The 143,379-nt window shown below is 54.1% G+C and overlaps 1 protein-coding gene across 1 annotated transcript; it reads right to left on the minus strand.

Moving 5' to 3' along the window:
• Nucleotides 1–19,877: 19,877 nt before the first annotated feature.
• PPP2R3B (protein phosphatase 2 regulatory subunit B''beta) lies at nt 19,878–84,024 on the minus strand. Its single transcript, XM_068533722.1, has 13 exons — nt 82,925–84,024; nt 60,435–60,620; nt 34,530–34,633; nt 34,205–34,307; nt 33,370–33,444; nt 31,859–31,945; nt 30,134–30,290; nt 26,511–26,559; nt 25,849–25,938; nt 25,220–25,395; nt 24,478–24,596; nt 24,191–24,297; nt 19,878–20,655 (listed from the first exon to the last, which is right to left on the minus strand). Exons 1-13 carry the CDS (start codon nt 83,255–83,257, stop codon nt 20,505–20,507), a joined length of 1,737 nt encoding a protein of 578 aa, XP_068389823.1. The 5' UTR covers nt 83,258–84,024; the 3' UTR covers nt 19,878–20,504.
• Between the last annotated feature and the right edge of the window lie 59,355 nt (nt 84,025–143,379).

The following is a 143,379-nucleotide window of genomic DNA, read 5'->3' on the forward strand; positions in this document are numbered from 1 at the left end:
TCAATTTACATTCCCACCCACGGTGCAGGAGGGTTCCCTTTTCTCCACATCCCCTCCAGCACTTGTTATTTGTAGACTTTTTGATGATGCCCATTCTGACCGGTGTGAGGTGGTACCTCATTGTGGGTTTTATTTGCATTTCTCTGATAATTAGCGATGTTGAGCATGGTTTCATGTGCCTGTCGGCCGTCTGTGTGTGCTCTTTGGAGACGTCTTTGTGTGGAAATATGCCTGCCTTTCTCTTGGGTAAATACCGGGAGTGGAGTGGCTGAGGTATATGGTAGGTACACGTCTGACACTTTACAAACCCACCAAACTGTTTTCCCAGCTGGTCCCTGTTTCACACTCGCATCAGTGGTGTCTGCGTTCCGGTGGCCCTGCGTCCTCTCCAGCCGCTGTGGGCCTTTGGGGGTGGTTGTGAAGCGGCATTTCCCTGTGGCCTCAGTCTCCGTTCCCTCATGTCTATTGATGTGCAGCGTCCTGCCATGGCTGATTTTCCCATCTGTATGTGTTCGCTGAGGAATCTGTTGAGATCATCTCTGGGCCTTTTTTTGTTGAATTGTTTGTTTTCTTCTGGTTGAGTTTTGAGACATCTTTATAAAGACCTCTACCAGGAATGTGCTTTGCAGGTATTTTTTTACCAGACACTGGCTTGTCTGTTCACTCTCCTAAGTGTCCTCCACAGAACAGAGGTTTGAATTGTGGTCAGTTGTTTCTTTTGTGGATTACATTTTTTGGTGATGGATCTAGATCACAAAATTCTTTCCTCCAGAAGTTTTATGGTTTTACATCTCAGCGTTGGGGCCATGACCCATTTTGGGTTAATTTTTGCCTAAGGTGAAAGATGTAGGTCAGATTATTCTTTCTGCATTGAGTTGCCCGTGCAGTTTTGTGAGAAGCAGTTGACTGCGTTTCTGTCCATCAGTTTCTGGACTCCGTTCTTTTCCATCTGTGGGACCCTCCTTCACAAACACCACGCTGTCTTTGTTACTGTCGCTTTACGAGTGAGTCCTCCAGCTTTGTCTTTTTTTTTTTTCAAAATTGTTTTGCCTGTTCTGGTTCCTTTCTCTTTCCATATAATTTTTAGAATTGGTTTGTTAATATACACAGAAAATTGTGGTGAGATTTTGATTGGGATTGCATGGAATTTACAGATCACTTTGGGAAGAATGAACATCTCAACAATATTCTCTCTTCCAGTCCATGAACACGGTATATCTCACTGTTTCCTTTTTTCCCCAGTGTCTTTAATCGTGGTATAATATACATAACATAAAATTTACTGTCATAACTATCCTTAACTGTACGCTTCAGTGGTATTAAACACATTTATAATGTGTAACCATCATCATTAACCATCTCCATAACTCTTTTCATCTTGTAAAACTGAAACTCCACATCCATTAAATAATAACTCACCATTGCCCCCCCACCAGCCCCTGGTAACCAGCATTCTACTTTCTATCTCTATGATTATTCTGAGGACCTGGAATCATATATTATTTGTCTTTTTGTGACTGGCTTATATCCCTTAGTATAATGTCCTCAAGGTTCACTCATGTCACAGCATATTGCAGGATTTTCTTCCCTTTTAAGGCGGAATAATAGTCCGTGGTATGAATATCCTACACTTTGCTTATCCGTTCATCTGTCGATGGACACTGTGTTGCTTTCAGGTTAGCTATTGTGAATAAGGTTGCGATGAACATGGGTGTACAAATATCCCTTCCAGACCTTGCTTTCAACTCTTCTGGGTATATACGTAGAGGAAGAATTGCTGGATCATATGTTTGTCTTAATGCCAATGCCACGCTGTTTTGACTACTGTAGCTTTGTGGTAAGTTTCAAAATCAGGAAGTGTGAGTCCTTCAGCTTTGTTTTTCTTTTTCAAGATAGTTTTAGCTATTTGGGGTCCCTTGAAATTCCATATGAAGTTTAGGATGAGTTTTTTTATTTGTGCAGAAAACATCATTGGGATTTTGATAGGGATTTCGTTGAATCTATAGGTCACTTTGGGCAATATTGACATTTTAACAATATTAAGTCTTTCAGTCCATGAACATAGATTGTGTTTCATTTATTTGTCTTCTTTAATTTCTTTCAGCAAAGTTTTGTCGTTTTCTTTGTAAAAGTCTTTCTCCTCCTTGATTAATTCCTAAGGATTTTATTCTTTTTTGATGTTATTGTAAATAGAATTATTTTTTGTAATTTCCTTATCAGATTGCTATTGTTTGTGTATAGAAATGCAACTGATTTTTGTATTTACTTGGTATCCTTCTACTTTGCTGAATTTATTAGTTCCAACAGTTTTTTTGTGGAATCTTTAGGGTTTTCTACATGTAAAATCCTATCATCTACAAACAGATAATTTTACTTCTTTCTTTCCAATTTGGATACCTTTTTCTTGCCTCCTTGCTCTGGCTAGGACTTGCAGTACTCTGTTTAGGTTTCCTTTTTTTTTTTAAATTAATTTATTTATTTTTGGCTGCGTTGGGTCTTCATTGCTGTGCGTGGACTTTTCTCTAGTTGCGGCAAGTGGGGGCTACTCTTCATGGCGGCGTGCGGGCGTCTCATTGTGGTGGCTTCTCTTGTTGTGGAGCACAGGCTCTAGGCACGTGGGCTTCAGTGGTTGTGGCAGAAGGGCTCAGTAGTTGTGGCTCGCGGTCTCTACGGCGCAGGCTCAGTAGTTGTGGCTCATGGGCATAGTTGCTCTGTGGCATGTGGGGTCTTCCTGGACTAGGGCTCGAACCCATGTCCCCTGCATTGGCAGGGGAATTCTTAACCACTGCGCAACCAGGGAAGTCCAGTACTCTGTTGAATAGAGGTGGCAAAAGTGGACATCCTTGTCTTACTCCTGATCTTAGAGGAGAAGTTTTCAGTCTTTCACCGCTGAGTTTAATCTACTGTGGTTTTTCATATTTCGCTTTTATTGTGTTGAGGTAGTTTCCTTGTATTCCTAGTTTTTTTTTTTCTAATCATGAAAAGGTGTTGAATTTGGTTGAGTGCTTTTTCTGCATCGATTGAGATGATCATGTGGTTTTGTCCCTTAATTCTGTTGTTGTGGTATCTTATTTTGATTTTGCATGTTGAACCGTCTTTGTAATCCAGGCATAAATCTCACTTGGTCATGGTGTATAATTCTTTTAATATGTTGCTGAATTTGATGTACTAGTATTTTTGCATCAGTGTTCATAAGAGATATTCATCTGTAGTTTCCTTTTCTTGTAGTGTCTTTGAGTTTGGAATCATGGCAATGCTGGCTTCATAGAATGAGTTAGGAAGTGTTGCTTCTTCTTATACGTTTGGAGAAGTTTGAGAAGGATTGGTATTAGTTCTTTAAGTATTTGGGTAGAATTCACCAGTCAAGCCATCAGATCCAGTGCTTTTCTTTGGGGAGATTTTTGATTACTGATTGCATCTCCTATTAGTTATAGTGCTATTCAGATTTTCTACTTCTTTGTGACTTAGTCTTGGTAGGTTTTGTGTTTCTAGGATTTTTCTATTTCATCTAGTTATTCCATTTGTTGGTGTACGATTATCCTTAGTACCGTCTTAGAATCCTTTTTTATTTTTTCTGTAGAATTGGTAGTAATGTTCCCACTTTCATAATTCTGATTTTAGTAATTTGAGTCTTCACGCTGTTTTCCTTAGTCCACCTAGCTTTGGGTTTGTCAACTCTGTTGATCTATTTGAAGAACCAACTTTTAGTTTCATTGATTTTTCTTCTATTGTTTTTCTCTTGTCTATTTTATTAATCTCTGCTCTAATCTTTATTATTTCCTTCTTTTTGCTAGCTCTGGATTTCATTTTTTTCTTGGCAGTTCCTTAACTTATAAAGTGATGTTGCTGACTTGAGATCTTTCTTGTTTTTTAGTGAAAGCATTTACAGCTATAAATTTCTCCTTAGCACTACTTTCCCTGCATCTCATAAGTGTCAGTATCTTATGTGTTCATTTTAATTCATCTCTAAATATTTTCTAATTTCCCTTGTGATTTCTTCTTTGATCCATTGATTATTTACATGTGTGTTGTTTAATTTCCACAGTTTTGTGAATTTTCTGGTTTTCCTTCTGTTACTGATTTCTCACTTTATCCCTCGTTGTCAGAGAAGATAACTTTGTATGATAGCTATCTTTTTCAATCTATGGAGACTTAATTTGTGGCCTAACATATGGTATATCCTGGAAAATGTCCCTTGTGCACATAAGTGGAAGGTGTGTGCTGTTGTTTTGGGCTAGAGAGTTCAGTATTTGCCTGTTAACCTAGTTGGTTTGTTGAGTTCATTTCCCTTTTCACCACTTATACTCTGTCTGGTCGTCCCATTCCCGAGAAGAGGGTATTGAAGCCACGAACTATTTCTGTAGAGCACTGTCTGTTTCCCCTTTCAGTTCCATCAACATGGTATATCTCATTGTTTCTTAAGATGTTACTTGATATTTTCATCAAAGTCTTGTAGTTTTCAGCCCACAGATCCTATACCTATTTTGTTAGAATGATACCTAAGAATTTACTTTTTAGGGTGCTCTTCTAAATGGCGCTGTTTTTTAAGTTTCAGTTTCCAGTTTTTCATTGCTCGTTTATAGAAATATGACTGATTTCTTTATACTGACCGACCTTGTATCCTGCGGCCTTGCTAAATTCAGTTTTGAGTTTGAGGAGACTTTTTAGTTACATTCTTCGGGATGTTCTGCGTAGCCCATTATGTCATCAGCAAATAGAGGTGACTTTATTTGTTCTTTCCCAGTCTTATTGGGCCTTTCATTTCCTTCTCTCCCTTCCACTGACTAGGACTCTGGGACACAGTGGAGTAGGAGCAGACATCCCTGCCCTGTTCTTGGCCCAGTGCACGTGTGGTGTGGACCTACATCCCCTCCTGGGAAGGAAGGAGACTGGTGCCTGCAGTGCTCGCTGGTGCTCGAGGGTGGCCCTGCCAGCCACACGGAGCAACTTTTACCTTTGGCCTCAACTTGTCCTGTTAGCATCTCAGGAGTGGGTTAAAACTGAGAGATACAGGGCTTCCCAGGTGGCGCAGTGGTTGAGAATCCGCCTGCCAATGCAGGGGACACGGGTTCGAGCCCTGGTCTGGGAAGATCCCACATGCCGCGGAGCGACTAGGCCCGTGAGCCACAATTGCTGAGCCTGCGCGTCTGGAGCCTGTGCTCCGCAACAAGAGAGGCCGCGACAGTGAGAGGCCCGCGCACCGCGATGAAGAGTGGCCCCCGCTTGCCGCAAATGGAGAAAGCCCTGGCACAGAAACGAAGACCCAACACAGCCATAAATAAAAAAAAAAAAAAAAAAAATTTAAAAAAAAACCCAAAAAACTGAGAGATACAAAAGGCATTTTCTGCAGTATTATGTATAACAGCAGTAAATGTCCCAAGGGGGAGTGGTGGTTAACTGAGTTACATCCAGGGCTGGGGGGCCAGGTAGCAGCAGACAAGGTGTTGAAGAACTTCAAGATGTTTTATTTGAAATCATTTCAGACTCACAGAAAAGTTGCAAAATTAGTAGAAAAAGTGAGCGTATACCCTTCCCCCCGATTCCTCACGTTAGTTATCATACACACGTGCATCATTTTAACCTGTGTGTGTGTGTGTGTGTGTGTGTGTACACTTGTCGTTTTATTTTCCTGAAGACACTTGGGAGCGTGCAGCTGAGGTGAGGTCCCTTCCGTGTACTTGAGTCAGCGGCGCTTCCTTCAGGCAAGATCAGGGGCCTGTCGCAATGAGGTTGTTGGCGGCAGGGAGCCACCTGGGCTCAGCACTGTAGCCCGTGGACATTGGCCACAGTCTGCGGGGAAGGCCACAGTCCTGTCGGGCAGCTGTGTCCACATGTGACCCCTGGTTTCTGCTGTCGCGACCGTACCCCCAGGTTGCACCATCTCCAGGCGTGACCCCTGGGTTCCACCATGACCCCGGGTTCCGCCATGATTCCAGGCTCTGTGGCCCCGCGAGGCTGCGGTGGTCTCGACCCCTCCTGCCAGACCCCTAGGCTGTGCCCTCCCCGGAAGCGCAGGGAGAGCGGTTCCCTGCCTGTGTTTTGTGGTCTCACTCATCCCACAGGACTTCTGTCCCTGGTTGCTGGCCTGAGTTCCCTGTCTCCATCCTGGGTCCTGACGGGTGGGGTGATGGGTGCCCTGTAACCCTGCAGACAGGGTTGGGGGACAGGTCTCCACCCCTCCAGGCATGCACGTGGGCCTCCCTGGACGCTGGTGGTTCATGGCCATGGTGGCAGGTCAAGGACCCCGGCTGTCAGGCTGTGGCAGGGACACGGGCGGGGAAGCCCCCATGGAGGCTGGAGGCTGTGATCTCCCCTCAGGGCCCAGGGAGGATCAGAAAGCCTGGCTGAGGCCCCGCCTGCAGACCATGTCCCCTCCCCCGACCCCAGGTGGGGTGTTCGGTCCCCTGTCCCCAGAGCCAGTGTCTCGTCACGTGTACCTAATCGTTCACATTCACAGGTGTGCTCACCGCTGCCTGTCGCCCCCAGGCCACGTGGGTCGAGTCCTATGAGGAGGTCGGAGTCGCCCTGCTGGCCCTCATCAGCCGGTCCAGGGCTGCCGCTGCGAAGGGGAGCCTCGCACGGGGGCTTCCTGACGTCCTTCACACTCGAGTCCTGAGCCGCGCTCTCCTGCCCAGTCAGGCTCCAAGAGACCAGGCGGGCTCGGACCTCTTCGAGGGGCTGGCTTAGGTAAGGGGCTGGCCTGTTTTCTGGGCAACGTTATCTGGTATCTCAGAGGGAAGGGGGACCGTGTCCACCCAGGGACAGAGACGTCCACGTCCTGACCCCAGGGCCTCAGGACGTGACCTCATTTGGAAGTAGGGCCTGGTCGTGTAAGTAGGTGAGACGGGGGCCTTAGGGTGGCCCCAGTCCTGTGTGACTGCGTCCTTGTAAGATGAGCGGAGACACAGACACGGAGGGGAAGCCACGTGAAGATGAAGGCAGAGACGGGAGGGATGCGGCCACGAGCCCAGGGATGCCTGGAGCGCCCAGAAGCTGGAAGAGGCAGGAGGGACCCTCCCCTGGAGCCTCTGCACTTTCCAGTGAGACAGCTACCATGAGTGGGCCTGAACCAAAGGCAGCACTGTGGCCCTGACCAGTCTGTCTTGCCCGCGTGGCGCCCTGGGGAGTGGCTCTCACAGGACGCGGAGACGTCCTGGACGTTGCTTCACAATGTCACAGGACGTTGGCTTCACATGAGACCGTAGGACGCTGGTCCTGAAAACAGGCCCGTCTCACCCTTCCTCCTGGGCTCTGGTCTCACGGGGTACTGGACACCGTGTGGGGCTGGGCTTTCAGCCTCTGCACAGGACCCCTGGGTGTTGCTTAAAAGTGCAGGTTACACCCCAAGAATGACGGAAGGTGAAATTCTCACCTGTCTCTGTGGATCAGACTGCTCCAGGGGCCTCGTGTGAGTGGGATCACACAGGCTTTGTCCTTTTGTGTCTGGCTTATGTCACTGAGCACAGTGCCCTCAGGGTCAGCCACGCTGTAGCCTGTGTGAGAATTCCCTTCCTTTTTAGGCTGAATACCATTCCTCTGTGTGGATGGACCATGTTTTGGTTCTCTGTTCACCCATCAATGGACACAGGTAGTATGTACATTAATTCCTCATGTCTCATAATATTCAGGGACTAACTCGCTCAGTGCAGCCCCAACTCGGATGGGCCACCTCCTTTTTCCTCACGGGGTCCCGACGCCCGGTCAGGTGGGTTCATTCTAGCCAGACTTGGCATCAGGAGGGGGTTTTGACACCCCGCATTGGGTCTCCTTCCTGTGAGACCCTGTGCTTTTTTTTTTTTAAACATCTTTATTGGTGTATAATTGCTTTACAATGGTGTGTCAGTTTCTGCTGTACAACAAAGTGAATCAGCTATACATATACATATATCCCCGTATCTCCTCCCTCTTGCGTCTCCCTCCCACCCTCCTCTATCCCACCCCTCTAGGTGGTCACAGAGCACCGAGCTCATCTCCCTGTGCTATGCGGCTGCTTCCCACTAGCTATCTGTTTTACATTTGGTAGAGTATATATGTCCATGCCACTCTCTCACTTCGTCCCAGCTTACCCTTCCCCCTCCCCGTGTCCTCAAGTCCATTTTCTATGTTTGTGTCTTTATTCCTGTCCTGCCCTTAGGTTCTTCAGAACCATTTTCTTTTTTTCAGATTCCACATATATGTGTTAGCATATGGTGCTTGTTTTTCTCTTTCTAACTTCATTCTGTGTGACAGACTCTAGGTCCATCCAGCTCACTACAAATAACTCAATTTCGTTCCTTTTTATGGCTGAGTAATATTCCATTGTGTATCTGTGCCACATCTTCTTTATCCATTCATCTGTCGATGGACACTTAGGTTGCTTCCATGTCCTGGCTATTGTAAATAGAGCTGCAATGGACAGTGCAATGGTACATGACTCTTTTGGAATTATGGTTTTCTCTGGGTATACGCCCAGGATTGGGATGGCTGGGTCGTATGGTAGTTCTATTTTTAGTTTTTTAAGGAACCTCCATCCTGTTCTCCATAGTGGCTGTATCAATTTACATTCCCACCAACAGTGCAAGAGGGTTCCCTTTTCTCCACACCCTCTCCAGCATTTGTTGTTTGTAGATTTTCTGATGATGCCCTTTCTAACTGGTGTGAGGTGATAGCTCATTGTAGTTTTGATTTGCACTTCTCTAATAATTAGTGATGCTGAGCAGCTTTTCATGTGCTTCTTGGCCATCTGTATGTCTTCTTTGGAGAAATGTCTATTTAGATCTTCTGCCCATTTTTGGATGGGGTTGTTTGTTTTTTTAATATTGAGCTGCATGAGCTGTTTATATATTTTGGGGATTAATCCTTTGTCCGTTGATTCGTTTGCAAATATTTTCTCCCCTTCTGAGGGTTGTCTTTTCATCTTGTTTGTAGTTTCCTTTGCTTTGCACTTCTAAGTTTCATTAGGTCCCATTTGTTTGTTTTTATTTCCATTACTCTAGGAGGTGGACCAAAAAAAGATCTTGCTGTGATTTATGTCAAAGAGAGTTCTTCCCATGTTTTCTTCTAGGAGTGTTATACTGTCTGGTCTTACATTTAGGTCTCCAATCCATTTTGAGTTTATTTTTGTGTATGAGTGTTCTAATTTCATTCTTTTACATGTAGCTGTCCAGTTTTCCCAGCACCACTTATTGAAGAGACTGTCTTTTCTCCATTGTATATCCTTGCCTCCTTTGTCATAGTTTAGTTGACCATAGGTGCGTGGGTTTATCTCTGGGCTTTCTATCCTGTTCCATTGATCTATATTTCTGGTTTTGTGCCAGTACCATATTGTCTTGATTACTGTAGCTTTGTAGTATAGTCTGAAGTCAGGGAGTCTGATTCCTCCAGCTCCGTTTTTTTCCCTCAAGACTCAGCTTTGGCTGTTCAGGGTGTCTTGTGTCTCCATACAAATTTTAAGATTTTTTTGTTCCAGTTCTGTAAAAAAATGCCATTGATAATTTGATAGGGATTGCATTGAATCTGTAGATTGCTTTGGGTAGTATAATCATTTTCACAATATTGATTCTTCCAATCCAAGGACATGGTATATCTCTCCATCTGTTGGTAACATCTTTAATTTCTTTCATCACTGTCTTATAGTTTTTTGCATACAGGTCTTTTGTCTCCCTAGGTAGGTTTATTCCTAGGTATTTTATTCTTTTTGTTGCAGTGGTAAATGGAAGTGTTTCCTTAATTTCTCTTTCAGATTTTTCATCATTAGTGTATAGGAATGCAAGAGATTTCTGTGCATTAATTTTGTATCCTGCAACTTTACCAAATTCATTGATTAGCTCTTGTAGTTTTCTAGTGGCATCTTTAGGATTCTCTGTGTGTACTATCATGTCATCTGCAAACAGTGACAGTTTTACTTCTTCTTTTCCAATTTGTATTCCTTTTATTTCTTTTTCTTCTCTGACTGCCGTGGCTAGGACTTCCAAAGCTATGTTGAATAATAGTGGTGAGAGTGGACATCCTTGTCTTGTTCCTGATCTTAGAGGAAATGCTGTCAGTTTTTCACCATTGAGAATGATGTTTGCTGTGGGTTTGTCGTATATGGCCTTTATTATGTTGAGGTAGGCTCCTCTCTGCCCACATTCTGGAGAGTTTTATCAAACATGGGTGTTGAATTTTGTCAAAAGCTTTTTCTGCATCTGTTGAGATGATCATATGGTTTTTATTCTTCAATTTGTTAATATGGTGTATCAACATTGATTGATTTGTGTATATTGAAGAATCCTTGCATCCCTGGGATGAATCCCACTCGATCATAGTGTATGATCCTATTAATGTGTTGTTGGATTCTGTTTGCTAGTATTTTGTTGAGGGTTTTTGCATCTATATTTATCAGTGATATTGGTCTGTAATTTTCTTTTTTTGTAGCATCTTTGTCTGGTTTTGGTATCAGGGTGATGGTGGCCTCATAGAATGAGTCTGGGAGTGTTCCTTCCTCTGCAATTTTTTGGAAGAGTTTGAGAAGGATGGGTGTTAGCTCTTCTCTAAATGTTTGATAGAATTCACCTGTGAAGCCATCTGGTCCTGGGCTTTTGTTTGTTGGAAGATTTTTAATCACAGTTTCAATGTCATTACTTTTGATTGGTCTGTTCACATTTTCTGTTTCTTCCTGGTTCAGTCTTGGAAGGTTATACCTTTCTAAGAATTTGTCCATTTCTTCCAGGTTGTCCATTTTATTGGCATAGAGTTGCTTGTAGTAGTCCCTTAGGATGCTTTGTATTTCTGCCGTGTCTGTTGTAACTTCTCCTTTTTCATTTCTAATTTTATTGATTTGAGTCCTCTCCTTCTTTTTCTTGATGAGTCTGGCTAACGGTTTATCGATTTTGTTTATCTTCTCAAAGAACCAGCTTCTGGTTTTATTGATCTTTGCTGTTGTTCTCTTTGTTTCTCTTTCATTTATTTCTGCTCTGATAGTTCTGATTTCTTTCCTTCTGCTAACTTTCGGTTTTCTTTGTTCTTCTTCCTCTAGTTCCTTTAGGTGTAAGGTTAGATTGTTTACTTGAGATTTTTCTTGTTTCTTGAGGTAGGATCGTATTGCTATAAACTTCCCCCTTAGAGCTGCTTTTGCTGCATCCCATAGGTTTTGGATCATCGTGTTTTCATTGTCATTTGTCTCTAGGTATTTTTTGATTTCCTCTTTGATTTCTTCAGTGATCTCTTGGTTATTTAGTAACGTATTGTTTAGCCTCCATGTGTTTGTGTTTTTTACGTTTTTTTCCCCTGTAATTGATTTCTAATCTCATAGCGTTGTGGTCGGAAAAGATGCGTGATATGATTTCAATTTTCTTAAATTTAGTGAGGCTTGATTTGTGACCCAAGATGTGATCTGTCCTGGAGAATGTTCCGTGCACCCTTGAGAAGAAAGTGTAATCTGCTGTTTTTGGATGGGATGTCCTATAAATATCAATTAAATCTATTTGGTCTATTGTGTCATTTAAAGCTTGTGTTTCCTTATTAATTTTCTGTTTGGATGATCTGTCCATTGGTGTAAGTGAGGTGTTAAAGTCCCCACTATTATTGTGTTACTGTCGATTTCCTCTTTTATAGCTGTTAGCAGTTGCCTTATGTACTGAGGTGCTCCCATGTTGGGTGCGTATGTATTTATAATTGTTATACCTTCTTCTTGGGTTGATCCCTTGATCATTATGTAGTGTCCTTCCTTGTCTCTTGTAACATGCTTTATTTTAAAGCCTATATTATCTGATATGAGTACTGCTACTCCAGCTCTCTTTTGATTTCAATTTGCATGGAATATCTTTTTCCATCCCCTCACTTTCAGTCTGTATGTGTCCCTAGGTCTGAAGTGAGTGTCTTGTAGACAGCATATATATGGGTCTTGTTTTTGTATCCATTCAGCGAGCCTGTGTCTTTTGGTTGGAGCATTTAATCCGTTCATGTTTAAGGTAATTATCGATATGTATACTCCTATTACCATTTTCTTAATTGTTTTGCGTTTGTTTTTGTAGGTCCTTTTCTTCTCTTGTGTTTCCCATTTGTTGTAGAGCTGGTTTGGTGGTGCTGAATTCTCTTAGCTTTTGCTTGTCTGTAAAGCTTTTGATTTCTCCATCGAATCTGAATGAGATCCTTGCCGGGTAGAGTAATCTTGGTTGTAGATTTTTCTCTTTCATCACTTTAAATGTGTCATGCCACTCCCTTCTGGCTTGCAAAGTTTCTGCTGAGAAATCAGCTGTTAACCTTATGGGAGTTCCCTTGTATGTTATTTGTCGTTTTTCCCTTGCTGCTTTCAATAATTTTTCTTTGTCTTTAATTTTTGCCAATTTGATTACTGTGTGTCTCGGCATGTTTCTCCTTGGGTTTATCCTGTATGGGACTCACTGCACTTCCTGGACTTGGGTGGCTATTTCCTTTCCCATGTTAGGGACGTTTTCAACTATAATCTCTTCAAATGTTTTCTCGGGTCCTTTCTCTCTCTCTTCTCCTTCTGGGACCCCTTTAATGCGAATGTTGTTGCGTTTAATGTTGTCCCAGAGGTCTCTTAGGCTGTCTTCATTTCTTTTCATTCTTTTTTCTCTATTCTGTTCCACAACAGTGAATTCCGCCATTCTGTCTTCCAGGTCACTTATCCGTTCTTCTGCCTCAATTATTCTGCTATTGATTCCTTCTAGTGTAGTTTTCGTTTCAGTTATTGTATTGTTCATCTCTGTTTGTTTGTTCTTTAATTCTTCTGGGTCTTTGTTAAACATTTCTTGCATCTTCTCGATCTTTGCCTCCATTCTTTTTCCGAGGTCCTGGATCATCTTCACTATCATTATTCTGAAATCTTTCTCTGGAAGGTTGCCTATCTCCACTCCATTTAGTTGTTTTTCTGGGGTTTTATCTTGTTCCTTCATCTGGTACATAGCCCTCTGCCTTTTCATCTTGTCTGTCTTTCTGTGAATGTGGTTTTCGTTCCACAGGCTGCAGGATTGTAGTTCTTCTTGCTTCTGCTGTCTGCCCTGTGGTGGATGAGGCTATCTAAGAGGCTTGTGCAAGTTTCCTGATGGGAGGGACTGGTGGTGGGTAGAGCTGGGTGTTGCTCTGGTGGGCAGTGCTCAGTAAAACTTTAATCCACTTTTCTGCTGATGGGTGGGGCTAGGTTCCCTCCCTGTTGGTTGTTTGGCCTGAGGTAACCCAGCACTGGAGCCTACCTGGGTCTTTGGTGGGCCTAATGGTGGACTCTGGGAGGGCTCACGCCAAGGAGTACTTCCCAGAACTTCTGTTCCCAGTGTCCTTGTCCTCACGGTGAGCCACAGCCACCCCCTGCCTCTGCAGGAGACCCTCCAACACTAGCAGGTAGGTCTGGTTCAGTCTCCTATGGGGTCACTGCTCCTTCCCCTGGGTCCTGATGTACACACTACTTTGTGTGTGCCCTCCAAGAGTGGAGTCTCTGTTTCCCCCAGTCCTGTCGAAGTCCTGCAATCAAATCCCACTAGGCTTCAAAGTCTGATTCTCTAGGTATTCCTCCCCCCATTGCCAGACCCCCAGGTTGGGCAGCCTGACGTGGGGCTCAGAACCTTCACTCCAGTGGGTGGACTTCTGTGGTATAAGTGTTCTCCAGTTTGTGAGTCACCCACCCAGCAGGTATGGGATTTGATTTGATTGTGATTGCGCCCCTCCTACCGTCTCATTGTGGCTTCTCCTTTGTCTTTGGATGTGGGGTATCATTTTTGCTGAGCTCCAGTGTCTTCCTGTCGATGATTGTTCAGCAGTTAGTTGTGATTCTGGTGCTCTCGCAAGAGGGAGTGAGCGCACGTCCTTCTACTCCGCCATCTTGAACCAATCTCCTGGATTGCCTTTTATTTTGAGTTTTACTTTCGGGACGGGTTCTTCTCTGTTTTCAACTTCTGACCCCCCGGGGGCTTTTCTACAAGAGGTGAGGACACAGTCTCACCGGTTTTTTCTCCACCTTCCTTTGCTGGGTTTTCCGTGCCCCCCGGAGGCCGCCTGCACGTGGCTCAGTTCAGCTCTGGTCAGAGTGGTCGTGTAGCCTCACTGTGGCCCCCTCGCTGCCCGGGGGCCCCACCCTCCCCACGGAAGGCGCGTCCCCGGTTGAGGGCCCGGCACGGCGGCCGTGGCTTGGACCCTCTGCTGAGGGTGCATCTCGCCCCGAGGACGAGGCTCGGGGTCCAGCCTCCCCGGTGGGTGTTGGACGCGCCTCCGCGCTGGGCCAAGGCCGGGCCCGAGGGGCAGGGGGTGCTGAGGGCACCGCAGGCACAGTTAGTCTGGGGTCCAGGCAGTGCGGCTGGGCCACGGGTGGCTGTCCCCACTCTGTGACGTTCAGTTTTGGAACACAGTGGCCACCAGTGTGTGCTTAAAGTGTTGCCGTGGTAACCGTCCCTTTCTGCAACTCCCAGCATTGCCACCTCTTTGGTGACACCTTCGAGGAGACGGTGACCAAGACGAACATAACCGCAGGCTCTGAAACGCCCCATCCCTGCTCTTGCTCTTCCTGCCACAGCAGGAAGCTTGGAAGGTCTGACGGTGCCCCGCGGCCACCCAGCCGGGGCGTGAAGTCACGGTGAGTCGCCGGGGCCTGAGGACGGCGGGGACACGCCGGGGTCACCTGCTGCCTCCTTAGAAATCACCCGCCCTGGTCTGCAGTGTGTCCTCGGCTGCGCATGGGCACAGGGAATCCTGGTGTCCTGTCCTGTCGGGCAGTGGTTACAGCAGACGGGGCGGCTGTAACATCAGACGTTTGTCTCTTGTCCTGGAGGCTGGACTCTGAGACCAGGGTGCCAGCGGGTCAGGTTCTGGAGAGGCCTCTTCTGGGCCGGGTCATAGGCGGCCCCTTCTGTGTCCTCACAGGGCGGAGGGGAAGCTCTGTCCTGAGTCTTACGAGGACTCTGACCCCATCATGGGGCCGCACGCGTGTGACGTCATTAACCCCGATCACCTCCCAAGCCCTCACCTCCTAATCCTGTCCCACCGGCGGGTTAGGGGCTCCACACGTGGATTTGGGGGGACATGCACACTGAGTCCATCCCATGTGGCTTATGAAGTCAGCCCCACCTTAGGGACGTTGGCCTTTGTGTCCTGTCCCTGAGGACAGGAGGAGGGGATGGGAGGAAGCGGCCCCGGTGTGTCATTGGGATATGTGACAGGTCGGGGGTGGCACATGGAGGGGGGGGGGTCTCGCCCTGTTGCCCAGGCTGGGGAGCAACCTGTGGTTCTGTGTTGGGCTGGACTGTCCCCGGGGTGGGGGGCGGCTTTCCCAGCTGAGCCCGGGACCTTCCTGCCGTCTGCAGGAACCCCAGGGCATCTCAGTAGCCGGGTGAGGGCAGCACTTACCTACAGGTGCTTCTGCGTCTGCCGGGGACAGGCGTCCCTCAGCCCGGGGCGTCTGGGCAGTTCCTGCAGCTGCCTGCTCTCTGGTCAGGCTGCAGACTGTCCCCTCCGTAGACCCGCCCACTTGGGCACCCCCGCACACCCGACCTTGGCCCATCCTTACACAGGGTACGAGGGAGGGCCCCGTGCGTGAGCTTCGTGTTGAGTTTGGGGACTTGTGCTGCCGACGGTGACACGGGGAGGGGTCTCCCCGTCCCCCGGGGTGGGCATCTATCTGTCCTCTGTCTCATCTGAGCTGTCACGTTGTCATGACAGCGTGCGAGCGAGGTTGGTTTTCTGATTCTTCGTCTTCGTGGAAGAGTTGACCCCAGAATCGTGGCGTCCGGAATGTGGCGAGTGGCTGTCTCACGCTGGGTTGTGTTTCCTCGTCTGTTTCCCTCGCCAACACCCCTGCCTTCACATCGGGGGTTACTCACAAGTGTCGGCAGATTCTCTGATGAGCCCGCCTTGAATCGGGGCCAACCTGGTCTCGGTCCCGAAAGCGTGTCGGGGGAGGCGGTGCTGTTCTTCTCGCCTCGTCCACTCGTCGGGGCTCGGCGCCGTGTCTGAGCCCCGGTACGGACGGCCTGCAGCGCCCGGGCCTCAGGCTTTCTGCTGCTGCCGCGGATTCTCCCCCCTTGGGGGTTGACCCCCTGCCCCTCGCGCGCTGCGGCGGTTTCTCAGGAAGGGCCGGGACGGAGCCCCTCTCGGAGCGTGAGCGCTGGGCGGGCGTTCCCGGCCGGCACGGGTCCTTCAGGACCCAGGGCTGCGCACGGACCAGGTGCCCAGCTTCCCCTGGACAACCGTCGGACGCCTTTTACCCTCCCCATCCTGCAGGGACGTGGCGACCAGCCTCCCCTTTTCTGCAGTTTCTGAGATCCTCACACGCAGGTTTCACGTTAGGTTTCCTGCAGTTTGCTCCTGGGCGGGAACGGCCTCGTTTCTTCCTCGTTGTGGAGCAGCCCGAGACGTCCAGACGATCCCCAAATTCCAGGAACCGAGAGTCCAAAGTTGGCGGCCACGTCGGGCTCCACACGTGCCCTTCTCTCTTGGTAATGAATCGTGAGCGTCTCCCCTGGTCAGCGGGTTTCCGTCCGGTCGTCGTGCTGAAAGGCTGTGAGGGCGTCCGTGGACCGGAGGTGACGTGGCCGGTGCGGGTGTAGCTGGATGTAGGCAGACCCTGCCCCCAGCATCTCGGCCGTGGATCAGTGGCCTCCGTGTGTGTGTGTTGCTGTGGTTCTGTGCCCCCCCCCCCCGGCCCCGTGAGTGTCCCCAGCCTCAGGGGTCCCCGTTCACCTGCACTGCATCAGCCTGTGGGTCACCCTTCCCTCGACCACACGCCTGTTTCCCGGGACCCTGTCATTATTTTGCCTCTGGGGGAGGCGGAGGTGGGGAGGCTCTTCCGGATTCTTCTCTGGATTGTCTTGAACCTGGGTCACCTGGGGAGGGGGCTCTGCCCTGCTGTCTTGGTTGACAACCCGATCCAGACACCGGCCCACTCCCCTGAAGTATGGGGGCCGGGGGAGGCCCCAGGCAGATACGGGGTCCAAACCCCTGCGGCTCGGCTCAGACCTGGGTCACAAGCCTGTGGGTGTGGCCACGGTGCACAGAGGTTTTCCAGCCTCTGTTGAGGGTGAGGAACCCCACACCCTTCCCCTGGAAGGAAAGGGGGTGTCAAGGCCACGATGGCTTCTCTTGGTAAAACATGCAGATACGGATCCCCAGAGCCGGGACACCGCCTCCTCCCACCCCTGCAGGTTCACCCGGACCCTGGCATATTGGGTGCCCCCAGACCGCCCACCCCTGCACATGGGAGGGCCCCCTGACCCTGCACTGGGAAGGTCTCTCAGACCCCTGCACATGGGAGGTGCCCCCTGACACCCCCACGCGTCCTTGGACACATACGGCCTGGGCAGCGACCCCACGGAGTGCATTTGCATCCCCTGCTACTCCACGGGCTGCTGGCTCACAGCCTGGTGCTTACGCCACCCACCGGGTGCACAGGTACGCTTAGGTCCCGCCCCTCTGCCTGAGCCCCGCCCACTTCTCTGAGCTCCGGTTCCCCCCATCAGAGCTCTGCCAAGTCCTGAGCCCCGCCCTAGCAGTCCCGCCCCTCCTCTGGACCCGCCCCGGCTCTAAGCCTCACCCCTCCACCTGAGCCCCGCCCACTTCTCTGAGCTCTAAGTCCTGAGCCCCGCCCACACCTGGCCCCGCCCCTCCGGGCCCATCCCTGTATAAGCCCCGCCCTCTCCCTGAGCCCCGCCCCCAGGGATGGGCAGGCCTTTGCCTTCCCGGAGGCCCGAGGCCCCGGAGCTCCAGGTGAAGGACGGAAGGACAGAGGAGGACCATAGCCGCCAGCGCGTCCCCAGCCTCGGCGTCCTGCTCCTGCTCGCCCAGTTCCGCAGGATCCCGGCAGAGCGTGAGTGCCCGGGCCGCGCTGTGGCGAGGAGGGCCGGGGGGGTTCCCGCGGGGCGGGGCGCTCCCCCGCCCCCGAGCCTCCGTGTCCCCGCACGGCGTCCTCGCCGCTGTGAGCGTGGGGAGGGGGCACAGGTGGGCTCCTGGGGGGTCCCCTCCCGCGTCCCCGTCCCCATCCAGGTACCCTGTTGCTGCAGGCTCGCCCACTAGTGGAACTTCTTCCCCGAGGGCGTGCAGGCCTTGGGGGAGGGGGGCGCGGAGCCTGTCGACAACCCGTCGCCGCCCCCAAGGGGTCTGTGGGGAGGTGGGGGGGGCGGGGGGTGAGAGGCGGGCGTCCTCGGAACAGGGAGCGGCCTCGGGGGGGGGGGGGGGGAAGCAGCAGCCCCGCTGTGCCACCGCGGCTGACCACTCCTGCCACTGCAGAGCTGCCCGCGGGACGAGCTCCACCTGGACCCCCGGCCGGCACCTCCGTGGTCGGCGGGGAACCCAGAACCATCTGCAGGGTCCCCGGTCCAGCAGGTGAGGCGTCCCCTGTGTTGTGGGTACTGGGGGGCAGTGAGGGAGCAGGTGGGACTCTGCAGCCGCTGGGGTCTCCCAGGTGAGACCTGAGCCCAGCGTGGGGATGGGAGGGGCCCCTGGGCAGTCAGCACCGGGGATCCAGGCCCTGGTCCCAGTGACCCGGGGCCACCATGTGCACCATCACCAGCGGCTGGCTGGTTGTCAGGTGGCCCAGGCCCCGCTGAGCCACCCCAGGTGCTCTGATACCCCAGGCGTAGACTGGGGCTCACTCGGGTGCCTCAGGAGTGCGCCCAGGCCCGCATGGCTCAGGCCAGTGGGTCGGGGGCGCCCTGGGGTCCTGGCGTCCCTCCTGACTCCGGGCTGGGGCAGTGCTGCCGGAGCCCCGGTGAGTGTGGGCCTGGGACGGCCCTTTAGGAGCCGAGGTGCCCCCCTCCGGGGCACCTTGTGCAGACCCCACGTGGTCAGTGCACCAGCCCGGGGGAGCTCTGGGCGGGAGTGCGGCTGGCCTTGCCCCCAGCCGTCTTCACAGCCCCAACAGCTGTGGCAGGTGAGGGTCCCCCGTTTGCCTTCTGGGGACTTGCCAAACTGTCCCTAACTGACTGGGAACCACCCTGTGGGCGGCCAGGCTGACCTCTGGCCCCGTATTTGTCGGTCCCGGGCCCTAACGTTTGTGCATCCGTCCACGTGTCCTGAGCACCTGTCCTGTCTGTCTGTCCGCAGGGCGGGTCTGACTGAAGGCGAGCCACCCCAGCTGGAGCTCACGTTGGCAGTTCCTCCCCCACTGCCAGGTGCCCAGGGGCCAGCGTGTGCCGATGACCCAGGCCTCGGGGCCCCCAGGCTGCGGGGCGGGTGACGGCGGCCCCTGCCCAGGACAGGGCTGTGTGACCATCAACTGGGGAGTCGCCTGCCCACAGCCTCCTCAGTGGCCAGTCGCCGTGCCCGGCTGGGAAGGCAGGTGCCAGAGCCGGCCCTGCTCCCGTCTGAGGGGCTCGGCCCTGTGTGGTCCCACGTGGTCTGGCTCTGCGGGGGGCCGGCTCCTCCTCTCGGCTGCCGGCCCTGCCGTGGGCGCGTCTTCTGTCCAGCGCCGCGGGCCCAGCTGCAGGGTGGACGGACTCATTCCCTGAGGTCTGCTCAGCGCCCAGACCTTAGACGACCTGTCCCTGGCCTGGGCAAGGGGACGCTCGTCGGCCACCTCCCCCTGGACACGTGGGGCCGCGCCCTCCCCTCAAGTCTCAGGTTGGTGCCGACTCAGCCGTGCCGGACCCGGGCTTGGCCCGAGCGGCGTGGAGGGTGGGCATCGGGGCCTCCCTGGGGTGTCTGTGGGGAAGGCTCGCGCCCCGTCACGCACAGATCAGAAGTGACCACGGGGGGGAGCGGCCACCCGGGCCCACCGTGGCCGGAGGGTCAGGCTGCGAGAGCCCCGGGGCCCAGGGCCTGGGACCTGCGCCCCTGGCTCCTTGCCCTGAGGGCCTCCACACCCTGCGGTCTCCCCGCAGTGACACCACCGTCTGTCCCCACGTCCCTCTGTGACCTGCGTTCGGAATCCCCGGCCGCTCTGTCCGTTTTTGTCCCAAGGTGAGCCTGGGGCTGAAAATCCTTAAATTCTTTATTTGAAAATACAAACGTGATCTCATAAAACGTTTTTAAACTGCTCTGCACAGCAAATAAAGCTCAACTTTACATATTCTGTACATTGACACAAAAAAAAAACAGTAAAAGATGATATGCTGAGGTGGGCGCTCCCTCTGGGGGAGAAGCTGCGGCCAGGACAGTGGCCCCTGCGGGGGCGCCCGCGGGACAGAGGCGCCGGGGCTCCTGGAATGTTCCTGACGGCCACACCCCGCCCCGAAGTCAGCGCACCTCCACGACCGCAGGCAGATCTCCTGGGTGGCGCCTGGGAGCCGCTCAGCCAGACGACGCGAGTCTGCAAACACCTACACTTGGAAGCTGGACAGCGGGGCCGAGGTCGCCCTGCCTGCCGGGGACGCTGGGGCGCGCGTGTCCTCGCCGCCAGGCCGGGCTGGGGCTCTCGCACGCGCAGCGGCTGCTCCGGGGCGGGTGGGGCCCCCCTCAGTGACCGTCTCTGGCCAGCTTCTGTGCTGAATAAATAAGAACGTCTCTCCATACAAACGCACTTCACTTTCTGTAAAAGAGCTCCACGAGCACACCGTTCTGTTCCCGAGGCAGAGGCCGCGTTCACGCCCCACGGAGGCCACAGGTCACGAGGGCGGCAGGTCGTCATCTCCGCACTCGTACTCATACAGCTCGACGGCGCCCAGGCCGGTTGGCACCTCGAAGAAGGGCCTCTGGGCCAGCGGAGACCGCAGCGCGCCCAGCTTCTGGTCCACGGGGCTGAGCTCCGCCTCGTACCTGCAGGGAGGGGCTTGGTGAGGACGCGGGCGGGCGCGCCCCCCACCTGTGCTCCCCCACGGCCGGAGGCGCTGCTGGCAGACCCCCGACGCGTGAGCGCAGGACCGCCACGCCGACGGCCTCCTTGCTGAGTCCTGCCCGCGGGGAAAACAGGCACGCCCCCCACCCAAACTCCTCCCGAGGGCGGGAGGAGGCACCCTCACTGTTGCAGGAGGCCGTGACCCCGACTCCAGGATGGTTGCCAGGAGGCCCGGGTGACCCCGGTGCCAAAGCAGGGCACAGTGTCCCAAGAAACTGCAAGTAATCGCTGCAGCAGAATCCAAGAACAAACAAGAAGGCCCACGTACCGTGACCAGGTTTGTCACGGGAAGGCAAGGCCGGTTCAACCACGAGAACCATGCCGTATCTGTGTCGGCAGACGACAGGCGAGGGGCCACCTGGGCAAGGCAGCTGACAAAGTGCAGGATTCAGAGTCTCCGCGAACGGCAGTGAAGCGGAGTGTCCGCAGGCTGGGGAAGCACGTGGGCGGAAGCATCCCACAGCAGCGCCGCGCTTCCCGGGCAGCGGGGGACTCCACGCCTGACGTGGGATCAAGGCCAGGCCGTCTCCCGTCACCACTTTGATTCAGCACCGTGCTGGGTGGTGGAGGAACCACCACAAGATGAATAAACCGTATTTCTCTACATCACCAGTGAACCGCTGGGATGGAGACCTCAGCAGGACCGCTTCAATACCAAACACGATGACGTACTCAAGTACAAATCTCACAAAACACGTGTAAGATCCATACACTGAAAACTACACAGCACTGGCAGGAGAAGTCAGAGGCCTAAATAAACGGAAAGAGTGCTTGCGGGTCAGGAAGCTCGATGTCACTAAGGCGTCACTGTCCCCAGAGCGCTCGTTCCTTCCTCAGAGTCTCAGCTTAATATTGTGTAGAGACAAGCTTGTTCATAAACGTCCACGTCAAAACAAAGGAACCAGCACAGCCGACACCACGCTGAAGCATGCGGGGTCTCACCACGCAGAGGCCGGGTTACCTCGCAGCTGCAGGAAGCACAGCCCGGTGGGCGGCCAGAGGCCAGCCACACCGGTCACGGGACAGACGGTCCCGAGACCAACTCACAGGTGGTCACCTGGTCACGGTGCCAAGTCTCACCACGTAGAGACCCGGCTCAGCCCAGTAAACGTCCCCCAGGCGCTTCCTGGACAGTCAGGCCGACTCTACGATTCACACAGAAGCCACAGCAACCGGAGTGACCCAGACGATTCTGAGCAAGACCAGCGTCAGAGGCCTCGCTACGTGATCACTGCCGCACCCCGAGGCCACGGCAGGCGAGACGGCGTTGCACTGGGGGCCGGACAGAGACAAGCGTCAATAGAACCGAAGGAGCTCACAGACAGACCCACAGACACGGTCAATTGATTCTCAACAGAGATGCCGATCTGGTGGCCTTGCATTACACTGGACATCCACGTGCATAAAAAATAACCTGGACCAGACCCCATGCCCCGCAGGGGAGGTCCCTCAGAGCAGATCACAGACCCAGCGTAAAGTGGAAAACGCTGCAACTTCCAGGAGAGTCTCTGTGGCTTTGGATTAGGCAATCATTTCTTACACGTGACACCAAAGCCCAGCCCATAAAGACAAAGTGACAAATGGCAGTTCATCAAAGTTCAGAGCGTCTCCTCCGTGATACACAAGGTTAGGAGAAGGAAAAGATACACCACAAACCGCGAGGAAATACAAGTTCCCTCTCTCCTGAAGGGCTTGTATCCAGAAGACGTAAAGAACCCCTGAGACTCGATCAGAAGGAAACAAATAACCCACGATGGGGAACAGACAGAAGACACGGCCCTTCACCAGAAAAGGGCAACAAGGACAGCTAAAGCTGGGACGCAATCCTGCTGCACACGTCCGAGTGGCCACAATTAAAAAAACAAACCAACCGTAACCACGGCAGAGCCGGCGAGGATGCGGAGCGGCGGGAACGCACGCCCGACACCGGCGGGGACGCAAAGTGGCGCAGCCACGTGGGAAGATGGGTGGGCGGCTCGTGGAGGTGACCCGGAACCTCCCGCCCAGGCTCTGAGCCAGGAGACGAGCGCTTACAGCCCCACGAAACCAGCTCGCACGTCTCAACCGCGCAGCCGTCCACGCGTGCCCAGGCCCGAAGCAACGGACACCAGCAAGCAAGCGTCCATCGCCAGTGAGGACGCGGCCAGGTGTGAAGCGGCCCAACCTCCTGACGCGCCCAGGGACGCGCGGGGCTCTGAGAGGCCGCGTGCTGAGAGCAAAGGCGGGCGTGAAGGGGCTGGGGGATTCCACCTCTGTGACCTTCTGGAAAAGGCCAAACACCTGGACCAAAGACAGGCCCTGAGGGTGGGCGGGGTCCGGGGTGACAGGCGTGCTCACCCTCCCGCCCACTCTGAACCCCCTCGGACCCCTGGGCAGGCAGCGCCGCGGTCAGCAAGCTGAAGCCCCCTCCTCAGAGGCGGAGGGTGACCGTCAGGCCCCGGGCTCCACTGCCACCCGTGCGCCACACACACGAGGAGCCGTGCCAGCCCCGGCCCTGGTGCCGAGCAGCCACGGCAGGGGAAGAGGCAGGCGGGGAGGCTCTGGGCGGGACCGGGTGGGGGTCCGAGCCCGTCAGGGACCCAGGCATGAACGCTGGACCCCAACCCTCCTCTACCGCAAGACTGCTTTCAAGCCTGAGGACCGAGGCCCTGGGGGAGACGCGCAGTCCCCGGCCCCGGCCCCCCTCACCTGTCCACACCCGCCAGCCACGGGGGAGGAGGGACGTCGTCGGCAGGCGCGCCCACTGAGCTACAACCACGCTCCCTGACAGGAAGCCCCACGAGGGGCTGCCCAGCCGGCTCCCCCGGCCACCCTTCTGCAGGGGTGGGCTCTGCGCCCCTCAAGCTGCCTGCCGGTCCCACCCCCGAGGGCGAGGAAACTCGGGAGATGGCACACGGGACCCCGGAGGACCCTGTGTGGAGCCGGGGAAGGGCCTGACTCAGCAGGAAGCCCTCCCGGGGCCAGGGCGGCGTGAGGCCGGGCGGTCGGGAGCGGGGTGAGCGCCCGGGGACAGGGTGGGGGGCTGCGGGCCCGGCCTCCACGGGTCCCTGTTCTCGGGGTGGGGTGGCGGCAGGTGGAGCGGAGCAGGCGTCTCTTGCCTGCAGGCTCCTCGGGCTGTGACATGGGGGGAGTGTCCCCGTCCCCCCAGCTGGCCGTCCCCGTGTCCCGGGCCCCCGTTCCCCCCAGCTGGCCGTCCCCGCGTCCCGGGCCCCCGTCCCCCCACCTGCGTCCCCGCATCCCGGGCCCCCGTTCCCCCCAGCTGGCCGTCCCCGCGTCCTGGGCCCCCGTTTCCCCCAGCTGGCCGTCCCCGCGTCCCGGGCCCCCGTTCCCCCCAGCTGGCCGTCCCCGCGTCCTGGGCCCCCGTCCCCCCACCTGCGTCCCCGCATCCCGGGCCCCCGTTCCCCCCAGCTGGCCGTCCCCGCGTCCCGGGCCCCCGTGTCCCCGCCGCGCCCTTACTCGTCGTCCCAGGGCTCCCCCACGGCCTCCTCAGCCACCAGGATGTCGTACTCCTCGGCGGCGTACCTCTCCCAGTCGGACATCTCGGGGCCCTCGTTCTCGCTCTCCTGCAGGAAGCATGCGCGTCGTGTCACACGGGTGGGGGGGGGGGGAGGGGACCCGGAGGTGCCCCCGCGCCCCGCCCACCCTGAACAGGGAGACCTGCTCTCCTGCGGGAAGCACGCGTGTCGTGTCACCCGGGGGGGGTGGGGACCCGGAGGTGCCCCCGCGCCCCGCGCCCCGCTCACCCTGAACAGGGAGACCTGCTCTCTCTGCTCGTGGTCCAGGTACTTCTCGATGTTGAAGAAGGTGTCGAAGAAGACGCTGGCCAGCTTGCACTTCTTCAGGTCGTGAAGCGTGATCCTCCCTGCGGCAAGGGCGGCACGTGAGCTCACGCGGCTCCCACGTACGCCCAGGAGCCGCGTCCCCTCCGTGCGTGCGTAACGACGGGCCTCAGGACCCAGCGCCCCCCGCCGCGAGCCAGGCCACGGGTGTGGGCACAAGCCCGGGGGACGGGGTGGGCGGGAGACAGGGCCCGACGCAGTGAGGGCCGCGCGCGAGTCACCTGAGGGCGGGACCCGAGCTGCCCTGGACCCGCGGACACGGGGCAGGAGCCCCTAAGCCAGGGCAGGAAGGCCCAGGCCACCGTGGCCCCCGGTGACGACACCTGAGACCAGGGTGCAGGACACGGACGCACGACACCGACTGAGGCGGGTGGGTCCGGGCAGAGCCAGCCTCTGACCCTGGAAGGTGTCCTGGGCGCCCCTGGACGGATGCACCTGGTGGGCTCCCGGCTCCCACACCCACCAAACACACCCCGGGGGCCCCAGCACAGGGCCGGACGAGGGGGAGCCGAGGGCGGGGGGCCCTCTGAAGTGCCCACACCGGGCGTCCCGGGCTTGGGCTCCCCACGTGGGCCGTGAAGGAGCACAGGCACCGGGCCATGGGGGTGTCCCTGTCTCACGGGGGGACCCCGCCCCCTGGCATCACCTTCGCTCTGGGGCTTCACCAGGTCCAGCATCTGGCACAGGCAGTCCTCAAAGGGCAGGGCCTCGATGGCCACGCTGTCCAGCCGGCGGCACTGCTCCTCATAGAAGTACTCCAGCTCGTACACGGACAGCACCCCGTCCCCATCCAGGTCCATGCAGCGGAACCAGTACTCAATGCTGTGACGCCAGGCCACGGTCAGCATGGCCGCCCAGCACGGACCCCAGCACCCGGGGACCCTCCCCCAGTGCGAGCCCCGCCTGGGACAGACGCCAGCACCCGGGGACCCCTCCCCCAGCGCGAGCCCCGCCTGGGACAGACGCCAGCACCCGGGGACCCCTCCCCCAGCGCGAGCCCCGCCTGGGACAGACGCCACCACCCGGGGACCCCTCCCCCAGCGCGAGCCCCGCCTGGGACAGACGCCACCACCCAGACGCCCCTCCCGCAGCGCGAGCCCCGCCTGGGACAGACGCCAGCACCCGGGGACCCCTCCCGCAGTGCGAGCCCCGCCTGTGTCTGACCTTGCCCAGGTGGATCACGGAGGGGGAAGCACCCTCGCTCGGGGGTGACCACCAGCCCCTGCTTCTAAGTGTTCTAGCAAGTGGGGCAGAGAGCAGCTGCCAGATACTCACCTGGTCGGGGTTTTCTTGTCTTCCTCGGAGATCAAGAACCAGACAAAGTCAGCGTAGCTTATTTTTCCTTCTTTCTGCACTTTTCTCCCTCTGGATTCAGGGCCGGAACGGAGAGACAAAGACTGCGTCAGGCAGCAGCGGCCTGAGGCGGGGTCCCCGCCCACCTCCCCCGGGGCGCGGGGAACCCTGCACCCGGCCCAGTCCTGCACCCTTGGTTCCTACTCGGGACAAGGCCTGAGAGAGACCACGTGACCCGGAGGAGGGTCCCTGGGGCCCAGCTGGGGCAGGAGCAGCCGCCGTGGTCACAGCCGCCTCACAGCCTCAGGGGCAGGGGCCTGTGCCCCCCGACTCACGACCTCGTGGCAAAGGTGTGTACGCGAGTCCCTAACTCGCGACCTCATGCGACGATGGCGTGTCCCTTACACGTGACCTCATGTGAGTGGCATGTGACCCGGACTCGTGACCTCGTGTAACAAAGGTGTGTCCCCGACTCGTGGCCTCGTGTGACAAAGGTGTGTACGCGTGTCCCTAACTCACGACCTCGTGTGACGATGGCACACGCTCCCAGAGCACGGCCACCTCACATCAGGAGCGAATGAGTCAGACCCGGATGCGCGTGCGGAACCGCAGCCCAAACCCCGACGAGAGCGGCTGGGACGCACCGCGTCACGGCTCCGGAGAAGATCCTCTCGATCATCTTGGTGGATATGGCTGCAAAAGAGGAAGCCGGCCGTGAGCCCCGCACGCTGCTCCTGGCCCAGCGTCGCAGCCGTGCGGGCTCAGGTCTGAAGGCCGAGACCCGAGCCCGGTCAGGCGGAACCCTCGGGACCGAACCTCCTGCTCCCGGCCTCCCTCAGCGCTGCCCGGCGCGTTCCAGTCCCGGACCTGAGCCCAGAGCAAAGCAGAGTGAAGAGCTGGCCCAGGGGCCCCAAGACAGAGCGGGCGGTAAAGGCAGGACGCACACGTCCACCCTCTCGGAGGCTCTGCCTCCAAACACTCAGTTGTTGTGATCAGCACACAAATGCATCCAACCCGCCGGCAACTAAGAGGATGGAAGAGTGAAAGACACCAAATCAGTCGGCTGGGGATGCCATGATGAAACACCGCAGACGGGGCGGCTTAAACGGCACACGTTATTTCTCCCCCAGTCCCGGAGGCTGCAGTCTGAGATCCAAGGGTCAGCAGGGCTGGTCCCTCCCGAGGCCTCTCTCCTGGGCGTGTAGACGGCCCTCTCCTCCCTGTGTCCTCACAGGGCTGTCCCTGTGTGTGTGTCTGGGCCCTGATCTCCTCTTCTTATAAGGACACCTGTCCTGTGGGATCAGGACCCACCCTAGTGACCTCATTGTACCTTCATCCCCTCTTTGAAGGCCTCATCTCCAAATACTGTCACATCCTGAGGTCCCGGGGGTCAGGGCTTCATTGTGTAAATTTCGGGGACACTTTTCAGCCCATACCCAAGATCTATAACCACAAAAATGGGGAAATAAAGACCAAGTGTCTTTTCCCCCAAATCGTCCTGCCTCAATGAAAGTCACCTCTATTGGGAAATGACTGGATGGTGCCAGAGGCTGAACAGTGTTTCTCAGAAAGACACGTCCACGTCCTGACTCCTGGGCTGTGAACGGGACCTTATGTGGAAACAGGGTCTCTGCAGATGTGATGCAGTGAAGGGTCTGAGATGAGGTGGCCTCCTGGAGGAGGGTGGCCCTACATCCAGTGACAGGGTCCTTCTAAGACACAGAAGAGGAGAGACACAGACACAGAGGAGAAGCCCCGTGAAGACAGAGGCAGAGACGGGAGGGATGCGGCCACAAGCCCAGGGACGCCTGGAGCCCCCAGGAGCTGGAAGAGACAGGAAGGACCCTCCCCTGGAGCCTCTGGAGGGAGCGCGGCCCTGGGACACCTTGACCTCAGACGGCTGGTCCCCAGGGTGGGGGAGGATGGATTTTAAGCCCCCAATTTGCGGTCATCCGATACAGCCGCCTCAGGAAGCCCCTCCTGGATGACAGTCCTTCATAAATGCGTTGATTTTGGACCTCTGGCCTCAGAACTGGGAGAATAATTTCCTGTTCTTTGAGGGTCCCTCCCCATCCCGCCATGACGACAGCCCCAGGGAACTGGACAGCTGACTCAGACTCACTGCCACGACCGGCAATCTGAGACCAGAACCCACTCGTCCGTGGGACACGGGACAGGTCAGCTCTGCACCTCTGCCCGTTCCTTCCCATGACATAAGGAGGAGCCCTGCCGCCTCTCGTGCAGGACCTGGTAGGTTAGAAAGCGGCAGATGGAAGGAGAGGGACGCATCACGGCACTCACGTCCACAGCTGGGGGACTGTGCCCGAAGCCACCCAGTGTCCTGTGCTGGCCGCAAGACCACGGTCCCCACAGTCAGTCGTATCTCCAGGACAGACGAGGCCACAACGCCACCAGCCCTGCCTGGTGACAAAGCCCCAACAATGGCCTCACGAGACGCCCTGACATGAGACCTCGACGGGGTGGACACAGGGACACAGGGATGTGGGCACCAGGAGAGGGTCGTGGGGACAGGCGGGGACAGGTGACCCCCGATCTGGGGAACCACGTGCCGGCCACCACGGGCCTGCGCCTGGAGCTATTCCCGAGATCACAGAGGGAGTTGGGAGTTGAGGCCAGGCGTCGAATTTAGGGACGGAGTTGAGAGAGACCCATGTCCGCTCAGGCGTCCGCACGCCGGCGTCCACGGCACCCTCGCGAGGCCAGTCCGAGAGATACAGCAGACGGTGCCCCAGGGAGCTCACGTCCGGGCCCCGTCGCCACAGACAAGACACACGCCCCGAGGATGCATAAATTCGGTTGTGCGTGTGGGTACGTGAAAAATCCGTTACACGAAAACGTGCAGCCTTAAGAAAACTGTTTCTAAAACTAAGAACCCACAGCGCACTTAAATTCTGGCCCACTCTGTGTACTCTGAAAATGTGATTTCTTGTCACGGGAGGTGGGGGGTGATAATTTTCTCTCATCAAAGAAGCATTGACACTGGATTCCCCCCTGCTGCTCCTCAACTGTGAGAGGCCAGAGTGCAACTTCTCAGGCCTTTCTGTGGTGAGAAGGCACGGAAGCTCACAGTCAAACCCAGAAGCCAGAAGTACAACCTCTCAGAGAACCGCGTCTCCGCTCCGCCGTTCCCTCCCCTCAGGACGGCTCCCGGGGGCCCGCCGCCGCCGTCCCACCGCCCCGGCCCCAGTGGCCCCGAGCTGGAATCTGGCCTCAGGACGGTGCCCAGAGCCGCCCACGCAGACAGGGCACCGTCCACTCCGCAGACGGGCCGCTCGAGGCCCCGACACAGAGCAGGAAGCCGCGGGAGGAGGGCGGGAGGGAGGGGAACGCTGCCGAGAGATACAGCATACGGGGACAGTTTGCTCAGCTATGGGAACAGGTGCTGGGGGCTCAGGGCGGCACCCAGACTGGCCCACGCCGGGGCTCATCAGGGGACCTGGCGTGAAATGACGGGTGGGGTGGCCCCGAAACACTTGAGCACAAACGGAGGGGAGGTGGGCGGGGAGAGCGTGGGGATGGACGGATGGACGCAGCCTGTGTGGGGCAGCCGCTACCTCTGCTCAGGACGGGGGCTCCACACCCCCCAGAGAGCGCCTCCACCAACGGCAGGACCTGTGCGTCCCGGTCCCCGCGGGTCCCGTGCTGTCCCATGTCCGCCCCGACCCCCATCCGTCCTGTGCTGTGTCCCGTGTCTGCCCCATTCCCATGTGTCCTGTGTCTGTCCCGGTCCCCACAGGTCCCGTGCCGTGTCCCGTGTCTGCCCCGGTCCCCGTGCGTCCCATGCCGTGTCCCGTGTCCGTCCCGGTCCCCATGTGTCCTGTGGTGTATCCCGTGTCCGCCCCGCTCCCCACAGGTCCCGTGCCGTGTCCCGTGTCCGCCCCGGTCCCCGTGCGTCCCGGGCCGTGTCCCGTGTCCGCCCCGGTCCCCGTGCGTCCCGGGCCGTGTCCCGTGTCCGCCCCGGTCCCCGTGCGTCCCGGGCCGTGTCCCGTGTCCGCCCCGGTCCCCGTGCGTCCCGGGCCGTGTCCCGTGTCCGCCCCGGTCCCCGTGCGTCCCGGGCCGTGTCCCGTGTCCGCCCCGGTCCCCGTGCGTCCCGGGCCGTGTCCCGTGTCCGCCCCGGTCCCCGTGCGTCCCGGGCCGTGTCCCGTGTCCGCCCCGGTCCCCGTGCGTCCCGGGCCGTGTCCCGTGTCCGCCCCGGTCCCCGTGCGTCCCGTGCTGCGTCCCCGTCGCCCGCCGGCCGCGCCCTCACCGTGGTCGCTGTGCCGGGCCAGGTCCTGCGCGTCAATGAGCAGGTCGTGGTCCGTGTCCAGCTCCCAGAACTTGCAGTAGATGACGTAGAAGTGCTCGTAGGAGAAGAACTCGGTCAGCTGGTTGATGTCCGCCTCGTCTTCCAGGAGCGCCACGTTCTGCCAGGACAGACCCAGAAGACCGCTGCCAGGCACCTCCGGCTGCAGCGTGGAGACGGGCCTCCCGCAGGTGGGACCCCCCCCCCCCCGGCCCCGCCCCGCCCAGGAGTCTCACGTCCTGAGGGTGGAGGGTCAGCGCTGGTGGAGAACTGCTTGAGGGCTGGGAGCCCAGCACCCAGGTCGGGGCGCACCGGTCAGGGCCCCGAGACTGCAGCACGGAGCAGCCCAAGCATGTACGCTCTCGTGGCCGGGGGCTCCTGACGCGAGCGGGTCAGCCCCGCCCTTGTCGACACGCACAGGTCCACAGAACCCGGGTGCACCCGCTCCCCAGAGGGCGGGGCCGTGCCTCCGGGATGGACAAGGGGAAAGGAAGGGTACACGACGAATGAAAGAAGAAAAAGGGTGGGCGGGTGGATAAAGGAAAGGAAGGAAAATGAACGGATGATGGACGAGTCGGGGGACGAGGGACGGATGACGGTGGAGGGATGCAAGGTGGGTGGGGTAGTGATGACAGGTGGGCAGATAAATGGGGTGACCGCGGATAAGCTGGGTGCTGGGTGGGTGACCGCGGATAAGCTGGGTGCTGGGTGGAGGGATGGAAGGTGGGTGGGGTAACGACAGGTGGGCACATGAATGGGGTGACCGTGGATAAGCTGGGTGCTGGATGGGTGACTGCGGATAAGCTGGGTGCTAGGTGGAGAGATGGAAGGTGGGTGGGGTAACGATGACAGGTGGGCAGATAAATGGGGTGACCGCGGATAAGCTGGGTGCTGGATGGGTGACCGCGGACAAGCTGGGTGCTGGGTGGAGGGATGGAAGGTGGGTGGGGTAACGACAGGTGGGCAGATGAACGGGGTGACCGCGGATAAGCTGGGTGCTGGGTGGAGGGGTGGAGGGATGGAGAATGGGAGGGTGGAGAGAGGCGGATGGAGAGTGGGTGGGTGGAGGGAGGGGGATGGAGGATGGGAGAGTGGAGGGAGGGGGATGGAGGATGGGAGGGTGGACAGAGGGATGATCTAGGAGTTGGTGTAGCGACGGGTTACTGGTGGGGGGGTGGAGGGATGAACGAGTGCGTGGGTAGATGAAGAAGGGGATGGTGGGTGGGGGATGGAGGCAGGACCAGGTGATAGCGTGCTGGAGGAACGGGTAACGACTGGGTGGATGGACAAGGAGGTGGACGACGGGTGGGTGGGCCGGGTGGGAGAAACAGGTGATGTGTCAGCCGATGGAGGAACGGGTGACAGGCTGGTGGGTGCAGGGAGAGACGACGGGTGGGTGGAGGGGTGTGTGGACCGACGGACGACGTGTATATGGATAAAGAATGGACTGCTGGCGTGTGGGCGGAGAAACGGATGACGCTGGGAAAGGGAGATAGGGAGGCTGGGCGGGGTAATGACGACGGGTGGGCAGACGGGTGGGGTGACCGCTGACAGGTTGGTGGAGGGATGGGGCATCGATGGGGGGCGGGCGGAGGGATGGGTGCATGGGTCGCGGTGGATGCCGGGAGGCTGGATGAGTGGGCGGGGCATGCAGGAGGCCCCGTGTCCCCTCGGCCAGCCGCCACCCACCTGCAGGAACGTGCTCCTCCGGAGCTCCGCGCACGTGATCCTCCCGGACCAGGACCTGTTGACCGTGTAGAAGATCCTCTGTATGACCTGTAGGAGGAGGCCCGTCGGCTGAGCACCGGGACGCGGGGGGCTGGGGGCCCCGCACGTGACTGTGCAGCAACCCCACGTGTGGTCCTGCAGGTACCCGGCCTGGGACCTCGCCTACGAGCTCCTGCCTGGCCTCACCAGGAGCTCCGCACCCTGGGCCGCAGGGCCCCGTGTCGCCAGCAAAGGGCGACCGCCCCGCACGTCATCGGACGGTCGGGGGGAAGCAGTCCTGCCTCCAGGTGCAGGGAGGACACAGGTGGCAGGAGAGGCGGACCCGCTGCCACATGCAGGGGGATGTCCGGGTGAGATGGCCACACCTGAGCTGGGACGGCGTGGGCATGCAGTTCCTGCGTGGCTGGGAGTCTTTCTTACACTGCGGGTGGTTTGAGAAACTGCTCCCAATGCTTCCACGGACGCTCAACTGACCACTGAATGGAAAACGTTAACTTAAGGCCAGAGAGTGACCCCTGCGCCCTGCACAGTGAGGCCCACCTTGGCCACGGGGCTTAGCTCTGCTCCCAGGTGGGGACGCCCCTCGCCTGTCCTGGGGCATCTGCTCACCTGTCCTCATCTGAGACGTCCCCTCGCCTGTCCCTCCCACGGGCTGTCCCCTCACCTGTCCTCCTCCCGGGGCATCCCCTCCCCCGTCCCTGCTGCAGGCCGTCCCCTCCGCCCGGACGTGCCCTGCCTTGTCCTGTCTGCGCACGGAGGCCGGGGCACGGGAACGGAGCTCCTGGCACCCAGCCCCGTTCACACACAGCGCTCCCTGCCGCCGCTGGAATAAGGCACGGCTCCGGGCACCGCTCCTCGGCGACGACCCCTCAGGGCGACGTGGAGCGGTGAGGGGGCGGAGGGAGGCCTGTGGAACCGCGGGCACGCGGGCTTCCACGAGCGACGGCTCCGTGCCACGCAACAAGCGTGCCACGGGGCCGCTGCGCCGCCCACCTCCACCCAGAGCCGGAGGGCCGTCCTCCCCAGGCGACCTCTGACCGGGGCAGGGGCGGGGGCTGGGCTGTGGAGTCCTCGTGTCCCCGGGCCAGGCCGGCACCCCACCCGCCGCGCTCCAACTCGCTGGGCGTGCTGGCGTGGAGCCGAGGAGGCCAGGCCCTCAGGCTGAGGGGCCCAGGCTGCCCAGAGAGGGACGGGCTGGATCTGTGGACGTCCCCTCGCCTGCCCCGACCTGTCCGAGCCCGGGGCACGCGGCCAGGACCACCCAGGCTCTCGCTGAGCGCGCCCAGCTGGGACCCAGGTGGGACACACAGCCCACCCGCGCCCGAGCCCCACACCCGCTTCCTGGTGAGAAAGCGGGGCTGTGAAGGGCCACGGGTGCGGGGGCTGGGTGTCCGTTCCCTCACGGCGGGCCTGGAGCCCGGGCCTCAGGCGCCCACGGAAGCCACAGGGGCAACGGACGTGCTCGTACTCACCGTGGTGATGTAGCGGGAGTGGAACTCCGACGCTTCCTTCAGGAATGCCAAGCCCGGGTGGGTGTTCACCACGTCCTGCACACGGGGGACGGGACACGGCCCTGGGATGTGCCGCCAGGCCCAGGGATAAGCGCGCACGTGTCCACCACCAACACCCAGGTTCACACATCCAGCCACAGAGCCGCTCACGCAGCGTCACCCCAGACACACGGTTACGTGAAATCACATCAAATTAAAGGATCACACAGAATCATCTGGGCCACGAGCTAAGGAAGCACGCCACCTGTCGCGGCCGAAGGTAACAATCTGACACGTATAAATGTATAAAAGACCACCGTGGAACTCCACCCCAGATTCTGAGAAAGAAAATTGGTGATATCCTCACTTAACAAAGCACTGCAGTCCCAGGAGCCCTTTAAGTCGCTTCCATTCAAATGGTTTGGTAACTTCGGTTACTCCGTGTTCACGTGGAACACGCGGGTAACCGGGGACCGCCTTCGAGTCCCCTCTACAGGATGTAACAGAGAGCGCTAAACAAAACCGTGTTTACAGGAACCAGAACAGCATCTGGAAATGAGCGTTCTGCAAACCGCGGGCGGCCTCCCGTGGGCGGCCCGGCGCCCGAAGGTGCGACTCCACGCTCCGCGGGCTCAGGTGTGCAGCTGTCTACACCGTCCTGCCTCTCACGCAGGCCTGGAGGGGCTGCACGGAGCCAGCTTCGGAGGAGCCCGCCCTCCCCCGCCCGCCAGCCCCCGGGGTGTAGACACCGGGGCGCGCCTGCGAGGGAGGAGGGGGCGGGGGCGAGGGCGTGTGCGGCGGGGAGGCGGGGACGCACCTGCAAGAAGGGGATGAAGTCCTCCTGCGCCAGGGAGTTGCCGCCGGGGCTCACGAGCAGGTGGACGAACTTGGCCGCGTCATCGTGACAGCTCTGGAGCACCCTGGGCGACAGAGGGCACCCCAGCTGCACCCCGCGCGCGTCCACAGGCCCCTCCCCAGACTCCGGAGGACGGGCACAGACGGACGGGGCCCCGCAAGGGACACGGCGGCCGTGCCGGGCACCCCCGGACATCCGTTTCCGTCCCTTACTGTCCCGGCCGCAGGAGCACCGGCCAGTAGAGGCAAAGGCACGGCCGGGCCACCACTCCCGCCCAGGCACTCACTTTCTCCACATGGCGACGAACTTGTGCACGGAGACGGAGCCCGTGCGCTCCCCGCCGGCGCCGCAGAAGAGCGGCCCCTTCCAGTAGAGCGGGCAGCCGCAGGCCTGCGGGCGGAGGGGAGGGGAGGGGACACAGGGTTAGCGCTGCCCGAGCCCCCGCAGCGGCCGGGAGCGCACCGCGTGCAGACAGCCCGACTGCGCAGCCCAGCGCCTGCGCCAGCGCCACGGGCCTCCGCGGGGAGGGGCAGCCTCTCTCCCAGCCGTCACTCCGGAGACGCCGACGGCAACGGCGCTCCCGAGCACGCGGCACAGACCGCCTGCCGCAACTGGAGGCGGCACGTCGGCAGCTGTAGGGAGGCGACGAGCACGTGCCCAGCCCTGGACGTGCAGCACCTCCGATGACGCGTCGGGGCGGCGTAAGCGACGGAGGAGGTCAGGGGACACTCGGGGTGCGACAAGGACGAGGCTGTGGCCCGGGCACATCTCAGGGGCCGAGGCGACCGCAGGGCTGGCGGCCACAGCTGTCAACGCAGGTGCTGACCGGGAAACAGGCGGAAAACCCACGCTCTGAGCTTCCCTCCCGAAAACGCAGAAGCAGCAGGGCGGAAACAACAAAGGCTGAGAAAAGAGAAAACGAGAGCAGATATGCAACAGAGAGAGTCAACAAGGCCGAGTCAGCTCTTCGGAAAGCTTTTAAGCAAGCAATTACCACTCAGCAACACTCCTGGAGAAGCAGAAAAAGGAAACGTGCGCTCCCCACGTCAGCGGTCACTGCAGAGCCCGCCAGCGCTGGACAGACAGGCAGCTGACACTCCCAAAAACTGGAGGCCAGGAAACGCGACAACTGCAGGCAAACGGGCGGACCCCTTGACTAACGGACGTGTCGAACCAGAACTGACAACGGACATCCAGACGGTTCTACATTTCAAGAGACCGAACCCGTGGCTTAAAGCCTTCCCACTAAGAAAATCCCGGGCCCTGCTTTAGGGAAGAAATCACGTGGATGGCACCCACACTCTTCCAGAGAATGGAAACAAGGGACGTCTCCCAACTCCTGTTACGAGGCTGCACGTCCTGGACCCTGACACCTGTGAGGGGAGATCAGGCGCCCTCAGCTCCCAGGAACAGAGACGCCAACATCCCACACAAATCCAGGCCGGCAAACCGAATCCAGCAGTAAAAAAAAAAAAAAGTAACAGTGAAACAAACAACAGGCCAGGAAACTTGAGAACAGAAAGGAACACAGCACTGTAATCAGGGGCGTACACAGGAGCCCACGGCTCACGTCTGCACGTGGGGACACGCGCCGGCCGGCTCTGCCCTGAGCTGGAACGGGACAGGCTCCACCAGCAGAGATGGAGGAGGGGACGCTCGGGGCAGAGACAAAGAGGAAACTCTGGTAATTCACAAATACGCGACGGTAGGGAGAATTCCGAAAGGTTTACGAAATACCAGAATTACACTAAGTCCCCTACACACGAACGAGTTCCATGCCGAGAGCACGTTCCGAAGTCCAGTTTGTCCGTAAGTCCAACAAAGTCAGCCTAGGTACCCAACTAACACAATCGACTGCATAGTACTGTACTGTAACAGGTTTCTAATACTTTCCATGCAAATGATACATAAAAAACAAACACAAAAGATGAAGAAAACATTTTTACATTTTCACAGTACCTTGAAAAGTACAGCAGTCCAGTACAACAGCTGGCACACAGGGGCTGGCATCGAGTGAACAGGCAAGAAGAGTTACTGCCTGGAGGAGGGAGAGGAGGTGGGAGATGGTAGAACTGAAGGATCTCCAGCAGTAGGAGACGGAGGGCAAGCTGCAACGTCACTCGTGCCTGACGCTGACGGTAAGCACGTTCGCATCTCTAAAAGTTCGCAACTTGAAGATGTGTACGTAGGGGACTTACTTGTAACAGAAAACCAGCAAAGCTGCGGGGTCCCAGGACAATGTACAGAAATCCATTATATTTCCACACACTGGCGACAAGCAATTAGAAAATAAAAAAATGTAACAGTGCCGTCTATGAAAAGCATAAAAAACATCAACCTACAGGTAAACGTAACTGAAAGTGCAAGATCTCTACAAAGGGAACGAGAAAGCGTGGCTGGGAGAAATCAAAGACACCCCCCCCCCCCCAAATGGAGGGACAGACCATACAGATTCCTGGACTGGACACTTAATGCTGTTGACACATTTTTGACCGGAGACGTTATTACAGCCACAGGCGTTAGTTTCTGCAAAAATCTCCCGGTCAATAATGTGTTAAAATGTCAACTGTTCCCCAGACGACCCACAGATTCAACGCAAAGCCAATGCACACCCAGCAAGGTGTGTATTGCAGAAATCAACCAGCTCATTCAAAGCCCACATGCAAACGCACACGACTGTCAAGCCTTCCGTGCAGTCACAGCACTGAGGCTGTGCATCAGGGCAAAGAGGAAGGGACCAGTTTAGGGACAGACCCCTGAGCTGGTGCCACCCACCAACTCAGCACACAAAGCTGGCGGCAGCTCAGAGGGAACCATCGTCTCTAGTGAGACCCCAGCTGGTCGGCGGGGCAACTCTACAAAACCATGACGGAGGGATCCCAGCCCCAAGCGTGGACGGTGAAACTCCAAACCTTCCAGAAGGAAATGTAGGAGATCGTCCCGATGCTGGAGAAGCAAAGGTTCCCTAAATGTGACTCAAACACCAAAACTCTGAAAGAGAAGGTGGGTGGACTGAACCGCTTCCCCACCAGAACTCCGGGGCAGACGTCGCCGAGGGCATAAAAACAAGCCGCAGACCAGGAAACCGTTCACAGGGCATTATCCTGACAACGGGGTCACACACAGACTTCAAACGAAGGCAAAGGTACAGGAGAAAAGGCCAACGGCCCAAGAGAGCGACAGGCCCTGCCCGGCCCTGCAGGGAGAAGGGTGTGAACACGGCCGGACTCCGGAGCGAGAGGCAGAGGAAAGGCACAAACCGGGTCCCCACAGAAGCCCACACGGGCGACGGCGCTCACAGGACCCGCGTCACGGGCATCGCCCGCGGGTCGGGGAGGTGGCAGCGGAGCTGCCGGCAGATGGTCTGCCAGGACCCGAGCACCGGCCACGCACGCCCACGGCCAGGGGCCGCCCCGGGGGAGACTGCCGGAGTCCGCTCCTGCCCACCACGCCAGGCCCAGAGCGCGCCGGCACCTTATCCTCGGCGCCCCGTGAGGGAGCAGCCCAGCTGCGCGGGAGCCGTGCGTCTGGACGCTCTGTGGCTTCGCGCACACGCTGGGGCGGGGACCACGGGGCGAGGCTCGGGCACAGTGCGGGCTGAAAGGCCTCTGCTCCGCGCAGGTGGGCGCGCGTCCTGGGGCGACGGGCAGCGGAGGCCTCCTGCCAGGGATGCTGGCGCCAGGGCCCCGAGGGGGCTGTGTGAGCCGGGGCACGGGGGGCACTGGCCGCTTCCCGGGGCGGGAGGGCGCAGGCGGCAGGGACCGGGGAGCCAGGGGCCTCGGGCATCCCGCCTGGAGTGCTCGCGCGGGCACGTGACAGCTCGCTGGACGGACTCGGGCGACGGCACCGTCCCGTCCCACGGCCGTGCGTCCGTCCACCGCACGGCAGGAGCTGTGCCCTTGCCCGCGGGGTGACGCCTGCATTCACGTCCCAGAACGAGCGGTGCCTGCACTTCCAAGCCCACCCACCCCACAGGCAGCGGGAGAGTCCATCCTAACGCTTTCGCTTTCACCGTGACCTCCGTCCACTACCTCTCAGGACTGTCTGCAAAACATTCTAAGGGAACAGGAAACACCAACTCTGAAATCCAGAGGTACGAAGAAACGCGTTTAAAAATATGGTAAAACGCCACCCTGAAGGGAAGAACACACGACATGGTAAGGTTTTACAGGTCTGTAACTTTCATCTAGGGTACGTGACGGGAGACCCGGGCACACGCCGAGGCCCGCGTCACCCCGTCAGGAGCAGCCCTGCGGTGACCCCGATCCCCTCCCTCACGCCCCTTACGGCACCCCCCACCCGAGGCCCGCGCACACACAGAGCTCCCCGTCCGTCCACACAGCCTGTCCCGAACACGGCAGCATCTGGCTGGGGCCTGGGGTCTGGCTCGGCTCCCGTGGCACAGGGCATCTGACATCCACCCGAGCAGGACTCTGCGCGTGGACCATCAGCAGGTGCACGCTGGCCTTTGCCCGGCTCCCCCCACGGGGCTCCTGACCACGTGGGGTCCCCTAAGGGAGGGATTCCCAGAGCATCTGCGCTCCCACCACGAACCAGTGCCAGGAGCGGCTTCTGTGCTGACATTTGGCCTCTGCCCCCGGCCCCGGACACGGAGCCCCGAAGTCCCTTGGAATCTCCTGGGGGGACGGGAGCCTGTTTCGTCGTGGATGGGGCTGTCCTTAACGAGCCCACGCCACGGTCACCGAGCTGGAACTTTCAGCGCCCCGGCATTCTCTGCAGAGGGCGAGGGCAGAGGTGGAGGGAAACCTTGATCATGCCCATGGGACGAAGCCTCTGAAACAGCCCCTGAAGGAGCGGGTTCAGGGGCCTTCCAAGCTAGGGAACAAATCCGCCGTGCCAGGACGGAGATGCACCGCAACTCCACGGGGACAGACTGCTGCACTGGGGAGCCCCCGACGCCGCACCCTGATGCCTCTTCTCCAGGCTGCTCACCGGTACCCCTCAGCATACCCTTCATAAGGAACCCTTTATAACGAACTGGTGTTTCCCTGAGTCCTGTGGGCTGCCGAGCAAACTGCGGAACTGCGGAATAGACGTGATCGTCTACTAGAAACCCCTAAGGAACCTGAAAAAGTGATCTGATGGGCATGTGTCGTCCAAGGCCAACACACAAAAACCGACAGCAGGGGGGTCATGAGGGGGGTCGTGGGAAGCCCCGGAATCCAGAGCCGGTCAGACGGACACACAGGTGACAGCCTGGGACTCGGGCCTGGCGTGTGAAATGAGGGCGGCCCTGTGGGCTCAGCACCCCACGTGCTAGCTCCAGGCAGCAGGGCTCAGAACGGGAAGAACTGCAGGACGCCCAGATCAAAGCCCACACGTGTGCCGACAGGGGCCCCCGCCCCCCGCGCAGGGAAGGGAAGCAGAGACTGCCCTTTTCACGGACCAGCCGTTTGCCCCTTTCTGTGTTCAGAGGAGCGGGTCCACTGACCTCGGGCACGCAGGCTCCCGAGAAGCACGTCTCCGGCAAGAACAAGGGCCGTGTGGCGATGACGAGAGAGAAGAAGGGGTGTGAGGACGGAGCTGATCTGGGGACAGGAGGTCCTCACACGACACAGCCGCCCACAGAGGCACAAAGGCCGCGGCCCCTGGCCCGCAGCTCCCCGAGGAAAGCCCGCAGTCATTCACCGTCGGGAGCCGCACCCTCTCCCGCAACTGACGGAACAGGCAGAAGCTGCCGAAACGCCGGGACCCGGACAACGCTCGGAACCCAGGGAGCAAACCGACACTCAGGGCTGGACGACCTTCACGTGCGCGTTTACCAAGACGACCACCCTCAGCCCAGAAAACAAGTCTCAGTACATCTGGAAGCACTGAGACCAGACAGAGCACCCCTGCCCAGGACAGAACTAAACTGGAAATCAGTAACCAGAACATGTCTAAACAAGCTGCAGGAGTTGAAAATCAAAACAACGAAATTCTAAATAACGCATCAGCCAAAGGAGAAGTTTACAAGACAAACACAAATGTAGTTTGCACTGAATGAGAAGGGAAAAAAACACACACACAAAAAACCCCAAAAACCAACACATCAACAACGTTTGGGATGCCGGTCAAGCAGCGCTCGGAAGGAAGTTCACAGCGTTAAGTGCTTCCGTGAGCAAAGCAGAAAGGCTGAGTGGACGGAGCTGCCTCGTTAAGAAACTGCAAGGAGAACAGTTAGCCCTAATGTGAGCAGCAGAGAGGAAACAATAAAGACGGGAAATCAACGCGATAGGAAATCACTACAAAAAAGTTAGCAAAACTAAAAGCTAGTTCTCAGAAAAGATCAGGAAAATAAAAAACTTCTGGCCAAACCAACTGAGGATAAGGACAGAAGACACAAATGCCAACATCAGAAGTGGCAGAGGGACGTCAGTCAGTACAGACCCTAAACGTGTGGAATCTTATCAACAACGTGTGTCAATAAATTCACCAAGTCACAGGAGCTGGGCACACACTTGAAAGACGGGAACTACCCCATCAAACTCAATGTCCACAACCTTCCCAGGGAGACAATGTCCAACCCCAAATGCTTCGCTGTGAATTCTGCCAAACGTTTATCGTAAAACACCATCCCAGTTCTAAACACGCGGCTCAATGACCCAACCAATTCTGTGAGGCCAGGCCACCCTGCTGCGGAGCCAGAGAACTCACTGGACAACGCGTCTCCAGATGGGCGTCCTTCCGGAGCCTGGATTTCAACCCTAACAAGACACAAGCAATCAGAACCCAAAAGCACGTAAGGAGGAAGAGACAGGATTTATGATGAAGTGGGATTCATCCAAAGACGCAAGACGGCTTGAGGGAAGAAGAAAAGCCACAGGAGCACTCAATACATGCAGAAAAGCAAATTTCAACACGCGTTCAAGATTTTACACAGTAAAAGGGCTCTCAGCAAACTAGGTTCCTCAACCTGATAAAGGACACCGGAGCACCTGCAGCTCCCACGCTGCGTCTGCGGGGAGTGACGCGCCCCAAGGCTGGGGGGGCGAGGGCTATGGTGCTCCCACACCCCGAGTCAACGTCCTCACGGAGGCCCAGCCAGCACAGCGAACAGGGCAGGAAAGAGGATACAAGACACGCAGATTACAGAGCAAACGGGGACACTCTCTTCATGTGCAGAGGGCGTGATCGTCTACTGGAAACTCCTAAGGAACCCGAAAAAGTGATCTTATGTGTCGTCCAAAGCCAACACGCAAAAACCAACAGCAGTTCTGTGCAGTTCAAGGAACAGCCATGAACTGAAGCAACATAACGCTACTGACAGTATCGTCACAGATATGAAACACTGGGGTCATGCCCAAGTATTCTTACGTTTGAGGAAAGACCAACATGACAAAACGGTACTGAGAAAAATTAATGATGACTTAGAGTCTGAGAAATGCCGGGGTCATAACCCGGCAGACTCGATGTTGGAAAGGCGTGGACTGTCCCCAAATTCACCTACACATTCCAACGATCACAACCCGAATCCCAGCAGGCTCCTTTTGCAGGCGTGGGGACGGTGATTCTGCAGTTCACGTGCGAATGCAGAGACACCAGAGCAGTCGCAGCACTTGAGAATCAGAGAGAAGCAGGAAAATCAGCACTGCCGGACGTGAACACAGCAGTGAAGCTACAGCAGCGGGGCCAGCGCTGTCCTGCTGTGACAGACGGCCCGTCACCGACACCCAAGAGCGTCCAGAGACAGACTCACGTACGGCAATTCCCGTCGGAAGAAGGTGCCAAGGCAAGTCAGCGGGCGGACGGGGTGCCCAGCGAGCGGGTCTGGGGCCACTGGACACCGTGTGCAGAGACGCACCTTCCCTCCTACCCCACATGCGCCAACACCCAACTCAGAGTGGGGCACAGACCTGAAGGGAAGAGTTACCCGAATCGGCCTTTAGAAGAAAACACAAGAGAAAAATCCTACTGGCCTTGGATTTGCCAACACTTCCCATCAAGGATACAAATGCATAAACCAAGTAGGGAAAAAATCTGAAAACTGGACACAATCAAAATGAAAAACGTTTGCAATTCCAAAGACTGTTACGAGAGCAGAAAGACAAGCGAACATTGGGAGAAAACGTCTGCTACACAGTACCTCTGACAAAGGACTTGTACCTAGACTGTATGCAAAGCACATATAACTCAACAGTAAGAAAACACCAGATTTTTAAACGGGCAAATGATCTATCTGAACAGGCATGTCATGAAAGGAGACATACAATGATAAATGGGCACATTTAAAAGATGCTCACTCAGTACTGATAGTCATTGGAAATGTGCAAATTAAAACAAGCTATCTCCATATACCCAGTAGGATAGAGCTATGGTCTGAATGTTCGTGTCCCCACCCCACCCCGCAAAGGTCTTATGTTGAAACTTAATCCCCGAGGTGATGGTGTTAGGAGGTGGAGCCTTTGGGAGGTGATGAGGTCATGAACGGGATTAGTGTCCTTCTAAAAGGGACTCCAGAGAGCTCCCTCACCCCTTCTTCCGCGTGAGGGCACAGCAAGAAACTTCTGTGCCCCAGAGGACAGCCCTCACCAGAACCAGCCCTGCTGACACCCTGATCTCGGACGTCCAGCCTCCAGAACTATGAGAGGTAAACTTCTGTTTTATAAGCCACCCAGTCTGCAGGATTGGTGCATCAGCCTGAAGCAAGACAAACGGCTACAATTAAAGAGAGAGAAAAGCAAGCGTGCTGAGGATGTGGAGCGACGGGAACCACACATGCTGGTGGGGATGCAAGATGGCGCAGCTGCCGTGGAAATCAGCGGGGTGGTCCCTCAGTACGTCAAACACAGAATCACCGTATGACCCAGCAATTCCACTCCTAAGTATGTGTACACACACCCACACCACCACCCACCCCGCCCCAGCCAAAAGAACTGAAAACGGGGCCTCACACAAACACTCGTACTCAAGTGTTCACAGGAGCACTGCTCACGACAGCCAAAAGGTGGAAACCACCCAAACGCCCATCTATGGATGACTGAATAAGCAGAATGGGGTCCAAGCACCTAATGGAACACGACCCAGCCATAGAAAGGAGTGAAGCTCTGACACAGGCTACCACGTGCATGGACCCTGAGGACATGATGCCAAGTAAAGGAAAGAAGTCAGACACAGGACAATTAGTCCTGGTTCCATTCACATGAAACATTTAGAGCAGGCAAATCCACAGAGACAAGAAGCAGATGAGCGGTGTCAGGGGCTGGGGGAGGGGAAGTGCAGCGACTGCCAAGGGGCCCAGAGCTTCTTTTGGGGTTAGGAGAATGTTCCGGAACTAGACAGTGGTTAGGGTCGTGCAACACTGTGTGTGTAGTAAGGCCTCTAAATTTTAGATTTTAGAATGGCTAACGTGCTGATAGATTTTTATGTGAATTTTACCACAATTAAAAAAATAAGTACCTACTGGGTGATTCTATTTGCATGAAGTTCTAGGAAACTCTAACTGATCCACAGTGACAGAAAGTAGACCAGTGGGGGCCTGGGGCTGGGCCAGGATGGACTGGAAAGGAGCCAAGTTTGGGGGGATGCTGGAAACGCTTCTCATCTCGACTGCATAGTCTCACGGGGATTCACACACATCAAAGCTCACCAAATGGTACACCGTAAACATCTACTGTTTACCTCACATCAGTTATACCTCAAGAGAGCTGCCAAAAAAAGAAAAAGATGTTGATGAGAAACAAACACATAACCAGGGACTGAACATAACCATTAGGGAAATGAGACACGAAGCCACGGTAAGTGACCTCTGCAGGGGCACCAACTCGGCTAAAGTTAAAAAGCGTCAACACCAAGTGCTGACAGCTTACAGAGCAACTGGCGTCTCACACACCGCTGGCTGGACACACATAACGGACAGCCACACTGGAAGACGGTTTCGCAGTTTCTTATAAAATTAAACATAGAGTCACCAGATGACCAAACAATTCAACTCTGCAGCATTTCTCACCTCAGAGAACTTGCAAAGGTGTTGCACAAATCCTGTGTACAGACGTACACCACAGCTTTATTCACGAGACAAAACTGGGAACAACCTTTCTTTCATCCACCAGTAAACAGATACACCAAGGGACGTGCGTGCACAGAATGCTACTTAGCAGTAAATGCTAAGGACGAACATTGACAATTAGGCTGGGTGAAAGAGGCCAGAAAAACCCAAGACACCACATGATCCCATTCATGTGAAATTCTAGAAAAGGCAAAACAACAGCACCATAGGGCCAGGGAGTGAGGGTGAGGTAGGCCGGGACCTGGGACCCTTTGCTGCAGGGCTTGCACATGGACAAACGTCTCCTCCAGCAACAGATACAAAGAAACTATAAGGGACTAAAAATAACTGCACACACGTGCAGCTGGGGCAAATTATGAACAAGACACAAAGAAGTCAGAACCTAACTGTCACTTCTGCGGTGCCAGGAGCAAAAGCAGGGTCCTGCACCCATGATCCCTGTACACAGCACCACCAAGGGGGTGGGCAGATGCCCAAGCCACTCCCTCTGGCCCAACCCACTGATCAAGGAGTCCAAGGGACGTTCCTGGGGGATTAGTGTTCCCTACCTTGCCGGTGATGTGGATCCAAAGGGGTGAACATTTATCAAATTCTGTCAAACTGTATACTTAGAACTGGGGAGTCTTACTCTGTGTCAATTTTATCTCAATAAAGCTGACTGAAAAATAATTAATTGTTCAATTCAAGAAGCTGGAAAAAAGTGACAATAGAAAAAATGTAAGAAAGTAACAAAAATGGAAGCAGAGGTTCATGAAGGAGATGAACAAAAAATTAAAGTACTCAATGAAGCTGACAGATTCTTATCTGAAAAAATATAAGTTAACCTCTAGCATGACTAGTCAAAAGGAGAGATAAATAACCCTATGAAGACAAAGGGTCAAATGTGCAGATTTGAGTCCTTGGATTGAAAGAATCGATACTGCCAAAATGAATATACTACCCAAGGCAATCTACAGATTCAGTGCAAACCCTATCAATTTACCAATGGCATTTTTCATAGAACTAGAAGAAAAAAATTTTTAATTTATATGGACACACAAAGACCCCCAAATAACCAAAGCAATCTTGAGAAAGAAAAACAGAACTGGAGGAATCGGGCTCCCTGGCTTTGGACTACACTACAAAGCTACAGTAATCCAAACAGTATGGTCCTGGCATAAAAACAGACACACGATTCAATGGAACAGGATAGAAAGCCCAGAGCTAAACCCATGCACCTATGGTCAATTAATCTACGACAAAGGAGGCAAGAATATACAATGGAGAAAAGACAGTCTCTTCAATAAGTGGTGCTGGGAAAGTTGGACAGCTACATGTAAAAGAAAGAAATTAGAACACTGTGTAATACCATACACAAAAAAAACCTCAAAATGGATTAAAGACCTAAATGTAAGGTCTTTACACCGGGCGGGACGTGGAGGGGAAGGAGGAGGGAAGGAAATGTGGAGGTGGGATGGGACCAGCACCCTCGGGGCGGTGAGGGGAGGGGTTCCTACAGCGGAGGAGGGTCAGCGGGGACGGGGAGAGGCGATCAGGGGATCAGAGGGGAACGTGGCCAGCGTCTCCCCCGACCACTCGGGCCCTGGCGAGCCTGCTGGGGTCCTGGGCCTCACCCTCAGCCCTCCAGGGCCCCTCCCTCTGTGCTAGGCCTAGGCCCCACCCCTCAGGCCTCTTCCAGCCCCCTTTTTTCTTCTTCTTTGCTGTTGTGGTTCTGTTTTGCCTTGTTGTTGTTGTTTTATTTTTAATTTTACAATATTTTTATTTTTCTAATTTTATTTTTGTTTTTATTCTTTGTTATTGCCCTGATTTGCTTTTTTTTTTTTTTTTTTTTTTGCTGTGCCGTGTGGCTTGTGGGATCTCGATTCCGAGGCTGGGGGTCGGGCCTCAGCTCCTGTGGTAGGAGGAGCACCAAGTCCAAACCTCTGGACTAACAGAGAACCTCAGGCCCCAGGGAATATTAGGCAGTGTGAGGTCTCCCGGATGTCCTCATCTTCCACCAAGACCCGGCTCTACACAACTGCCTGGAAACTGCAGTACTAGATGCCTGAGGCCAAACAACCAGCAAGAAACAGGAACACAGCCCCACCCATCAAAAAAATGAGATGACAAAAAAAATATGTTACAGATGAGAGAGCAAGATAAAAACCTACAAGACCAAATAAATGAAGAGGAAATAGACAACTTGGCTGAAAAAGAATTTAGAGAAATGACAGTAATGATGACCCAAAATCTTGGAAACAGAATGGAGGCACGGATTGCAAAAATACAAGAAGTGTTTAACAAGGACCTAGAAGAACTAAAGAACAAACAGAGATGAACAACACAATAACGGAAATGAAAAATACACCAGAAGGAATCCACAGCAGAATAACTGAAGCAGAAGAACAAATAAGTGAGCTGGAGGATAGAATGAATGGTGGAAACAACTGCCGAGGAACAGCATTAAAGGGAAAAAAATGAAAAGAGATGAGGACAGTCTCAGAGACCTCTGGGACAGCATTACACACACCAATGTACAAATTATAGGGGTCCCAGAAGAAGAAGAGGAAGAGGAAGGGTCTGAGAAAATATGTGAAGAGATTACAATTTAAAACTTCCCTCACATGAGAAAGGAAATAGCCACCCAAGCCCAGGAAGTGCACAGAGTCCCATACAAGGTAAACCCAACAAGAAACACACCGAGACCCTTATTAATCAAACTAATAAAAATTAAATTCAAACAAAAAATATTAAAAGCAACAACAGAAAAGCAACAGATAACATACAAGGGAATCCCCATAAGGTTATCAGCTGATTTTTCAGCACAAACTCTGCAGGTCAGAAAGGAGTGGCAGGATATATTTAAAACGATGAAAGGGAAAAAGCTACAACTAAGATTACCCAGCAAGGATCTCATTCAGATTCGACAGAGAAATCAAAAGTTTTACAAACAAGCAAAAGCAAAGAGAATTCAGCACCACCAAACCAGCTTTACAGCAAATGCTAAAGGAAATTCTCTAGCAGGGAAACACAAGAGAAGAAAAAGACCCACAAAAACAAACCCAAAACAACTGAGAAAATGGTAATAGGAACATACATATCAATAATCATCTTGAATGCAAACGGATTAAATGCTCCAACCAAAAGACACAGACTGGCTGAATGGATACAAAAACAACACCTGTATATATGCTGTCTACAGGAGACTCACTTCAGACCTAGGGCTACATACAGACTGGAAGTGAGGGTGAGGGGTGGATGGAAAAAAATATTCCATGCAAATGGAAATCAAAAGAAAGCTGGAGGAGCCATACTCACATCAGGTAAAATAGACTTTAAAATAAAGACTATTATAAGAGGTAAGGAAGGACACTACATAATGATCAAGGGATCAATCCAAGAAGATATAACAATTATAAATATATATGCACCCAACATAGAAGCACCTCAATACATAAGACAAATTGCTAAGAGGCATAAAAGCGGAAATTGACAGTAACACAATAATAGTGGGGGACTTTAACACCCCACTTATACCAATGGACAGATCATCCAGACAGAAAATAAACAGGAAAACACAAGCTTTAAATGACACAGTAGACCAGACAGATTTAATTGGTATTTATAGGACATTCCACCCGAAAGCGGCAGAACACACGTTCTTCTCAAGTGCACACGGAACATTCTCCAGGATAGATCACATCTTGGGTCACAAATCAAGTGTTGGAAAATTTAAGAAAATTGAAAATCGTGGCAAGCATCTTTTCCGACCACAACGCTGTGAGATTAGAAATCAATTACAGGGAAAAAACTGTAAAAAAATACAAGCACATGGAGGCTAAACAATATGCTACCAAATAACCAAGAGATCACTGAGGAAATTTAAAAAATACATAGAAACAAATGACAATGAAAACACAGCAACCCAAAACCTATGGGATGCAGCAAAAGCAGTTCAAAGAGGGAAGTTTACAGCAATTCAATCACACCTCAGGAAACAAGAAAAATCTCACATAAACAATCTAACCTTACACCTAGCAACTAGAGAAACGAGAACAAAAGAAAACTAAAGTTAGCAGAAGGAAAGAAATCATAAATATCAGAGCAGAAATGAAGAAAACAAAAAGGAAGAAAACAATGGCAAAGATCAATAAAACTAAAAGTTGGTTCCTTGAGAAGATAAACAAAATTGACAAACCTTTAGCCAGACTCATCAAGAAAAAAGGAGAGAGGATTCAAATCAATAAAATTAGAAATGCAAAAGGAGAAACGACAGCTGATGCCACAGAAATACAAAGGACCATAAAAGACTACTACAAGCAACTCTATGCCAATAAAATGCACAACCTGGAAGAAATGAACAAATTCTTGGAAAGGTACAACTTTCCACAACTGAACCAGGAAGAATTAGAAAATATAAACAGACGAATCACAAGCAATGAAATTGAAACTGTAATTAAAAATCTTCCAGCAAATAAGAGTCCAGGACCAGAGAGCGCTTAACAGGCAAATTCTATCAAACATTTAGAGAAGATCTAACACCTATCCTTCTCAAACTCTTCCAAAAAAACTGCAGAGGGAGGAACACTCCCAAACTCGTTCTACAAGGCCAAAAGCAGACAAGGATATCACAAAAGAACAAAATTACAGGGCTTCCCTGATGGCGCAGTGGTTAAGAATCTGCCTGCCAATGCAAGGGACAAAGGTTCGAGCCCTGGCCCAGGAAGATCCCACATGCCGTGGAGCAACTAAGCCCGTGCGCCACCACTACTGAGCCTGCACTCAAAAGCCCGCAAGCCACAACTACTGAGACCATGTGCCACAACTACTGAAGCCTGCATGCCTAGAGCCCATGCTCCACAACAAGAGAAGCCACAACAATGAGAAGCCCGCTCACCGCAACTAGAGAAAGCCCGCGCGCAGCAACGAAGACCCAACACAGCCAAAAACAAAAACAAACAAATTAATTAATTAATTTAAAAAAAAGAAAAAGAAAATTACAGACCAATGTCACTGATGAACATAGATGCAAAAATCCTCAACAGAATTCTAGCAAACAGGATCCAACAAAACACTAAAAGGATCATACATCATGATCAAGTGGGATTTATCCCAGGGATGAAAGGATTCTTCAATATACACAAATCAATCAATCTGATACGACATATTAACAAATTGAAGAATAAAAACCATATGATCATCTCAACAGATGCAGAAAAAGCTTTCGACAAAACTCAACACCCACTTATGATAAAAACTCTCCAAAAAGTGGGCATAGAGGGAAACTACCTCAGCATAATAAAGGCCATATAATGACAAACCCACAGCAAACATCATTCTCAATGGTGAAAAACTGAAAGTATTTCCTCTAAGATCAGGAATGAGACAAGGATGTCCACTCTCGCCACTATTATTCAACATAGTTTTGGAAGTCCTAGCCACGGCAATCAGAGGAGAAAAAGAAATAAAAGGAATACAAATTGGAAAAGAGGAAGTAAAACTATCACTGTTTGCAGGTGACATGATACTATACATAGAAAATCCTAAAGATGCCACCAGAAAATTACTAGAGCTAATCAATGAATTCGGTAAAGTTGCAGGATACAAAATTAAAGCACAGAAATCACTTGCATTCATATACACTCATAATGAAAGATCAGAAAGAGAAATTAAGGACCCGATCCCATTTACCATTGCAACAAAAAGAATAAAATACCTAGGAATAAAGCCGCCTAAGGAGGCAAAAGACCTGTACTCAGAAAACTATAAAACACTGATGAAAGAAATCAAAGATGATACAAACAGACGGAGAGATATTCCATATTCTTCGATTGGAAGAATCAATATTGTGAAAATGACTATACTACCCAAAGCAATCTACAGATCCAATGCAATCTCTATCAAATTACCAATGGCATTTTTCACAGAACTAGAACAAAAAATTAAGGGGCATCAACAGAAAATCTACAAACAATAAATGTGGGAGAGGGTGTGGAGACAAGGGAACCCTCTTGCACTGTTGGTGGGAATGTAAATTGATACAGCCACTATGGAGAATAGTATGGACATTCATTAAAAAACTAAAAACAGAACTACCATATCACCCAGCAATCCCACTACTGGGCATATACCCTGAGAAAACCATAATTCAAAAAGACACATGTACCCCAACGTTCACTGCAGCACTATTTACAGCCAAGACTTGGGAACAACCTAAATGTCCGTCAACAGATGAATGGATAAAGAAGATGTGGTACATATATACAACAAAACATTACTCAGCCATAAAAAGAAATGAAACTGGGTCATTTGTGGAGATGTGGATGGACCTAGAGCCTGTCATACAGAATGAAGTCAGTCAGAAAGGGAAAAACGAATATCGTATATTAACGTATGTAGGTGGAATCTAGGAAAGTGGTATGGATGAACCTCTTTGCAAGGCAGGAATAGAAAGACAGACGTAGGGAACGGACTTCCCAAACCTAAAGAAGGAAACAGATACCCAGATACAGGAAGCACAGAGGGTCGCAAACAAGAAGAACCCAAATAGATTTACACCAGGACACGCTATAACAAAAATCACAAAGGTTAAAGAGAGGATTCTAAAGGCAGCAAGAGGAAAACAAAGAGTTAATTACAAGGGAACCCCTATAAGGCTATCAGCTGATTTCTCTACAGAAATGCTGCAGGCCAGAAGGGAGTAGCAAAACATATTCCAAGTCTTGAAAGGGAAAAATCTGCAACCCAGCATACTCTACCCAGCAAGATTATCATTTAGAGTAGAAGGAGATTTAGAATAGAAGGAGAGGATAGAGGATTTATTTAGAATAGAAGGAGAGACAAAGAATTTCTCTGACAAGCAAAAACTAAAAGGATACAGCAATTCTAAACCTATCCTAAAAAAAATATTGAGTATGGCTGAGTCACTTTGCTGTGCACCTGAAACTATCACAACACTGTTAATCAGCTGTACTCCACTATAAAATAAGAAAGTTAAAAATAAAAAGAAAGAAATATTGAAAGGTCTTCTCTAACTAGAAATGAAGCGAGAAGATATAGGAAAGAGGAAATCACAATTGGGAAATAAACCACTTAAATAAGCCAGTATACAAATCAAAAGGAAAAAAAACCTATTTGTGAAAGCAATGATAAACACAAGGAACAGCAAAAGGATAAACATGAAGATGTAAAAGAGGACATCAAAATCACAAAATGTGGAGGAGGAGAGTAAGAATACATAGATTCTCTTTTTTAGAACGTGTCTGAGCCTATATGACTATCAGTCTAACCTAAGCAGATGTAGGAAGGGGTTAACGTACTTGAAAAAACAGGATAACCACAAATCAAAAACATACAGTAAATTCACAAAAACCAAAGAGAAGAGAACACAAGCATAAAATAAAAGGAAATGATCAAGCCACAAAAAGAAAAACAAAAAAGAAACATATAATCAACTGGAAAGCAAGGTTTAAAACGGCAATGAATACATTACTTATCAATAATTACCTTAAATGTCAACAGACTAAATGCTCCAATCAAAAGACACAGAGGGGCTTCCCTGGTGGCGCAGTGGTTGAGAATCTGCCTGCCAATGCAGGGGACACGGGTTCGAGGCCTGGTCTGGGAAGATCCCACATGCCGCAGAGCGACTGGGCCCGTGAGCCACAATTGCTGAGCCTGCGCGTCTGGAGCCTGTGCTCCGCAACAAGAGAGGCCGCGATAGTGAGAGGCCCGCGCACCGCGATGAAGAGTGGCCCCCGCTTGCCTCAACTGGAGAAAAGCCCTCGCACAGAAACGAAGACCCAACACAGCCAAAAATAAATAAAATAAAAAAAAAAAGACACAGAGGAGTTCCCCGGCGGTCCAGTTGTTAGGACTCAGCACTTTCACTTCCATGGCCCAGATTCAAACCTTGCTCGGGAAACTAAGATCCCATAAGCCGCTCGGCGCAAACAGAAAAAAAAAAAAAAGACACAGAATGGCAGATTGTATTAAAAAACAAGAGTTTACAATATCCTGCCCACAAGAGACCTACCTTAGGGCAAAGGACATGCACAGATTGAAAGTAAAGGGAGGGGAAAAAGGTATTTCACGCAAACAGAAATGACAAAAAAGCAGGGGTCACAATACTTATATCAGACAAAATAGACTTTAAAAAAAAGGCCATAAAGAAAGATAAAGAAGGACACCATATAATGACAAAAAGATCACCACAAGAAGAGGATATTACACTCATCAACATATATGCACCCAAATACATAAAACAAATACTAGCGGACATAAAAGGGAGAAATTGATAGGAATACAATAATTATAGGAGACTTTAACACCCCACTCACATCAATGGACAGATCTCCAGACAGAAAATCAATAAGACAATAGAGCTCCTAAATGATACAACAGAACAGTTACACTTAATTGATATTTTCAGGACATCACATCCAAGAAAACCAGAATACACATTCTTTTCAAGTGCACATGGAACATTCTCTAGAACTGACCATGTACTAGGGCACAAAACAAACCTCAACAAATTTAATGGTACAGAGATTATTTCAAGCATCTTCTCTGACCACAACAGCATGAAACAGGAAATCAACCACGGGAAAAGAAATGAGAAAAAAAGATTACATGGAGACTAAACAATATGCTACTAAAAAAACCAATGGGTCAGCAAGGAAATCAAAAAGTAAATTAAAAACTACCTTGAGACAAATGAAAACGAAAACACAACCATACAAATCTATGGGATGGATGCAACAAAAGCAGTTCTTAGAGGGAAGTTCATAGAGATAACAGGCCTTCCTCAAGAAACAAGAAAAATCTCAAATAAACAACCTAACCTACCACATAAAAGACTTAGAAAAAAGAAGAACAAACAAAACCTAAAGTCAGCAAGAGGAAGGAGATAATAAAGAAGAAATAAATAAAATAAAGATTAAAAACTAGGAAAAAAATCAATAAGACCAAAAGCTTGTTCTTTGAAAGGGTAACAAACCCAACAAAAATTGACAAACCTCTGGCCAGGCTCACCAAAAAAAGAGAGAGGACTCAAATAAACAAAATAAGAAATGAAAAAGGAGAAACATCAACCAATACCACAGAAATACAAAAAACCATAAGAGAATACTATGAACAACTACATGCCAAGAAATTCGACAACCTAGAAGACATGGACAACTTTCTAGAAACATAAAACCCACCAAAATTGAATCAACAAGAAATAAGATAATTTGAAAGCCTGAAAACTGGAAGTGAAATAGAATCTGTAATAAAAAAAAAAAAACTCCATACAAACAAAAGTCCAGGACCAGATGGCTTCACAGGCAAATTCTACCAAACATACAAAGAAGAACTTTTACCAGTCCTTCTCAAACTCTTTCAAAAGACTGAAGAGAAGGGAACACCCCCAAAGACATTCTATGAAGCCACCATCGACCCAATACCAAAACCAGACACTACCAAAAAGGAAATTACAGGCTAATACCTTTGATGAACACAGATGCAAAAATTCTCAACAAAATGCTAGCAAACCGAATCCAACAACACATAAAAAAGATCATACACCGTGACCCAGTGGAATTCATCCCAAGTTCACAAAGATGGTTCAACATATACAAACCAACGTGAAACACCACATCAACAAAAGAAAAGACAAAGACCACATGATCATCTCAATAGATTCAGAAAAAGCACTTGAGAAAATTCAACATCCATTCATGATAAAAACTCCTACCAGAATGAGTATAGAGGGAACAGATCTAAACATAATAAAAGTTATTTATGACAAACCCACAGCCGATATACACTCAATGGGGAAAAGTTAAAAAGCCTTCCTGCTAAAATCTGGAACAAGACAAGGATGCCCCCTCTCACCCCTTCTATTCAACACAGTATTGGAAGTCTTAGCCACAGCAATCAGACAAGAAAGAGAAACAGGTATCCAAATTGGAAGGGAAGAGGTAACCTTGTCACTACGTGCAGATGACATGATACTATATATAGAAAACCCTAAAGACCCCACACAAAAACTACTAGAACTGATAAACGAATTCAGCAAGGTACCAGGATACAAGATTAACATACAGAAATCAGTTGCATTTCTTTACACTTGAACGTACAGAAATTGGATGCATTTCTTTACACTAAAAATGAAAGAGCAGAAAGTGAATGTTAAAAAAAAAAAAACACCTTTTAAAATCACACCAAAAAAACAAAAAACAAAAAAACCCCCCAAAAACTAAGGAATAAACCTGACCAAGGACGTGAAAGACTTACATGCTGAGAACTATAAAACATTAACAGAGGAAGTTAAAGATGATTCAAAGAAATGGAAAGATATCCCATGCTCCTGGACTGGAAAAATGAATATTGTTAAAATGGCCATACTGCCCAAAGCAATCTACAGATTTAATGCACCTCCTAACAAATTACCCATGACGTTTTTCACAGAACTAGAACAAATAATCCTAAAATTGATATGGAACCATAAAAGAGCCAGAATTGCCAAAGCAATCCTGAGGGAAAAAAACAAAGCAGGAGTCATAACCCTCCCAGACTTGACAAAATACTGCAAAGCTACAGTAATCAAAATACTGTGGTGCTGGCACAAAAACAGACACATAGATCAATGGAACAGAACAGAGAGCCCAGAAATAAACCCACACACCTGCGGTCAATTAATCTTCGACTAAGGAGGCAAGAATACACAATGGAAATAAAACACTTTCTTCAGCAAGTAGTGGTGGGAAAGTTGGACAGATGCATGTAAATTAACGAAGTTAGAACACATCCTCACACCATACACAAAAATAAACTCAAAATGTCTTAAAAGACTTAAATACAAGACATGACACCATAAAACTCCCAGAAGAGACATAGGCAAAACATCCTCTGACATAAATCGTACCAATGTTTTCTTAGGCCAGTCTCCCGAGGCAACAGAAATAAAAACAAAAATAAACAAATGGGACCTAAACAAACTTACAAGCTTTTTCTTGCACAGCAAAGGAAACCAGGAACAAAACGAAGACAACCTACGGAAGGGGAGAAAATGTTTGCAGAGGATGCAACCGACAGGGGATTGATTTCCGAAATACACAGTCAGCTCATGCAACTCAACAACAACAAAAAAACCTAATCAAAAAATGGGCGGAGAACGTAAATAGACATTTCTCCAAAGAAGAAAGATGGCCAACAGGCACATGAAAAGATGCTGAACATCGTTAATTATCAGAGAAGTGCAAATCAAATCTACAATGAGACACCACCTCACACTGGTCAGAAGAGCCATCATTCAAAAGCCTGCAAATAACAAATGCTGGAGAAGGTGTGGAGAAAAGGGAAACCTCCTACACTGTTGGTGGGAACGTAAGCTGGTGCAGCCACTATGGAAAACAGCATGGAGGTTCCTCAGAAAACTAAAAATAGAGTTACCATGTGTTCCAGCAACCCCACTCCTGGGCACATATCTGGACAAAACTACAATTCAAAAAGATATATGCACCCCTATGTTCACAGCAGCACTATTCACAACAGTCAAGACGTGGGAGCAACCTAAGTGTCCAGAGACAGAGGAATGGATAAAGAAGATGTGGTACATATACACTATGGAACATTACTCAGCCATAAAAAAAAGAGTGAAATAATGCCATTTGCAGCAACATTCATGGACCTAGAGATAATCATACTAAATGACGTAAGTCAGAGAAAAAGAAATATCATATGACAACGTAAATATATGTGGAATCTCAAAAATGATACAAATGAACCTGTTTACAAAACAGAAACAGACTCACAGACACAGAGAAGAGACTTGGGTTGCCAAGGGGGAGGAGGGGTGGGGGAGGGATGGATTGAGAGCTTGGGATTAGCAGATGCAAAGTAGTATCAGGTTGGCCAAAAGGTTTGTTTGGGTTTTTTTGGTAAGATGGCTCTAGTAGCACTTAGTTGATTTAACTTCATTCAAAACAATTTTGTTAGACTGTTATGTGACAGCTGTCATACCAGCATGCATTTAAAAAAGGACTTATCAAAATGGGCTAAATTTTTGTGTAGCCATTTTAATATTGAAGATGGGAGGAAAAAAGCAACATTTTTGGTATATTGTGCTTTATTATTTCAAGAGAGGTAAAAACGCAACCTAAACGCAGAAAAACGATTTGTGCAGCGTATGGAGAAGGTGCCGTTGACCGATCAAACGTGTCAGAAGTGGTTAGCGAAGTTTCGTGCTGGCGATTTCTCGCCGGACGATGCGCCACGCTCGGGTAGACCAGTTGACGTTGATAACAATCCAATCCAGACGTTAACTGAGAACAATCAACGTTATACCACGCAGGAGATCACCAACATACTCACAATATCCAAATCAAGCGTTGAAAATCATTTGCACCAGTTTGGTGATGTGAATCACTTTGATGTTTGGGTTCCGCTGAAGCGAAAAAAACCTTCTTGACCGTGTTGCTGCATGAGACTCTCTACTGAAACATAATGAAAACATTCCGTTTGTAAAACAAATCGTGACGGCTGATGAAAAGTGGATACTGTACAATAATGTGGAACGGAAGAGATCGTGGGGCAAGTGAAATGAACCACCACCAACCACACCAAAGGCCGGTCTTCATCCAAAGAAGGTGATGTTGTGCATATGGTGGGACTGGAAGGGAGTCCTCTATGATGAGCTCCTTCTGGAAAACCAAATGATTAATTCCAACAAGTACTGCTCCCAAGTAGACCAACTGAAAGCGGCACTCGACGAAAAGCATCCAGAATCAGTCAACAGAAATGCATGATCTTCCATCGGGATAACGCAAGACCGCATGTTTCCTTGATGACCAGGCAGAAACTGTTAGAGCTTGGCTGGGAAGCTCTGACTCATCCACCGTATTCACCAGACATCACACCTTTGGATTTCCATTTATTTAGTCCTTCACAAAATTCCCTTAATGGAAACAATTTCAATTCCCTGGAAGACGGTAAAAGGCACCTGGAACAGTTCTTTGCTCAAAAAGATAAAAGGTTTTGGGAAGATGGAATTATGAAGTTGCCTGAAAAATGGCAGATGGCAGTGGAGCAAAAGGGTGGCTACGTTGTTCAATAAAGTTCTTGGTGAAAATGAAAAATGTGTCTTTTATTTTTTACTTAAAAACTGAAGGCATACACATATACAATGGAATATTACTCAGCCATAAAAAGGAACGAAATTGGGTCATTTGTAGAGACAGGGATGGACCTAGAGACTGTCATACAGACGGAAGTCAGAAAAAGAAAAACAAATATCGTATATTAAGGCATATTTGTGGAATCTAGAAAAACGGTACAGATAAACCAGTTTGTAAGGCAGAAATAAGAGACACAGATGTAGAGAACAAACATATGGACACCACGGTGGGGAAGCGGGCATGGGATCAACTGGGAGATTGGGATTAACATATATACACTAATCTGTATAAGACAGATGACTAATAAGAACCTGCTGTATGGCACAGGGAACTCCATTTCACTGTACGGTAGACACTAACAGAACATTGTAAAACAACTATACCCCAATTAAACAAAAAATAAGTTGTAAGTATGTGAGGTTATGGATGTGCTAACTAACATTACTGTGATAATCATTTTGCAATAAATACGTCTACCGAACCGCTATGTTGTACACCTTAAACTTACACAATGTTGTATGTCAACAATCTCAATAAAGCTTACACAATGTTGTATGTCAATAATCTCAATACAGCTAGAAAGAAAGAAATAAATAAATAAGTACAAAAACCAAAACCGAAGGCACTTTTTGGCCAACCCAATATACATATAGAATGGATAAACAACAAGGTCTTACTGTATAGCACAGGGAACTATATTCAGTATCCTGTAATAAAGCATAATGAAAAAGAATATACAAAAGAATGTGTGTACCTGTATAACTGAATCACTTTGCTGTACAGCAGAAATTAACACAATGTAAAACAACTTTAATATTAAAAAAGTGAAAAAAAAATCACCCAGAGAATGGGAGAAAATATTTGCACACTGTATATATCCGATAAGGGATTCTATCTAGACTGCATAAAGAACTCTTACAATTCAACAATAAAATGACAAATACCCCAACTGAAAAAATAGTCAAAGGATCTGAAGAGACGTTTTTCCAAAGAAGACATAGAAATGGCCAATAAGCACATGAACAGAGGCTCAACATTAACCATGAAGGAAATGCAAATCCAAACCACAAGGAGGTACCACTTCACACACACTGGGATAGGATGGTCTTTAATCAAAAAGACAGGTAACAAGTGTTGGCAAGGATGTGAATAAACGGGAACCCTCACACAGTGCTGGTGGGAATGTAAAGCGGGGCAGCTGCTTTGGAAAACAGTCTCCTAGTTCCTCAGAAAGTTAAATAGTGTTACTGCCTAACCCAGCAATTCCACTCCTAAGTATCTACCCAAGAGAAATGCAAACATGTCCGTCTACACAAAAACGTGTAGCACGTGAATGTTCACAGCAGCACCACTCACAAGAGCCAAAAGGTGGAACAACCCAAGTGTCCACGAAAGAATGAATGGATAAATACGTAAAGGAATATTAAAAGGAGTGAAGGGACTTCCCTGGTGGCGCAGTCGTTGAGAGTCTGCCTGCCAATGCAGGGGACACGGGTTCGAGCCCTGGTCTGGGAAGATCCCACATGCCGCAGAACAACGAAGCCCGTGCGCCACAACTACTGAACCTGTGCTCCTAGAGCCCGCGAGCCACAACTACTGAGCCTGCGTGCCTAGAGCCCGTGCTCTGCAACAACAGAAGCCGCAACGAAGAGCAGCCCCCGCTCGCCGCAACTAGAGAAAGCCCGCATGCAGCAACGAAGACCTAACACAGCCAAAAATAAATAAATAAATTTATCAAAAAGGAGTGAAGCACGGGCTACAACGTGGACGAACCATGAAAACATGATGCTCAGTGAGAGAAGCCAGACACAGAAGGACACACAGTGTGTGATTCCACTTACAGGAAACGTCCAGAACAGGCAAATCCAGAGAGACAGAAAGCAGATTAGTGGCTTCCTAGGGATGGGGGAGAAGGGGATTGGGGGATGACAGCCAAAGGGTATAAGGTTTCTTTCCGCGGTGATAAGAATTAACTGTAGTGATGGTTGCACAACTCTGTGAATACACTAAAAACTACTGAGTTTACTGTATACTTTAAATGGGTGAACTGTGTGGCATGTGAATTACATCTCAAGAAAGCTGTTAGAAAAAGAAAAGAAGGCAACCGCTGGAGACTGAAAGCAAAAGGGAGCACGTGAAGTTATTCAGCACACAGAACAGGAGAACTTTTCAGAATGCACATAACGGACAGAGGATCAGCCGCCAGGACGTAGAGAGAAATTTTACAGGCGGGAGGGAGAATGCAAAAAGAGAACTCACCCCAGCAGCACCAGGGGCAAAGGAGAGGCACAAGCAACCCACTGAGGAAACCTAACGCTGAATTCAGAAGCACTTTGTAAAGCAGCCTGACCCACGGGGGACCGGGACGTACAAACTCCAACACCCAGGAAGTGCCCGCGCGCAGCTGGCAACGACACAGAGAGCTGGGGGCTGGGTGCGCGGGAACCTGCCACGGGGCACAACACCGCTCGGCAACCTGGGGCATCTCACGGAGGTGAGGGTGAGGACTGTCCTCTGTCCAGCAAGCCCGCCCCCAGGCTGAGACACCAGAGGGACCGCGCGGAACCCGGGTCCCTCGCCACGGGCAGCCAGCCAGCCATCGGGGAGGGACGAGCACACCGTGGTGTGCTCCCGCAACAGACGGTGCAGCAAGCAAACCGACGGGCGTCCACACGCGGGACCCCGACACACACTGCTGGAAGAAAGCACCGAACCGCTCAGGGGTGCGCACGGCGTGGGAACACCTGGGTTCAGCTGGAAACCCCACACACGGTGCTGGTCCACGCGGACCGTGGGTCCCCACGCGCCGGCCCAGAACACCACCACCCTGCACAGCAGACACAGAGCCCCGGGGCAGGGTCCCTCCAAGCCGCCACGCCTGGGAGGACGGCACACAGACACGCCCGAGGACAAAGCCTAACACGGATCCCGCTGCGCTTCAGATCACAAGGACCGAAGTAAGCGGGACGCAGGTGCGGTGAGCTCACGCACGGCCACGACCGCAGAGGGACCGCGGGCCGCGTCCCCGCGCGCAGACACCCACCTTGGCCACTCTGCCCATGTCCCCCATGGTGGCCCTCTCGTGCGGGAACTGGGCGAAGGTCCTCTCGATCTTGGCGATGACGGCGTCCACGTTCACCGCGTCCTGCGGGCGGCCTCGGGGGAAGTAGAACGTGGGAATGCTCAGGCTGGCAGCGGGCGGCAGGGGCTCCTCCTTCCTCGTCTGAACCTGAGCGAGAGAGAGCAGTGAGGACCCAGCACGGCGGGCACCTGCTTCCCGCCGGCGCGGACTGGACCAGAGCGGCTTCCCCGAGCCCAGCGAACCCGACTGTGGACAGAGCCCAGACCATCGCCGGGCTGACTGCAGACGCGGGAGGCGACGCGGCCCGTGGCGCAGCGCCACACACGGCCCTGCTTCCCCCGATCCTGCCTCGGGTGTGACCCCTCAGGACGAGGACGGCTGCTGAGAGAACCTGCCCTCCTGCCCTCCCGGGAGGTCAAGGTTGGCACAGGCGGGCTGTCCCCTCGTTTGCATCTCGCGCCTGGAACCGCCCGTCCCCACACCGTCCTTCCCTGTGGACGGGATGGGAGGCCAGCGCCGTGGCTGGGCGCGGCCCTCGGAAAGCACCACAGCCCCGAGGGCTCGGCATCCTGGCACGGGGAGAGGCAGGAAGCCATCCTGGAGCCCACGCCGCGCCTTCCAAACGGCAGTGTCAGCACATCTGCCCGGTGACCGGCGGGGTGACCCGCGAGCTAGCTGGGTGCAGTCACGGGTCAGAAGCGTGCACCACGCATGCAGAGGAGGGTTGCGTTCGCCAACGCCCCTGAGCAGACGGGACCAGCCAGCGGAACCACTCAGGAAGCACCTGCCGGGAGTGGACGCGCTGGGACTGGGCAGGCCTGGGGGGGCTGGGAGGGCGGCCGCACTCAGTGACGCTCGCTCTCCCTGGACTGTGGGGCACTGTCCCCCTGCAGGACGCGCGGTGTCCCTCTGCGCTGACCTGGGAAGGCCCCCTGGGTGCCAGAAACAGCTGCCCCGAGTCACGGCCCGTAATGCCCGTGGAGACGCATGCATCCGGGCACCCCTGATGGGCAGGGACAGGCAAGCACGGTCCAGCCCACGGCCCACCTCCTAGACACACCCCAGGTTCCCTGTGGTTGGGGACACGCGGACACACCGTGACGCAGCAGGAAGAGCCCAGGGTCCGGGTGGGAAGCGCTGGAGAGAGGAAGGCGCACCCAGGCCTCAGGCCACGGGACTGGCGGGGGACGGGGAGTGACCAGGTGTTCCGGAGACGGGACGGCAAGGGGTACGCCCACCAACGAGGTCTGGGAAACTCAGCGCACACAGGGCACTACGGACACACGGAGCCCACAGCCCCTGGGCATCCAGAGACACACGCAGAACAGCAGACGGAAGGCAAACGCAGGAGAGAGGACTCCCCCGCCAGGAGTGGTTACATCAGGGGGCTGGGGCGGGCAGCCAGGCCCACACAGCCAAGGACGGGGCCGGGTGGCGGTCTGCTCACTGCGGGGTGCCCCCGTCCCAGCTGCCCGACCAGGCGCACACAGCACAGCTCCACGCCCACAAGCGCCAGAGGCCCCGCCACCGACCCGCAGCCGAGACACAGCACACGGCCCTCAGGAGTCACGCTGTGCACTGATTCTAACGTTGTGAGTGGACGTCACTCCTACAGCCTGCAACCCGGACCGCTTCTCCACCCGCAACACAGCAGCAGACGGCAGGCATCCCCCTCGGTCACATCAGGGACATCCCGCGTCCCCTCGGTCACACCTCGGGACCTCCCGCGACCCCTCGGTCACATCAGGGACATCCCACGTCCCCTCAGTCACACCTCAGGACATCCCATGTCCCGTCAGCCACATGGGGGATGTCCCGCATCCCTTCTGTCACATCGGGGATGCCCCACGTCTCCTGTGTTTCCTGAGGTCCCAGCTGAGGCAGCTGTTCAGTGCTCGGTGACCTTGCAAGGCGCGGTGACCGCATCGAGAGGAGGTGCGGCCGTCGTGAGTCAGCTGTACCAGGTCTGTGTGGCAGCCTGGGGACACTGGGCAACGAGCTCTGTGATCACCACGGGGCCAACACAATCCTGAGGGGCTGCGTGCAGATCTGGCTCAGTCCTGAGAGGCGAGAGGAGAGCTGGGGAGGCGCACGCGGGGGAAGGAGAGGGACGGCAGGCGGCCCTGAGCACCGGCACAGCCACGGGCTGGGGCAGGGACAGCACAGGGATGGGGCGGGGGGACGGCAGGAAGTGGGAGGACAGGCCCTGGAGGAGCCCCTGACCCGGGAGGGGCCGCGGGACGCCTCCGGCCCACGTTTCATTCGGACTCGGCCCTGTCGGCGCCCAGGGACAGAGGCTGACCCCCTCCTCCCAGCCCAAGGACGTCCTGTCTCTGTGATTTGGTCTCGGGGCAGAGCTGCTGGGCTGTGATGCCCACCTACGGTGGCAAAGAACAGCCGCAGGGGAAGCAAGACCCAGCGCCGGCCCTGAGGACGGAGAGATTCGAGGGTTCACGCGTCGCCTGGGGACGCCCAGGGTTCACCTGGGGAATGTTCCCCCCCGGTTTCACTCCTCTGGGCGGGTTCAGTTTTCCCCAGTTTTCCTCGCCTCTGTTTGGAGGGCAGGATGGAGCGCAGGCCCCGTGTCCTGGGCTGTCACCTGTAGCAGCTCATGGCTCACGTCTGCAGAAAGGGCTGCCGGCTTGCACCGACACCTCTGGCATCCTCCCCGGCACGGCGGCACTCAGCGCCGGGCGCCCCCATCGCCCATCCCCAAATCAGCTGGGCCGGCTGGTCCCAGGGCAGGTGTCCCCACCTGCCCAGCCACGGCCGCAGACACAGAGAGACAAGGTGTCGCTCAACATCGTGCGCTATTTTCTCCGCTGTCAGGACGGGGCCGCCGCCCTCACCAGCCACCGGGAAGCCAAGGGAAATGGACCCGCCAGGGACACGGCGCAGTGGAGCCTCGCCTCCTCAGCGCGGTGAGCTCTCCCCACGTCACCAGCTCCATGGCGCCTGCCCCACGGTCAGCTCGTAGGCCCCTCCCAGGGGAACTGGGCTCGGGCAGGAAGCAACGTGCTCCCAAACGGAAGGTCTGAATTGCAGGATGGAACGAAGGGCAGGGAACGTGGTGCCTACGTGGGTAAATCCACGCACACGCCCGCCACGCACATCGGTAACAAGCATGTTGTTTTACCTCTCTTTAAAGACTCTCTCAGGACAACAACACGAAACGAGAGGGGGCCGGCAGTGAAGGGTTTGAGAGTTTTGAGTTGGAGGATAAAGATACTGACTCTGTACCTAGAAAAACGAAGGCACTGACATCGTAAGATGAGCAGTAAGCTAGTATTAAGTACTCCAACGAGGAAAAGATAAAAAAGAGGGAAAGGAGAGCATAAAAAGAAACATAAATAAGATCGTGAAAATAAAACAGAATGGATTAATAATCCTTATAAACGTAAATGGACTAAATGCTCCAGTTAAAAAACAAAGATCAGACAGAAAAAAGAAAGTAAGACTTACAGGAAACACGTGTAAGATATAAGGACACAGAGGTTGAAAACTTTTAACAAGTGAAAAAGATACAGCAGCCAACAGTGACGAAAAGAAGGCTGGCATCGCCGTATTCACGCCCAGATAGGACTAAAGGTCTGGATGCGACAGAGAGAGATGGTCAGGACACCACACAGGGCGCCCATCACGGGAAGCTCTGCCGACCCGGAGCTGACCGGTGCCCCAGCACAGCCTTGGCGCCGACCAAGCCAAGGTGCTGGGGAAATGCGGGCACGCGGCACAGAGGCGGGCCAGGCCCGCTCCCCCGCCACCCCCGACGGACCACCGGATGACGGAAAAACAAACAGCTGGGCACGGACACGGGAGATTTACAGTGTAATCTCTGGGCCATAAATAGAGCGCGGCCGGCGCAGCTGCAGGACACGCATTCTTTTCCAGCACACGGGGCGCTGCTGGGAGCCGGCCACCTCCCGGCCCCAAACAGGCCTCAGCAGAGCCTGAGGGGACCACGGGGGCTGTTCCCTGAGCTACCTGCGGCCAGGCTGGACGTCCACAATGAAAGCGGACACGGCACAAATACGTGTGTGTGTGTGTGTGTGTGTGTGAGAGAGACAAGACAGACAGACAGGGAGAATCCTCGAGCAGGGCTGAAGCTTCTCAGAAGCCAGCACGGCAGGTGGGGCACTCGGCTCCCAGCAGGGCTGCTTCCCTCCCAGCGACACGCCTGCCGCCCGCCTCCCGGCTGTCACCCGGCCACCGGTCAAGATGACACCTGCTCGCAAAGAGCTATTTCTGTCGCCGGCACGGACACCAGCGCGGCCTGACTCATCACGATTGCAGACATCACGGAGACGCCCGGGGCCCCCGGAACACAGGCGGGCTGAAGGCTCGGCCTCATGGGAATGACGGCCGTCCCCGCGCAGCGGCAGGGGCCCCGGGAGGTGAGCCCGCACAAGCAAGCGCCCAGGCCAGCCTTCTCTAAACGCAGCCTTGCACGCAGCGCCCCCTCGGGCAGACGCACTAGCGGGGCGGCGGAAACGTCCGTGGCTCCGACTCCGCCAGGGCAGGACGCAGGGCAAGCGCGGCACAGCCCGGGGGCAGCAGCCCGCGGGCCGGCCCCAGCCGAGCCGAGACCCGGGGGCAGCCGGGGGCAGCGGCCGAGCCCGGCGGGCGGCGCGGGGACACGGGCGGGCACGGCGCCCACCAGAGGCCACCGCCGGGCTGGGAGGCCCTGCAGGCCGGAGCTGCTTCTGCTGCGACCCCAGGGCCCCTCCCCACCGGCTGGCGGCAGGCTCCCCAGCTAGACCTGCCAACGGCCCGCTGGACGGACAGCAAGAGTCCAACTGTGAAAGTTTAAAGCAGAGGCGCCAAAACAAAGATGAGAACGGCTGGCCCTGCGCGTGGGTTTGTTCAAAAGTTCTCTAGCCACCACTGGAGAGGGACTGGCCTCGAGGGGCCACATGAGCCACGGAGCTTTCCAGGGGAGAAAAGGTGTCTGGAGAGCAAACTCTCAGAGCCGCGAGGAGCTGGGCCAAGCCGGGCGGCTGCCATGAGGGGGCAGGGCGGCTGCCATGAGGGGACAGGCCGGGGCTCCACGTCCACGAGGCAGGGGCCTGAGATGTCGGCTGGGTCTGCACCCCCGGCCAGAAGACGCTGGGGCCCCACGGGGCCGGAAGGCAGGGCTGGGGGCGTGGACGGGATGGGGGGTGGCGTGAGGGGTCACATCCGTGGGCTCAGGGACCCGGGGGGCCACGTCCGACCCCTGGGTCCTGGGAGCACAGATCAAGGGGGTACTCAGGGCCCACCCCGCGCAGCGCCGTGACCCCGCGCGGTGTCCGAGACGGCCAGAGTCCCCAGGCCAGGCTGTCACCGTGTGGAGGAGAGGTCGGGTCAACGCCCATCACTGTCCCCAGGGGGGCGGCTGCGCTGGGCTCTCGGTGCCCCGTGGGGCCCGTGCATCCACCTGAAGGACCCCACGGGGAAGCTGGACGGGCGTGAGTGGGACCAGGGCACGGTGACAGCGGAGGAGAGCGTGTGCAGAGCCGGAGAGTCAATCCCCGGGGGACGGAGGGTCGGGACCCGGCTAGGACAGGGCGGGCAGCACGGCCATAGCGGGCCCTCGTGGGCTTGGGACAAGGTCTGAGGGACGTCGGGGGGACGACCTGGGGGCCTCAGGGCTGCTCAGAGTGCGCAAGGCGCGGGCGCCACAGGCAGGGCAGGCGGGTGGACACGGGCCGCAGGAGCAGGACGGCCTCCCACGCACGACACAGCCTCGCTGTGGGAGGCCAACACCTTCCGTTGGCCCCAAGTCCAGCGCGGATGCCCCAAGCTGGCAGTAGGGCCGGCACGTACGAAGAACCCCCCCTATCCCTCCTCAGTCCCCGTCTGCCCACAAGGCCAACCCCACCTCCCTCAGGCCATCCTCTCCGGCCATGCCCCCATCCCCACATGCCCTCCTCCCCACACCTTCCCCCGCTGCCCTCCGCGCCCCCATCATCTCCCCACGCCCCCCACCATCTCCTCCCACGCTCCCCCCACCTCCCCACGCCCTGAGGTCTGCCGACCACCCACAGCTCTGCGCAGAGTCTGCACTCAAACACCAAGGGGCGAAGGAAGCCAGGAACACTCTCCTCCCCGACACTCCCCCGATGCCCGCCCCTGAGAAGCGCTCACTCCACGCGGCACGTGCCCACGTTCGTGGGAAACGTCATTGGAACGTATCTGCCGTAACATGAAACTTCTTCCTCTTAAAGACAACAGCGAATCGCGTATCCCAAAAAGTGATTCTGTAAGACGAACAGCGTCCTGGAACAACCAGGCTTCCATGAACAGTTCTGCGTGGAGCCAGGACCACCCCCCCCACACCAAGATCAAGTCACAGCCGCCGTGGGGGGAGGGGGGAGGGCTCCCCAATCCAGGAAACACCCCGGCGCAGCCTGTGTGCACCATGTGTGCGCCACGCACACAAACAGTAACCAGCAAACATCAGACCTCCTCTCTGTAGAAGATCACCCTTAGCTGATTCCACGTTAAGGTCTCCACGTTCAGATTCTAAATAGACTTTCCTTCTCCACAAGCGACAAACATACAAGCATCAGCCACTTGCAGACAGAATTTCACAAGTTGAAGGATAGAGATCAGACACAAAAGTACCAGAAGCCCTGCAAAAGTTGAGACATGCTCCCAGGAAAAAAATCCAATTACACTACCAGCAGAAAGCAGGTCTTTTTTCCCACCCCAAACAGCCTGGTTTGATTCGATGTGGTATTTTTAAGGCCACGAGATGACCTTTAACTCCTCGCCTGGGCGAAAATACAAGTGATTAACGTGCCAAATACCCGTAAGGCAGCAGAACCTCCAGTTGCCAAAAGATCCCAGGTGGCCATGACTTTTAAATTCCATGGTCCTCTTACACGAATTTACAAAGCACACACGAGGCACAGACACGGGGTTTGCTTCTGTGAAGCGCCGTGATGTTTACAAGCCCAGTCGTCACTGAAGCCGCGGAGAAGGGCGCTCCGGCTGGTACGTGCCTGCGATAAAGCCCTTAAAGCAACACAGGCGCTCGCAACAAACCGCGCTCGCTCTCCTTTCCAGCAGCGCTGCGCTGTTATTACCCAGGGCGCCACACGCTCCAACGACACGGGGAGGCTCGCTGCGCACCTGCGGAGGGTCAAGTCCCGAAGGCTCCTACTGCCCGAGGTCGACACCTCCCCGCCTCGCGCAAGACGCACCACGACGTTGCCCCGCGCCCGGGGTATCCGCTGCTAGGACTCCAGGAAAGGAGATGCCCGCGCCTCCCTTCACAGCGCTTTCCCTGACAAACTGCACAGGCACACCTGCTCTCTGCGCGCACGGGCGCTGTTCCAGGGGAGCCGCGCACGGGCGCAGGTGGAGCCCCCCGAGCCCAGGCAGCCCCCCACCCCGACCTCGCCAGAGCGGCGAGGGGCCCGCGGACGCAGCGGACCCTCCCACCCGCCGGCCCACCGCACCTGCTGGAAAGCCTTGAGCCTCTTCTTGAAGCGGGAGGGCAGCACGAAGTCGCAGCCGCGGGCCAGCGAGGCCAGCTCCTGCCGCAGGTCGGGGTCCTGGCGCAGGGACAGGTCCCGGAGCCGCATGTCGGCTCGCATGGGCCGCCGGGGCCCGGGCCGGGCGCGCTCGCGGGGCTGGAGCTGCAGCTGGCCTAGGCCGGCGGGGTCGGGGCGGTCCGGGCGGCCGGGCTCAGCGAGCTCCATGCATCGCCGGCCGGCGCTCTGGGGGCCGGGCCTCGGGCGCGCGCATTCCTCAGGCGGGGCCGGGCGGGCGCACGGTGGCGCGGCGGGGCAGGGGAGGCGTGGCGGACGCGCGGCCCCTCCCGCGGCCCGGGCGGTGCTCTGCGGTGCAGGACGGAGCGCCGGACGCCCGCCCCGAGCTGGCCTGTTGCGCGCGGAGGCGGCTCTCCCGCCGAGAGCCTCCCTCGGCTCAGCCTGTAGGCAGGCCGGCAAGGGCAGCGGACCTGCAGACGCCGCCTGCCGGCTCCTGGGAGGGTGGGCCTTCTCTCCGGACAAGGGCAGCCCGTCCAGGACTAAGCGCAACCTGTTACCGAGCCCGCGGCTGGCGCCCTGGCCGCGCCCGCCCGACAGCCCACGTGCGGCCCAAGAGCTGGTACGTTGGGGAAACGGCCCCAAACGAAGGGGGCACCCTCCAGCCCTCCAGGAGTTGAGAAGATACACTTAAACGGCAGAGGACGCTCTGACGGCCTTTGTTTAAAACTCGGGGTGGGGGTGGAATTCGGGGTATTATACCTCTCGCCCTGTCGTACACGGCTGTGTAGAGTGTAGTGGAACGCAGATGTCACAGATGGTGTGCGTGGTGTGGAATACGACACAGACGACGCATGCTATCGTGTAATGTGAGCGATGAGAGCACGCGACTGAGCCCCTGACACGAGGAGGAACCAGGAGCAGAGCCAGGCCCCCCTTCTGGGCGGGGCTTTCCCCCCACATACCGTCTAGATCGGGCCTGCATGTCCCACCCCTGAAATCCCAGGACCCCAGGAACGCCTGCTCCGGCCAAAGCTGACCTTCCCTGCCCCCTTCCCTCTGCCCCCAGACAAAGACGTTGGGGAAATGACCTCGGGGGTCGAAAGGCACTTCACCCATCCACCCTCCTCCTTGTCTCTCTAATGGACTTTTTTTGGGGGGGAGGGTAGTTTTTGTTTTACAGAGACGCTGGGCAGAAAGTACAGAGCTCCCGTGTGCTGCCCCTGCGGAAACCAGGTTCCCCGTCACAAACACCCCGCTCTGGGTGCTGCATCTGTTACAGCAACGAGCACCCAGGATGAGCCCATACTGATACGCTGCTATGAACAGAAGTCCACGGTTCCCCCTAGGGTGCATCGCGGTGGTGCACATTCTGTGGGTCTGGACAAACGCACAATGACGTGTGTCCACCATTACTGCATCACGCAGCGCAGGGTCGCTGCCCTGGAGTCCCCTGGGCCCGGCCTGTTCATGTCCCTCCCCAACACTGACCTCTTACCGTGTCCGTATTCTGTCCTAAGCCTAGCTGGGATCGCAGGGGTCTACCCTTCCCAGCGTGTCCCCTAGCCGGGACCGCAGGGGTCTGCCCTTCCCGGCGTGTCCCCTAGCCGGGATCGCAGGGGTCTGCCCTTCCCGGCGTGTCCCCTAGCTGGGATCACAGGGCTGCAGCCTCTCAGACCCGCTTCCTCTTTCATCTGCACCATCACCCCGCCCCAAATTCCTCTTCAAACTCCTGTTTCGGGGGGCTGCCCTCTCTCCTGTCCTTCTCCTCTGCCTCTTTCCCATCTCTTTACCCTATTCCGTCCTTCTCCCCATTCCTGGAACATCCTCAAAGATTCAGAGGTTGGCTGGCGACCCCTCTGGTTCTCCAGGCACACAGACAGGGGCAGTGTAGGCACCCCAACGTGGGCACAGAACCGCCCCAGGCGGTGTGAGGCCACAGTGCCTAAGTCCTGCCCTGTCCAGACCCGGACACAACACGCAGGAAGGCCCCCAATACCACGCCCCGGGCAGGGACCAGGTTCAGGACAAACTTCTGACTTCAGGGTGTCGGCAGCGGGTCATCAGTGGCTCAGGGAGACCTCCGGACCCAGGCACAGCCCTGTCACTCTGCGCTACGCCTCTGCCACGAACGGCCACACCTGCAGGTTCACTCTCGTTCCCCCTCCCCCTGCAAACCCCAGGGAAGAGGGGCTCCTCCTGCAGCTTGAAAAGCTGTCCAGGCCCTCCACTGCTGGCCCCTGCCATGCAGCTCCTCCAGGGGAAGGCGGAGCATGTGCGCTGCCCGAGACCTGGGCTTGTCCCTGTGCCTGGCCCTGGCCAAACAGCCCACGGGGTGGCCGCAGGTCCCGTGCCGGCACAGACTGGGGAAGGTCCTGCCGAGAACACAGGGGCTGCTAAGCCCAGGGCTGAGTCTTCACAGCAAAGCCCGGCACTGCTGCACTGAGCGTGAGAGACGAGCACAGGGGCAGGTGGGGCAGCACAGGAACTACACACCTGGGCAGGCCCTGCCCGCAGGGCCTCCCGGCCATACAGACTCTGCCTTTCCAAGTCAGCTCTCAACTCTTCTGTTTAAGTTTCTGTAGCGATGCTGGTAGGCGTGCGTCAACTTGCAGCGCTGAGGGTGCATGAAACGGACACCGAGAGAGTCCCCAAGACCCCTCACTTGTAGCTTACAATTTGGCTACAAACCAGAAATTTAATCCAAGTAGAAAAAAGCAATCTTTTACTCATTTCTCCACTTCTAGGTAAACTGGGGAACAATCCATGGCTCCTCCAACGCTCAAAGGTAGCTCAGGAGAGAGGGAGACTGAGGCCCCCAGCAACCTTCAGTAATGTTTCTGCCCCCGAGCAAGGGCTCACCCGCAGGACAGCCCCGGACGGAGGGAGCAGGTGAGGAAACAGGGTGGAGTGGGCCTGGCTCAGGAAGGCAGCTGACCCTGCGCAGGACTGACGGCTCGGGGCGCCCCACAGGCGGGGGACATCTGCCCCCCGCGGCCACTGCTCTGAGAGCAGCACACCCACCGAGGCAGCGTCCAGAACCACGCGGGCACTCGGCACGTGCAGACACAGCATCACCGGCTCTCTTTCCCCTCCTTCAGCCCAGGCCCTGGTGCTCCGGAACCTGAGCCCCCAGCCAGGCTGGAGACACTGTCACGAGGAACAGAAAGAGCCCCGGGGGCCAGGGGGCGGCCCCTCGCTGGGAAAACACCCGTGAAAACTCCTCTTAGCTGCGCCCGGTATGGACGGCGCCCAACTCCGGCAGTGCAGACCCTGGGGCTGGCAGCAGGCCACGGGCACCCCTGAGGCCCCGGGTCTGCGTGGAGGCCCGAAGTCCCCGGGACGGCAGAGAACAGCCAATCCCTGCCACCAGCACCCCCTCCCCACGTTGCTCATCCCATAATTCTCTGAGCTCGGAGCCAAATGCTGGCCAGAAAAACTAAGACGTGATGTACTGTCCACAATTTAGCGTCGATTCAGATAAAATAACCATTCCCGACGATCAGCTCTGCAACCCAGCTACAGAGTCAACCCGGCCCCGGCCCATCTCCTGCCCCGGCTCCTAAAAGGCCCAGAGGCGGCCAGGCCACGTGCGCACGAGGCCCCCACACGGAGGCGGCTAGAGACGAGGAAGTGCCAGCCTCCTCGTGTGGTCTGAGCAATCTCAGAAAGCTCACGGCGCTTCCTCTCTGGCAAAGGAGTTTTCTGGAAGTCTGTTCTTAAGTTTCTGGACTTATCTGACAACGCTGATCTCTACACTGCTCTGTGACTACAGCGTGTGGTCTGTAGGACGGGAAGGATCTGACGTTTGTTCACACGGGCTCTGTGGTCTGGGACTCGACACCCAGGGAGGTATCTTTCAACAGGGACAGTGAAACTTCTGCTTCCAGACAAAAGAGGAATGGAGACCAGATTCACCCCCGCCTAGATTCTACGGAGCATTTTAAGGAAGAAATGATACCGATATTGAACACTCTTACAGAAAACAGAGCAAGGAGTAACCATTCCTAGCTGCTCTTGGGAGGCCAGCATCGCCCTGACACCACCGCCAAGGAAATCACACAGAAGACGGGAGACGGGTGTCCCCCGACCACAGACGCACTGATCTCACAACACGGGAGCCCTCAGAGCCCAGCAACGTGTGAGAGCATCAGCTGGGATCAGTGGATTCATCCAAGGAAGCAAGGCTGGTTAACACCCACAGATCAAGTGAGAAAACATCACGTGATCATAAAGAACTGGACAAGATTCAACACCCATTCATGTTAACAGTTCCCAACCAACTAAATATACAGGGTAGCTTCCTCAACCTGCGAAGGGCGTTATGAGAACACCTGTATCTCTGTCATCCTGAGGAAGACGGGATGCTTGCTGGCTGAGCCGGGACAATTCGAGCAGCTCCGCTCTCAGCGCTGACCCCTGACCAGGCCCCGAGACCCCAGCTGAAGTGTCGGGCAGGAAGGAGAGTCCCAGGCACGCCGGCCGGGAGGGGTGACGCGGGACAGCTGTCCCTCACGCCAGCACGACCCTGGTGCAGGGTCCTCGAGCATCTACTGACCGCAGAACTGATCAGCGGGTCAGCGACTTCACAGGGTGGGGACTCAAGTGCACGGCCGTCGGAAGAGAGCACGCGGAGGTGACGGGAAGACGGTTCCACTCACAGCAGCACCACAAGCAACAAACGCCCCAGGAACTCGTCTAGGGGAGGAACCGTAAGACCTGCCCACCCAGCCAGAAACCCCGCGGACAGGGACGGGCGCCTCCATGACGGGGGACCCGCACTGCCGGGCGGCCACTGCCCCACAGGGTCTGCAGACCACGCGGCCTTGAGCCAAACCTCAGCCGCCCTTTTGTGTAGAACTTGGCACCATGACACTGAAAGTCCACGGAAGCAAAAAGCACCCAGAAAAGCCATCCCAACAGTCGTGCACCGGGGCGGGGTGCTGGTTTCAGGTCACCAGAACGCGGGGTGACCTGCACAGAGATCTGCAATGCGCACACAGGTGCCCACAGGCGCGGGACAGAGGGTCCAGGAACCAACCCGGACACCTGCGGACACGGGACTTCCGGCAAAGGCGCCGGCACCATTCAACGGGAAATCATTTCAGAAAGCCACGCTGCAGCAATTGAGTAATCACGCACAAAAAAGCACACTCCGAAACTTACCTCAGACCACACACAGAAATTAACTTGAAAGAGACCACAAGTCTAAAAGCATAAAAGCGAAATTTGGAAAAGTTCTAGAGGAGACACAGGAGAAAACCTATCTGCCCTAGGGTTTGACAAAGATTGTTTAGATTATGGATTATACTTTTGGGAACATCAAATAAGTAATAAATTGGACCTCATCAAAATTAAAAACTTTTTGCTTCAGAAAACGCTAATAAGAGTATAAGAGAAGGTGAAGGAGACTGAGATACAGACTTCCAGTTGCAAAATAAATGAGTCAAGGGTATAAATGTACAGTGTGGGAAACAGTAATTATGTAACATCTTTGTATGGTGACATATTATTACTAGATTTATTGAAATGTATAGAAATACCAAATCACTATCTTGTGTAACAAGAACATAGTTTTATAGGTCAATTATACTTCAAAACAAACACTCAGAGAAAAAGAGATCAGATTCCTTACTAGAAGAAGTGTGGGTGTGAGGAGGGAATTGGATGAAGGAGGTCAAAAGATACAAACTTCCAGTTAAGGGATACATGTGTACTAGGGATGTAATGTACAACATGGTAAAGATAATTAACACTACTATATATGGAAGTTGTTAAGAGTAAATCCTAAGAGTTCTCATCACAACAAAAGAAAAAGTATCTTTTTTTATATATCTTTAATGCTGTATCTATATGAGATAATGAACTATACTTATCGTGGTCAGCATTTCACGATTACGTGAGTCTAATCATTACGCTGTACACCTTAAACTTATGAAGTGCTGCGTGTCAATTATATCTTGATAAAAGAGGTAGAAGAAATGGAACATAAGAGAAGTCATTCACTAGGAAGACAATTTGCAAATCCTGTACGTGATAAAGGAGTTGTATCCAGCAAACACACAGGACTTACCGACTGAATGAGAAAACCAACGACCCAGTGGGGGAAATGGTAGAGGATCTGAACGGACACTTCAGCAAAGAAGATGTGTGAGGACCAAAAGCCCAACGTCACCGACACCAGGGAAAGGCAGATAAAGCTGCAGAGGTGCCCCAGAGGCCCACATTCCAGAACGGGGCAGGTCAGAGGCCTGGCGATACCCAGGGCTGGTCAGGATGGGGCAGGAACACCCCCCGCGCGGCCCCTTTGGAAGGCAATTTGACAGTCTCTTAGACAGCAGGAGGCACATGTGCCATAAAACCCAGCGATTCCTCCTTAGGCCCGTCCCTAAGGTGAGTGAAGACACGGTCCTCACGAGGAGTCACACGCGAATGTGCTCACACGAGTACCCGTGAGCGCAAAGCCCGGGACAGGCCCAGGGTCCAGCAGACACCCCACGAGGCACCCCCGCTCAGGGAGCAGTGCTCAGCAAGGAGACGAGGTGCAGAAGCACGCACTTGAACTCGGTGACCTTTATGGGATGAAGGACACGTGAACGCAGCTGGTAAAAGTCCGCCTGCAGTTGCAGAGGAGACCTCGGACTGCTATGGACGTTGCTGAGAGCCCTGGCTGCCTCAGGGGGTGGCTAAGGCGGGAGAGGGTTTGTGCACAACTTTTCATGTCCTTGGAACCCTAAATGGGAAGGCACCGCATCTCCAAAACTAAGCCATCCACTCTCGGCCAGCCAGAGGGACACTACAGCACCGCCCTGGACGGTCTGCCGCACCGCTGCACAGCCCGGTGACCTGCAGCACCCTCCAGCACAGGACGCTACCGACACCAGGCCACCCCACTTCAAAGCGGAGACGCGGCTGACACACGGGGAACGGCACTTCCCAGCCACTCCACAGCAGTTGGAGAAGCCCAGGTCACAGTCAGCCAGGACCTCCACCCAGGGCGGCAACAGAGCCCTGCAGCTGCAGGCCTGAGGGGACCCCTGTCAGCCACAGGTAGCCCCGCAAGTCCAAGGACCAGCAGCTGCCCCCCACCTCCTCATGGAGACCACCCGCACCCACGTCCTCCTGGAGACCCTGCATCCACCTCCTCGTGCAGCCCCCGGACCCTCCCCTCAGCCCCTGTCCTCTGTATCCTGAGGAGCCCCGTCCCATTGCCTCTGACCCCCGCCCGGGTGCCCAGCTGGGTGCTGGTGCCACCCCCCAGAGCTCCGCCATCCTCCCCAGCAAGCGTCCTTCAGGGCCGCCCTGCGTCCCTTCTCCTGGGGCCCCGGGGATCCTCAGGGACCCGTGCACCACGCGTCCTCACTCTCCCTTCCAGCACAGCCTTGCAAAGGTGCCTCCTTCTTCCAGGACCACTGATGGGGCACCTGCAAGAGGCAAGGCGCAGGGAAGGCCCTGCCTCACCTCCCCGGGGCTGCAGCGCAGACAGACGGGAAGCAGGCGGCTCCAAGGCATGAAGAGGTGCACGGTGGGTGGTCAAGCTGGCAGGACATGCAGCACAGCCCGGGAGCCGTTCCCAGGCCCAAATGCTGCCCCCGACCCCCCACACGCGAGACAACCAGCACTCTGGCCCCGGCGGGGGCAGGGGGAGCATCCACGGGGACCCTGCCGCCTTCCCCTGGGGGGACCCGGCACAGTCGCACCCGGCCCCTGACACGCGAACTCTGCCCAGAAGACTCTGATCCATGGCGCTCCCGAAACCTCCTTTCATCCCGGTCTAATTACACACGCGTTCGTACCAGCAGCCCGCGTGGCGATACGAAGTGCTCTTCAGCACGCAAACGGACCCTTGGAACACGTCTGCGTGGACAGGCTTCCTGTGGGACCGCGCCCTCCTGGACACCCGAGCCTAACCACGCTGATTAGAGCAGGCGAACAGGGAGCCGGGACAGCGGGGTCTGACCTCTGACCCACCACAGGGTCCGCTGGCTCTGTGCTCGTCAGGACACTGCAGCCCGGGGCAAGGAGGGGACATCGTGACGGGACCGGCCAGCGGGCCTCCCGAGCAGACCTCGGCCTCGGCGCTGTGCGCACGGCGGAGGGGCGGGGGCTGGACGACCGTCTGCGGGGTGGGGGGGGGAGTGGGTGTGGGGGGTTGGGGGGCAGCCCTGGTCTCCACCCCAGAGGCCGGGGCCCCTCCCCCAGCTGCAACAACCAGAAACGCGGCGCACGCGGCCGCCGGGTGAGCAGCGGTGCTGTGGCCGCAGACCGACACACTCACTGGCCCCCGGGCTCTGTGCTGGGAGCTGGTCTCGGGGCACCGGCAGCTCAACTTCCACCTGGTCCTGAAAAGCACAGGCTCCAGAAACGGCACCGGGTCGCTCAGACAGACACGACCCATGGGAACACCACGGACCTACTTCCGAAAGCACGGCCGCCTCCGCCGTGGCCCCCCAGCAGGCGTGAGCACAGCGGCTCCGAGCGCCCAGGGCCCCTGCTCCAAAGCTTCCCCGCAGGGAGCCGACGCGACGCGGGCTGGTGCCCCCGGTCCCGTCCTAACCGCGTGGACCGGAGGCGGCGCACGCGCGCGCATGTGGGCCCAGCTCCCGCCGCAGTCACGCGCGCCGCACCCTCCAGCCGCGCTTCCCACGGCGACGCCGCTTCCGGGCCAAGGTGAAGACTGTGTAGACGGCAGGGCCCCGGTCCTGCTGCAGGGTCCGAAGTGCCTCCTCAGAGCCCCCCCGTCCCCTGCACTGACTGTCTCCACTGCTCCGAGCACGGGTCCTCCCAGGGGTTCCCAGCAGCAGACCCGGGAACGGGATAGACACGCAGATTCCATCACCACCGCAGCCCCCGAAACTGGAATTCTGGAAAGGGGCTCAGCAACTGTTTTCACGGGCCTCCCTTCCGCCTGTCCGCCTGTCCCCAGGACACCCACACATCCATCCAGCCTCAGGACCTCCCATCCACGGTCCACCTGCCCCGAAGACTGTCTCATCTGTCCCTTCATCCATCCGTCCCCAGGGCCCTCCTGAAGGATGTCATCGGCTCCGCCAAGCAGGTCACCAGGTCACAGCACTCACAGAGGCTCCTACAGCGCTCTCTGCTGTGGACCTGCTCCCACACTGCCCTTCAAGGCTCGGAAAGACCCCCCGAGTCTGGCGCTGACCTGAGGCCCGCACAGTACTGCCTAGTGCTGAGAAAACGAATGCTCCTAAGAAACAAGCGTAAATCCTAGGCAATTCCGTCACCTCCAAAGAAACAAGCGTAAATCCTAGGCAATTCCGTCACCAACAGGGGTGAGGGGTGGTACACAGCTCTGCCCTAGACAGTTACCAACCCGGCTCCTGAGGCCCTGGGCTCCGAGGCGCCGCCACGAGGGCCCCCCCGCAGGCACACACCACCGGCGACTCCGCAGGTGAGTCCTCTGGGGTGGGGAGGGCCCTGATTCTGCCCCCCTACAAGCCCCATTCAAAGGCCCCATCCAACACGGGGCAACGTGATGGCCGTGTTCTGCCTTTGTGGGGCCCCGGGGATAAAGACCCAGGTTGAAGGTACCTGCTCTATGGGGAACCCATGGAGACACTCCCCGGCTCTAGCTCTAGCACCCTCCTGAGCCAGGACTAAAACAGGACTGAGCCAGGGCCCTGAACCAGGACTGAACTGCCAGGACTAAGCCAGGGCTCCCGAAGCACACCTCTGAACCAGGGCTCCCCTGGACGGGGTTCTGCCATGTAGTGTCCCCCCGACCCCGGGCCTCAGTGACCATCCAGTGGCCGAGCCTCAAGTCGGCCCCTTTCGGCCCAGCAGCCTGGACAAGGCCTGGGGAAGCTGGTCCACGGGGGGCCCACAGGCAGTTTTGGGGGAGCTGAGGACTTGGGGGCGAGGCGATACCCACCATCGCTGGGGAGTGGGCTGTGGCCAATCTGCATCTGAGGCCCCTCAGGCTCCTCACGCAGCCCGCTCTGTGGCCAGTCGGGAACAGGAGTGGCGGCCCAGGCAGCACCCAGGTGGACGCCGGGTACCAGAGCGAGGTGCCCTTGGCGGGCACATGCAGGCTGCGGGTGCAGGGCCCTGTGTGGGAGGCCCGGGAGGACAGGACAAGAGCACTCACACACCCCCCACCACGTGATCCCGAGAAACCTCCTGGTTCCACTCGTCAGGAAGAGAACGGAGGGCGTCTAGGTTCGTGCCACTTCAATGTGGCAAACTCTTGACCAGCAATAAAAAGTTCTCAGTACTTCCCCTCCTTCCTGCACAGAGATCCTCGTTGATGCCAACTACGAAAACCGGAAATCGTTCTTCACTAAGAGATCCACAGAATGGAACGCGGCCAAGCTCACCCCTCTGTGAAGTCACGGTCACCGGGCAAACTCAAGGCTCCCGTCAGAAACGCTCTCAGGATCCTGACCTTCTGCTGCGAGGACTTCCAGGTCCTTTCTGTCTCCAACACATCTGCAGGAAAATCTAAGGACGCATCAAAGTAAACACACGTGCCTGCTGTGTGTACACGCATCTGCACGTACACACGAGTGTGTCTCCAAGGAACGCACTTCTAACCTAGAACATGGTCGCATGTCCTGAGGGAATCAACGGTTAACTGGATACCCCCAAAACTACAAAACGGCTGCAGAGAAAGATCTAAATAGATGATGATAAATTTAACCAAGGAGGCGTGACACCTGTATGCACACAACATTGCTGAGAGAAATTATGGGACATGTAAGTAAATCGAAAAACATCTAGAGCTCATGGGCTGGAAAACTTAACTGTTTTGGGGTATCAGTTACCCCCAATTGATCTACAGATTCAATGCAATCCCAATCACAATTCCAACAGGCTTTTTTGTACAAGTTCATAAGCTGATTCTCAGTGTTAGGTGGAAATGCGAATGTCAGCATAGCCAGAGCTGTTTTAAAAGAACAGAGTTGGCCGTACACCACCCACTTTCCACATGTTAGTCTACAAAGCGCCCCAGAGTGAGAACACAAACACAGATCAGTGGGTTAGGGATGAGAAAATAGACCCAGACGCATACGGCCAATTGATTTCAGACATCGCAACTCAATGGGAAAAGGAGAGACTTCAAAACTGCTGTGTACCTGGATATCTTACACCCCATGCAGAAACTTACGTGAAATGGATCAGAAGTTTAAATGCAAAAGCGAAAACCAGGAAGCTTTCGGAAGGAAAAGAGCAGATAACCCTGAGAGCTTGGGATAGGCACATATTTCGTCGATCGGATGTAATAAATAAGAACCATAAAAGAATAAAATTGAAAGAATCAAAAAACAAACAGCTTTTGCTTTCAAAACACATGTTAAGCTTTCAAAACACATGTTAAACAAATGACAAAATGGGCCACAGACTGAAGAGAAATATGTGAAAACATGCGTCTCATAAAGGAGCTGCATCCAGATTCTACATAAAGAGCCCTTACAACTCAATGACAGAGAAATACCCAGTTTTCAAAATGGGCAGAAGATTTGGACAGACGGTGCACAACGGCTGATAAGTCATGAAAAGAGGCTCGCCGTCACCAGAAAACAGGGAAATGCAGATAAAACCATGACACACAACAAGCCCGCCAGGACGGCTGAAGTACAAGTCTAAGGACAGCCAGTGCCGGGGAGGCGTGGACGAGGACCCACTCGCACGGCTGGGGAAACGGGACGTGACACCTGCCTCAGAACAGTGTAGGGGCTTTGGAGGCTTTTCAGTTTTTTTGTTTTCTAAGTTAAACACACACACAGCGCACAGCCCAGCAACTCCACTCCGAGGTCATTCATCCGAGGGAGACGCAAACAGCTGTCCACGCGGGGTTCTCAGCAGCTTCATTCATGAGAAGCACACGCAGAGACAGCTCGAGGGGCCCCCAGTGCTGAAGTGACAATCAGGCTGTGCTCCATCCACGCAACGGGATCCTACTCGACAGGCGGAGGGAAGCAGGGCCTGCAGCACCTCAGACAGATCCTGGCAGCGGGAGTGGCTGCCTGGGGCGCGGGCAAGGGGCGCGGGGCCCTGGGGGCGGGAAGCGCTCTGCTCCTTGGCGTGTTCACACGCAAGTGTGACGACCGTCCCGCACACCTATAGGCACCATTCGCTGTATGTAAACTAACCCCCCACAAACTGGACTTTTCAAAAATCAAGGGTTAAGAACAAGCCCGCCCCCCTTTCCCTGACACCTCTGCTTCCACACTCGGGGAGGGGCTCGGCTCTTGCCGGGCTGGGGGATCAGCCGGCACGCGCACCCCTCAGCAAACCCGCCGTGGAGGTCTGAGTGTGTCCAGGCACCCAGGACGCAGCAGGCGGCAGAGAGATAAAACAGCCCTCCGCTTCCGATGGCGATGGGAGAGGAGGCACAGCAGCGAAGGGGGAGGGACCAGTGCCCAGTGGAGGGGCAGAACCGTGCCCCAAACATTCATGTTCACTGGAACCTCAGAACAGGACCTTATTTGGAAACGGGATCTCTGCAGATGTGATGCAGTGAAGGGTCTGAGATGAGGTCCTCCTGGAGGAGGGTGGCCCTACATCCAGTGACAGGGTGCTTCTAAACACAGAAGGCGAGAGACCCAGACACAGAAGGCGAGAGACCCAGACACAGAGGAGAAGCCCCGTGAAGACAAGAGGCAGAGACGGGAGGGAGGCGGCCACAAGCCCAGGGACCCCTGGAGCCCCCAGAAGCTGGAAGAGGCGGGAAGGACCCTCCCCTGGAGCCTCTGGAGGGAGCGCAGCCCTGGGACACCTTGACCTCAGACATCTGGTCGCCAGGATGGGGGAGGGTGGATTGTTGCCTGTCACTCCCAGGACTCTGAGGTGTCCTGGGCTCTGCGTGGAGGGTCAGGACCCAGCCTCCTCCCCACCGCTCCCATGGGTGAGGGCCTCACGTGAGTCTGACTCGCTTCCTATTAGTTCTTAAAGAAAAAAACGTTCAGAACTTTTCTCACAGCACTTTATGTATGAACGTTTTTCTGAAATTAATTATCCATTTCTTGGGGCAAAAGAGCTCTTATCATTTTGTCAGAATGACAGACATCCTTTTGGGTTACTCGCTTCTTGAAATCCAAGTGAAGCACGCCATAAATTCCAAATACATTGAGACGTGTTTAAAGTCACCTTCAAGTACCAGACAAGGTCCGTCATCACTTTCTGAAAACTCTTGGGACGACTAAGAGAAAGTCATTCTGTTTTCCCTCAAAACCGGTTTCTCATGCTGACTTGCTCTATCTGGTCATGGAAACCACAGACCAGAGGAAGGGTCTTCAATCTCACCCCACCTCCGTCAGCACTTCCTTTCATTCACCCCCTTTCCATCCTGGCCACACCACCCAGGCCACTCCCCACCCCTCCAGGCAGAAGCTCATCTCTCTGCGGCCCCATGCAGTGCAGAGCAATGCAATAACGTGGTCTTGGGGAAACACCACTCCCGCCGTGTCGCTGCCCTCGGGAAGCCCAGCAGCCTGCCACAGAGGCAGAGAGATTACCCAGCCCTGAGCTCTGCTTCTGGCTCAATCCGAATCCGGCTGGCGCGGCCCAGACACAGCAGCCCGCTGTGCGACGGCTCTGGTCTCTGAGCATAAACATCTGGTCCTCACACTTGGAACACAGCCCCCCCCCCCACGTCCCCTCCGCCCCGCAGGCGCCCTCCCCTAATTCAGGGCACCCCCTAGTCCCACAGCTCACTTCCTCCACGCCCCATCCCTCCAGACGGAGAGGAGTGGCCTCTCCCCGCTGTGAACACCTACGGAACTTAACTTCCACTGGTCTGTGACTTCCTACCTGCTGCGCAGAAACACATTCTCTTCACATGCATCCAAGTCACCCTCCTTGCACGAGCTGACCTTTGGTAGACATTTCCAGACCTAAGGGGACTCACACCAGGTCATGGGGTCACGAAACTCAAGAATTCATCTTCCAGCGGTGTCACCGGAGCACACTTAGTGACAAAGTGGGGAGCTCCCCACAGAAGACCTGAGGGATCCCAGGGAGGAAGAGCACCTGGGGGAGGACGGGCGGGGGGCTGTCACTGCTAGAGGGGGCTTGCTGAGAGAGCCCTGGCCCCCCTCACGTACCCACCTCCTCAGTTCAATGGGGGCTCAGGCAGGCCTTCTGGAGCACTGTGGTTCTGCAGGTCAGTGGGGGCACTGCAGACGGTCAGACTCAGGGATGGGTCCCAGGACACACGTTCCTGCAGATCCAGATAAGCCACCTTCGGGGCGTTTCTACAGGGTCTCCCAAGCTGCCTCTGGGTCTACCTCCCACCCTCCTTGGAGGCTCACTTTCTGGAAAATATCCTTGATCCGTGAGAACATGTCAGACACCCTCCAATCACTTGGAACCAGACGAGTTCCTTCTGGACTGACATCCACCTCTCACTCTCCCCTTCGTGGCTGGGAAACCAGCAGACTAAGTGATGGGGGAAGTCCCTCCTCCTGATACGCTCAGTGCTGTTGATGGGATGGATGCGGGCTCAACCGAAAAACCGTAAATGTTACCAGCAAGTCCCAATGGAACAGGCGCACTCCTTCAGGCTTAGGCGTACGCTAGGGGTACGATATGCACCAACCATACGTTTCCCCATAGCACCTGGACACGTTTTATTACTTTTAACCGACACGGTATTAAATATCAAAAAGCACCTTTTTTAAAAAAAATTAAATATACTGCTGTCCAGCTGTCCTTATTGTAGATAAATGAGGCATAAAACCTCTAGGTTCAGAAGCTAGGCAGAATAGAAGAAGCTGAGACATGGATAACTAAAACCAACCGGAAACAAACTCCAGAATGACGACCAACTTGGGAGTCTGTCAAAGACAACATTTTTCTGTGTGCGAGACTTTCTTGGCAGGGGAAAGAGACTAGACGTGCAAGCGCTTTCACGCCTGACATTCCTCCAGCATCGTCGACCACCCTCAGCTACACGTCGGTAGGCGACCCGAGTTACCTCCGCAGGCGTTAGGAGAAGGAAGAGTAACTTACTACTCTCGTCCCTGCGGATCGACGAGGCCCTCGAACAGGTGGTCCACTCCGGGCACTAGAGGCGGCTCCCAGGGGGAGAGCGGTGGACGCGGGGGACGGGCTGGGCGCCCCCGGGCCATCCAACCCGCGCGGCCTGCAGGCGAGGGCCGGGGCTGCGAACGGGGGCCCGGGCTGCCCTGCGTCTCCCGCGACCCCCTCGGGCCCCCCGGGCATCTTGATCCTCTGCAAGCAGTCTTGGAGCATCGCCTGCGTGCTGGACTCGCTGAGCCAGCACAGGAAGAGCTCGTCCACCTTCATCTTCAGGACGGGCTGCAGGACTTTGCCGGGCGGCATCTCCGGGGCTCGGACCCTCCTTCCCGGGGGACCCCTTCCTCCTGCACAGGTGCCTGGAGCCGGGACCGAAGTCCGACCTGAATGGACCTCCGCGTAGTAGGCGACGGCCGCCAAAGGGGACGAGCCCCACGGGGGTCCCGGACCCGTGGTCCCGGGTGAAGGCGGCCGGCCCGGCGGGCGTCGCGGGTCCGGGGCCCGGTGAGGAGGCAGCGGCCCGGCGGGCGTGGCGGGCCCGGGATCTGGTGTGGAGTCAACGGCCCGGCGGGCGTGGCGGGCCCGGGGTCTGGCGTGGAGTCAACGGCCCGGCGGGCGTCGCGGGCCCGGGGTCATGGGTCGGGGTAGGGCGGCGCCCCGCCCAGGGGCTGCGCGGACTTGGGGGCCCGGCGGAGGCGGAAGGCCGGACCGCGGCGGGGCCCGCCCAGCTCAGGGCAGCTTCAAAACGGGCGCGCCGGCTGCGGCCCCAAAGAAGGTCGCCTATGTCGTGCGTCACCGTGACGCGTGGCGTCATCACGGCGCCGCCCGTCGGCGCCCACGACTCCAGCCGCGGCTGTGCCGGGGCGCTTCGGTGGGCTGGAGGGCGCTCAGGAGCTGGAGTGCGAACGGGGGCGGGGGATGGCGGGCACGCCACCCCACCCCACGTCTTTCAGCTTTTAGGCTTTCCTGGGGTGCGGCCCGCACCAGCGACGTGCCCTTATGTCCGCGGAAGTGCAAGCACGCGCGGTGCGATCTCGCCGGGATGGGCGGGGGTAGTCGGCCGGTCTGTTGGGCATGCGCAGTGCATGCCTGTCGTGGCGGCGCTCGGGAGGCCTGTCGGTCGAGCATGAGCAGTGCGTGCCCGCCGAGAGCTAGTCGGAGGCCGGGCATTGTGCGCGGAGAGGGCGTGGTACAGGGGAGGAGCATGCGCAGGGCGTGCCCGCCGACCGCAGGAGCGAGCACGCGCGCTGCGGGAGCGAGCGGGAGGCGGGCGTGGCGGCGATTGCGGGGAAATGCAGTTTTTAGATAAAACGGGCCCCTTCAGACCGCAATGGTCGCGGTTACGTTAAATTTGTTAAATGATGATAGTGACGGGTTGGAGGCGTGCAACTGCTTTAAAGCTGGCCTTTCAGGCTGAGAATGAACTGCTTTTGTGATTGCAAAAATAATCTATTCTGTTTTTTTTTTTTTTCACACACACACACTGTATTTTATTTTTACAAGAGATAAATAATCTATTCTGATGGAAGTGGAAGTAATTACTTAAATGACTTTGGCCCCATGACTAGCTTATTTCAGTTTATCCTTTTAATAGTGTCGATAAATCATCCACACAGCACACATGCACCTCTTTTTTTTTAATGCCTTGATCTTTTTTCTAAGTTGTTTTTTTTTTCTCTTAACATTATGAGTTTTCACTTGGGTTTGCTCTCTTTTAGGAGGTAGTTTCGAGGTCTTATGAGCCGGGCTCTCCTATTTCTCAGGAGTATAAGTATAGCTGGACTCACTAAATAACTCTTAAACTATGGGTTTATTTTGTGCCTACAATGATTTCAAACTTCGTTTGTGTTTCCTGACTGAAGCAAAATGCACAGCCTAAGAGATGAGAATTACGTTTGATTCCGTGGACTTGCTGAGGACTTAAGCCAGGGAGGTACCCTCTCAGATGGCTCTGAGGGACTTCTTCCAAGAGGTCAGGGAGGAGCCAGGGTACAGAGGCCTTTTTTGCAACAAAAAATAAGATAGTTGGAAGGTTACTGTTAATGAAAGAAAAACAGACATCTCAAGTTAATGAATTTAGCACTTTTCTAAGGATGGGAAGATGCTAAAGATAGGAAGTCACTCCTTGGATATGCACCTTAGCTACCTGGGACCAGTATCCTGCTCTTCTCCATCCTGAGTCCCCCCAGGGTGCACAGTCCAGGGTGCCTGCAGTGGCTGACGGCTTGATGGATGCAATATCCTTTGTTTACCGATATGGCTTGAAGATAAAAATCCGAGTATCCTGGGTCAGGACAGGGCCATAACGCAGGAATTCTGTGTGGTTCTTTCTATTCATTGGGAAGCTAATGCTTGTGTACGCAGGCTGTCACTTCTGGAGAGAAGTAAATATTAATACACGTCTCTGAGTTTATCACACACAGACATCTTGTCCAAGAACAAATGTGCTTTTCACTCGGGGTCTGTAAACGAGCTGCCATTCATCCATGTGGTTTTGGGGGGAAATGGTCTTTTTGAGTCCCTGCACAAGACGGCTTTATACCCTGGGGCTCGGCGGGGCCTAAGGAAAGGTCTGTGCGTCTGCCAACGGGACAGCAACAAACTCCGTGAAGGAAACAGAACCTCCTTCAGTCTGTGCGGTGGATCCCGCCGCAGGGGACAGAGAGGTGCTGTGCGGCCCGAGGCCGGCGGGGCAGAGGCCTGCACCGCCCACCCCTGAACAGAGGCAGGACTCTGCTGATGGCAGGAATGGAAGCGCTGCTGGCTGCATCCGCCTTCCAGGGGTGGCGGTGGTCTCAGGGCAGGGGTGGGGGGGGGGGGGTGGAGAGCGTGCACGTGGAGAGGAAGATTCCAGAGGCCCCCCTGTGGGGAGGGCATGCACTGCGCATGCTCCCCATGTGGGAGGGCGGAGCTTATGCAGGGGAGTGGGAGGGAGGGCAGTCCTTCGTTCGTCCACAGGAGCCCAGGTCCCTCTGCGGCCATCAACTCAAAGCCCCAGGTGGAGCTGCTCGGAAAGGCAGGCGCTCAGAACATCCTGTGGCTCTGAGTCACACCTGCCTGTCACCAGAGCCCAGGTCGGGTGGTTGCTTGCACACTCAGGCGTGAGGCATGAAGACGCCCTGGACAGAGTGTCCTATGTGGTCAGTCTCACTGGTCCTGGGCTGACCCTGAGCTCCAAATATACGTGTCCTGTGCAGCTAGAAGTCGGAGTGATCAAGTTTTTATCTGCCACGGCTGTTCCACCTGAGTTTCTTCTTTCTTCCCTCCTTCCTTTCTTCCTTTCTTTCTCTCCTTCCATCTTCCTCTCTTCCTTCCTCCCTCCCTCCCTTCCTTTCTTTCTTTTTTTTCTTTTTGGTTTTTGTCTTTCTCGTGAAAACGGACTCCTGAACAGCCACGAGGGTGCATGTGTTTGATTTCAAGTGACTTCCTCTCAAAGTGCTTAATGGGGAGTTCCGTCAAGTACAGTGTGGAGGCTCTTTTCTGATTGGCGTGTCTTTTCCATCTCTGTCTTTTCCCTTCCTTGTCTTTATTTGCTTTGCTTTATTCCCGACTGATTTCCTTTTCAGCCTTGGTTTGTTGCTGGATAAGACTTCCTTTCAGACAATGTGAAAGTGGAGGAAGTGGCTGGTGCATTCCATCACTGTGGGGCAGCCCCGGCAGACACATCCCATTACGGGAATACTGCACATTCCCTGATCGTCGAGGAACCATTTCCTTCCTGTGAACCTCGCTCACCCCTGCACCCTCTAACTTGTGGGACTCAGACAAGCCCCGGACGCAGTGCCCCCGAGTTTCCCTCCATTGAAAGCAAAGTGGTTTCGGGGAAAGGTTTTCAGACTCAGAACCAGGGATCAAATGGCCTTTGAACATTTTTTCAGGATTCCTTATGTGCTAAGGTTTTCCTGCAGCCAGGACAAAAAGGAGGGGGAAATCCATTGAATGTTTCCTATATAAGTAGTAGCATTTTAGGTAAAATGCGATATGGACCTGATAATTTTAAAAAAAAAATTTTTTTGTTAGCACCCATTTTGATAAGCTTTCAAAGGATAAGAACGTTGAACAAAAGAGGAAAAATGAAACGAATTCATAGCAGTTCTAACCAAACTAAAGAGAACTGAAAAATCTCAAATGCTAAAAATTAAAAAAAAAAAATTTAAAGATTGGAGGGGGGAGGGATAAATTAGGAGATTGGGATTGACATACACACACTACTATACATAAAATAGATAACTCATAAGAACCTACTGTATAGCACAGGGAACTCTACTCAATACTCTGTCATGGCCTATATGGGAAAAGAATATGAAAAAAAAGAGTGTATATATATAACTGATTCACTTTGCTGTACACCTGAAACTAGCACAACATTGTAAATCAACTGTACTCCAATAAAAACTTTAAAAAAAAAATTGGGGAGTGTGCATATAATCTGCCCTTTTATCCACAAGAAAGAGTTTTACAGAAGTTGAGTATGTGCGTGGTTTTGTACTATTTATAATGAAACTTTCCAGACATCCACTGATGGTCTTGAATCAACATCCCAGTTCTAAATGCTGGCTCAGGACCCCATCCTCTAAATGACCTTTGACCCTGCCCCATTTTTTATTGTATTTGTCCAGCTATCAGCTGTAATGGTTGTGATCGGCTGTAACTTCATGACATCAGCTCGCCCGCCTCTATCAGTCCCTTGTCTTTTAATTTACTAACAATTTATTTGTTATGCTGGGACGCAGCATAATTAAACGGGTTAGTATTGGGTCGTCTGAGTGTGTGCGACACGCCTGAGGACATAGATAAATAAAACAACTCGTGATCTCGGAGATCCGGTAGCGGAATGGGGTGGGAGAGGGGAATTATTTAATTAGATAATTCAACGTTCAATTATACGGTATGATGCAGAAGGATGATAGAAAAGTGAACGTGGGGAGACAGGACAGGCTTGCGGGGGGTCGGGGGGAGCGCTATTTAAGCAGAGTTGTTAAGGATGATTAATAGTGGAAAGCAGGCTGCATGGAAAGAACACACAAGAATTGAAGCTAGAACCATTGTTTGAGGGTCTGTCGTGAAGGGCTTCTGTGCCAGGCAGAGACTTTGGATGTTTTCATGCACAAATACCTTAAATTAGGAGGCTGGAAAAATAGTGATCATGTTAAGTTATGGTGGGGTAGTTGGTAAAACCGTGAGGAAACATAGTGATCATGTTAAGTTATGGTGGGATAGTTGGTAAAACCGTGACTTGCATTAACCTGGGAGGCAAAACATGTGCCTTGTACACCGGCAGCTCTGGGAAACCATCTGAAAACAAGACTGCAGGCTGGTTGTGACCAACTGCATTCCATCAGTTTCTACATGAAAGAAAAGAAAAGAATGGGCCAGTTTGCCACCAGAATTTTACAGAGAATAAGGGCAAGCCCCCAAATTGCAGGGTTAGAAATTGAATCCATTTTCTTTCATCCAATCAGAAGTGTGTCCACTATAACACAACCTTGGAGAAAAGACCTAATGCAGGTTTGATTCCCTTTGTGAAGACCTCTGAAAGAACTAGAGTGGGCAAGTTGGGGGTGGCAAATCTGGGCTCTGAGAAAGAGCCCAGAATCCCTGTCACTGAGTTTAGAGAGAAGGGCCAGCCCACATCAGCCAACTCCCAGCCATGGATACAGATGCACAAGGGAGAAGAAATGATTGTTATTGTGACCACAGAGTTTGGGGATGGTCATTACACACCACTAACTGCCTGATACACAAAAGGCAGACCATTGAAACACAAAAGGCAGGGATTGAAATGATCCAGTATGTCTGAGGCCTTTAACTCTGACAGTGAGGAGGAAGATGAGTTACAGGCATGGGAATCTAGACAACAATTCCAAGGCTGTAAGGGATTTTAGCGGGTGCATTAGTTGCCTAGGTCGGCTATAACAAAAAGCCACAAAATCAGTGGTTAAAAAGAACCCAAATGTCCTCTCTCATGGTTGTGGAGGTCAGAAGTCCAAAATCAGTCTCACTGGGCTGCAGTCAAGGGCTGGTTCCTTCTGGGGTCTCCAGGGGAGAATCTGTGCCGTGTCTTTTCCAGCTTCTGGAGACAGCTGCCTTCCTGGGCCCATGGCCCCTTGCTCCATCCTCAAAGCTCATCACTCCAATCTCTGTTTCTGTAGTCGCACAGCCTTCACCTCTTCTGCCTTCAAATTTCCCGCTGCCTCCTCCAAAAAGGACCCTTGTGGTGACATTGGGGCCACCCAGATAATCCAGGATCACCTCCCATCTCAACACCATTGATTTCATGGCATCTGCGAAGTCCCTTTTACCACTGGTGTTAGTTTCCTGGGGCTGCCATAAGGAAGTAGCACAGCTGGGGCTTAAACAACAGACATGTATTTCTCCGAGTCCTGGAGGCTGGATTCTGAGATCCAGGTGTCAGCAGGGCTGGTTCCTCCCGAGGCCTCTCTCCTGGGCGTGTAGATGGCCGTCTCCTCCCTGTGTTCTCACGTGGTCGTCCCTCTGTGTGTGTCTGTGTCCTGATCTCCTCTTCTTATAAGGACAGAAGTCCTATGGGATCAGGACCCACCCTAGAGACTTCATTTTACCTTAATCACGTCTTTGAAGACCCCATCTCCAAATACAGCCCCATTCTGAGGTCCTGGGGGTCAGGACTTCAACATAGGAATTTCGAGGACATGGTTCAGCCTGTAACAGGTGAAAGGGTGGGCTGGGGAGGGGTCTTGGGAACATGAGACATCGTGAACGGTAGCCATGACTATTGCCTGGAAACCTCACCTGTCCAAAAAGCAGCAAAGAACTCAGAAGCAGAGAAAAGACTGCTTCTTCTTGTTTCCTCTTCATAATTTCTGTCTCTTTATTAAAATTCTCCTGGTCAGGACTCCGTGCTTCCATTGCAGGGGGTTCGGGTTCGATCCCTGGTTGGGGAACTAAGATCCAGCAAGCCATGTGCCATAGCCAACAACAAGCAAACAAACAAAACAACAACAAAATAAAGTCTGTTGAGTGAGTGCAATGTCTGGGCACATACTGTGTGATTCTTTTTATGTGAAATGTCCAGAACGGGCAAATCCATGGAGACAGAAGGCAGATCAGTGGTTGCCAGGGGCTGCTGGAGGGGGACGGAGAGTGACAGCTCATGGGGACGGGGTCTCCTTTCGGCGTGATAGAATGTTCTGGAACCAGACAGAAGTGGTGGTTACACAATATTGTGAATGGGCTTAATGTCACTGAGTTGTCCAGTTTAAATGCTTATTTTTATATCATGTGAATTTCACCTTAATAAAAAAAAAAAAAAAGAAAAGAAAGCACGCAGGTAGAGAAAAAACGGGAAACAGCCAAGAGAGGGACCCCAGGCCGGGAGCCGGAAGACTGGACGTGGTGGCGTGTCTCCTCGGCCGCCCCCTGAATACCTGAGGCTTCCGAGCCAACTCAGCACCAAGGCGAGCGCTGCTTCTCGTTTTGCCTTAAAACCGCCTGGTGACGTAGGTCTGATAAGCCAGACGTGTGTAGCTGACGGAGGCATTTGAAGCAAGTTGACAAGTGGCCGGAGAACGAAAACCCAGCAAAGTCATCCCAAGCTTCGTGTGGCCTCTGAAAAGGGAAACACTGTTCTGACAGAGATGACTATTCCCTCGTCACCCCGGTGTAAGGGATTCAATGGGGGGCCCCCAAAAGTTATGCCCTCATCTTGACCCCAGAACCTGTGAAAGGGACCTCATTAGGAAACAGGATCTTTGCAGGTGTGATGAAGTGAAGGGTCTGAGATGAGGTCCACCTGGATGAGGGTGGCCCTACATCCAGTGACAGGGTCCTTGTAAGACACAGAAGAGGAGAGACACAGACACAGAGGAGAAGCCCCAGGAAGACAGAGGCAGAGACGGGAGGGAGGCGGCCACAAGCCCAGGGACGCCTGGAGCCCCCGGAAGCTGGAAGAGGTGGGAAGGACCCTCCCCTGGAGCCTCTGGAGGGAGCTCAACCCTGTCCACACCCTGACCTCAGACGTCTGGTCTCCAGGACTGGGGGAGGATGAATTCCCGTGGTTTTAAGGCCCCATTTTTGGGTGATGTGTTACGGCAGCCCCGGGACATTCACACTCTGGGTCCTTGTGAAAATGGGGTGGTCCTGGGGAGAAAGTCCAGAAATCTGAGCTTTAATCCAGACCCGTTGTCCGAGGTGCTCTGTGAAACTCTAATAAGTACATTGTGTCAATTTTGCGGGTCTCAAGTCTGAGGAGAGGAAAAAGAAGAAGCAGAAGAAACCAAGAATGGCTGGCACCCCCGTCTCACAAGAGAGCACAGGGGGTGCTTCTCTCTCCCCTGTAACTTCTCAGGCCTGCATCCTGATCCAGCGGAAGGAGACCCTGACAAACACCTCTTTGTCCTGGGCCCTCTCACTGCCACTTGTTTGGCAACATAAAAGGTCCGTTGAAAAATGCTCCTTTTCCACTTTCACGTCTAATTGAATTCTCTCCCTGACCCCCCAGTTCCCCACGGCGCCATTTCAAGGTTTTGATGATAAGGAAAAGAATCTCGTATTTGGATAATAAAATTTTCTGACTTGCCTTCCGCCACCTTCAACTCAATTTCCCGTCCCTGGAGACGATGTGTATGATAGAATGGAATCAAATTCCTTATTCATGGGGAAAAAGCTCCAATTTAATCTGAATATGCAGCACTCTGCACGGGTCAGGGTGATGGATGGCATATGGAAATGCGTCTGGGGCAGGTAATCAAATGGGAGAATGCACGGCGGGAGTGCTGGAAATAATGAAGTCGATTGAATATCCCCGCAAAGTGCAAAAATGCACATTACACCGCGAGACCCCGCGTCCTCCTATTACTGTACCAATAACAGCTCTGTCTCAGGGGAAAAAATGGTAGGTCACAAATTAGGACTTAATGTACGAGAGCACGTGGAAATGCATCCGCTGGGCTGGGCAAGGCGGCAGCCGTCTGCCACCGCGTTCGTGGAGAAGGACAGATGCCCTCGTAGGAAATGAAGAGAAGCTGTGGGCCTCGCCAGACCTTGACGCGTTTCCGAAGGATTTAAAGGAGAAGATGAATCTGCGGGGGCTGCAGAGAATTGGAAATACCTCGTTAGAGACGAACATGGGAATTCACAGGATGGACAGCCTGGAAGGTCGAGCCCTGGCCCATCCCAACACCAGAGGCAGGACTGCGGTTCTCGGGCATAGAGGTGCGTCGGGGTGGAGAAATCAGGCTGAAAATGAAGAGATTTGGAGCCTGGAAGGAGCAGCCCAGGTCCTAGGCCGCTGGGCCCTGCGCTTTAACTGTTCTGGAAAAGCACACACGGGAATGTTCCTTGCTGTCTCCGGTTCCCCTGTCACTCAGCCTGCTTTGGTGGGGAGTGATGACAGTCACCGTGGTCCAATGAAACGTGCCCACAAGGAGCGCATCGGGAATGCGTTTCCCGTCTTCTATTTATGCTGCGAACGCTGGGTGTTTAGTTTGTTTCTTCCTTGGTCACCAAGGCAGGGACGTTGTAGAGGGAGACTCGGGGGCCGTAGGGCGGGGACATGTCTTTCTGGGAAGTATTTAGAGAGGAAGACTGCCTTCCCGTCAAAGTCCCCTTGAGACACGTGCGATCTCCACAGGGTCCCAGATACAAAAGGGGCTCAGCACTGTCCTTGTGTGGACCGGATGGTGACGCAGATCATTAGATGCCCGGAGCCGGGGCTGGACCAGCAGGGCACAGGGGACGGAGATGTCAGAGTGACCTCCATGACCCCAAAACCATCCCCTGGGCCACCTCTGAGACCCCACCATCCCTGATCTGTCACAGACATGACCTCACAGTGCCCTGGACATAGATGTCATCCTAGGTGACCTCTGTGACCTCACCATCACCCAGGTGACCTCTGAGACCTCTGTGACCTCGCCATCCTCTGGGTGTCCTTGACGTCGCCATCCCCCAGGTGATCTCTGTGACTGAGCCATCCCCTGGTCTGCTCTCAGACATGACCTGGATGTGGGCCCTGTCCTTGGATGACCCCAGTGACCCCAGCTACACCCACTTTTTTTCTCTCAGGTCACCGCTTTGCCAGCCCCTCCTCACCTGGGCACAGGTGGGAATCCAGGTAGCCCCGCCCCACCCATCACACTGATCTCCTGGGCTTGACTCATGGGCAGTAGAGCAGGGAGCGGGGCTGTGCAGAGGGCCCTGCTGTAGGAGGCTCTGTCCAGCCCCTGGCCGCCCCCCCCAGCCCCGCTGCTGGGGGAACCAGGTGGTCTCCGGATGGTCACCTGGCAGAACCGCTCTGTTGCTCTGGTGGTTCCCAGAGCTACCGAAACCCCTTCCTTTTGTCTATGACCCAGAATGTCACATGCCTGCACACAACTGTTCCATTTTATAAAATTTAGTTTTTAATTTATTCAGATGAAATAACATAAAATTAACCATTTGAAAGTGGGCAAGTCGGTGGCATTTAGCACATTCACAGTGTTGTACAACCACCACCTCTGTCTACTTCTCATCCCCCCAAGGAGTCCCCGTCCCCATCAGCTGTCACTCCCCATGCCCCTCCCCCAGCCCCAGTAACCATGAACCCACTTTCTGTCTGTGGATTTGCCTGTTCTGGACGTTTCCTATCAATGGAATCACACTGTGTGTCCTTCTGCGTCAGCTTCTCTCACTTAGCATCCTGTGTTCAAGGTCCATCCATGCGGTAGCCTGTGTCAGAGCTTCACTCTTTTTCACGGCTGAGTCAAATTCCACTGTGTGGATGGACCCCATTCTGTGTGTCCATCTATCCATCCATCCGGCCATCAATCCATCCACCCATCTATCTATCCATCCATCCATCCATCCATCCATCCATCCATCCATCCATCCATCCATGGGCACTTGGGTGGTTTCTGCTTCGTGCCTGTTATCAATCATAATGCTACGAAAGCCTTCATGTTTTAAGGGAAAATGCTTATCATTCGCTGTGTCACTGAGGTTTACTCGGGGACCAGAGCTTTGACTCAACCACTCTGACCCTCAGTTGCCTCCTTGGCAATGTTGCCTTCATCACAGCCCTCACCTGGCAGATTCTGACACACATTAGATGAGCTGACATGGGAAAGGCACTCAGAACCATTCTGGAACCTCGCAACGAGGGCTGGGGACGCAGTGTGGGCCCCTCGCTGGGGTCACGTGAGCCCTGCTCACTTTCAAACACCCACACAGACCCTGCCCTGCCCCCACCGGGCACAGACCATGGTTATGGGCTGAACGGTGGCCCCAAAAAGCTATGTGCATGCCCTGACCCCCAAAATATGGGAATGAGACCTTATTTGGAAACAGGGTCTCTGCAGTTGTGGTGAAGTGAAGGGTCTGAGATGAGGTCCTCCTGGATGAGGGTGGCCCTACATCCAATGACAGGGTCCTCCTGAGAGACAGAAGAGGAGAGACACAGACACAGAGGAGAAGCCCCGGGAAGACAGAGGCAGAGACGGGAGGGATGCGGCCACAAGCCCAGGGACGCCTGGAGCCCCTAGAAGCTGGAAGAGGCGGGAAGGACCCTCCCCTGGAGCCTCTGGAGGGACCTCGGCCGTGGGACACCTTGACTTCAGACGTCTCGTCTCCAGGACTGGGGTCGGATGGGTTTGAGATGTTTGAAGCCCCTGGTTGGTGGTCGGTCATCTGTGTGGCCGCCCCGGGACACTGACACAGCACCACCTCTGCTGGGGCCACGGGGCCTGCAGATGCACAAGCCCTCACTGACCATCACCCGCGGCCCTTCATCCCCCTTAGAAGACAAGAGACACTTCTCTGTGACCCCTGGGGCTCATTTGATAGATCCCTTAAGTCAAAGAAAATGAAAACATTAATTTGAAAGGTATATAGACCTCAATGTTCACAGCAGCACTATTTACAATACCGAAGACATGCGAGCAACATAAATGTCCATCCACAAATGAATGCATTAAGATGTGGTACATATGTACAATGGAATACTACTCAGCCATAAAAAAGAATGAAATAATGCCATCTGCAGCAACATGGATGGACTTGGAGGGCATTGTGCTAAGTGAAATAAGTCAGACAGAGAAAGACAAATACAGTATTTTATCACTTATCTGTGGAATCTAAAAAATGCAACAAGCTGGTGAATATAACAAAAAAGAAGCAGGCTCACAGATAAAGAGAACAAACTAGTGGTTGCCAGTGGGGAAAGGGGCAGGATAGGGGTAGGGGAGTAAGAGGTACAAGTTACTATGTATAAAATAAGTAATCTACAAGGATATGTTGTACAACACAGGGAATATAGCCATTATCTTGTAATAATCTACAATGGAGTATAATCTGTAAAATTTTTGAAGCACTATGTTGTACACCTTAAACTAATATAATATTGTAAATGAGCTATACCTCAATTAAAACAAGAAACAGAAAACAGTCTCCCAAAGCAAGCACAGATCTTCATCCATGCAAGACCCACAAAAAATGGAAAAACGAAAGCTGTCTCCATGACCAGAACAGCAGGAGGGACCCGTAAGTCACGGCGCATTTCCTCAAGATGCTGGTCAGCACTGCGCATGGTCAGACAGAAGGCCGTGACGGATGAGGACCACAGTAAGTGCACCTGTCACATCGGCAGAAAGAGCTACATAGTGAAACAGGATGCATTCTCTATAAAAGGAGCCCTTGAAGAGGACTGGGAAGGAATACACAAAAGGAAACTCATTTTTGTTACACAGATATGGATAATAAGTGACCTAAAAATATTTTGTCTATCTTCCAAATTTCAAATAGAGAGACCCACATGCGTTAAAATTACATGTGTGTTGAAATTATTTCTGGGAAGCTCTAGGCTATAAAAAAGCTTAGATGATAAAAGAAGAGAGTACAATTGTACCGTTCCCAGGAATGTGTGGCTCTAGAAAATCACGCACAAATTCTTCTTTAAGGAAAGAAAAAGGATGTTTTCTGGATGCTTCTTCGGTTAATGAAAGCCTTAGCTCTAGCTCCTTTGCTATGACATACGCTTTCCCCTGAACTTAAAGCGGGTGGAAACTCTTAGGAGCTCAGATGTGATACTCTTTTCTTTCAGTGAGTGCAATTTTAAGGATGCTGGTGATAGAAACTAGTTTTTTCCTGTTCAAGATGTACATGTGACTCGGAGTGTAGAACGCTCACTTTTCTAAATGATATGGGGCTGTATTTCTGAGGGCCAAGGTTAGTGATTTAGATCACCATATTCCAGACATCTGATTATATTTACGACTGTAAAAGTGATAGGTAGCGATGGGAGAACATGGGGAAATCTAAGGAAAACATAAAGAACACAGAACTTGAGGGCCATCGTGCCACCCAGAGTGGACCCAGTGTGTGCACGTGCCTCTGGGTCCAGGTATGGATGGCCGTGCTCAGGAGGACAGGTAACTGTACCCTCGTGAAGGTGGTAATGGGGCTCCCCTTTCTTGGGGAGAAGGCTGATGCCCACATGGGTGGTCAGAAGGGTTCTGCAGAGAACGGGGATCCGTGTTGTGTGTTTGAGAGGGTCCTGGTGTCCCCTCTCAGCTTCGTGGTCGGGAGACAAAGGCACTGGAGTCAGCCCTGCAAATGTGGGGAAGGGTCCCGGGCAGAGAAAACAGCCAGGGTGAGGGTCCCAGGGCAGGAAGGAGCTGCGTGTATCCAGGGGGACCAAGGCCCAGCTGGAGCCCATGGGCCATGGATGCTGAGCTGAGCTGATGTCAGCGGGTGACCAGGGCCAGCCAGCAGGTCCTGGAGTCACAGCCAGCCACCGGGAGGGAGGTCTTACACGAGGGGGCACTGTCTGTTGTGTACACAGGGGGCGAGAAACGGTCCAGCCGTTCCTCCAAGGGTTAAACACGGGGTGCCCATGTGACCCTGCGATTCCACCCCTGGGCATGTACCAGAGAGAGAAGAAAACAGCCGTCCACAGAAAATCTCACACACAGTGTTCACAGCAGTGGGATTCACAACAGACGAAAGGTGGAAACAACCCAAGTGTCCATGGATGGATGCATGGGTGGTGGGTGGGTGTATGAATGGATGGATGGACAGGTAGATGGATGGATGGATGGATGGGTGAGATGGGTGGATGGATGGATGGATGGACGGATCCTTGGATGGATGGATGGATGGGTGGATGGATGTTGGATAAACAGCATGGGGGCCATCCATACAGTAGAATATGACTCAGCCATGAAAAGGAGTGAAGCTCTGACACAGGCTACAACGTGGATGGACCTTGATCACACGATGCTCAGTGAGAGAAGCGGACACAGAAGGACACACAGTGTGTGATTCCATTGACAGGAAACGTCCAGAACAGGCAGATCCACAGACAGAAAGTGGGTTCGTGATTTCTCAGGGGGTTACACGGACATGATAGCTGACGGGTGTGGGGTTTCTTTTTGGGGGATGAAATGCTCTAAAACAGACTCTGCGGTGATTGCACAGCTCTGTGAAAACACTAGAAGCCACCTAATTATACACTTTAAATAGATAAATTGCATAGGATGTGAATTACATCTCAGTAAAGCCACTAAAGAAAGACCCCAGAAAACGAGAGGACGAGAGCTGCTGGGCGGAGAAATGGGGATGGGTAGGGGGCAAGGAGGCGGCTGTAGGGGTCCTGGGAAGGGGACAGTGGCCTGGGACACGGAGTTGGCACGGGGAGGGGAGCAGGGGACAGTGCATGCTGGGCTCAGGGGGAGAGGTTGCAGGGTCACTGAAAGAGGAACAAAGGGATCTTGGGTCACCCCAAACTTGTGATTTGAGCCAGAGTGTAGGGTTCCATGAGTACAGCACGAATGAGTGTGTATGAGTTACTCAAGGTCGTGGACAGACGGAACGACTGATGTGAGGTCAGTGCTTGAGTCCCCGGTGGGGGTCACTTAGCTCTGTGTGTGTGTGTGTGTGTGTGTGTGTGTGTATCTCTATGCATCTTCACCTGGTCAAGACATAATTAATGAATGTTACTGAAGGCCAAGTGGGTATAGTGGGCTGAATTGCATTTCTAGAAGATGCATCCGCATGCTGACCCCTGGGACTTGTGAACGGGACCTTATTTGGAAGCGAGATCTCTGCAGATGTGATGCAGTGAAGGGTCTGAGATGAGGTCCTCCTGGAGGAGGGTGGCCCTACATCCAATGACAGGGTCCTTCTAAGAGACAGAAGAGGAGAGACCCAGACACAGAGGAGAAGCCCCGGGAAGACAGAGGCAGAGACGGGAGGGATGCGGCCACAAGCCCAGGGACGCCTGGAGCCCCCAGAAGCTGGAAGAGGCGGGAAGGACCCTCCCCTGGAGCCTCTGGAGGGAGCGCGGCCCTGGGACACCTTGACCTCAGACGTCTGGTCTCCAGGACCGGGGGAGGATAAATGTCCGTGCTTTTAAACCCCCCACTTTGCAGTCATCTGCCACCTCGAGGAACCCACAGAGTGGGGGACATCGGAAACTGAACACAGCCTGTCAGCCTGGTGCCTGGGTGTGGGCAGAAGTCCCAATGACCGTCTTAAACAGCACAGGATGGCGTCTCGTGACAGACTGTTCAAACGAGGCCGCCCCAACACCGTGCCTTGCCTCTGGCCGCTGCCCCCAAGGTTGAAGAGGCCACACGCTCAGCTGCTCTGGCCGTGAGCCGTGTCCCCCCAGGAGCCTCGGGAAAGGCATTTCCTCGTGGGGACAGCTGAGCACAAGCTTGTGTTGGCAGCACATAACTCGGGTTATTTTAAGGGCTCTCGTTCATGCCCCAGGGGTTACGTACCAGCAAATTTCAGGAAATCACAGCCACGCATGGCATTAAAGCTGCATTACTGTCCGGCTCCGGAATCTGAAGAATGTCATTAGCTCCTAGTCCTCAGCATTGACCTCGGTCGGGCTCTTCAAGGACAGAGAGGCACTGAGCGGTGGGCTTTCGCTGGGTGGAGGGGATGCAGAACCCGTGTGGCTTCGGCGGGCGTGGTAGCTGGTGCTGCGTGCGCGGGGCTGGGCACGGGGACGGGACACGATTGTTCCGTAGCAGCGAGAAGCGCCTTTCTCCACATTCCGATGGGCTTTTCTGGTGACGTGGAAGGCGCGCTCTCACAGGGCTGGTGGCAGTTCTTTGCTTTTTTAAAATTTTTAAAAAGTATTTATTTACTTTATTTATTTTCCTTATTTTTTTCGGCTGCGTCGGGTCTTAGTTGTGGCACGCGGGCTCTTCGTTGAGGCATGTGGGATCCTTCGTTGCGGCACACGGGCTTCGCTCTAGTTGTGGCGTGAGGGTTTTCTCTTCTCTAGTTGTGGCCTGCGGGCTCCAGGGCGCTCTGTAGTTTGCGTCATGTGGGCTCTCTAGTTGAGGCGCGCGAGCTCAGTAGTTGTGGCGCGCGGGCTTAGTTGCCCCGCGGCATGTGGGATTTTAGTTCCCCAACCAGGGATCGAACCCATGTCCCCTGCATTGGAAGGCGGAGTCTTTAACACTGGACCACCAGGGAAGTCCCAGGCTGGTGGCAGCTCTGATGTTCAAACAGAGCACACGCCGTCAGTGGGAGCTGAAGAAAGTCCCCCACCATCGTCAGGAATGCGATTGGTCAGAGAGCTCTTGCTTCTGCGGTGTCTGAACTTCTCTGCTGAATTGCTGTGTTCTGGCCACAGGGATAGTGGCAGAGTCAGAGCTGGGTTTCAGGGAGGAAGTGGGTTATTCACTGGGGATTTGTTTCTGACCCACTTTAAACCCAAACCTCATGGTGTTGCCCAAACCAATTAAATTCTTTCTGTGCAAAGGCACTGAGAGGGTGGACACTTGACGCTTTGAAAAGTAACTCATGTATTGAGCTTGAGTTTCCTTCCAGACATGGGATGAAAGGGAAATAGACAGGATAGATAGATAGATTAGATTAAATTAGATGGATATATAGATTAGATAGACAGATGATAAATAGGTAGGTAGATAAATGATAGCTAGATTAGATTAGGTTAGATTGATAGATAGAGGCCAGATAGATAGATAGATAGATAGGTGATGGATAGGTGATGATATATAGATGATAGATAGGTGATATGTATTTCCTTCAAGATACATACACATATGCCACTTGGAAATAAGCAAAGAGTTTATGAGATACGTGAATATATATATAATGTGTATTAAAATTATATAATTATATATTATAGTCCATAGTGTTCTGTAATATGCATACAATGTATATCATATAAAATTGTACAATACATAGTTATATATTACATACATATAATACATATGTATACATCTTATGTAACATAACTTTAATATAGGTGTACATACCATATAATAATATAATATCAGATGCTTTATATTATGATACTATATTATTACATAGTATATATGTTATATAATTAACATAGTACAATATAATAATACTATACGCTATAAGTTTCATATGCACGTGGCACATGCTTATATTATTATACAATACGGTAGTACGCTATATTATATATAATTTGACTTCTTTTTTTGCATCATTTTTACAATCCAACAAATTATTAAGATGGCTTTGAAGTTTTACACATGGATTCCGACCTTGTGCCCACCCCACGGAGTGAATTCTCCGGAGTCTTCCTGCCTGGAACCTCCCCAGGGCGGCCGTGCGGTGGGGTCTGTGGACAGGTGCTGCCCTCCCACTGGGGGCAGATCTGTGTCTAGCCAGACAGGGATTCAGGGCAGCCCCTGCCTGGGTGGCCTGGGCCCCAGGGGCTGTGGGCCCCCAGCTGCACTTCTCACCTGCTGTCAGGCGCGGCCCAGGTCCCCCTGCCTGGATGCCAGAGCAGCTTACCCACACTGGTGTGCCACGAGCCCTGAGGTCCACAGAACTCACCTGTGGGCAGGTTTCCCGTCTTTCTCTTTCCCCCTTGAGCCTGTAGACTTAACGTGCTGGCTGTGCCCCATCTCTAGGTGTGGGAGAGGGGACCTGAACTTACAGCAGCTGATGGGAGGGGCCACAGGCCTCAGCTGGGGGTGGATACCCACGGCAGAGGCCATGGGCTCAGGCCACGACCTGTCACCCCATGACCTCAGGGAGGGTCCCTGGGAACTGCCACCCCGTGCACCTGGGGAAGGTCCCCACGACCTCTCACCCTATGTGCCTGGGGAGGGTGCCTGGGACCTTCCACCCCACACCCGGGGGCTGTGCAAGGCTGGGAGCCAGGCTCCTCTGTTCATAGGTTTGTGTGTCCACCTCTTTTACTAGCAGTTAGGTTTTCTCATTAAAAGCTGGAATCCATCCCTCGCAGGCAGGGGCCATCATCGGCTCACGGTTTTAGAAGGCTGCACCCACAAGCCCTTGATGGACCCCGACCTGTAGAGTCTGCATGCACAGAGAAGACTGTGTGTCCCACCCACCCACCCCCTGGGGGGGCACAGCCAAGTCCCCTTGGATGTGATAAACGCCCCAATGGAGGTGTCAAGCAAATGCCCCCTGCAGCTCAGAGCTGCTCGCCTGGCAGGGGCTATAGGTCAATAAGGCACGGTTATGGCGCCACTGAGGGCACGATCGAAGCTGACTGTGTTGTTACAGCTCGCAGGAGGGACCGCCAGACAGACGCCAAGAGCCAGGAGGATGCCTGGGCTGGTACTTTAGCTCGTGAATAAGAGTGTGGTGGAGACACAGGTACACAACCAGAGTGAGGACCCGGAGAGAGAACACTGTGTATTCTAAGAAAGGACAGCGCCAGCGTGAATCCTCGGGGTGAGCCAGCGAACGTCAAGGCGTGGACGGGAGCCCGCGGGACCAGGGTGGCCTCTCCGGGCTCCGCCTGGGCCATCTCTGCAGAGCAGGGAGGTAGACCAGATGTCGCCAGGCCCGCGTGTCCCAGACGCCTGGCCCGCCGGAGCAGGAGAGTTTATTTCTGGCCACAGCACAAGTTGACTAGATTCCGACCCTCGAAAAACATCCCCGCGAGCCTGCAGGGGCCATCTGTCCGCATTCCTCTGCACCCGACACCTGATACCAGGCGTCCTGGGCAGCTCTATTTTTGGAGGGCAGCTGCAGGAAGGATGAAACCGTGTGGTTTTGCTGTGTTGAGTGGGGGACGACAGAGGGATTCCTAGCCTGGCTAACATTTTTATTCTTCAGGCTTCCTCCACTCAGCTGATGAAAGAGAGGTTGAAACGTCCGAATGAAGGGCTTGGGTGCCAGGAGGGAATGACAGCCTCAACAGGGTGTCTGCGATGGGATGCTCTTTCTCGTGGCAGAGGTTAGAGGTTTTCTCTCTTGGTTGCAAAGGCTGTGCCTTGCGGCAGCAGGTTCTCACACTTTTCCTGCCATGCCAGCTTGCTTTTGGGGGGGACCATTTTTGTCATTCAGTGCATCTCGTAGAGCCTGACCCTATGTTCATAGTTAATTCCCCTGCTCCCGTCTGCAAGCCTTTGGCTCTGCAGGAACTCCTGGTCCAGGTTCTCTCCAGGATGATAGCACAGAGCTGCTGTTTCTGATGGCCAACAGTTCCCCACACGAGCTTCCCTCTTTGGGTCTAGATTCTCATCCTGGTCTCCCTGCAGCTCTGTGGTGGCCCCAACGGGATTTCAGAGATGCACTTACATTCTGGCTAAACCCCCAGGAAAGCAAATTCAAGCAAGAGCAGCTAACAGCTTCCCCAGGACAAGCAGGTCAGTGGAGGGACTGTTGTACATATTTTTCTTTTCCTGCGGCAGTGTATGATTTTTATTTTTTTAATTAAAAAATTTTTCTTATAATATATTTTTTGGCAGTGCCACGCGGCATGCGGAATCTTAGTTCTCCGACCGGGGATCGAACCCGTGCCCCCCGCACTGGAAGCACGGAGTCTTAACCACTGGACCGCCAGGGAAGTCCCAAGTGTATGATTTTTAAATATGAAGCCTCAAGGATCCCACTCCTCCCTACCCTTCTTCCTTGTGTATTGAATCAATCCCCCCGACACCCCTAGGAGCTAGCCTCCTGGGTTCTCAGAGGCTGGCTTGTTTAAGGGAAGCGTGTGTGAACCTTCTTCCTTGTCATAAATGAATAAGGTGACCCCATAGCTGGCCGTGGTCTCAAGGCATCTGGACCCTCCCGTGGCTCGGGTGCTATGTGCTGAGTCCTGAGGTTGTTGAAGCTGGTGAGATGTGCCTTCAAGGTGGGAGGCTGGAGAAGGTGGGCGGGGAGGCTGGGGGAGTGGGGAGCAGGATGAGGGCCTCCCAGACAGAGGAGACGGCTGTGCAAAGGGAAGCAAGCAGGAAGTGGGAGACTGGTGTAGTTGACACCTGTGATGGGCTGAATTTTGTCCCCCAGACTCATCCGTGACCCCCAGGACCTCAAAGTCTGACTGTGTTTGGAGACGGGGGTCTTTATAGAGACAGTCAAGTTAAGATGAAGTTGGTCAGGCGGGGCTGGATCCGCTACGCCTGGGGCCTGTATAAAAAGACCCTGGGGCCTGAGCAGCTTCTCGCACAGAGCCCCTAGGAGGGACCAGCCCTGACCTCAGACTTCTGTCTCCAGAACCGAGAGAGGAGACACTCCTGTTCTTTCAGCCCCGCGGCTGGCAGCGCTTTGTTAGGCCAGCCCCAGGACACTCACACAGAGCCACACGGGGCAGGGACGCTGGACAAAGCGTCTGTGGGGGCACCATGAAAGGACCAGGCAGACCCAGAAATGGCCAGTGACAGCCCCTTGCTGGGGGCGCTCCAGGGAACTCGTCCCGCTCCTGGCAAATCCACCGCGTATGTCATCCTGCTGACCAGGAATGAGTCGGCCCTGGCTCTTTTATTTACAACTGACATTTGATTCTCACGTCTCGGACAGATTTTGGGGCCGTCTTACTGCTCCCTAACAACTTCAGAGGAAAGAGAGATGCTGAGAAAAGTTCTTCTTTTGATCATTTGTTTTTTCCCAGATTTGTTTTAAAGCCATTGTCTTAGTCTGCTGGGACTGCTGTAACAAAATACCCCAGGCTGGGGGCCAGACATTTATTTCTTGCAGTGCTGGAGGCTGGGAGTCCGAGATCACGGTGTGGGCAGATTTAGTTCCTGGTGAGGCTCTCTTCCTGGTTTGCAGACAACCACCTTCTTGCTGTGTCCTCACATGATAGAGAGCTCTGGTCTCTTCCTCTTCTTAAAAGGACACTAATCCCATCTTGGGGGTCCCACCCTCCATGACCTCATCTAACCCTAATCATCCCCCAAAGGCCCTGCCTCCTAACACCATCCCATTGGGGGTCGAGGCTTCGACATATGAATTTTGGGGAGACACACTCAGTCCATTACAGCTATGGTGGTGAAAGTTTTAAAGAGATTTAAATAATAAGAAAGTAGGATATGTAATCACCCACATCACTGACGTTTCTGAAACTCTGAATTCCTTCCACTAGATCCTTATTTCCCCCTGATGCCGTTTTCCTTCTGCCTGAAGGAAGTCCTTTAATGTTTCGGGAATGTGGATGAGCTAGAGATAAATTCTTTCAGTGGTCCTGCCCCTGAAACATCTTTGGTTTTTGCCTTCATGTTACCAGCGCTGGGGGAAGATTTCATAGGGAAGGGTGTTGATGCTGTGACATGAAATAAGGTGTTTTCGGACTGTCTGGATGTCATGTCCCCATTGGAGCAGCCCCCAGCCCCCGTTAGAACATATACCCCTGAGGGCAGGGAACAAGTCTGTTTCACCCACTGCTGGGACCCCCCCAGCTCCTAGATCTTGCCTGGCACTGGGTTGGTGTCTACATAAGGTTTGTGAGATTAGTGCACGAGTGGATGAGGTGGTGAGACGGCATGTTCTGTTGAGAATGAGAAAAGATGAGCTTGGGCGGGGTTTCTCTAGCAGACGGCTTCCCTGTCTCAGAAGAGCACGGACACCAGGCCCCACGGAAGCTGTTTGCGCAGGGAATAGGCGTGCTTTTCAGTGCTGAAAACCAACACTGTGGCTCCCACCCCTTACTCTTCCTTTACGCTACATCAGTTTGGAGTAGAGGTGACTTGGAAGAAAAGGGAGGTCTGTTCATAAGTTAACGCAGTAATTTTTTTCGCCATGTCCTCGCCCGTGGATATTAAGGAAGGCTTCTATTACAGGACGTAGTTCTGAGCATTCTGGAACATTCCGATGGTAGGTGAAGCTGCCAGAACAGAGCCCTGCCCCCTTGGGCAGGAAAGGGAGGGCGGGTGAGTCGTGGGCCTGATGTTCCGGGGGTCAGTGTTTTCCTAGGTGGGGAAATATCACCCCAGAATCTCATTGCTCAGCACTGCTGTGTGTCTGCAACCGCGATTTAGGAATAAAATATCTGTGGAGAGATGGGTGTGTGTGCGAGTGTGTGTGTGTGTCGGGGGGGGGGGGTTGCTGAGGCTGGCAGGAACGGGCCATGACACGGGGGTGGGGGGAGTGACCTTCCTTCCTGCCCCCTCTTCTCTCCCTCCCTGCTCGGGACGGGGCGTGAAGGGCAGGACGCGAGGGGGTCAGGCAGAAGGTGGCAGCAGGGTTTTCTCCACCTGGTGGAGACTTGAATGGACGATGCATTTCTTTGCGGGGGTGTCATCCTTCTCCGTTTAAAGCAGAGGGACCTGGGGCACCGCGGAGTCGGGGTACGCGTGGCGGAGCTGAGACGACTCGCGGGCAGATGGACACCCCCCTCTTGTACCTCCCCACTTGCGCCCGCCGCACACTCCGAAAGCCCTGTGCGCACCGCAGGGCAGGAACCAGCTGGTGGAGGGAGAGGAGCACCTGAGGGCATCCTGATGCAGTCACATGAACGGGCCTTTGGCCACTTCAAAAAAAAGCAAGATGAGCTTATATTCCAGTTGGGGGATCAGGGCTCAGTCCGGACCTCCTGTCCCAGAGGCTCCCAGCTCAGATATCGAACCCCTGTTATTAAAGCTCTTTGTTATTTCCCTCCAGGTTGGAAGCAGAAACTGCCCTAAATCATAGCCATGCGATTTCATTCCAGAAACCACACGTTTTGGAGGACGCAGGATTCCGACTTCTGGCACCTGCACTTGCCTGTGTCAGAAACCCCTCCTCCATGACCCCCATCCTTCATACGCAGTAAATGCTGATGGACTTAAGTCATCTCTGAGACAACCCCGAGTCATCAGAGCTTAAAGAGAAAAGCAGGAGGGTCGCACACAACGCTGACCGTTCTCTGAAGAAAAGCGGCCCTAGATCCGCGGCAGCTGTTTCATGACTTCTCAAAAGGATGTGGACTTATTTTATAAATGGAAGAGTTTTTTAATCAAGTCATAAGACGGGATGTATAAACTCCATTATGGATTACATGCTCGTAGGATTAGACTTCCTTCCTTCCCTCAGGTTTCTGTGGGTAATTTAATCTAAACTCTAACTTTGTGTTTTTTTTTCTTTTATTACTTCATATGACAGTACACTGTTGGAGCCACAAATTGAATAGCATAATTGTTTTTCCTTCCCAAGACAAAAAAAATGGGCTTTTTGTTCAAGCAGGTAATAATTCTGGACAAAACGTCACCGTTTTAATGCAAAAAAGTTCTACCAAAAAATAAGAAGAAAACCCCAAACCGTTCACCGACATTTATGCATGTATGTGCACCTTTGATCTCAAACGATTCGGCCGTGTAATCTCTTTTTTCAAAGGAACAAAAGAGTGCTTGGTTGTAAATAGTCTGTTGGAACATTTGCTTTGTTACCTATTTTAAATAAATCGTGGTTTTGTGTCACCGCCTGTGCCACCTCCTTTGTGGGCTGTCTCTGCTCTTCCTGAGAGGGGGAGTGAAGGGTGCGCCTGAGGCTGCGGACCCTGGGGACCCCCAGGGACCCCAAAGTCTCCTCGTCTTTCTGGGCCATGCCAGGCTGGGTAGAGCGCCAGATTGGGGGTCCACTGCGACCCCTCCCATCCCCTCCCTGCTCTTTCCCTGGTGTTTGGTAAACTCAGACATTGAAGGTCTGTGCTTCCTTTGGCCTTGAGAGTATTTTTTTCCTAATCAAGCTTTTGTTTTCAAATTGAGGTAAAATTCACAGAAACGTTCATTATGACATTAACTGTGGGTTTTCCGCCCTTAATCAGGTTAAGGGAGATCTTTCTGCTCCTCGTGTATTGAGTTTTTATAATGAAAGGTGTTGGATTTTTTTTTTTTTTTCAAATGCTTTTTCTGCATCCATTGCGATGATCGTGTGTTTTTTTTGTCTTTTATCTTATTTGTAGAGTGGATGACATGGATTGATTTTGTGAAAAAGGGGCTTTATTGAGATATAGTTCACATAACACAACTGACCCATTTAAACTGCTCTATTCAGGGCGGTTTTAATGTGTTCAGAGCGGACAGTCATCACCCCAGTCAACTTTAGACCATTTTCATCACCTTAGAAAGAAACTCCACGTCCCTTTGCCATGAACCCCAGACCGTCCCCCAACACCCCAGCCCCTGGCACTGTAAGAGGGACAAGCCAATTCTGACTCCACGTTGGATCTGTTTCTTTCACTTTAACCTTTGCTTCCCGCTGCTGCTTTTGTTCACCAAAAGGATACTATCTATACACAATGGCCTGCCTCCGGGGACCCTGCCCCTCTGCCTGAAGGTTAAACCAAAGTGTCTTTGTTCAGGGAAGCATCCGGACCCCACCCACCTGCGGATGGCTGCAAGAAAGAAGAAATTAACATACCCCCTCCCGGAGGCTGGCCATTCCAGGGGATATTTGCAAAACTTATGGCCTTTTTACTTTACTTCCTCACCTCCTGGCCCTCTCTGTGCTATAAAAGAAACTGGCATCCAAACCCCGATAAGATGGTTATTTTGAGGCATTAGTCTGCCATCTTCAAGGTCTGCGGGCTTTCCAAATAAAGTCATATTCCCTGCTTCTACACCTCGTCTCTGATTTATTGGCCTGTCGTGCGGCAAGCAGAGTGAGTCTGGACTCCGTAACAGCACCACTAACCCACTTTCTGTGTCTGTGGATTTGCACGTTCTGGACGTTTCCTATCAATGGCATCCCACACTGTGTGTCCTTCTGGGTCTGCTTCTCTCACTGAGCATCATGTGTTCAAGGTCCATCCACGTGGTAGCCTGTGTCAGAGCTTCACTCCTTTTCATGGCTGAGTCATATTCCACTGTGTGGATGGACCCCATGCTGTTTATCCGTCCATCCATCCATCCACCCATCCACCCATCCACCCATCCATCCATCCATCCATCCATCCACCCACCCATCCATCCATCCATCCATCCATCCACCCACCCATCCATCCATCCATCCATCCATCCATCCATCCATCCATCCATCCATCCACCCACCCACCCATCTGTGGACACTTGGGTTGTTTCCACCTTTTGCTGATTGTGGCTTGTGCTGCTATGAACATGCGCATACAAATTTTTGTAAACCTGGTTTCAATTCTTTTGGGTACCAGCTAACCTGTATGCAGGGCTCTGAGTAGGGGTCTCCAGACTGTTGAGGACAAGGCACCTAGGTGTCCTTTATCCAAGAGTTGGCTTTGCTGTCGCTGCAGTGGCCTCAGGGACACATCCTGCCCTCTGCACCACGGCAGCTGGACTGATGGGCGAGGGTCCCCGAGGGTTTGCTGGGAAGGACCACCATGGGACAGATAAGACTGGCACACCTGGAGAATCCACAGCCCTCAGACCCAGGGCGCTGTCTTGGTTGTGGGTGTGAGTATCTGGCAGGCGGGGGGTTGCGGGCATCAGGACTGGCTCCATGTTGATCTCTGGAAAAGAGCCCCAGGCCTGAATTTTATATCTGGAAATCTGCTGACTCAGTCGGCCAAGGTGCCTTCCATCCAGACGCATAAATGTAACGTAAGGACACGTAAGGCAGTTGTACTAAGGCTTGTCATGGAGCCGCGTTTGGCGAGGTGTGAAAAGTAGGCAGTCTTGGTGTGAAGAGTGTAATTATGACCCTTGGATACAGCAAACCCACCTCTTTGCTCCTCTGAGGTCCCCGTATCAGCACCACCATCTTCTCAACACAAACGGAAGGACTCTGTCAGCTCCAGCTCCAGCTGATGAGGGTCCTGGTGTGGCCGAGTCCCGGGAGCAGCCGTAGAAATGATCACGAGATGCCGAGGAAGAGGAAAGCTCCACACGGAACAAAGAGACCACCTGTGAGCTGGCTGAAGAACACACAGCCGTCTTCCCGCTGATTCCAGAAGATTCCAGAAGGACCTTTTCTCAGCGAGGGCGGGCAGAAATGAAACAGAAAGGAGATAAAGGAAATGGCGGTGCTGTGATTTAGTCCTTTGGGGGGGCACTGCCTTGGTACCAAATGCTTGTGAAAATTATGGAAAAGGGCGTCTTCAGAAAAAGCCGTCTCGTCTCGTTTGGATTCTAACGAATGAGGCACCCCTCAGACAGGCCACGACTGTCGGGTCTGGGTGGGCGGTGGTTCTTAGTCCAGCCCACGGGCTGCACGGCTGGAGGAGTATCTGCCTGGAAAGCTCCCGTCTCGCAGACAGCAGACCCCTCATCCTCGGCATACGTGACCCACCCCGGCCAGGACGGAGGTGTCCCTCTTCCCCTGTCCTGTATCTCCTGGTCCCACCTTATTAACCGATGCTTGTCCTGTACTTGTTCAGGCCAGAACCGGCCCTGAGTTGGAATCTGGGGCTGAGGTTGGCATAGCTGCCGTCTGCGTAACCAGGGGACCGTGTGCTGGTTAGTTAATCCCTGAATAAATGGGATCAGAGCCGCTGCTGGGGTCCACCTACTTGGCAAAACCATGGAACTCAGATGTGCCTCTTGGGATTCTTAAAAGCTACCCCAGGGAATTCCCTGCTGGTCCAGTGCTTAAGACTTCCACTGCAGCGAGCATGGGTCCCATCCCTGGTTGGGGAACTAAGATCCCGCATGCCTTGCGGTGCGGCCAAGAAAACAAAGATACCCAAACCGTGGTCCGTGGTCATTCCTCCTAAGACTGTCCTGGACCTGGCCTCACACCGGTGGGCAGTTGTGCGGCTCTATTGAGTGTAAATGTCCTACAGAGATGACCCTCGGAGGTGAATCGCCTTTTGGATTTTAGAGAATCTTCTCCAAAGGCTCACTTCGGGGAGGCTTACAGAGAGGGTGGGAAATTGCAGGGCAGACCATCTTTGAGACCCTCCCTCACACACCCGCCGGTTTGTGGGTTGGGTGGGTGACACCGGGGCATTCTGCAGAGGGAGATGGGGTTGTCTTCGGGATTTGGGCCCTGAAGCTCAGCTTCTGCCGAAGGTCAGGAGAAGGGGCCATCTGGCAACCAACTCCCGCCTCTCCGGGAAGCATGTGCCCAGTGGAGCTAACGCAGGGCTCCTGGGTAGAGACCCGCGCTCGACTTTCCTTTTGTTATGGTTTCTGAAGTCTTTACAGTTTCGTATAGCTCGATGAACTTTATTGTAGAAAGGAAACATGTAGTAAGACTTTTAAAAATCGTGTTAAAATACACATCACGTAAAAACGACCATCGTAACCATTTTTAAGTACACGATTTAGGGGCATGAAGCACGTTCACAGGGCCATGCAAGTATCTGCAGCATCAGCCCCAGAACCACTTCACCTTCCCACACTGACACTCTGCTGCGGTTACACACTCACTCTCCCTCCCCCTCCCCAGCCCCTGGAAACCACCCTCCTACCTTCTGTCTCTAGAAATCGGACTCGTCCAGGGACCTCATATGAGGGGAATCACGCACTATTTGTCCTTTTGTGTCTGGCTTTTTTCACTCAGCATCATGTCCTCAAGGTCTGTCTAGGTTGTACCATGTGTCAGAATTCCTTTCCTTTTTAAGGTTGACTAATATTCTACTGTGTGGATGAACTAAAATTTGTTTATCCATCCATCCATCCGTGGACACTTGGGTTTACACCCAATGCCTCCGTGAGCATGGCTGTGCAAATATGTCTTTGAAACCCTGCTTTCAATTCTTTGGGGCAAACCCCCAGAAGTGGGATTGCTGGGTCACATGGTAGATCTATGTTAATTTTTTCCGCAGCAGCTGCACCAATTTACATTCCCAGCAACACGGATAAACCTTCCCTGTGATAAGTTCTGCTAACAATTGCGGGCCTGCAGACTTCTTTTTTTGTGTCAAGTGTGTTTGCGGGTATTTCATGCAGTGTGTGACTTATACATTATCTCACTTGATTTCCTGGCAGCTCTGGGGACGTGGGATCTGCTAGGGGTGAAAATAGGGCCCCAACCTACACCTGTGCTGGGAATCAATGCGTTCTAGAGCGGCCGCTGGTGGCGATTCGCGCCACCTGGTGGGCCAGAGGGAAATGACCATCGCGGCCGAGCCCTTCCAACCTCTTCTCGCAACGAGGTCTTCAAGGGTTCTCGGCTTGAGCACGGAAGCCTCGCCGCACACAGGAGCCCGAACCTTGCCTGACAGCACGGAAATGCTGGTCTCTGCAAACCCTGCCCCGCACGTCAGTTTATCCGGGACCGTAAGCTGGGACGCGGCCCCCTCTCAGGTGTGTCTGTTGCACGTCACACGGCCATCCTTAGCCCGGTCGTGGCCTCGGGGGCGGGGCCGAGCAGCTGCCGCGGGGGGAGGGGGACAGCTGGGCATGACCTCCTGGCTGGCGAGGTGGCCTCCTTCCGGTTGGCAGGGCTGGCGGGTCTGTTTACCCGTCTCCGTGTGCGTCGCTATGGCCACCCAGTGTGACATTTCCTGCCTTGTCCCCCAGGGGAGTGGGCTTTCTATCCTGCAGGGATGACCGGACGCCCTCCCTCTCCCAGGAGACCTCCCCATTCTGGACCTGCTGGAGGAAAGGGATTCCAGGGGATGGGAGGGAGGTTGAGGGGCTTAGTCAGGGAGCTCGGGATGAAAGGTTTGGAAGCTGAGGGCTGCAGTACGGAGATACCGAACTCATTCTCCCAGGCTGTGGGCTGTTGGGTCCGGATAGCTACCCATCTGTCAATAATCTCTCAATAGCTCTATCTATTATCTATCCATCCATCCATTGTGGATTTATCTATTATCTGTCATCTATCCACCCATTTATCTACCCATCTATCAATAATCTGCCTATATCTCCTTTATCTATCTATCCATCCATCCATTCATCCATCTATCTATATCTATCTATCTATTTATATCTATCTATCTATTTATATCTATCTATCTATCTATCTCTATCTATCTAATCTTTCTATCTATCAACCCTCCGTCCATCCATTGGAGATTCATGCTGTGAAGAAAAGGAAAGCAGACACAGGCACATCAGGATGGCGGTGTGGACGTGTGCATGTGTGTGTGTGTGTGTGTGCTTGTGAGTGTGTGTTGGACACATGATTGGGTATTTGAGCAGAGCTCCGAAGGACATGAGGGCGGGTGCCGTGTGGGCCACCAGGGGAAAGCACTGCAAGCAGATGGACCAGCATGAACACACACACCCAGGGTCTGCGTGGTGATGCAGCCGAGGTGGACAGATCTGGGGGCTTGGGGGGCAGATGGTGCCGGCCTTGCGAGGCTACTGCGGTCCTAGGCTTTCTCCCTGAGTGACATGGGGGACCATGGGGGATTGTTTTTGGTATTTTAAATTTATTTTTATTGAGGTGAAATTTAATAACATAAAGTTTATCATTTTAAAGTAAACGACTCAGGGATATTTAACACATTCACAATATTCTGCAACCACCACCTCTGTCTGGTGCCAGAACATGCTTGTCCCCTAAAGGAGACCCCGACCCCGTGAGCAGTCACTCCCCATCCCCCTCCCCAGCCCCTGGCACCACGAACCCACTTTCTGTCTCTGTGGATTGGCCTGTTCTGGACGTTTACTATCAATGTAATCACACACTGTGTGTCCTTCTGGGTCTGGCTTCTCTCACTGAGCATCATGTGTTGAAGGTCCATCCACGTGGTAGCCTGGGTCAGAGCTTCACTCATTTCATGGCTGAGTCATATTCCACGGTGTGGATGGACCCCGTTCTGTGTATCCATCCATCCCTCCCTCCATCCCTCCCTCCATCCCTCCCTCCATCCATCCCTCCATCCCTCCCTCCATCCATCCCTCCATCCATCCCTCCCTCCCTCCCTCCATCCCTCCCTCCATCCATCCCTCCATCCCTCCCTCCATCCATCCCTCCATCCATCCCTCCCTCCATCCCTCCATGCATCCCTCCATCCATCCCTCCATCCATCCCTCCATCCATCCCTCCATGCATCCCTCCATCCATCCCTCCATCCATCCCTCCCTCCATCCCTCCATCCATCCCTCCATCCATCCATCCATCCCTCCATCCATCCCCCCATCCATCCATCCATCCATCCCTCCATCCATCCCTCCCTCCATCCCTCCATGCACACTTGGGTGGCTTCCACCGTTTGGCTCTTATCCACAAGGAGAATTTTGAGGCTGGCTTGTCTGGATCTGCCTCTGGCTCCAGGTGAGAACTGACCATCGGGGAGAGTGTGGGACCAGAGAACCCAGGGCCGGGGCCTAGACCTAAGTCCAGTTCACACCCCGGGTGATGGCAGAGGAAGCAAGACCCAGCTGGACTTGAGTGTGTTTTGGAGACGGAGCCCCGGGAACTTGCTGGCTGCCTGCTGGGTGAGGAGGAGGAGGGGCCCAGGGGGTTGCCTTTTACCATCTGAGAGGGAGCCAGGAGCTCATCATTCGTGTGGAGCCGTTCTCCTGAGACGGGAACTAGCTTAGCTTCCGTGGAAGGAAGTGGAGGAGGGTTATAAGGGACCCCATGGGTTCGGGGTCTCCAGGCGTCCGGCCAGTGGGATTGAAATAAAAATGGAAAGCGCAGTGGCCAGGGACAGCTGTGGCGTCCCACTTCCACCTGAGGCCAGCGCCGCAGCCCCGCTTGAAGTTCCACAGCACTTGCTTTCACGAGGCTGCCGCCGGGGCACGTGCTGAAAGCTGGTGGCTATTCATGGGGGCTGACGAGCGAGCTGAGACGCCCACCTGGTGAAAGCACCCTGCTCACACGTTCCCAAGACAGTAGCCCGCAGGGAGGGGTCGGCTGGGTCAGGAAAGCCAGCAGGAGTGCGGGTCTTCGGTTTAGATGGCAATGTGCACGGCGGGGCACGTGCCTTTTTAAAAAAATTCATTACTTAATTTACAGTTTATTCACTTTGATTCCTCTTTTTTAATTAAAGTATAGTTGATTTACAATATCATATTAGTTTCAGGTGTACAGCATAGATAAATAGTCTTTGAAAACATGAAAAGTCTTTACCATTTTTAAAGACTGTACTCCATTTACAGTGCTTATAAAATTTTCGCTGTATTCCCTGTGCTGTACACAGGGAATTTAGTGGGTTATTTAGTTCATGCCTAGTAGCTTGTATCTGTTAACCCCCTCCCCCATCTTCCCCCTCCCCCTTCCCTCTCCCCACTGGTCACCACGAGTTTGTCCTCTGTATCGCTGAGTCCGCCTCTGTTTTGTTGTATGTGTGCGTTTGTCTTTTCTGTTCCGCGTGTAAGTGATATCATACAGAATTTGTCTTTCTCTGACTCCTTTCACTTGGCGTTACGCCCTCTAGGTCCATCCATGTGGTCACTCTCCTTTTAAACGGCACCCAGAGCGGCTCAGACCTAGAGGTACCTGGGCTCGCAAATCTCCATGAATGCCTTCCCCGGCTGTGGCCCCATCCATGCCACAGCCTCTGGCCCGAGCCCGGCCAGCACTGCCCTCAGCCTCGGGGACCGTGGCACCCCCCCCTTCCGAGTGAGAGAAGACCTGAACCCGCACATGGGGGAGAAGTCACAGCCTCTCACCCTCCGGGTCCTGGCTGGCGGCTGGGTTCGCGCAGAGAGTCCAGCCGCCCCCGAGCTGGGGGATGCGCTCAGGAGTGGGGACCCCGGACGCCTTGGGGCTCAGGGCTTTTTTGGGCCCGTGTAAAGAAACAGGATCTGCGCCTCTAAGACCTCCGGGCCACGCCTTTGCCCCTCAGCTGTCACACGAGCTGTGTTTGTGTGGTTGCTGGGAGATGCGGGGTTATAAATAGGAGGGTCAGCCAGGGTCGGAGCCAGGCCTGGGCCGCCAGGACGGGCCGCTGTAAGCAGTGGCAGCCCGGGCCTGGCCTCTCGACGCCGTGGGTTACGGGGGAGACAGCGCCTTCACGCTACGCCGGGGCTTCGTGATGCCGCGCACACACGGAGCCAGCAGCTCTGCAGACCCCAGCGTGTGAGGGCCAAACGTTTCCTGGTCTGATCTCCGTTTTCAGAGACACGGGCAGGGCCCTGGCTGGCGAGGTCTATGCCGCTTTTAGGACACACGGTTGTGAGTCACTTTGCCCGAGAAACGGCACCGGGCCGGAGGGGCCAGGCGCCCGCCTCTGCTGGCTGGTTCTCTCTGCAGCGGCAGCTCACAGGCGGACAGAGCCCTGGGCATGCACCGTGGTTTCAGGGAGAATCTCTGTCTTTTTCTGCAGCGTTGCCTGCGTGAAGGAAGCAGCGTCAGTGTCCTTTGAAAAGCACACAGAATCTCCCGAAGTCTGAATTCTAGGAGATACGGATGCTTATGAGCTGGAGGGTGTCGGGTAGGAAAGTGGAAGAGTTCAGAGGAAATGTGAAGACTGTAAGAGGGCCCTCTCGGAAGTCCGGGCATCGGGGTGTTTGCTCGAGAACGGTGGACGTGGGTGTGGAAAGGGGCAAAATCAACCCTGAAACATTACCCGGGAGGCACTGGGGGCTTTGTGCAAAGGGGGGGAGTTGCCATCCCCGCCCATCACCCCGGGGATCCCGGGGGGACCCCAACCCCTCTGAGTCTCCCCGGTGCCGAGGTTGCAATGACCAGGCCCCCATCCTGCAGAATGGGACGTGGCCCCGGAGTAACTAAGGCCCCAGGAGAAAGAATGCAGCTGTGCTGGCCCCGGGGACCCGTCCGGCAGGGCTGGGTGAGCGCTCCGGAGGGGACGCTGCCCCCCACCCAGGGCACGTGGTCTTGTCCTCCTTCACGCAAAGCGGGCACGTCTGCTGCAGGATGCTGACCTTGTCGGGTGCGGTCGGCCGTCGGCACCCTCACCTCCAGGAGTGCAGTCGCCCCGGCTCGGGTGACGGTGCCCTTACTTCAGGAAGGAGGACGCGGGACCACCGGGGTGTGGCGCTGTTGGGGCCACGGAGGGTGGAGACGCCCCACGTCAGGTTTAGGCAAAGCTGGGATGGGAACTGGGACGCTGTATAAGGAGCCCAGAAGGAACCCCACCACCACTTGCCGGGGCCTGGACTGCTCCCCGGGGCTGGGGGACTCCAGGGTGGACCTGAGGGTCCCTGCTCATCGGGAGCCCACCGGCCACGGAACTTCACGCGTCGGTGGTGCCCACGGTCAGACTAGCCACGCCGCAAAACAGAGTCCAGGGTTGCTGTTTAACGTTTCCAAAATGAGGGAATGGGCGTATGGTGGTGCCGTGTATGGTGGAACGGGTGGCCCTAGCAGGGCAGAATTTATGGCTTTTCCTGCAAAGGGTCATGGCAACCAAGCCTCCTTGGCTTGGTCAGGACTAAATTCGGGCGATGAGTTTCCTGGGGGTTTTTGTAACAAATGACACCAACCGGGAACTTAAAAGCACAGGAATCCATCCTTCCGCATCCTGGAGACCAGACGTCTGAGGTCAAGGTGTCCCAGGGCCATGCTTCCCCCAGAAGCTCCAGGGGAGGGTCCTTCCCGCCTCTTCCAGCTTCTGGGGGCTCCAGGCGTTCCTGGGCTTGTGGCCGCCTCCCTCCCATCTCTGCCTCTATCTTCACGTGGCTCCTCCTCTGTGTCTGTGTCTCTCCTCTTCTGTGTCTTAGAAGGACACTGTCATTGGATGTAGGGCCTCCCTCCTCCAGGAGGACCTCATCTCAGACCCTTCACTGCATCACATCTGCAAGGACCCCGTTCCCACATGAGGTCCCTTTCCCCAGGCGGACAGGAATCTGGGGTCTCTTCATAAAGACACTAACGCTTATGACCACGCTCATGACCTCACGACGTCCCAGAGGCACCATCTCCATCACAAACATCGGCCTGTAACACCCTCTCCCTTGCTTGCCTTTCCTGTGAGACGGGACTGGAAGGGCTGACTCTGCTGCCCTGGGGACCCAAGTCGGCCGGAAGCTCACGGAGCTGTGCTGTCCCCTCCCCCCTCCCCCCTCCCCCCACCCACCAGGAACGCTGCCCTGGGGCTGAGCGCAAGCTGCCTCGTCTGAGGTCAGACCATCTATAAGCCTTACAGTGAGATACGACCATGCGGACCAGACACCCAGGTCTGCCGCGTTTATAAGCCCGGACGGCTCTACGCACCGGCTGGGGGTCCTTATTCCTCTCCGTGCTGGTGAAGGCCCATCCCCCTGCGTCCACGGGCCACAGAGGCCCTGGGAAAGTATTGTTTGTTTATTGGGTGTAAACGTGTGCGGAAGAGAACAGTCTGGGGGGCTCTGGATGGCCCCCGGCTCCTGGGTCGTGAGCTGGTTGCAGAAGGACTGCCGCAGGGGCAGAGCTGGGGGCCTGCGGGGGAGGGGGTTTGCATGTTTGACCGCGGAGGAGGCTGCCTGAGGGTGTGGTCCAAGCCGCGGGCGCATCAGCTCAGGTCTGCAGCTGCCCGGGGCCGGGGCGCATCGGATGAAGGCAGGTGGAAATTCACCACCACCTTGATGGAGGCGTGGCGGATGTCCGGGGCCACCTGGGCTGGGTGTCCTCTGTCCCACGCTGGCCGAGGGTGAGGGCCTTGGAGATCTCTCTGCTTCAGGATGGAGAACCTCGGTGATCCAGGCAAAGAGGGCCCCTTCCTCCTCCAGACCCTGGGCAACGAGACGTGCCTTTGAGATTCAGATTCTGCCCAGGGCTGGGTCTCCTGTCTGATCCAGGAGCTGGCTCTCAAACGCATTCTCCCCAATAACAGTACGGTGGGACTTCGAGAGAGTAGACAAAACACAGTTATTTGCACACAGAGGCCGTGTCCCCGTACGTATGGCTGACTCACCCAGCTCCCAGGGCTTGAGGGAGGGCCAGGAGGGGGCAGGGTCCCTGTTCCCTTGCTGGCTCCTCTGCTTTGCTGTACAGATGGGGTCCAGTCCTCTGTTGCTCTGGGACTGCAGGTAAGAAGGGTAAGTTCTCAATCGTCTGGGGTCAGGGAGGGAGTCTCTTGACTAAGCTGAGGTCCTAAGTTACTGGGGCCACAGCCCCACCCAGGTTCCAGCTCAGCTCGAGTGTTTTACCCGTGAACGTCTGCATTACAATCGGAAACGTTATCCAGAAAGGAAACGGCGATTCCTAGGCTTCAGGGTGAAAAATGAAAATGAGGTCTCCCTGCGCAGCCACTGGAGAGACGGTCCCCAGTGTCACCACCGTGTCCTGTAAGTACAGGACATCACCACCACCCCCAAGCAACTCATCCTACTCACCTCTGTAAAGACCCTATTTCCAAATACAGTCTCAGGATGGGGTCCTGGGGGTAAGGACTTCAACATACTTCATTTGGGGGACACAACCCACCCGTGACAGCTTTTGTTTTTTTTTTTTCTTTAAAAAATAAACGTCAAGGGAGTTAAGAGCCGTGGCGGGCACCTCTGGACATGTGGGTGGTTTTGAGTGTAGGTTTGTGGATTACACGGGTCTCTGCCTTCATGCCAGGGTGGCATGTAATATCCTTCATCTTACTTTTTAAGAGAATCACCCCAAGTTTACCAATTTATGTGTTTGGACAGGAGATCTTTATGGCACAGGTTTGAAAAGCAACAAGATCGTGAACAATAAAAAAACTGCTTTCTGTGAAGGGTTAACTTTCTTGGCAGTGATTATAATTGCTTTGGGGTTTCCCACAGTTTCTTAAACGTTACATTAGCAGATGTTATATAATTAACCGTAGCTGGAAAAGGATATCAATTTACACATCATTCAAAGAGCAAATGATTTTTTTCTACAGTCTTATGTTCTGTTTTTCCCATGCTCTGTGTTTTGAGATGTAATAGGACATGATTGACGTTTACGTAGAAACTTAATTTTGTACAAGCCTGCCAGAGCATTTCACCAGTTTTGAGGTTTTCTTTACTTTTTTGAGTTTATTACAAGTAGAAATAACATTGGTACTTATTTTGCTATACCTTGCCCAGCAATGAAAGGGATGGACTTTTTAAAAGCATTTAATTGAAAGAAATGAAACTTCCCTTATTGAATTAAAAAAAATCCCCATGTTACAAAACGTTCCACCTGCTTTATTTATTGAACCTTGGTGGCCCGTAGCGAACATCATTAGAATATGACCCAGAGCCCATAGATGTTAACTTTGACCCTGGATGCTGCAGACCTTTCATTAAGATCAGACAGAGATAAAGAGAAGTCAGCAATTGTCTCTAATTATTTTGCAGTTCAGGATCTGGGCGCCCCCGGTAGCACAAATTCATGCACATCTCACACCAAGTACCTAGTTTTTGGGCATCGGAAGCATCTGGCTGAAACTAATTGCACAAAGGAATCGAGGTCCATGAGATGGGCCAGGTCTGCACATGAGGCTGGTTAACTGATGCTGTTTATCCTTTGTTGATTGTGGTAAAATATACGTAACATAACATTTTCTGTTTTAACTGTTTTTGGGGGGACATGCTGCACGGGTTGCGGGATCTTAGTTCCCCGAGCAGGGATTGAACCTGGGCCCACGGCAGTGAAAGAGCCGAGTCCTAACCATTGGACCGCCACGGAATTCCCTGGTTTTTAACTATTTTAAGTGCACAGCTCCAGTACATTCACATTGTACAGCCATCCCCAGCATCCGTCTCCAGAACTTTCTCATCCTCCCAAACTGAGACTCTGTCTCCTTGAAACACTCCCCATCCCCCTCCCCCAGCCCCTGGACCCACCCTCCTGCTCTCTGTCTCTATGGATTTCACTCCCCTAGGGACCTCCTATGGGTGGAATCACACAGTGTTTGTCCTTCTGTGTCTGGCTTATTTCACTTAGTGTAATGGCCTCAAGGTCCATCCACGTGGTAGCCTGTGTGAGAGCTTCACTCGTTTTCATGGCTGAGTAATATTCCACTGTGTGGATGGACCCCATGCTGGGTATCCGTCTGTCCATCCATCCATCTGTCCATCCATCCATCCATCCATGGACTTGGGCTATGTTGACCTCTTAGCCATTTGTGAATAATGCTGCTGTGAACCTGGGTGTACAACTGTCTCTTTGAGTCCCTGCTTTCCATGATTTGGGGGGGAATTCCAGAGGAGAATTTCTGGATAATATGCGAATTCGATGTTTAGTATTTTGAGGAACCGCCGTACCGTTTTCCAACGTGACTGCTCCATTGCACATTCCTGCCATCAGCGACCCTGGGTTCCCCTCTCTCCGCATCCTCACCAGCCCCAAAATTCTCCTTCATGATCATCGCCGTCCTGATGGGTGTGAGGTGGTGTCTCATTGGGGGGGTTACCTTTTCCTCAGGCAAAAGGAAACGTCCGGCTGGGGAAGAGCCGGCATTTACCCACAGATCCAGACGCTAGAACTTAGGTTTGTAGACCACGTGCACCTGTGCCAATGTCTGATTGTGTCCTGGGGCTCTTGACCTCTGGCCTCAGCCCCTAGCTTATCTTGAACGCTCTGCTTTACCTGACCAACTGCCCATCCATCTGGTATCAAATGTCCACCGAATAAAGCACTGTGCCTGACACAGAGAAGAAGCCGCTACCCAACACAGAGTGGGTTCAGTGAGGTCCGAAGAGACCCTCCGTCCCAGACATCTTCGTCAGTGTGGACGCCAGCGCCCAGAGGCTGGTTTTAGGAGGAAAGCTGTGAGTACCACCAAGGCTGAACTCAAACCCACTGCCCCCTACATCTGACCATCCTACGCACGGGCAGGGAGCCCGACACAGGAGCCAACACAGAAGGGCCCGGAACGCCCACCCAGCAGACAACCCAGGGCTGCCCGTGGCCGCCGTGGCTCCAGGGCCCTCCAGGGACACCCCACGCCCTGAGACTAGGCAGGGTCGGGACACCCGGGTGGTCCCCGTGATGCAGCCGTCTCAGAACGGAGCAAACACCATCAGTCCTGCTCACGGCCACGTTCCCGACGGCCCGAATCCGTGGTCTTTCTCTAGTGGCCTTGGAGCTGCCGGCCAGCGGCGAGATCTCGCTTCTGGACCAATATTGCGGCCACCCCGCTGCACAGGGTGCCTCCCGTATCACAGGGCTGTGTTTAAGGAGGCAGCTTCCTTCCCCGGGGTCCGGGCTACCCGGGCCTGTGTCTGCCCACATCTCCAGGTGCCCAGGCCACCTCCACACCCAGGACGGACGCCCTGGGCTTCCCGAAAGAAGGAAGTGTGTCTGCGGCCACTGGGCAGGGAGCCTGCCAGGCACAGACACAGTACACGGCGGGGCCGGGGCGCCTCGCCGGGGGTTCACCCGTGTGGGCACCGGGGGCTGTGCGGACAGGTGGCCTGGGCTTCTGACCGCGGCTCCAGCGCCTGCTGGGTCTGCTGTGCGGGCAGTAAAGGGGTTATTGGGCCTGGCGAGGCTCCCTCACGCCGGACCCGTCATCTCCCGGATCCAGGTGGACGCTCGGTGCCTGCCCCGGAGAGCAGGCCTCCTTTCTTCCTGCAGAGGCTCTGGAGGGGTCCAGCTCTGCCCCTCCAGGCCCGGCTGTCCTCCAGACCAGGACAGAAGGAAAGCTTCTCTTGGCTTTTGCAAATCATGAGATGCTGGCCTCTGATTGCAAAAGCAATCCGGATGGGCTCCTGGTAAAAAAATTCCAGGAAACAATAAAGGAGAAAAAAATTGAGTCTTAAAAAAAGTAAAGGCGAAAATAGCTCCAGCACCCTGAGAGAGTTTCGGGTGTGTACTTTGGTGTCTTTCCCCCTGTTTTGTCTTGTTTTTTCCATGTGTTTCCTTCCATTCCCCCCCACTAATCAATTATATGGGCACCCACATGGATACCCCTCTCCCCCGGCCCCCAGGGCACAGATAGCACATCTGGTCCTATAAGTTAGGGCTCCCACCAGATTCACAGCAGTTGCTTTTATATCCAGAATGATTCTTCCAGTTAAATTGTGTGACGAGCAGTCTTCTCGCCACGAAAAACCTCTGAAAATGTCTTTTCTTGTTCCGAGTGAGGGCGCTACTTTGTGGAGTGGCGCCTCCAAGGTTGATGCAGCCATTTCCTTCATGTCCCAGCGCTTCGCTTGTTTCCAAATCCAACACGAGGAATTTCTCAGCGAGGACGGTGCCCATGCACGAACCCTTGGGCACGGCTCTGATTTACGACTCTGGGAGCAGATCCTGGAAGGAAGGGAGTGGATGAACTTTCTCGAGTCTTTGATACCCAAACACTGAATTGCTTTCCCAGAAGGCTTCACCATGGCATGAACCAGCTGTCCTCTGCTGTGCTATCGGTTCCCCTAATGCCTGCCAACCTCACCGCTGAAAATGGCTCTGTGGGAGTTTCCAGGGGCTGCTGTCACGAAGACCCAGACGGGCGGCTTAAAACCACAGGCATCCATCCTCCCCAGTCCTGGAGACCAGACGCCTGAGGTCAAGGTGTCCTAGGGCCGCGCTCCCTCCAGAGGCTCCAGGGGAGGGTCCTTCCCGCCTCTTCCAGCTTCCGGGGGCTCCAGGCGTCCCTGGGCTTGTGGCCGCATCGCTTCCATCTCTGCCTTCATCTTCACGTGGCTTCTCCTCTGTGTCTGTGTCTCTCCTCTTCTGTGTCTTAGAAGGACCCTGTCATTGGATGTAGGGCCACCCACATCCAGGAGGACCTCATCTCAGACCCTTCCCTTCACCACGTCTGCAAGGATCCCATTTCCAAATAAGGCCCCATTTGTAGGTCCTGGGGGTCAGGATGTGGACACGTCTTAGAGCCTATAGCACAGTTTTTTTTTACTGTTTTATTTTGCATTTTTGCGGGGGCCACCGGGGGTGTAAACTCACCTCATTTTTCTGTTTTTCCCTGTAAAACGTCTGTACGTGTTTTTATCTCTTTTTCTGCCACGAGTGGCTGTTTGCTTATTGGTTCCCAAGACCTTTGGTAACAAACCTCCCTCACTTTATTATTTGCCTTGCACTTTATTATTATTTGAATTTTCTCCACATCTGTGCATCTAAAGTTTCTGTGTCGCCGGATTCTGCAAACTGATATTTTAAGGTTTTTCATAACGGGGAGGCCTTCCTGGTCCTGGAATCTCGGAAACACTCTTGTGTTTCCTCTGCATTCTTTTCATGCTTCTGCTTTGCCGATCCACACGGGATCCATGGTGGAGTCTCTTTCAGGGTAAGCTTCCCACGTGATGGTTTTGCCCTGTGGAGTGAAGTCACTGGGACGTAGGCTAAGTGGTCCGTCCTCGCCCGCTTGTTCTGCGTTGTGGGCCCTTATCTCTTTAACGGTTTCCCTTTAAGTTTTTCTCTGGAATGTGGCAGAGCCCCAGGCCGGGGCTGGGGGTGTCCTGACCAGCAGTCACGAGGGACTAGGGGAGACACAGCCCTTCCTGTGGCACCAGCCCTGGGTCAGGCCGGGGGCCCCGAGCCGGTGACCCCAAGGCGGACACCTTTGCTCTGCAAAGTCCGGCTTCCTTCCTGTGTGTGTGTCCCTCCTTTCCTGGTTTTTGGGACCCCCGGGAACCTTCTGGTTCAGACCACCCCGGGCCCTACCCAGGAACCTGGTAAACTTGGGGAGGAGGCCTTCATGGCCGGCCCAGGCCTGATGCGTTTCCCAGCCAGACAAGATGTGTGGTTTGACAGCTGCCTTAAATTCCTCGCCTGCAGAAAAAGTGTGGGCTTTGGGGCACCTGCGGTGGGGCTGGGGGTTGGGGGGTGGTGCTCCTTGTGTCCCTGGAGCCACTTCATGTAGGTGGCTGCCGCCTCCGATGGGCAAGGAGCCTTCTCTGCAGCCCATGGTGCTGGCAGAAGATTTATCGTGTGCGTGGCCTCGGAGACGCAGAAGGAACACAGAGGCTGTAAGTGGTTCTGGCACTCAGACGGGCCCCGGGGAATCGGCCCAGAAAACGCTTTTCTCCTCCCCACTATGCCTCATGGGCATGCCCTGTGGAGTTCACCTTAGTAGATGCTGGCTGAGCATCCGCTATGAACACTGAACGTGCATAGACAAACAAAATAATATATAACTGCTGCTTTTGGGGACATACCTGGAAGCAGAATTGCTGGGTTGTATAGTAATTCTGTTTCACTGATTGACAAACCACCAAACCATTTTCCCTTCTCTGCTGTGGACTCACCTGTGTGCCCAGGTGTGTGGGTGACTCTCACCTGCATGGCACCTACACTGGTCCCTTTGCTCCACTGTGGATGAAACCCTGGGGCTGAGGTCTGCCTGTGGCCTCATCCCCCCTCCCAGAGAGGAGCCCAGGCATCAGCACATGGCCCCCCAGCACCCAGACAGCACAGTCCCTCCAGGTGCCCTGGTGTCCACCCCAGGGGGGCCCTACAGATGCTTTCCTGCAGAGCTTTGTGCTGCTGGGGTCCCAGGGCGCTGGATGGCTTTCTGGGCACCAGGCGCTATCGGGTTACCCCAGAGGACAACAGGTTGGGCATGGCTCCTGAGTTTCCTCTGCCGTGACTCAGTTTACCTGCACGGCAGTCCTGGGGACGGAGGCCAGTCAGCCATCTGAAAGGGGATGCTCGTGGTGGGATTCGGACAAGTGGGGGTGGCCTCAGCCCCCTTCCCGCAGAATTAGCAAGCATTTGGACGGCTGATGGCCACACACGGTCGGCTGGTGTAGATGGAGACCCGGGACCCTCTGCTTCCTGAGGCTCTGGGGACCACAGGGAAGGGGGGATGGGGGCTCCCGAGGAGGCTGGCGGGGCTGGGGGTGTCTGTGTGCACGGAGGGGTCATACACAGTGGTTTCCTGGACTCCACCTACAATGGAGTCAGCCTGAAGGGTATAGACAGAAGGCAAGGGTCTCCCTCCCTCCCTCCCTCCCTCCCTCCTTCCTTCCTTCCTTCCCTCTCTCCTCACCTCCTGCCCTCTCTCAGGAGACACCCCCAGGCACCCTGGGAGGCTCACAACCGCAGGCTCTGTCTCCGAGCCGCACTGATCGCAGGCAGCCTGCCCCCGGGGACCGTGCTGCTTGGTGGACAAGGTGACCCGGGACATCAGACCTACCGTAGGAGGCAGGGGCCACTGACGGGAGCGAGCAGGGCAGGCAGGGGGAGAGGCGGGGCCGATGTCTCCAGAGAAGGGATGAGTGATGGTTTGGGCTGAGGCAGGGCCTGGCGGGGGCCGGAGCAGCTCAGGCAATAGCTTGGAGGCTGGGGAGCCCTGGACTCGTGGGGACCACCTGGGCAGTGCGAGGGGGGCAAAGGTCTGTGCCAGCGTGGTGGGGACAGGGCCGCACTGCTCCTGGCTTCCTAGGGCCGTTCAAAGGCTTTTCTTTCATAACGCGGTGTCTGGAGCACAAAACCCGGAGCCCGGGCGCTCGCCAGCTGTGTGACCAAGGGCAGGTGTCTTTCTCTCTCTGTGCCCCCGTTTCCTCATCTGTAAAATGGGGCAATTATGAGACCCATACAGGGCAGAAGAGCCATCACTCAGCTACCGTCTGCTGATGCTGTTTTCAACCCGTGGAAATGTAGGACACAGACTCACAAACCTGCAGGAGTGGGGAGAGAACAGAGGAGGGTCAGGGAGGCTGCAGCCGGGGCCCGCAGGTCCTGGGATCTTGGGGCCGGAGCCTTCTGTCTGTCTGCGGAGCTGGATGGCTAAACACAGAACATGGCTCAGAATGTTCCAGGAAGCATCTCCTAAAAACAAGTCCCCACGACCTCTAAGATAATTATCCATCCCCTAAACACAGAACACCAGTTCGTATTCCAATGCCTACAGTTCTCCCCCCCAAATGCACGGCGTGTTAGCTTTTCTCCCCAACCAGGTTCACGTGGAGGCCTGCGAGGCAGCCTGTCCTGAAGGATGCTGCCTGGGCCTGGAGGAAGGCAGCTGCCTCTGACTCTGGATCAGAACCCAGGATCTGGGTGCCCGTTCCCCGTGCAGCCACACGATGGCGCTGTCACCCACGGAAATGCAGAGACATCCTGGCTTCTGCAGAGTTTTGAAATACTTATTTCCTTTACCAAAGGCTTTTAAATTTTTCTCTGCTGACCAGCGGGAGCCTTCCCCACGTTTCTGTGTTTAACGAGGCTGGTGTTTCCGGTTTTGTTTTTTTTTTTTGAAGTTCATTATAAACCAGCATCAACCCTCCCCCATCCCGACGCGGGTTCCTAACTTGGTCCAGGTTACACCGCAAACCGACTAATTCAGAACTGATGTAGGCAGGCCTGCAGCCGCTCCTAACAAACCCATCCCCTCGGCCACCTTTCTGACTTCTCCCGGCTTCTCTGCATTTAAGGGTCACGGCACAGATCTGATGACAACCGACGGGGAAGACAGGTTCCCTTAAGGCCCCGTGTCCGCCCCGGCCAGTCAGTGAGCCCAGTGAAGAAAACGTCAAAAACCCGGGTGGCGTGGAATTGTCCAGAACACGCTGAGCAGAGTTCTTGCTGCTTCCAGACATGTGCAGGGCGTCCAGGGCTGTTCTCACGTCACCCGGCCACACGCGGGCAGCTGATGGCCACGGGCACGGCCGAGTGTGCGGGTGTCCCCTGGCCTCCCTGCTGGAGACGGTCTTACCCAGCCTTGCCCTGGAAACACCGCTTTCCCAGCAGCTTCGCCGGGAACTGCACTGTCAACCTTTCGGGGTTTCCTCGAGAAATTTTTTTTGGGGCAGAAATCTTTTAAGAGCCAACAAGAGTGCATGAAATGTCCTGCTGTCATCCTCTGTGGAGACTCACGTTCTGTGGTTGCGTAAGGATCTCTTGATGCCCGAGTGAACTATTTAGGGTCACAACCGGGATTTCTTGGTGTTTAGACAGATCCTGCTCTTCTAATTTCTAAGAAGAATGAATGGAAGTTTCCGGAAGTGGGACGTCCTTTGTGGTTCGTTTGCACGAGGATCATTGCACGGAGAGGCTTGTCCAGAACCGACGTGAGGCGTGCAGACCCCCTGTTTAAGCGGCCGTGAGGGCCGCTGATGGCTGCCCGCTGGTGGTTCTAGGAGTTCAGGGGCCCACGGATGGGCCAGCCCGAAGCTGCCTGTCACAGTGGTTGGGGAAGGGTCTCCTGCTGCCATGGAGACCATGACCTCAGAGGTCTGGTCCGTTCTAACCTGCTCCTGTCCTGCTGGCTGGGCACTCCCTTTTCTGCAGGCCCTGCAAAAACGCCGCACGCAGCAGCTCCTGGGTTTTGACACACGTCGGGGATGTGATGATGAACCACTGGAGAAACTTCAGCAAAGTGGCCCCGTGTGGCCGGGGCTTCCGAGGGGGAGCGGTTCTGCGGGGACGATGAGACACCCCGATGTGCTGGTGGGCGAGGAAGGCCGGGCTGCAAAGAAGCTACTTCTGCGCCCAGCTCCCAGTCCGGGATGGGTGAGGGGAGGGACGGGGCATTTGGGGCAGGAGCGGGGGGCCTGGTGTGGCAGCAGGTGGCAGGGAAAACAGCAAGCAGAGGGGACTCTCTCCAGTCTTTCAACGGACCCTATAAAGCCGTGACCGGAGAGGTTCAAGGTCGTCATCTTGGCCCCGGTGACTCTTCATGGCATTTAAAAGTCCAACTGTCGAGGCTGCTTGGAAAGATGACATCCCAATGTAGCTTCTATTGGGATCAAGGAGCCAGACCCCCTGGAGTAAGGAACACAGACAGGAACCAGCTCTGCTTCCTAGAGCAGCTTTAACAAATGAGATGCACTGAACAACACACGTGTCCAAGGATGGATGGATGGATGGACACACAGCATGCGGTCCATCCACACAGAGGAATATTACTCAGCCATGAAAAGGGAAGGAAATTCTGACACAGGCTGCCACGTGGGTGGACCTTGAGGACAATACATTCAGTGAAATAAGCCAGACACAGAAGGACCAATACTGTGTGATTTCACTCATAGGAGGTGCCTAGAGGAGTGAAATCCATAGAGACAGAGAGCAGGAGGGTGGGGGCCAGGGTCTGGGGGAGGGGGATGGAGAGCAAGTGTTTCTTGGGGACAGAGTCTCAGTTTGGGAAGATGAGAAAGTTCTGGAGATGGATGGTGGGGATGGTTGCAGGACAATGTGAATGTACTTAGTGCCCCTGTGCATGTAAAAAGGGTTAAGATGGGAAATTTTGCAGCATCAGGGATGGACCTAGAGATGAACATACTAACTGAAGTAAGTCAGACAGAGAAAGACAAATATCATATGATATCACTTATATGTGGAAACTAAAACAAAAAACAAATGAACTTATTCCCCAAGCAGAAATAGACTCACAGACATAGAAAACATGGTTACCGAAGGGGAAAGGTGGGGGGGAGGGATAAATTAGGAGTTTGGGATGAACATACACACACTACTATGCATAAAATAGACAACCAACAGGGATGTACTGTAGAGCACAGGGAACTCTACTCAGTATTTTGTAATAAACTATAAGGGAAGAGAATCTGAAGACAAATTATATACATGTATGTATATAACTGAATCGTGCTGTACACCTGAAACTAACATGGTATCGTAAATCAACTCTACTTCAATAAAAAAGTAAATTAAAAAAAATAAAGAGTATGTAGAAACAAACAAAAACAAACAAGCTGGCAAATTTTTGGTTAGGTAAGTTTTACCACCATTCACGAAAAGCTCATTAGGAAAGTAAGATGCATGGGTTTGCCCTTGGCATCCGCACCATAACTTCAGGCAAGTTCAAGGCCACCTGCCGGGTGACTTGTCCTCTCTGTTCAGGCGACGGCCGTGGAATTCGGATTCAGCCGAAGCTGCACTCCTTCCTGAGGGAGATCCCTGTGGCTCGAGGTTACCGGTTCATCCCCGGGTCCATCTTGCCCTGGGCTCAGCCGAAGCGGCTCTGTGGGTTGGCCTGGGCGGGTGAGTGTGGAGGTGGCGGGGGCGGGGAAGGGGTGGGGTGGGTGTGGGCTGTGGGGTGATGAGTGGGCGGTGCAGGGAAGGGGAGGGGAAGGGCGGGCATGGCCCCTTATTTCACCATCACGGCCGCCTTCACTTAATCTCAGGGTGTCCTTATGTCTCCAGCTTCCCAAGTGTGCCTGGCGGGTCATGGTCCAGCCGAAGCTCTCTTCTTTTACGTTTTCACATTCATTTAAAATTTTATTCATTTATATCTTTTTAACTGTGATAAATATACATAGCCCGAAATGATTATTTTTAACCATTATTAAGTGCACAGTTCAGGGGCGTTAAGTACGTTCACCTTGCTGTGTAACCATCCCCACCGTCCGTCTCCAGAACTTTCTCATCCTCCCAGACTGAGACTCTGTCCCCATGAAACACTCGCTCCCCATCCCCCTCCCCCAGCCAGTGGACCCACCCTCCTGCTCTCTGTCTCTATGGACTTGACTCCTCTAGGGACCTCCTATCAGTGGAATCATACAGTGTTTTTCCTTTTGTGACTGGCTTATTATATTTATCGTAATGTCCTCAAGGTCCACCCACGTTGCAGCCTCCGCCTTGGCCACCATCACGGGCACTGTCAGCTCCACGTTGGCCATGATCACCACCCCTGTCACCTCTGTAATCAATCACCAGCACCGTCGTCATCACCTGCACCTTGGCCACCCTCACCGGCACTGTCACCTCCACCACTGTCACCTCCCCCTTGTCCAGCACCACCACTGGCATCCCCTCCATGATCAACCATCATCACCATCATCATCAGCTGCACCTTAACTTCCATAACCTTCCTCATGTCCTCCACCTCGGCCATCATTCTCACCGTCACCCCGACCTCAGCCGCCATCACCGCCAACTCACCTGACAGCACTACCGGCGTCGTGTCCACCACCACCTCCTCCACCGTGGCCTCCACCTCAAGCACCACTGTTCCTTCCACCTCGGCCACACCAGCCCTCTCGGGGTCAGGGACACGTCTTGGGAGAAAGTCTGCTCACCTGTGGCACGCTGGAAAACAACTGAATAGGAGGCAATAAAGGTGGAGACAAGGTTGGTCTATTTATGCCTGCCTGTCAGGGTCACTGCCCACCCATCCTTCATTCAGGATTATTTTAAAAATAACGCTTCTGCCGGTGCTCAGGTCACTTCTGTTTTCCTGTGTTCTTCTTTATCTTGGGAAATTATTACTTACATGAGCTGTTTTTAAACATAAAAACAACACCTCATGGATCTCCTCAGTGTTTCCACTCGGGGTGGATTCCCCCCGTCTTGTGTGCTGTGCCCTCCCCCAGGGTCTCACCTGCACCATCCAGGTGTGGCTCCCTCTCCGGGGCTGGCACGTCCTCCTCTCTCTGGCCGTGGCATGTTCCTCGTGGAGGTCCGCCTGGTCTCCTCCACACTCCCCTGCACACCCTTGGCTCCGTGAGAACCTGTGCATTGTGCGTCCCGCATTCCTGAACCTGGGACTTATGTTCACCCTGAGCTCACATGCCCCAAATCCTCCCTAAGGGGGTCACCTGAATGTCTCCAGGGACCCTCAAAGTCAATGTGGCCAATGCCCCACAGATCTGCCTCTGTCTCTGTGGATTTGCCTGTTCTGGACGTTTCCTATCAATGGAATCACACACTGTGTGTCCTTCTGCGTCTGCTTCTCTCACTGAGCATCCTGTGTTCAAGGTCCATCCACGTGGTAGCCTGGGTCAGAGCTTCACTCCTTTTCACGGCTGAGTCATATTCCACTGTGTGGATGGACCCCATTCTGTGTATCCATCCGTCCATCCATCCGTCCATCCATCTGTCCATCGTGGTCACTTGGGGTATTCCCACCTTCAGCTGTTGTGAGTAGCGCTGCTATGAATGTGTGTGTTTGAGACCCTGTTTCCACCTCTTTTGGGCACATACTTAGGAGTGGAATTGCTGGGTCATATGATTACTCTGTAGGTAACAGTTTGGCATCCAGTTTTGAGTCAGGGATGGAGACCTATTGTACGTACACCTGGAAGGTTCTCCAAATAGCCCGCAGGTAGGTTGTGGAGCTCATCAGAACCACCAATGCCACCTTCAACCCTTTCTGTTGGTCTGTCTGCCGTGTTGAGATCTCCACGGGAGCCACACAATTCGAGATTCAATTGTACTCAAGACACAGTTTGCTGATTCCAGACGTGTTACACGCTGCATGCGTTGTGCAAAGAGAATTTTTGTCCCCTAACATGCATTTTGTGGAAACCTAGAGTTACCTGTGTGAAGGGGGGTAAACCTGCAGACAACAGGCCACCTGGCCAGCGGTGGTTGGAGGGACAAGTTCTCCACAGGGTGTGTCATTGGATCCCAGCCCAGACTCGCGGCGCCGTGTCCCTCAGGGCTGTCTGCTCAAAGACGGACACGGGGCACCCTCTGTGGAATCCGAGAGTCGTCCAGCCCCAGGAGCCCACAGTGCGAGGCTGACAGACCCTACGCAGATCATTCTCTTCCAGATCAGAGCTGCTCTCGGTCGTCATCCGACAGAGTGTGAAAATCTCTGTCTGTCTCTCTGTCTCTCCACCTGTCATGAACCAAAAAATATATACATCCATCTAGCATATCTAGCTAATATCAAACTATCTTTATCTATCATCTATCTATATCTATGTGTCCATCTATCATTAATCTATCATATCTATTAACCTAACATCCACATCTAATCGTCGATTATCAATCAATCCATGCCTCTATCCATTTATGTATCTATCTATCTATCTGTCATGTATTTCTATCTAGAATCTATCTATTTATCTATCTATCTAGAATCTATCTATATCACATCTGTTCATTTTTGATCTATCATCTATTTATATCTACGTATCCATCTATCATCGATCTACCAATCATACCTATTATCTATGTCTGTCTAATCCTCTATCAATCAGTTGACATATCTATTTATGTATCTATATGTCATCCATTTTTATCAACATGTATCTCTCACCTATGTCTGTCTAATCATCTATCGATCAATTCGTCTATCGATCAATCTAGCGATCATCTCTCTCTCTATCGCGTCTATCTGTGTACGCATTACCTGTCCCCCCTCTCTCTCTCTCCATCTCTGCTCCTGCCCCGACAGCTCACAGCGAACGGGCCCTCCCCCGTCAGCCGTGGAGGGTGAAGGAACACCGGGAAGAGGACCCCCGGAGGGAGGCCTTGTGCACGGTCGCTGTGCACGGAGACGCGCCTGCTGTCACATCTCGTCAAGGCCCCTCGAGTGACCTCCCCCAGGACCCCAGGCCGCAGTGCCCACAGGAACGGCCCATCCAGCTGACTCCGAGTCTGGTCGCCCACAGGCTGGCTGACGGGTGGTCTGCCCCACTCAGCTCTCCTCAGAGGAGCCGGTCTGTGCAGATCCTGGTGGAAACCAGGTCAGACCCTGCAGTCAACCCTGGCGCCATGTCTCCACCGAGACCCCCACGGGCCCCAGCCTCCTACCGCGGCCTTGGCGTGGAGAACAGTTCTTTCCAGTGTTTCTGTTACTGAGGCCAAGACACCCAGGGTGTCCCCTCTTTGTGCACTTTCGTGGGGACCCCTGCTCCTCCCTGTGAGAGGGGAGGGGACAAGCCTTCTCCCGATCTTGCAGGACAAGACACTATCATGGGAGCAAAAAGCCCACCGAGGAGGTGACTGGTATCCCCCCAAATTCACGTCCACCAGGAATCTGGGAACGAGACCTTATTTGGAAACAGGGTCTTTGCAGATGTGATGAAGTGAAGGGTCTGAGATGAGGTCCTCCTGGATGAGGGTGGCCCTACATCCAATGACAGGGTCCTTCTAAGACACAGAAGAGAAGAGACACAGACACAGAGAAGAAGCCCCGGGAAGACAGAGGCAGAGACGGGAGGGATGCGGCCACAAGTTCAGGGACTCCTGGAGTCCCCAGAAGCTGGAAGAGGCGGGAAGGACCCTCCCCTGGAGCCTCTGGAGGGAGCTCAGCCCAGGGTCACCTTGACCTCAGGCGTCTGGTCTCCAGGATGGGGAGGGTGAATTTCTGGAGTTTTAAGCCCCCAGGCTGTGGTCCTTTGTTACTGCAGCCTCAGGAGACTCACACAGGCTGCAACCAGCCCCAGGTCCTCCTAGGCCCTCACCTGCTCCCTGGATGGACAGCCTTAGTTCTCAGATAGGAGACAACCATGTAGGGAAAGAAGGTTCCTATTCCTGTCGACCTCGAGGGCAGAGCAAGCCTGAGCTGCAGGTGCCCCCCAGAGCCCTTGCTGGTTGGAATCTGGGTTGTGAGGGTAACCTGACCCCAGGCTCTCATGGGAATGGCTCTTCCCCAAGCCCCTTGACGCCCAGACACAGAGCCTGCCGTGCCTCACGCCCGGGCGCTGAGAGCCGGTCCCCTCCAGATCTGCCTGCCAATCAGCATTACCTGCAGTGTTCCACCAACGGCCTTTGATGTACTGTCTGACACTTGGAGATGGTGAGGAAGAAAATAACTTTAAAATTTTTAAGAAACCTTAATTGGAGTTAACATAAAAGAAGATGCATGGTGTTAATTGGTCTGTCTCAGGCATAATGTGGGCCCTGGAGACCATGTCCCTAACCCCCTGCCAAAGTGTCAAGACTCACATCTTTAATTCAACAAGCTTTGTATTAATTACCTCTGGATAAGGTAAGCTTTGATTGGGAGCCCTTCATGATGGAATTACAGTGCATCACCGGCCTTAAGATAAATAAATTAGGGCTGGATAAGGGGAAAAAAACCTCTCTGTCCAACCGTGAATGGGGAAGGGGATTTGCGTATCAAATATCTGATGAAAGAAACGATTTCCTGAGACCTTCTTGGTAGGGGAAATGCTTCCAGACATCCCCCCACCCCCAGAATGCTGGATGGGGGCTATCTGCTGGATGACTGGGCATCTGGGGGCTGTCTAAGATGAGTGAGAATCCAGGCCGCTCTGAGGAACCAACCCACTCCCCTGGGTGTGTGTGTGTGGGCACAAGGGTCCACCCTGCACTGTCTAGTCTGCCAGGGGTAGAAACCAGGCTGCGGCCTGCAAAATGGGTGCTGCGGGGAGGGAGTGGACGGGGCCATGGGCTTGGGCTATGGTTCTGGTGAGTCCCAAGCAAGGGGCAAAATTTATGGGGGAGCATGGGGTCAAAACTGCAGGGACGGGGGCCATGGGGGCCCAGAAAATAAAAAGTACCTTCCGTGGGAGGGAACAGGTGCTGCAGGAAATTGCAAGTGGCAACCCCCAGGTAGACCCCATAACGGTGTGTCTGAGTGTCCGGGGGCTGCTGTAACAAGTCACCCCACCCAGTGTCTTCAAGCAACAGAAATTTATTTTATCACTGTTTCAGAGGCCAGAAGTCGAGCAAATGGATGAGGTCCTCCTGGATGAGGTGGCCCTACATCCAATGACAGGTCCTTCTAAGAGACAGAAGAGGAGAGACCCAGACACAGAGGAGAAGCCCCGGGAAGACAGAGGCAGAGATGGGAGAGACGCGGCCACGAGCCCAGGGATGCCTGGAGCCCCCAGAAGCTGGAAGAGGCAGGAAGGACCCTCCCCTGGAACCTCTGGAGGGAGCGCAGCCCTGGGACACCTTGACCTCAGACGTCTTGTCTTCAGGCTGGGAGGGGATGGATTCGTGTTTTTTAAGCCACCTGGTTTGGGGTCATTTGTTACAGCTGCCCCAGGAAACCCATACACTGAACACAGTTCCTGTCAAATAAATACATACAGATGGGGCAAGGCGTGTTCCTACATGTTCCAATGTCACTACACACATTCCTAGACATGCATGTGTATGCATTTGCTTACTGCTCATTGCTTTTCACAAATATAAACACTGGAAGAAAATATGTCATTGATGGCCAGCTTGTGCTTTACACCATACATTTATTTCTACACAGTTGGGACAAAGTGAATGGCATTTCCTGTGACAGGTCACCGCACAGGTGGAGCTATGTCCCCACTGGATAAACCCCCTCCTCAGCCAAGCCTTCCCAGGGCCTCTGAGTCCCCAAGGCCTTGAGATGAGCACTTCAGTCTTTCTGACCTGTGAGGTCTCCCTCTTCTGGGCTGGCAAACCAAATCTTGACAGTCGGGTACTGATTTTACATGTTTATTCAAAAAGGCATTTTCTGAAGGAAGACCACTGATGTAAAAATACCAAAGCAGATCCAATACAGAAGTTTGAAGAAGAATATTTCTCCAGCAAACCTGACATGGAATCAACATCGCTGGTTACAATAAATGGGTGTGTTAGGTTTGAACGTCAAGGGTTCATTGCTTTGCTGGGATTCAATTTATCAATTTGCGTAGGTGATCACTGATGTATCAGAACGCCACATGTGATTATTTTTACATTTGTGCTTAAGTGACGTGACAGGAAAAAAAAATTACTAGCTCCAGGGTGGTCACGAAAACTCTTTCTTAAAAAAGGGTTATCCATCAATCAATTGGAGAAACAGTTGATTATGTTGAAACTTTCACCAAGAAAATGTTTAAGATGGACAATACCACCACAGTGGTCTGGGCTGCCATCTTGGGCATCTGTTTTCTTTTGTAGGGGGGCTTCACTTCCTCAGCCTGGAGATCCACCCCCTGCCCCCTCACCTCATTTGTAGATAGCTTGCTCCCCATCCTACACCGTGTGATAGATATAAGATCCTTTTTTCCACTCCTGGACGTTCTCAGACTGTGCAGGGCCTCCATGCAGAACATGTGTTGGGTCTGGAAGAACTGGCCCCAGCTGTGTGTGTTGGGTCCACCATCTTGCCTCGGACTTGGCTTGGCCCAAGCATGTCCTGTGTGGGAATCCAAACTCTGATTTCCTCTGCTTTGCCAGAATAGTCACTCTGACCCCATCAGAGTGAGTATACCCAAAATACGCAACGCAGAAATAATTCCCTTTATTTTGCTCCATGAGTGCTTTGGGACATAGGTTCTGACTGGGGAAATTCCGAAAACACAACGGAAATTTGACACAGGACTCAGACATGGAATGCTCTCTGGAGGAATAAGAATCATGGGACGGCCTCCCGGGGAGCTGGAGTCTCCCCCAGTTGTGGGAGGAGGGGCTCTGACCTCGAGGGGGAATGTGGACTTGAATGGCTTTCTTGTTTGGCTGGGGTTCAATTTGCAAATTTGTTTTCATATTTGCAACATCTCAGAACTCTAAGCGTGAAGCGTATATGATTATTTTTACGTCTGTAATCATTTGAGAAACAGTAAAGTAATTTGCCAGTGGTTACAAGGGGCTGTAGTACTTTCCTGACGCTGGACTACCACAGACGGGGTGGCTCAAACAGCAGACATTGATTGTCTCCAGTCCTGGAGGCTAGAATCTGAGATGCAGGTGTGGGCAGGGCTGGTTCCTCCCGAGGCCTCTCTCCTGGGCGTGTAGATGGCCGTCTCCTCCCTGTGTCCTCACGTGGTCGTCCCTCTGTGTGTGTCTGTGTCCTGATCTCCTCTTCTTATAAGGACAGAAGTCCTATGGGATCAGGACCCACCCCAGTGACCTCATTTTACCTTCGTCCCCTCTTTAAAGACCCCGTCTTCAAATACATCACATCCTGAGGTCTTGGGGGTCAGGGATTCTACATATGAATTTTGGGGACATTTTTCAGCCCATAACAGGGACATACAGTCCTCACGCCCTGTCTCAGGACCAAAGAGTAAAAATGAAATTGGCAGCCTCTTGGGGGGAACACGGCCCCCACTTCAGTACAAGGTGACCACACCCCTGGTCCAGCTGCACGGCAGGAGTCAGGGGATCTGCGTGGCCATCAGGGACGTGGCCTTGGCGACCGTGGGTGCCAGGGGAGACTGGAGCTCGTGACACCACCACTGCATGAGCCGCGATGTCCAGAGGGAAGGTGATCAGGGCGTCTTGGGGAGACGGAGGGGCAGGTTACATGGGGAGGCCCCTGGGCCCGGACCCCGCCTGGGGCTGGGCAGAGTGGACGTCTGGGTGTGCACACCTGTGTGTTAGAAGGGCGGGGACCAGGTGTGCACGGGATGCCCGATTCCTGCCTGGACCAGCGTGGGATGGCCATGGGGGCAGGGTGAGGGATTGGCTTCCGGGCCTTGGAGTCTGAGCGGCTCAAGGGGCCCCGGGTGGCCGCCAGCATGGGGCCCATTAGCCTCAGTCCCCAGCGCCGTGCTGGTAATTAACACTGATTAGTATTCCCCAGCTCGGGCCTGTCTGGCCTGGGCTCCGGGTGCGTCAGCCAGGCTGCGGCCGCTTGGTAAGGGGACACGTGGAGGTCAGTAATCAGCACTAATTAGGCTTGGCCGTCAGGACCGATGCCGGGCGATGGGCTGGCTGGCTTCACAGGCAGGCAGCCGGCTCCTCTGAAGGGGTGGCGGACATGCCCGAGATGCACCCACCGGGGGTCCAGTAGGTGTCTGCTGCAGCCCATGGGGGGCGCCCAGGGTCCTGTCCACACCACACAGGGCCTGGGCCGCTGAGCGCCCGGCGACCCCCCCAGGGCAGGTCCGGAATCTGTGCAGCTTTGTGCATCTGCAAGGGAGCCGCGACCGTGACCGGGGATCCGGGGGTTTGCTGTCCTTGTACCTGGTGAGACTCATGAATGCAGAGGTGATGCTCGGAAAGAATTCACAGCCCCCCGGAAATGGGAGGCCTGCTGTGCAGGGCCCCTCGGGGAAGCGCCCGGGAGGAGGCACCGCAGGCGGGGACATGGTTGTCCGTCCACGGGGGGAAAGGGGATGCCGGGTGAGGAAGCTGAGCAGGGTGGGGTTGGCTGGCGGGGATATTCCTGCCGATGCTGGGCTGCAGGGCTGGCTCCAGCTGTCTGTACCTGGCCCTGGGGGGATGAGGGCAGGCGGATGGAGGCCCAGAGCGTGAAGGTCCCTCATAGGGGTCACAGGGTGTGGGCGCTGGGTGGGTTGTTTGCAAGTCAAAGGTGCGCTCTAGGAAGTTGCAAACAGTCCCTGCATCATCAAGGCCCCAAGACGCCAGAGCATCCAGAATCCAGAAAATGAGAAGACATGCTCTGTCCACCTGCCATGCCTGGGCCGGTATCAGCGTCAGACATAGGCAGTTGTATTCATGTTTGTGCAGATCTAACTCATGTTACATGTTACCGACAACATTACTTTCTGGTCCCGGAGGGTTAAGGAAACCCCTTCCTTTAAAGGGGCTTATACAGGAATCAAGTTGGGGAAACAGTTGATCATGTTGGCAACTTTGTTGAAAAAGGGTGGAGATGGAGGTACTTCTCCAGGACCTCAAACAAAGTTTCTGGCGGGGCTTCTGGTGGAGCAGGAGATGGAGCTTAGGGGGAGGGAGAGAGGGAGGGAGGAGGAAAGAGGGAAGAAGGAAGGAAGGGAGGGAGGAAGGAAAGAAGGGAGGGAGGAAGGAAGGAAGGGAGGGAGGAAGGAAGGAAGAAAGGAAGGGAGGAGGGAAGGAAGGAAGGAAAGAAGGGAGGGAGGAGGAAAGAGGGAAGAAGGAAGGGAGGGAGGAAGGAAGGAAGGGAGGGAGGAAGGAAGAAAGGGAGGGAGGAAGGAAGGAAGGGAGGGAGGAAGGAAGGAAGAAAGGAAGGGAGGAGGGAAGGAAGGAAGGAAAGAAGGAAGGAAAGAAGGGAGGAAAGACGGAAGGGAGGAGGGAAGTGTGAGTGTTTATCTCTGGGGCGCCCAAAGCGGGCAGCTTGGGTGGAAACAGGGTCCATCTTCCCCTTCCTCTCAGTAACAGGTGGAAACAGGGAGAAATCAGGAGGGGGAGCCTTTTAGAGAAAACCCACCAGCTACATAGGCCGTCGGACGATGAGGCAATGTTAATATTTCCAATTCAGAAATTCATTTTCAACATTTTTCTTCTCTCTTAGGTGTGTATGAGTCTCTCTGGAACATGTAGAGAGAATTACTGTAGCAAAGTTGGGAAAATGCACTAATTGCTAATTGTCAGGGACCCATTTGGGTTGACTGGTAGAAGGTTTGGGTCATGGATTGATCGGGTACAACTACATCCCATGGAAAACCCGCTTACACAGTTGCTTCTGAGGATCTGTGATCGAGAGAAAGATGGGGTCGTGTGCACGACACACAGATTTTGGGAGCACGCACGCCACGTTTGTTATTCACCTGCTCGAAATTCCATTTCTTTTCCTCCGTTGAGGCAGCCTGGCCCAGGCATGGAAGATGATTAGGGCCAATCCCACATGGCTATGAGCTGAGGCAGGTACCTGGAATCCACAGATAATCCCCAAAGTGACTTAAAAGGGAATTCACAAACAAACAGCAAACAAAGTCACAAGGGATCCCTGCCCGTCAGCCAGGCCTGTAGAAAGTGAACACTGTGGGTGGGTTGAAATGTGTTTCCCTGGTATGGACAGGACTTCCGAGTGCCCCCAAAAAGCTTATGCTGAAAGGTAACCCCCAAGGCGATGGTGTTAGGAGGTGGGGTCTTCGGGAGGTGATGAGGTCATGAGGGTGGAGCCCCCATGAGGGGATTAGTGTCCTTCTAAAAGAGAACCCATGATGGGATAAGTGTGCTTATAAAAGAGAACCCAGGGAGCTCCCTTACCCCCTTCCACCAGGTAAAGACACAGCAGGAAGACATCCATCTAGGAACCAGGAAGAGGGTCCTCATCAGACACTAAATCTGCCCTCGCCGGAATGTTGGACGTCCAGCCTCCAGGACTGTGGGAAATAAATATCTGTTGTTTACAAGCCCCCCAGTCTGGGGTATTTTGTTATAGCAGCACAAACAGACTGAGCGAAGACTCAGCCCCAAATATATGTTCAAGTGCTGAACCTCAGTACTTCGAAATGGACCTTACTTGGAAATGGGGTCTTTGCAGACGTGACAAAGTGAAGGGACTGAGATGAGGTCCTCCTGGATGAGGGTGGCCCTACATCCAATGACAGGGTCCTTCTAAGACACAGAAGAGGAGAGACCCAGACACAGAGGAGAAGCCACGTGAAGATGAAGGCAGAGACGGGAGGGATGTGGCCACGAGCCCAGGGAGGCCTGGAGCCCCCGGAAGCTGGGAGAGACGGGAAGGGTCTTCCCCTGGAGCCTCCGGAGGGAGCTCAGCCCTGGGACACCTTGACCTCAGACGTCTGGTCTCCAGAACTGGGGGAGGATGGATGTGCTTTCAGCTCTCATGGTCTGGGGTCCTTTGTTACAGCTGCCCCAGGAAGCTCCCACATCACACCCGCTCTGCTGTGGGCACCAATCCAAAGCCTCTGCCTTGAACAGGGTCATGCTGCCGGGAGGGTGGTCTCCCCTCTGGGAAGTAGGCACGTTTGTCTGGCAGCTGGAGTACTGTATGTTGATGCTCTGACCCCAGGACCTCAGGATGGGGCTGTATTTGGAGATGGGGTCTTTAAAGAGGGGATGAAGGTACAATGAGGTCACTAGGGTGGGTCCTGATCCCATAGGACTGGTGTTCTTATAAGAAGAGGAGATCAGGACACAGACACACACAGAGGGACTACCACGTGAGGACACAGGGAGGAGAGGGCTGTCTACACGCCCAGGAGAGAGGCCTCGGGAGGAACCAGCCCTGCTGACTCCTGGATCTCAGATTCCAGCCTCCAGGACTGGGAGACATAAATGTCTAACGTTTAAGCCTCCCTGTCTGTGGTGTTTGTTACGGCAGCTGAGCTGAGCTAACACAGACGCTTTCAAACACAAGCAAACCAGAGAATAGCGTACGGAAGCTCATATACCTTTCACCCAGTTCCAATCATTATCCACAACTTACTGACCTTTTAAATTCTCCTCTTATGCCCGGCACGTGTGCACCATTTTCCTTTCTTTTCTTCTGTTTTACATTTGGGCCATTTAAAAAGAAACAACTACATCAAATCACGCAGTCTGTCAACAGCTCCGTATGTATCTGTAAAAGACGGGTGTATTTTATTATTCTTATTTCTTAATGGATGGGGGATTCTTGTTTTTAACCCAGCAAGGACTGATTTTAGTTACTTCCAGGAAAGAGTTGGAGTCAGGGGAGATGGGGCCATCACCCACCACCCTCTTCTGGCTGCCCGGGGAGGGGGCTTCTCCTCGCCGGCTCTGCCTGGACCATGTGTTCCATTCCTCATCTCCCCCCAGGCGTGAGCTTCTGATGCGCAGGACCCCTGCCTTCACCCTCATCCTTCCAAGGGCATCCCAGACACGCGTGTTTGTGATCGGTGGGTCACGACCCCCGTAGGTCATGGAATCCATTCGGTGGGTCAGGAAAAAATGGGAAAAAATTAAATAGAGAAGAGAGAGGACGTGGCCCACGAGGGGGGCTGAGTACTGATTCCCGAGCTCACGTATTTCTACAGATGTAAAATGCACATTCCCGGGGGCACAGAAATCCCCAGGTACAGCTCGGTGGTTTTTATACATGACCTCTCGAGGTGCTGCTCGTGTCGGGAAACGGACCGCTTCCAACAGCCGGGAGGTTCCCGTGTGCGCCTTCTGGGTCTGTATCTCCTGGTCAAACATCACCGGTACTCTGGTTTCTATCAGCTTGTGAGACGTTTCTCACTGTATATGTTCATCGCACGTGTATCTGTGGACGTATACACACACGCCACACGTATGTAACGGAACGTGCATTTCGGCACGTTACTACCTTATGTAATGGGTGCAACAGGACGCAGAGATCATGTTGGTCTCACGTCTATTACACTCTTGCCGGAAAGGGCGGAGCGGGGAGTATTGGGTGAGACCAGTCCTCCCCACGTTTTCGGACGAGAGTGGTCCGTGGCGTCACCAAGACTCTCCGCTCCTTTGCCGAAGCCTGCGTCCAGCGCCGGTTGGAAGTTAACCCGCCTTTTGTGGACTTGCTTAGTGAGGGCGGGGCAAGAGACGGAGCCGCCACGGCCAGCGCGCCCCTCCCCGCCACTGCGCCGGGAGCCCCCCCGCTTTAAACCGGAGGCCCTCGGGGTCCCGGAGCCGAGACCGCTGAGAGCCGGATGCAAAACCCAGGAGGGTCCGTCTACACAGGCAGCACCGACACCCGTGTCCTGTGTCAGGAGGAAGGCTTCCGATCCCTGCTGCCAACGTTCCACTTTCCCGAAAGCGCCCGTCACAGGAACAGACGCTGGAGGGTGACCAAGGGCACACGGGTGCCTTGTTGCCTCAGCACAGAGGAATCGTTTCAAAGGCGGGCGCAGAAACAAAGTTGCAGAGTGGAGCCCCGGGCCGGTGGGGTCTCGGGGTGCCTGTGGGCGTGCCAGTGTCCCCTCCCTGCGGGCACAAGCTCGGCACCCATGACGCGGCCTCTCGTCTGCTCTGCATCCCGCCTCTGGACGCAGGAGGACTCGTCTCTGGCCTAAGAGCCAGGGGACCAACGCCAACCCTTGTTGACTAACGCTCGTCAAGAAGAAATTCGGGGGGAGGAAAATCAATGCGCGCCCGCCTCCTGTCCTGCGGTGCCCCCGTCCGAACGCTCACTGATTAATTTACTGCTGGGCCTGAACCGTGCAAGTTTTTAGAGAAAGTTTCCAGCCGGTCTTTTCAACCGTTGTCTCGTGTTTTTGTTTTTTTTAAGGAAAAAGAAAAAAAAAAAAAAAAAAGAAACCCCACATCCCTCCCCGTCTTCCTTACTCTGACACCGTTTTCCTTTAGAAGATCTCAAGCTACAAGCGGGTACATGACATCTGCCGCGCTCCGCAGCGAACACACTTTGCGTTTGATTTATGACATGACTGCATAGGTGCGGCTGACAGCTCTCCGATGGAAGCCCGGGCAAGCGGGCTTCCAAGAGGGGCGGGCGATCCGGGCGAATCCATCACGGGCGCGTCCTGGGAGCCGGCGAGCTGCCTTTGTAGAGCCCCGACGCGAGGCGGCCCCCATGCTGCGCTGGCCCCGGCTCGCTGACAGGCAGCCCGCACTTCACCCTAATCACGAATAAAAGCCAGCTCCCTGTAGGTTACAGATCTCCTCTGTTTTGACATTGACCTTAATACATAATTTAACCACAAAGCCTGAGCAATGTGGAACACGATAAGAAAAGACCACAGAACTGGCAAATAAAGAGATGTTCAATCAGAGATCATATTTGTTCCTGATCGCGGAGACGTGGGTGTTAAGGAGAGAGAGGCAGAGAGTGGCGGGGAGGGGAGGAGGGCAGGGGAAGGGGATGCCCGCCTGGGCCACCGGTGCGTGGGCCAGGACGAAGGGCTGTCATAGAAAAGTCTGTCCGGGATCCGGGATGCGGGGCAGCGGTCAATTACCGTTAGATTCCTAAAGACACGACGGGCTTGGAGAAGTGAGCGGGTACTGGTATCACCTGTTTGTTTGCACTGAGAAGCGGGCGTCCTGGAGAGCGTGGGAAACAAATATTGAAAGTCACAGGGGAGTCAGCACACCTGGGTGTCAGTAACTGCCCGGGGACAGGAGGGGACAGGTGATGCCTGAGCCGGGGGGTGGTGCCTGTACCCGGAGTTGAGGCCTGAGCCGGAGGGGCGGGTGGTGGTGCCTGTACCCGGAGGTGATGCCTGAGCCGGGGGGGGGGGTGGGGGGGTGGTGCCTGTACCCGGAGGTGATGCCTGAGCCGGTGGGGGGGGGGGGGAGGGCGGTGGTGCCTGTACCCGGAGGTGAGGCCTGAGCCGAGGGCGGGGGTGTTCTGATGTGAAGGGTGTGAAGGTGGGGACGCCAGGCCGGTGCGTCCCCGCTGTGCCCAGGGCACCCAGCGGAGGTGCTGTAGC

The sequence above is a fragment of the Eschrichtius robustus genome, chromosome X (genome assembly GCF_028021215.1).
Source record: "Eschrichtius robustus isolate mEscRob2 chromosome X, mEscRob2.pri, whole genome shotgun sequence".
Lineage (NCBI taxonomy): Eukaryota > Metazoa > Chordata > Mammalia > Artiodactyla > Eschrichtiidae > Eschrichtius > Eschrichtius robustus.

Excerpts from the sequence above, each read along its gene's own strand:
- PPP2R3B (XM_068533722.1), bottom strand. The coding sequence starts at position 83,257 with ATGCCGCCCGGCAAAGTCCTGCAGCCCGTCCTGAAGATGAAGGTGGAC. Across the intron at positions 30,291-31,858 it reads GGAGGAGCACGTTCCTGCAG|AACGTGGCGCTCCTGGAAGA; the intron begins GTGGGTGGCGGC and ends CTGTCCTGGCAG. Across the intron at positions 25,396-25,848 it reads GACAAGAAAACCCCGACCAG|CATTGAGTACTGGTTCCGCT; the intron begins GTGAGTATCTGG and ends CTGGCGTCACAG.